The sequence below is a fragment of the Neopsephotus bourkii genome, unplaced genomic scaffold (assembly GCF_033783945.1).
Source record: "Neopsephotus bourkii isolate Nb327-2 ecotype Australia unplaced genomic scaffold, CSIRO-AGI_Nbou_v1 NB_941, whole genome shotgun sequence".
NCBI lineage: Eukaryota > Metazoa > Chordata > Aves > Psittaciformes > Psittacidae > Neopsephotus > Neopsephotus bourkii.
This window is the reverse complement of record NW_026901435.1, coordinates 813,088-957,266: the sequence shown is the minus strand read 5'-3', so window position 1 is coordinate 957,266 and position 144,179 is coordinate 813,088. Positions and strand designations below refer to the sequence as shown.

Genomic DNA, 144,179 nt, shown 5'->3' with positions numbered 1-144,179 from the left:
GTTTTTATATGCTGAAAAGGAACTAAAGTTTCAGTATAATTTTCAGAGGCAAGTTCCACCTACCAGAGCACAGGTTTGATCACTCAGGTTCCCCACTGATCTAGGCATGGAGGGGACTGCCTGAGGGATCTTCAGGACTGTCCTGAAGTCCCACAAGGAGACCTCCTGCTAATTATTGGATTACGTTGTTGAGAAGGGGGTTGGGAATTCAGACATTCATCCTACCTCGCTTCAGTCCATTGTGCCTAACTAATCCATCGCCTCCCTGCATGGAAAAGTTCCTGGGAACGTGCAGGGAATCATGCCATGTGCTCTAGCTATGCATTCCTCATCTGCATAGGACAGGGGAATTCATCCTTCTGCATGAGGCCACAAAACAGTTCCAACAGTGATCCTGTGATTCCTTTCCCTGTTTTGCATCTTCCAGTGTTTCATTGGCAGCCAGCAGAAATGTCACACTGCATTAGCTCTCTGTGCACCAGCAGCCACAATCTCCTAGCTCTGCAGCAGGGTCTCCAGAGAGCAGCTCCTACCAAGCCCTTGCTCCAGACACTGCTGCCTTTGCAAAACTCGGAGCACAGGAGATCACATGAGAAGGTCCGTGTCTTCCATGCTAGCAAATGCAGAGGCATGGGAGTGTTCATTACATGTTTTATTGAATTAGACAAACTCTTTTTTAAAGAGTTTTTGAAGCATGGGGATTTGTCTCATAAGCAGACTGCGTTAAGGCTGTAAATGGCCATGTAAAATGTTTTGAGGACAACCAGATTTTAATCACACTTTGAAAGACATATTTGAGCAATGTTTTCTCACCAGTTTTGGGGAGCTTTATCAAATTCACTAGCTTTAAGGACCAACATACAAAATTAACTTTCTTTTGCTTCTTATTTCCTTGTTTAGGTCACTTAGATGGAATTGTATTCTCTATAAAATGTACTGAATGCTGCTATTTCTAAGCAGGGCACAGAGAACTCATGGAAAAAAATCTCTTCTGCAGGTGCAAAAAGATAACTGGCAGTTGGTTTAACAGATTAGCAGAAAAGTACCTTGCAGTGAGAGACCAACCTTAAAAAGCTGTCCTTGTTCTGCCAAAAAGTAGGCTGGACGTCAAAAGAGTCAAAGACTGGAAAAGCAATTAATCCTTGACAGTTACCTTTCAGGAATAGCATACTCCCTGATGTCATTACCTTTGCATTTGGGTTGGTTTCAAAAAAGATTCAGTATTATTATCATACATTATCAGTCTTGGAAAATGCTAAAACAAGGTCTGAGCTGCAGAACATGTGCCTGGTTCCATTTTGTAGAAGAAACTCTTCCAGGCTTCCACAGTCTGCCACATCTTAGACTGAAGGAAAACTTTAATGCCACTAAGCTCAGGGGGCTGGATGACTGCATTCCCACAGCATTCATTAGGTGTAATGGAAGTGGAAATATTGGTTAGAAAGAATGAAGAGACTGAAATAGTACGTGAGAATAAGGGGGTTATTTTTACACTCCAATGCACGTGGAGTGCCCATTAATTTTAATAGGAGCTTTGCACTGCAATTATTAATGGAAGAACATGCCCTGTTGTATTCTTTTATGGGACTCTGGCCATATTCAGTGACATTGCAAAGGAAGGCTAAAAGTACTGCCAACATAGAGGGAATGGAGAAACGAAGAATGACATGGCTGTGGAAAAGAGTTTCCTATAATTTAAAGCAATAATACTTAAGAAATGGGGCTATGGTTGAGGTTAGATGTGAAGAAGTCTCTGACAAGACATTGACCCTAAGGAAAGAAGGTCAAGGAAGGGGACTTTACTGCTGCAAGTTACTGTGGAGAACCCCAGCAACTTTTCTAGATACACCACAGTAATAAATCTGAAGAGATCATCCAGCTATTGAAACACTTAGAACATTTCAGGCTGCCACCCACCTGAGTATCTGGTTGTGTTCGTTTGACCTTAAAGCTCCTGAAAATGTTTGGAAACCTCTAAGCAGAGGGTTAATGGGTACACTGGGATGCAGTGTACCAGTTTCATGATGGTTGCAGTGTGGCACAAACCAGGTCTCTATACAGGTATGCTGGGAGGGTCAGCAGAGTATCAGGAGGCCAAACTCTGCCCTCTTCCTCCTCAGCCAAAGATGCTCTTAGCTGTCATGCTGGGCACCTGTCTCAGTCTGCCTTTGCTACATGCCCTGTTGTGTATTTCTATTACAGCTAATGATTCTGGAGTACCATGATGGCATGATCAGGGTCTACGAGATTATAGAGTTACATGCAAAAAAACAGTCCCCACAAGCTGAAGATACTAGATGAGTATATAAAAGATGAAGTACAGGTGAGCCAACACATCAGGCTGTAGCCATACCACACTGCTAACCAAACCATTGTCAATTGCCTTTCCTGTTGTTATAAAACATCAACACTTACATAATGCTAGAATCTTGGTTTTATTTTGTGGAGGTATTTTTCATTAAATTAAATGCTTACAAACATCAGTTTGATTTTCCTTCATTACAGACATTTTCTTTACTATAACAAAGACCTAAAAAAAAAACATAAAAAGTAAATTAAGTCTAAAATCCTGGTCCTTGTGTGCCTGTGAACATTGCTTTTTCTGATTCAAAGAGTAGAAGTTGAGATTTATTGAATGACATCTGGTTAATTAAATGTCTATTTCCTATGGCGTGTTAAAGGAATCATAATGCAGAAAGTCAACATTGAGAGAGTAATTAAAGTGCACCTAAAGAGCAGAACTAACCTTGTAGTTCACTGTAATTAGAAACAAAATGGGAACAATATGTTTAGAGAATTACCTCCTTTATTAGGTTACCATCGACAAAAACCTGTTTATGTATTTGAAATCTCATTTTGCAAGCTTCCATTTTACTTTTACCCATCTGTGGAACTTAATACTTCAGCATGGATAGCTATCTGAGGAATAAGCAGAGCTCAGCTCTGTTTTCAACACATATGCTAGTTCAGGGGCACTGCAGTTACTTGAGAGTGTAGCATCTTTTCCTAGCTTTTTAGTACGTATTCTTTGCCAGCATTGCCTGCAGAAGATTTAGAAAGTTACCATTAGTACTGCAGTCATTGTTAAATACCTGCTGGAAAGTTTAAAGCTAACATATCACCAAAATAACCAATGGCTTTTCCCCTGGGTTTCAATCAGGTTGTTTGCAAAGCATCAACTGCTTTTTCAGAACAGCAAATTTCCAAGTGCATCTGGGTGCAAGAGGGAAGGGGACCTGGAATGGTGGGGAAGAAATGAGGTCAAGTTGGTCAGGAAATTTTCTGTGGTGTAACAAAGCAACTGTACCCCTAAATTAAATAGAGGTGATCTGTACAGACCATCACATCTCAGTTCTATTCAGTTTGCAGTGGAGGTGGTTCATTGCGCACCTGAGCCCTTCCCTCAGGGCAGTGTCTTCACTCACCTCCTCCCTCAGTTGATACCTTCCCACTACTCCAGAGCACTAAATCCTCTGCCAGGGAGGAGAATCTGGACCCTCATTTTCAGTATAGCTGACCTGAAGTAATACAATGAAAACTTCAACTGAGGTCCACCATAGTGTAAGGAGTGACCAAAGCAAGGTTTTTCTGAGCACTCTGAGCTGTAGATGGCTTGTAATGTGAGAGAAATGGTCAGTAGTTAAATTACATTTCAAAGCTTTTTGTTTAGAGATATACTGTTTGAAGTACAAAAAAAACCAAAAAACCCAGAACACCTAAATCTAAAATTCATGATGCAGTCTCAAGGAAAACTGTGAGCAATTTTGAATTTCTTTTCAGTAATGAAGATAAATTTATCGAAGATGTTTGCTTTGAGCCTTGTACTTTGGCTATTAATGTCATAATTCTCTTTGGCTCGTCAGGCTGGTTGCAAAAGGAACAATTACAGTGTCTAATATTATGGCTTTAAGGAATGAAGAGCAGGATTGAGTAAACATTTATAAATATGAAATGCATCTTCATTCCAATGAATAAGAAGAATTAGCTTTTATTTATAGACATGATTATAACAAGCAGTATTATAACAAGGGCAGAGCTGTATGTGTGTACGTGGTGTACATCAACCTGCAAAAGTGGGTGTGATCAGGACCGGCACAGGATTGCTGGCAAGAGCTCCCATCTGGTGTGACTACCACCAACACAAAGATGACTTCAGGGGACAAACAACTGGAGCATCAACTTCTGAGCTCTAAGCTGCATCTGAAAGATGATAAATGAGGCAAATATAAACCTCTTAATAGCCCACACTCACCTAATTCCAAAGCTTACCTAAACAAAGAAAAGCACTTAAGATGAAGACAGGCATTTTCCCTACCCCAGCCACTGCCACCATGACATAGGTTTGCTTACAAGAGCTCCAAGGATTCAGGCACAGTGTTTTGCTTCAGGAGAGCATCCATGCCTTTAGTTTTACCCTTTAATTTTACCCTAAAGTTTTGGTAATAATTCCCCCACTACTCTTACACTGGGCTTCCTGTGTCAGCTTGTCAGGGCCCTGAAATCATCTGACCCAAAGGCTTTGGTATGTGAACTAATGCCATGTGATTAATTTTATATTGCTAGCCTCAGCTAATTTTTCAGGGTTAGTTCTCTCCATGATATGCATCAACTTCAGGTTTTGCATGGTCTCTTCTTCCTGGTGAAAGTTTTACTGATGAGATGTTCTTTATTTTTAACAACTATCATGACAAATTAAAAAACAACAACAACAAGCAACAACAAAAAACCCAACAAAAGAAACAAACAAACCAACCCACCACCACCACCACCCCCCCAAAAAAAAGAAATGCCGTGAGGTTGCTCACAACTGACATTAGGCTTGTAGGGTGTGTATGCAGAGGTTAAATTATGTCTCTTCAGCCATGCACTCCGGCTTTTTATACTCCCCATTTAAACCTTGCAAAGCTCCTCTGCTGCCTTTGGAGGCAATTGTCCTGGTTGCTCGCCCTAAATCAAATTCTAAGTCAGCCCACAGTACCAGCTTCAAAGAGCTCTTTTAAATAAATCACTCTCACAAAAAGTCTCTTTGTAAATCGTTAGCATTCCCGTTTCAGGTAGAAGGTAATACATGCAACTCATTAACGCTCTTTACAGACCCTTTGTGTTTCTTTTTAAACTGAACAGACCTGAGAATACATCAAGTTTTCTCTGAAATTGTACAGTCTAATAACTTACTTAGCACACTATTACCATATTGTGCATTACTTTTATATTACGTTTTTCCTCAATTTTGTTTCCAAAATTGCCATTCTGCCCTTTTCAGATTTCTCAGACATGCTTTGCACTCTGTCAGGGATTTATTCAAGTAAACATTAAGACTAATCCAAACACCTTTTTTTTTTTTCTTTCTTTTCTCTCTAGCAAGTATAGGAAGAAGTGTATGAAACAATGATGTTTACTCTCAGTCCTTCAAATCTTTTCAAACACTGCAGACTTTCCCACCATCTCACAGCTCATCACAAAACAAGTAGCTTATAAGTTTCTCTCTTCCTGGACTCCATCCTGTCCAAATACTGTGTTAGTTCTCCTCTTTTACCTGCCAGATTTTACATCTCCTGAAGAGCTGCTGTGATAATATACACACAAAGTGAAAGAGGAGGTTTTTAATGGCTCCTTCATATCTAATCTCATTCAGAGTATCACCAGCAGCACTATGTCTTTGCTCTTCTCCAGGGCAGAGCATTATGAAGAAAACATGAGGGTAGAAGAAACCATGAATACATACAGCAGGTCAAGAGTGAGCTATTAACCCTGAATAGCTTCTGACTGGTCAAATAGCGTGAGTACTGGGGAGAGAGCTCAAAGCCAAAGCAATAAAAGAAAGTCCCTTCACCGAAATTGCACTCATTCTTAACTAAAACATCAGTTCCCGTTCTCAGATCTGCTTAGGTTATTTTGTGCTTGCAGGGCACAGCAACTTGAAGCACCAGGATCTGGAGCTCTTGTGTAATTTCTCCTACACCTCCACAGGGTGCAGTCCCAGCTTAAAGTGGCACAAAATCCATCACATACTTAAGGGCATTTGACTGCTCATCTACATTCCTACAACTAATTTCTAATCTGAAGTTATCTTGGTGGTTTTTCTTCTACTTGTTCTATGCCCTGGCTTGCTAACTTATAGAGCTTTCTGTCATCAGAAGTCTTCCCAGGGAATGAGGAGATAAGCTGCACTGTGCTCGGTGACCACAGTGTCACTCCTGTCTCCTCTGCTGAGGCTCCTCTTGAATGGCCAGCCAGCAGCTCTTTGGTATGTGGCTGCTGCTCACTTTATTTCTGCCTTACAGTCAAGTGCAGATTTATTAGACTTCAAAGTGAGCCCTTAACTAGGAGACTGGTTCAGTCTGGGTCCTCAATCCACCCCAGGAAGGCAAACTCACTGCCTGTGATGACCTTTTTCTTTTTCTCCCCTGAAAATCTGGGGAAACACTCAGCTTTAAGTCAGATGAGTTTGTTCTGAAGCCTCGGAATTATTTTTTGTCTTTTTAATTATGGTCTAATTTAAATGCATATACATTTTTTTCTGTAGCTGTTTGCCTACCCTATCCAAAAAGCTGTTATGATTGCTCACATCTGTTTCTCTGAACCTCTCACTTGACTATTGCATTTCCAGATGTGTGATGCGCTAAATGCCGGAGTCTGAAAAGGTGCCTCACTCTGCATGCACATGGTATTTTGCAAAGGGCGGACAAACATCTAGCCATAATCATGTCTGCAAGTAACATATACGAATTGTAAGCAAACTCCCACATCAGGAGTGATTTAGGTGGATTTGGGTGCATTTTGATATTCATCAGGTGTTTTCAGCAGTAATATTTAAAAAGAGACAAACACTTCCAATTCATTTTACTTCATATTTTTTGTTTTCATTCACTATTAAGTCTTGGAAATGAAACACAAAGTTGGGAGGGAGGTGTCTCTTTATTCTTTTCCTGTTTTCTTTATCACCAAATGCCTATAGTTTTCTAATTTCACTCTTATTTTTCCAGTTTCTCTGAATTTCTGAAAACTTTCTCAAGCTTGAGTATCGGTTTCATGTTAAAATGGAAATTAATCCCATCTTTAATTATTCTCTTTCTTCTTCTAAGACTTTCCAAAAGTGAATGAAATCTTGAAAAGTTAAGAACTGAAAAAGAAAGTAAGAAAGAAAGAGGAAAATCCCTCTGAATCAAATTCATTTTATTGAACTCAGTGAAAAAAATATACACACAGTTGGGAGTTGCACAGGCTGAGATGGAGGGAAATTAAAATAATATTGATTTTTAAAAGATTTGGTGAAAAATATCACGTGGAAATAATTTTAACAATAAAAATGATTACAAAATTGCTCCGAAAGCTTTGTTTTCCTCTTCAAATGAAATTCCCATGAGCTAGAGGAACTATATCCCAGCTGAAGGTATAAAGCGAAATGAATATTCTGAAGTCATCCTTGATTTGTTCATTTTAATTTGGATTTTGTTAAAAGAAGTCCTAAATGGAAAGAGTCATAAATGTCCATTGCAGGGTGGGATGTGATGAAGAAGTCATCAGTGTATTGTATGTACAGCCACCAAATCTCTATCTTGGAGGCAAGTCTACTTTCAAATGAATAATTTTGTACTCCAACCACCTGCCAAAGTAAGCGTCAAAGCAGGTTCCAGTTTACCAAAACACTCCATGTGAAGACTGGAGGCTTCTACAAATATTGAAGTGAGAGCACTTCTACATTTGCATCTAGCAGTTTAGGCAAAAAAGTCTAGAGTACAAATCTAAGGCATGAGAGTCAGTAACTGGAACAGACTGGCTTTTTTAGTGAAAGGGAGATTGTCCTTGCACAGGGTGCAGGCCACAACATTTCATCCAGTAACCCTTGTGCCAAGACAGTAAACAACGTTATAGACCCTACTGCAAAAGTAGGATATCAGCTTGGTACAACTGACAGATAATCAAGACAGTAATTTATTGAACTGTGTTGATTTAAATCAACTTAGAGGGAAAAAAAATGTTGCAACATTGTCAGTAAATGTTATCACAGAGTTTCAGTTTTCTAGGAAACGATTGCATGAATGAAGAGGTATTATGAGAAAAATATAGCGGTGTGAGGGTAACAATGAGTTAAACTAAAATCTCTTTAATGAGGAAGGTAAGCAGACTGCATGATAAGTCATTGCTCCAATGTAAGAGAGAATGAGCGAGAAGCAAAACAAGTACATCCAGGAGGACCTCTGTGGGTATTGTGTTTTAAATACTTGCAAGCTAAGAACATACCTTGTATGCTAAAAAAAAATCTTTTGTAACCTGTGAAACACATTAATGCATATCATTTATCTGAAAGAGATCTATCCATATATGTTTTACTTTTTGCAGTATTCATGGAGCTAGGTGGAAATCTTGCCTTCTGGCACACTTTGTGTATGGATGGAATATAGTGGCTTCATCTGGCATTATTTGTAACACTGGATGCATAGTTTGCACTCTGACCTTGAGGAGTTGTATACTGATGGGCTACTCTGGCTAATCTCATGCTAGCAAATATCTTATTGAATGCTGTTGTGCTCATGAAAAACTTGTATGACTGGTCACCAAGACAGGAGTGCCCTTCAGATTCAGTGAAAGTCAATTAACTTCAGTGGATGACAAAGCCCAGTGAAGAAGATGTCATAGGCACACTATTACATGTCAAGGGCAAAAACACTTAGCACAACACTAGTTGACAGATCACTCCTTCCATCCCACTCTCAGAATACAGAAAAACCTCTATAATTTATCTAAATCAAATTAAGTAAAACAGTAAGTTAATTAATTGACATATTTTAAGAACAGAAGGGACTTCTGTGATTATGTATTCTGGTCTTCATAATGAGGATGTGGAATGTAATCCAATTATTTCTAGGTTGCTATTATCAATGTCATGAGGCTATGCCAGCATGTGTTTTCCAGAGGGACACATAGGCTTGATTAAAGACTTCAGGTCGTGGCCATCCACAGCAGCTAAGGACACTGTGTACCTCTGATACAGCATGTTAAAAACAAGCATCTTATTTCTGCTTGGAGTTCTGATTCGGCTCAAGACACTTGTGAAATCTTTCACTGCCAAAATGAAGGGATACCAAATCAAACCCCTTTCTGCCAATGTACGTCTTTCTGGGCTATGATGAGGTGGCCTTGTAAACGGAAAGAACAAGGAAAGAGCTCTGTATTTCCTGAAGACAAAAATTAACATCTATCGACCCTAAATTAGAGGCTGAATTAGTACAAACATTGTAATAGCTTGCTTGAAGCCAAACTGACATTCACTGGTATGTTTTAAGGGGAAAATCATTCCTCCTTCTATTTTGTATGTATCACTATTTGTTGAATATTAAAATACTTAGATGTTAAATTCCTATTCCCCCCACAAGGCATTATAAAGTAATATATATGCAAAATATGAAAACAAAAATAGATTTGCCTACAGATCAGCATTTCAAACGCTCATTAATGCCAGGACAAACAAAACACAGTGTTCTAGTCCTCTCTTCATCATCTGTCATCTTGATATGTTACGTATAATGAGGCAGAGCTCTAATGTTTATGGGGGAAAATGTTAGTTTTTATCCTGCATTTACAATAAACATGATACAAAGCCCATACACAGGTCAAAAAGCCCTAGGCCTGGATAATGAGGACATAGATCCAGAACTGATGCCCTCAAGAAATTACTTTTTTCCATATACTCGTCAGCACTTCCTGATGCTTTTGCCACTGCTCTTAGTCCGTCTGCTTACTCTATTATGTTTGCTCATAGAATCATAGAATAGTTAGGGTTGGAAAGTACCTTAAGATCATCAAGTTCCAAACCACCTGCCATGGGCAGGGATACCTCGCTCTAAACCATGTCACCTAAGGCCTCGTCCAACCTGGTCTTGAACACTGCCAGGGATGGAGCATTCACAACCTCCCTGGGCAACCTATCCCAGTGCCTCACCACCCTAACAGGAAATAATTTCCTCCTTATATCCAATCTACACTTCCCCTGTTTAAGTTTTAACCCATTACCCCTTGTCCTATCACTACAGTCCCTAATGAAGAATCCCTCCCCAGCACCCCCATAGGCCCCCTTCAGATACTGGAAGGCTTCAGACCAAAAGACTAGGGGTCTACTGTTCCTTAAGGGCTATCTTGAACGTGGGTGCTCTAGTGCCAGAAAAATATAATTTATTATACCAATATTTTTCAATGTTACACAGTGAATCTATTAATCTACTGTAACTGGCCAGTAGAGACCACCAGTCAGTGACCAGATTTAATCAAAGTGCAGGACTGGGAAATAATGATGTTGTTAGATCTATCTGGATGGTATACAACAGTGAAGACAAGCTGTGTTTCTGTGAGTAGAATGCTCCTCAGAAACATGGACGTTTTGTTTCTGCACATGTTCAAATAGTTTTTGCTATGCATGTTTCCTAGAAATTATGGAGGGTTGGTCCCTTCAAGCACACAGTTACGCTACTGAATAACTTTATTAACTAATAATAATGATGGGCTCCACACTACAAGGGGGACATGAAACTACTGGAGAGAATCCAGTGAAGGGCAACAGAAATGATGAAGAAACGAGCATATTTCCTATGCTGAAAGAATGAGAGAGCTGGGACACTTTAGCCTGGTGAAAAGACAGCTTGGAAGGGATCTCAGCAATGTATATACATACCTGAAGGGAGGGTACAAAGAGCCAGCCTCTTTGTAGTGCCTTTCAGTGGTGTTCAATGATAGGACCAAAGGAAGGCCAAGGGCACAACATGAAACACAGGAGGTTCCCTCCAAACATCAGGAAGGACTTTTTCACAGTGAGGTTAACCAAGTGCTGGCACAGGTTGCCCAGAGAGGTTGTGGAGTTTCCATCCTCGGAGATACTCAAAAGCCATCTGGACATGGTCCTGGGCAGCCTACTCTAGTTGACTCTAGGGGTCACCCCTGAGGTGAGCAGGAGGGCTGGGCAAGATGACTTCCAGAGGTCTCTTCCAACCTCAAGCATTCTGTGATTCTATGTATTTAATTTAAATAATGTAACCATTTAATAAGTAAAATAGATGAAACATGTTTATGAAAATTAGAATTCACCAGTCACTTCATTTCTCTAGTGTTTTAAGTATTATGACTATCGACAGGTGGAAAAAACTACAAAGCAGTAACACAATGTATGCTGACATTAGTTAAGGTTACTATTTGTGAGGAAGTTTCTGAAAGGGTAAGGTGGGATCAGAGGATAAAATATTCCAGAAATCCTGACGCCAACCTAAACTATATATTTTGTGAGACCAGGTGTCACACCAAATAATCAATTCACTGCTGTCCTTGACTTTTTCGAAGTGATTCCCAGAAGGGTTCTGTTATGACAAAGTACTCTATTGGAAAGGTATGACATTTTCCATTTATTTTGTGTTAGAATAAATTACATAAATATTAATAATAGAAAAAAAACCTATAAAACATCACCAAAAAAAAAAGAGGGTTTGGCTGGTTTTTTTTTTAAGAAAAAATGAGAAATGCTGGAACGTAAGTTTCCAACTGCAAAAGCAAGCAACCAAAGAGAACCGTCTTCAGAATATTATGGTAATTCACAGCAAATTAGTTTTAAAATATATAATTAAATCACCCTCCAGTGCTTTTCAGAGGTACCAGAAGTGCTTTATGTGAGGTGCTTTACATTTTGGATTCCTTTATTGTGTTGTAAGAATGAAGTTTTTAATGCTGCCTCTTAATATCAGGAAAAAACAGAACAGAATGGCTGCTGGACACAATCCTGAGCAATGTGCTCTAGGTGACCCTGCTTCAGCAGGGAGATTGGGCTAAATAATCACTGGTGGACCCTTCTAACCTCCACCATTCTGTGATTCTGTAATTAGACTTATAAAAATTTCGGGTTGCAATAAAGGCATTAGAAAGTTTTATATTCTTTCTTTCCTTTGTTCACTGAGATCTGTTTTTATTGACACCTACTCGCTTTGTTGGCCATGCATGAGTGTTTCTTTCTTGTACGTACCTTGAAAAAAATCAAGATGGACTGAATCACCTGAATTCACCATGCACCTATGTCATCTGTGGTGACACTCTGGGAAAGCTCCAGCCCCAAAGGGTGCTTTGCAGCTCAAGCCAAGCTAAGCAGCACTGACTGAAAGGATCTTTTCCTGATTTTCCCTCAAAAAGAACCCCACTGAAATCCACATTGTCATCATCAGCCTTCACAGGAGTTTAATTCCCATAACTGTGGCACCAGTCGTCCCTTCACTCCTGTGAAAAATCAAGGTGAGCCTCAGAGCAACAGGGGTTCCACTTTGCCAAGGGAGGCAGCCAGTGTTACCACCAGAACCACACTTATGGGGATGACAGCATGGGAGGTTGGCATAATTTGTTGTCACCAGTAGTTAAAGAATAGAGAATCATAACCTTTAAGCAAGATGTCATCGAAAACCAAATTAAATAGCAGATCCTTCATATTCTAGATATTTTCAAAAGTTCGCTGAAATAAGAAGCCTACTTTTCTTAAGGCATCATCTTTCCTCCAGCACCATTTCTTTTCTCTCACATAAGTCTCGGTAAGTTTGGTGTGTGGCTGATAGCTCTACTGCCTGCATTGACCATAGCAGCCAAGTTTTATCACCACATCTGATGGCCAGAAAATGCTTAAACTCAGACATTATTTTAAAAAATGTGGAAACATATCTATTAACACTAACCTTTCCCCAGGAACCCACTCAGCAAGGACAGTCCCACATGCCAGCTGATTACTGGTCTCCTTGGGTTTGGGGTGATTAAGGGAGTTCTTGCCCTCATTAAATGCACCTACAGCCAGGGAATAAATGAGAAGGGAAAAGGGTGGCTCACTGATATTACCAATAACAAAGGTGAGCCAAGAAAATGAGGGTACAGGAGGTCTTTACAGTCAGCTGCACAACTGACTCGGCTCACCTGTCAAAGAATATTTAATGATTAAATAGTTCCCAAATTATTTTTTGTGCAGGAGAGCATCTAGAGGCAGAAATCAGGGTAGTGCTGGCTGGGAACATGCAAGTTCTGGAGATGTTTTCAGATGTGGGAGTCATCCCTGTGACAGCATTCCTGAAGTAGCTTTCATTAGAAAAGACTCGCTTTCATCCTATGGCCCTTACTCACCAAATTCACAACAACCAGACAGAGACTATAGTTAGTGCAGAAAAAAACCCATCGACATCCGATAGTGTAATAAGGCCACTGAAATATTCATGGGTAATTAGTACAAATTCTAGATGGTAAAAAGGATAAGCTGTCAAATAGCAAGAAAAGCACCCTAGTTTAAAATAAACTTGGTTTTCCTTTTCTACATTCTAAAAAAGGCAACAAGATTTGCGAAGACTTTAACTTGTACTCATGGAGAAAATGATTCTAACATAACACATCTTATTTCTCTGGAAACTTCAAATATAATTTCCTTCTCTATTTAATTGTATGCTGTTTCACAGATTAATGGGGCCCCATATGAATAAGAATCAGGCCCTTGGTTGCCCTTTCACTGTGCAGTGCCTCAATACCCCTCTTGCAGAATCAGGTAAAACACACCACAAAGTCCTGGGTCAGAGCACTAAGCAATTCAGTGACCTTTATAATGATATATTTTTAGGTCAGAGACCTAATACAGCTTTAAATTTGAAAATTAAAAACCTATTTTAATAGAATAAGGTATCTTATTCTAGCCATTTAATGCTACAGCCATGAAGACTTGTAACCTGTAATTAGAATTTGTTCTCTAGGAACTGCAAACATAACACACTTGGTTGAATAAAGGGAAAATTTGTGGTCTGTTTGAGATAAAGCTGAACATGAGCTTGTTTATGCTAGGCTGCAGAATGAATGGAATACAATATGACAAAACAACTATGCTGTTCTCACTTGGCAAGAATCATACGAAGAAGTTATTGCAGAGCTTGTGATGGTGGAGTTGGCACTATAGTTCATTTTAATAAATTGTATCACATTGGATACTGAATCTGTGTAGAACAAGCCAGGATTCCTTCTAATGATCTATATCAAATCCTTCTAATAGCCAAGAACAGGCAGTAGAAAACATTATATATCTACACAGATATATACAAGCACATACATGTACAAGCACACATACACATATATATATAAACTTTCTAAAAGCAGCAGTTGTTAGATAGTCGGGATGCCTTCCATGTATATAGAAACTTCCTTTCCACTCCTCCTCCTTGCTCATCATTCCAGTTTTCTGTCAATCCTACTTGTACACCACTTAAGTATGTATGCTATGTTTTGTATGTAAATATATTTAGGTGTCTTAATCCTCAGGACTCCAGCTCTCTGTCAACTGCTGCTTCCACTGCTAATTACATGGAAATTCATGTGGTTCAAGTCTATTTTTCATTCAGTACCATTAATATCAAATTTTCACAACAACTTCAGGCTCTTACTGATACTTGTTAACATATAACATAAAATGTCTGTGTTCAGCCTGATATCATTCATTCCATGTATAAATTTAACCCTGTATGTGTATCAAATTAATCGTTTGCTGATGAAGACCATGTCACTTTTCACACAAATATTGAGTTAGGAAGCAGCCATGAAACAGATGTAACAGGGACTGCCACTGCCGCTGGCTTTTAGCTAAAGTATCAGGAGCAGAGACAAAGTCTTGACAGAAACACTAGAGCTACCTGCTTTGATTTCTCAGAGTTACATTTGTGACACCGCATCTTAGAAGCAAATCAAAAAAGAGGAAATACATTAATACAATGCATTTTAAAAGCCCCATGCCATGTTGCATTTACTCTGAAAGCACTGCAGTTGAATTTCTGACAGCAGAAGACAATACGTGGTTCCTGAGAAGAATGACTACCAAGAAAAACTCCTGGGAGAGAAAAAACTGGTCAAAACATTTCAGTGTCAAGAGAGGGAAATTTTGTGGGAGATAATTTTGTGATAGCAAGACAAAAAATGCCATTGATGAGACAAAGTGACTTCTGTCATTCTTGAAAAATAAAATCTGGGTTAGTAAAAAACTGGGCAGAAAGGTTATCTTAGACATATTTTGTGTGACTGTTAGGTAATAACTTTAAAATTAGCATCAAAATTTCTGATCCTTTAATGCTTCTTGAGATTGCCTCTGCTGTTTATTGTTACATGTGTGACAACAATAAAGGCTGAGGGATTAGCGCAATAATCTTAGACTTGAGAGGCAAGATCCCTGCTCAGACGTACCTTTCCCATACAGTCCAAACCACATCCCACAGACCTTTCCAGCATCCACTGCTTAGGCCCAGCATATGGCTTTGCATGAGACATATGCTGCCAACAAGCCACCAGACAAGGGCACAGTGAAGGTCTCACCTGGAGCACCTCACCGTCAGACTGCAAAAGAGCCTTGCCATCCACCTGGCCAGCACAGTAGACAGCCCCTTTCACGGGAGGCAGGAAGAGGGAGATATGCAGGTGGACACTATGCTCCTCACGAAAGCTTTGACAGGTAAGGAGAGCCTGCAACTGTCAGGAGGTCTTGGTAGGGTATCACAGATGCAGGTAGCTTGCTGATAAAGCTCTGTAATTCCCCAGAGAACCAGCTGGATGGCCAGATGGCAGCAGAACTAATTACTGCTCAGGGAGGAACATGATAGAAATGTCTACATAACACAGAGGTTAACTTTTTTTTTTTTTTAAATAGAGTAGCTATTAAAAAAGATGTTTTGTACCTTATCAAGAGTTCCAACTCCACATGTAAGTTTAAGAATGATTTTCTATTCAATTAGGGCTATTAAAGTCATCTCGACATTTGAGAAGTTAAGATAATTTAAAGAACACGCGAGTTTGAGCTCACTAGATAAAAGAAGCTGTTTTTCCTTTGTGAGCCTTATGGATTTGATACTAAAAAAAGGCTGCGTGTCTTACTCAAATGCTCCCTGTTACAATGCCAGATGGGAATCTGGCACTAGAAGCTGGAGCTGGCAATAAGCAAGAGTCCTGGTTTGTAATGTGAAACGCTAAATAATATTCAGAAATAACTGTCAGTCACTGATAGAGATGGAACCATTTTAGTAAAATTAAGTCTAAGTAGCACATCTGAATAATTTATTGTGGCAGCATAATCTGCAGATTTCAGCTGTGATTACAATATAAGACCCCATTAAAGATTAAAAAGTACAGAGAATAAAGCTCAGAATAAATCAGAATTGTAAAACCACTGTCAGCAAGAGAAGGGAAAAAGTTCTCAATAAAAACTGACGAGAGCTGCTCCTGCACAAGTCATTTCTAGTGGGAATGTGGTCTATGAATCTGGATGATGAGTTAGACACCTAACTAGCATTCTATTTTTCCTTTTCTTTTTTCAGACAGATGTTGAAATTACTTGCAAAGTTAATGCAAATTCTGGGCATTAATGTTTCTGATAATCCAAGTACTTAGGAATACAGCTTTCAATTTGGCTTCCACAAAATTCAGTGCTTGGACATTGCCACAAAAAGCCTGGACATTTCTGAGGGAAGTCATCACCTCTACAGGTTGTTGAATTTTTGACTGACAAGACCAACACTGTAAGCCCTACTCCTCAACTCTGCCTCTGAACTCTAGTATCAGTATTAAAACAAGTTATATACTAAATAAAATACTAAAACCACTGGGCTTTATAAATGGAACATAATCAGTCAGTTGGACTTAACCCTTTTTCCTATAACAAGAGAGTTCTTCATTTTCACTTTGGCAGCTACGTGATGATGGGGTGAGCTTTAACATACCTTGAAATGCTTTTTATGAATTGGACAGCTGCATGTAACACATTGGAGTTTTTTTCTTAGGGTTTGAATGCACAAGTGCTTTCAAGTCAATGCCCAAAATATAACTGGAGACAGCAGCTGGCTGTTTCCTCACACAATGGGGTCTTGGTCAATGACGGTGGCTTCTGGACAGTTTATGGTGAGTATAAATAAAGAAACTGGAGATTGCTGTACAGGACTGAAGGAAAAAATGAAAAAAGCAGGGGGCCAGATTAAAACCTGGTGGATAGAAATGCAGCAGAGATGTCTGCACAGACGTCTCCCAGTGGAACCTGTCTCCAGTCTCTCCCTGTTAAGGTTGTGATGAATGACGTGCAAGGAACAAAGACCGTGCTTTTGATTCAGCAAGGAGAGGATGTAGACTTACTTTAAAATTAAAGTAAAACCTAAAAATGTGCTTTCCTCAGCAGAAAAATAACTGGATTAAACCTCCCACTGAGAGCAGCTCTAAGCAGAGGGAAGGGAGCTGTAAACAAAAGGGTTCTTTCAATTATATTTGCGTCTTCTGGCCAATGTTGAATCTTCAAAGAGTTCTAAGAAAGAGAAGAGAAAGGGGCACATTCAAATATAGATGAAGGCAGCTGAAAAATAATGCAGGCAAATTTGGGCACCTAAATTCAAACTGCTTCACTGGGTTTTTTAACTAGCCATATTGACTAAATGTGTGAAGATACAGGCCAAACAAACCAGCAACAAATTAAGAAAAGAGCTCAATGCTGTAATTCACAGCAATAGAAACATACATGTAAAAATAATGGGTACAAGTAAAGAACTCCAGAGTAACCCTCGAAATTTTTGGAAGTGTGCTTTTCTATCACATGGACTTTTGACTTCTTTTAATCTCAGCTGTAATGCTGATTATCCTATTCCTTCTACTCCCTATTCCATGCTGATATACCAAAGCTTTCTGTGCTGGCATCTAGGTCAGAAACAGCAGCTTTATGTTTTCCATATTTTAAGGACATAATGTGCTGCCGGGTTAGACCAGCAGTGCTTCCCGACCAGTGTGGTCTCAGCAATAGCCATAGAATGTGTTATTTATAGCAGCACACAAGCCTCAACACTTTCTCATACTTTTGTTTTATTAGATTCCTGCTGATATCTGTTTACATACTTGTTGGCCAGAAACATTTTTAACACCTTTTTCAACCTGCTGACATGTCCTCAAGTAGGTCCAGTGGTGCCAACCTCCAGAAGCTCAGCACCTGCTTTCAGAGCAGCCTTTCTTGCTTCTGTTTTAAAATGTTCTTGTTTTGGTCAGTGCCCCTGTTTGGGGTATTTGAAGACTACCAATGCCACAGGCAGCACACTTGGGATTTCTTACGTTTCTAAAAAACCCCAGTGAAATCCTCCTTCAGCCTTCTCCTCCCCTACCCAAGTAGGTGACTTCCCAGGAGGGGGAGCTACGTAAGAAATACAGCTTTCCTTAATCAAAAGCCATTTGTCAAAACTGGCAATGCTTATACAATAACGAGAGTCCTTGGAAAGTGCAGCAGTCAGCGATATGAAGTCACATTTACTAACAATAATGACTATATTTCTATCCCTGTGCTTAGGTAAAGAAAATAGTGGTGACAACCATTGGCAAACCAAGTCCCTATGATATATTCCATCCAACCAGCAAGCCTGTTCTTATTTTGGTTAGTTCCCTTGCCCTTGACTGCACAGAATAAGTAAAACCTGCTCTAGTGTGTGACAGTCTGTAATTTATCTATCAAAGGTATTTAGAGGGTACTAGTCTCCAGTGTATTCAAGTTTTAGCCCCACTGGCATGTTGGAAAAGAGGGAATAAAGCTTATTACAATGGCCTTCTTAAGCATTTTTCTCTGGCAAAATGCTTGGTGAAGCTGATTCTATAGACCCTCCTTTGAAAAGCTAAAGGTTTAGGAAAATACTCTTAAAGGAATAGTTATAGCCTGAATACAAAAAGATTGAAAAAAAAAAGGGACAGCCTAAGTTGTATAAAAATACTTTGTTTGAAATAAAAATGTAAAGAAAGTTCAGAAAACAAGTTGTGTTTTCATATGTTGAAAAAGTTATTTCATATTATTTCAGTTATTTCAAACTTTTCCATTCCTGACCAAAGCACCAAGGTTCCAAGCAACCAAAGTCATACGTATTAAGAAGTCATCCTGATCAATAAAAATCATGTTTTCATTAGCAATACTGGTAGTAAGGCGAGGTCTCCTACAACCATGATGTAGGAAAAGGTTACGGGAATTGAAGACTATTGAGGGACAAGAAGAGCATTTAGAACTTCCAGCTTTGACAGTGCCTTTTTTCCTATCATCCCAAAATTCATCTGCTTCAAAAGATGTGGAAAAGAGACAGGCATGCCAAATCACATAAGCTGGAAAAACTGTTTTTAGACTTGCATCTCCAGCCACAAGATGATGAAGAAATGGTTGTCTCAGTATCTTACAGTGTGATTTATGAACTGCACAATACTGCTCTGAGTTAAAACTGACAGTAGCAAAAAATGGCTCAGTGGGACTCAAAGCCTAACCCAGACATGAGGTTAATGCTGTACAAACACTCAGAAATAATGACATGAGAGAAAGATATATGAAGTCTGTTGGCTAGACTATGAAATCTGTGTCTACACATGGCAGGGTTTAAGCACTGTCTTGGTAGTTGTACAACTTGGTACAGCTGTCTTGAACTGCAGCCTGCCAGCCCCACTCTACTCCTCCTGACACATCAAGCCCATCCAAACAGCTGGAGATGTTACAAACAGACTCCTTCCCCCTCCCTTCTCTCCCTGGAGGGAATTGTTGAGAAGACTTTGTGGTAGCATTGTAAAAGCAGATGAAACCAAGTATGTATTTAAGAATAAATATACTTAAAACAACAAACCCTCAAAAACTAAAACCCATGTGTTGCTGAAGAACATAAACTCAAATACTACTTATACACACTTTAAGTCAGTGTTCACAAGGTAAAAAATAAAGAGATTAAGCTATTTGCTGATTTCCTTGACAACGCCCATGTGACGTGTCCTCGTTGGGACTAAAAAGCTGGCTATTTTTCATGGCTGCACAGCACAAAGTGTCTTATTGTAAGGCCGGCTCTCCTACAGCCAGAAGGAAAGGGTGAAGTGTGGAGGTTGAGAGATATTAGGGGGAAGACACCCAACCACCCTGCAAGTGACAGTGGGGTGAAGAAGAGACAAAAAGTTGTGATGGGGTAGAATAAAACAAACTGCCCACAGAGAGTAACTGGAGCTCCTTTAGAGGAAATGATGTCTTCTTAATTAGAAGAAGCTTCTTTCGTGACCAGGAGTGGTCAAGTGGACTCATGGCATCCTTCCTCAGCCTTTCTGGATGATGCAGGCAGGGGTTTTACCTTGTACAGCTGAGAAGGGCAGAAGAGCCCAGCATGGGTACTGTATAACATGGTAAAAAGAGGTGCCAGCTGTCCCACAGAGCCAACGGGGTGGGGGGGCACACAGCAGTCAGCTCAGCAATCTAACTGACTTCAATTCACCAAAGGCTTTTTATTTATCATCAGGAGTCCATGATTTCTTTCTTTGTAAGGAAGGAGTGGAGAAGGGATGATGAAAGACAGTGTTAACTGCATTTGTAAATCCACCCTCTCCAATTAGTAGTGTTTGGCCCTTCATGGATGCCTGCTGCCCTGCAGATGGCAGCTGGTCATCAGGGTAATCTCACCATGGGCTGGAGAGGGTCTGTGAAGCTTCCCATACCAAATCAGACTGCCCTACCTCTCCTTCACAGGCAGGTATGGAGGGAGGTCCTTGGTGGGGCCTCAGCTCAGGTGGGCAGAGACCAAATCTCCTCAGTTTGTTCTCACTTGACCCTCTCCTAACTGCTCATCTCCTGGTGGCATTGGTGGCAGCAGCTGCACACTGGCACTAAAGGACCATCTGTTATGAGTTTGTTGTGATGTGGAGGCTTTCCAGAAGAATACCGGTGAAAGAAAGGAACAGCAATTGAACAACTTGTATCTCAGGTAAGTATAAATGAATTTTCATTGGCAGAAGAGGAGAGGAAAAAGCATTATCTACCCCAAGCACTTGCCTTTAGCTGAAAGTCTCAAAACGCTGACACAAATGGGCAAGGGTGTTATACTTTCTTATAAAAAGGCTCCAAATTTTTTATAATGGCACATAATACTCACCTTAAATATACGACTACTACTGGCTTCCCTATAAAAACACAAGTATAACACAAGTGGTACTTGATCTGAAAAAACAAATATTCAAACTGCATGTTCCAAAGAAGGTTTCTCTTCTCCCCCATGATCTTTCTGTTTAGTTGATACAACGCAAAATATGAATGAGTGCTATGCTGAGCATTATACTTTGTTAAGCTTCTTTCTGTGGGCTTCCTTTTCTTTCTTGCAAGCAGTAAGCATTTTATGAAAAAAAAAAAAATAAATAAAAAGCCACACTCAACCCTGAATTACAAAAACCCTGACAAGAAACCATTGCAAGTGCAGCTCTTGGGAAAAAAAATCAGAAAGGACCAAGAAGGGCAGTAGTAATCCCAAGATTAAAAGAAATGAGTTATGAGAACAAGCTAGAAAACCACGTTCATAAGTAGGGATTTAATAGAAGTGACCAAAGTCATAAATAACTGAGATAACAGAAGCTTCTTTTTTAGCTTCAGTGCAGAAGATTGGATAAGGAGAACACAAATGGAAGTTAAAGAAAAATAAATTTAAAGTAAGCATTAAAATAATCACTTTTCATCTCTCATAGCAGTGAGCAGGTTAAATGACCTGCTGCTCAAAGTTGTGAGGTGGTGACCTTGGGATTACTCAGGAAGGAGAATGGACTAGAAAGTGGTTTAGAAATAAGCAAACTGCAGCAAGTGAAATGGCTGTTACTTGCTGATTCCCAGGTGTTCTGCTTTCATAAATGTGTCTGCTTTAAATATCACCTACCAGTGCTGGTAAATCTAACATTCTGCACTGTGTTTTTTCAAGCTTGTAAAACTATTAAGTATTTATTAGATTAAGAAAGTGACAAATTTCTGTAAGAATTTGATATCCAAGTAACTTGATATTTAGGATGCAGCACCTAAGCATCATTCTGGTGTTTTATGTGCATGAGAAAACAAACACTGCTGATCTCTGAACACATAACAAGTGTAATCATGCTAATGAACAGGAATCATAACCCAATGTAAATGTTGAGAAATAAGCACACCATGTATATTCTATTACATTTGTGCTTAAAGGGAAGCTTTCTTCAAGCTGAAAACACTACATGAAAAATTCTTCTATACCACCAGCATTACATGAGAGCTTGGAAAGATCGTCATGTATTAGCATCTCTTTGGTGCACTAATAATCATCCACAACTTTCATGAAACAGTTCTGTCTTCACTGAAGTTTTCTGGAGAGTAGCCCTTCATGGCAGCTGTGAAGGACCAAATGCAAGTCTGATTTTATTTATCCCTCCCACTTGCCTGCCTGCCATATTAATTTAAGTTTGGATTTAGAAAGCTGCTCTGTCTCATGGCTTCAATGACGCATGCAGGAAGGCACTTTTGCAATTGTGCTGAAATAGGACCTGAGCAACTGGAGAAAGTAGACCAGAAATTACTCAGAAGTTGAGAAGGAAGATAAGTTTCACTTTTGCTTTAATCACTCAGTCTGAGTTCATTCCAGTATGATTCACAGCCCATAAGCTCCAGGACTCCAAGCACACAACAGTCCCTTTACGCTGCCAAACAGGAGTTAAAGCATACAAACCTCTGGGCAAGAGGAACAACCCTGACAGGAGGGCATGGGAGCAGTCCACTGCCTATTACAAAATGTTTTAGAAGGATGGAAAAGCTAATCTTCACAGGGTCTAGAGTGATGGGTGGGTAAGACACCTCAAATATACCAGGAAATTGAAAGCTTGCAGTTGAACTGTAATTATACAAACCTCTCACATTGCACAGGGCTTTGGATCATGGTTTGCTGAAAGGGAAACCCAGAAGCACAAACACTTATCTCCCAGATGTACACAATTTTCACTGTGCAGCTAAAGTCTCGATAATGAAATAGTGATAAAGGTCCTTAGAAGATGGTCCACAAGATTACTAGATTAGATATGCTACATCTGTAGTTTAGAAGTTCATCATGAAGGGGTGAATTTCATGATCAGAAGCTTCCTACACTAAGTGGAAAAGCAGTCCATACACCAAACTGTTTGCTGTGCATAGACCAAAGCACACATGTACACCCTAAATGAACATAAGAAAAGAACTAGATTCCATGCTAGCACTACTGAAAGACTTTCTTCGTTATTTTTTTAATTTCTAGTGTAACACAGCTTTTCACTGTAGTAAGAGGGTTGAATTTTGACTGTGCAGCAGAAATGGATGAGTTACTTATACAAAACTTTTGCTCAGTAGCAGAATCTAAAGAATTAACCAACACACTGGTATAATATGCCACTGCAAGAGAAAGGTTTCTGCACCATACAGAAAGCACACTTTTAATAACTTTGATTTTTGCAACAGTTTTTTTCTCAAAGCTACCTTATGTATTTGATCTTAAAAATGAAATGTGTGTACAACTGATCTCAGAAAGCCCAAAATATCTTAGTTAGAGATTTATGAGAAAGGTGTTTTTTGCAAAAATAGGAGATATTCCAGTTTAATAAAACTGCAAAGATTACTTCTCTAATCTGCCTTGAATTGATTTTTTCAAGCAGAGAAGTTAATTCTTCTTCAGGTAGAGAATGAGAATTTTGGATGAGGGGAAATGCTTCTAGGAGCTGTTCTATCTGCAGAGGCTACCATGCCCTTCTCTCCTCTCCTCCCTACCAGCTCCACTCAGGCATCTGGGTGCTCCTCGCAAAGATTAGGGAAGTCATTTTCTTTTATGGGCCATATTTAGATGTTGCAAAAACTAAAGCAAGTTTGTTTTTGCCATGAGAACTCATGTGCACTAATAGGATTGAAGCAATGATCTGATGGCATGCATCAACATGAACCACTCTTCTGAAACAGAAAGTGAACAAATATTGCCTGATAAGTGAAACTTGGCCATTGTAATGCAATTCTCCAAGCAGGGTAATTTTAAATTATTGGAAATTTCTTAAGATTTTCAAGGTGTTTGAGGAAAGATCGTTTGTTTCTCTCTTTTTCTTTTTGAGGGGCTGGTGTTGTATCTGTGCTATAATAGAGATGCTTTCATCAAAACTGGTTTCCTCTCCCACATTATTGTCACAATAAACACATACAGGTAGGTATATAGATACGAAGTAAAGGCGACGGTGACAAAGAGAAGAGGTTATGTTGTCAACATTGGCAAACACAGCCTAAGCTTTAATTTTCCATTGGATTCTTCCACAATGACCTTAAAAAGTTTGAAATATATTTAGTCAAAGTTATCAGACTGGCCCATGAAAAAAACAAGAACTTTAGACAAGATTTAATCAGCCATTTCCTAAACAACAGACAGAACTGTACTTAGGTTTGGGGTTCTTTTACGTTCTTTTATGTTCCGTTGCACATCCCAGAGAGTTGTCTTTTCCAACAAATTTCCATTCAAAACATTGAATTAATAAGGGAGATAATAAATGGTTGTGAAGCAGAGTTATTCTGTTCTTCCTTTGATCCATTATTAGAAGTGTCTTTATTTACAGTACTTTGATAATATATGTGAAAGTAAATTCAGGACACACAGCAGTAAGAAAAAGTTAGGTCTATTGTATTTTCTTGAAAAAGTCAAAATACCACCTATTATATTTTTTGCACCATATATAAAGTTCTTGAGGCCCATTTCTGCAGTTAGTATCAAGGAGAAGGTGTAGTATCTGGATCAAGGTGCTGGCTCAGCACTTGTTCAGATTCCTTGAATGGTTCCTCAGAGATGCCTTCATCTTTCCATGCAGAAACATTGATGAATTTGCACTGCTGGTGTCTGTCTTTATCACTCTCTGGGAGCAATGCGTAAAGAGGAAAAGTGCTGATTTGTGGACATGGCCTTGCACAGAAAGGAAGGATGACAGGGCAGCATTGTACTCTCTGTCCTGCACTCCCCACAGACTTATTCCAGTAGCTCTGTGTTTAAAGGGAAATTGGCTAGTAGAGGCATGCAAGACTGTGCACTGCTCTCCTACATGCCTCACTTGCCTTTCGAAAGTCCTCCTGCTTTGAGAGCTGTCACTCTCCTATTTTACATAAGAAATTTTTTGCTTAAAGAGTGACATGTGAGCAGCCTGTGAAATTTCCTATTGTTTCAAATGTGTTTTATAATTTCCTGAAGAAAGAAATACTGGTCCAGAATTACTAAAGCCACTGCTATTATTTCCTTTTTCTTTTTTTTTTTTTTTTGGGGGGGGGGGGCGGGGAGGGGATTGGGCTTTCTTTTTAGATGAAGAAGCATTTGCCAGTACCCTGGGGATAATATTAAAGTCTCTACGAAATTTCTAGGAAGACTCTTAAAGTTTGTATGCTTGGATTACACAGATCAACACAGTCTACAAAACGGACAGAAAGTGTCTGTCAAATTTTATAGTTTGACAAGCACATCTTCTCTTGACATCTTTAATCTCTAACAGTGAGTCAGTTCTTTTTTACATAAGAGAAAAGACTGGGAAAGCCTCTTTTCTGGCATCTTCTGGTGAAAATGGAGTGAGGAAATTGCTTTGCTCCTGTGCTGTGCTCATACCACCTTTGACTGTCCCACTTGCTCTCAGAATCTCCAGCTGACCTCATAATTCTTTGACTTCTGCTTCCAATTTCCAGAAAAACCCTGTCCACTGAGGTAAACAGAAGAGACTGTAGCAAACTGTCTACATAGCTCTTAAGACCTGCGGTTTTGTTATCACACCAAGGTATTTAGGAAAAAAACAATGCTACACAGAGAATATCGTTAGTAGTACGCGCTACTGAATACAAGCCATTTAAGGGGAAAGGAAAGACATTTCAGTTTATGCTTTCAATGTTAAAGCTTAAAAAAATATTTACGTCCATGTTAAAAACCTTCACTGAATTGACTTCTGAATTGATTTTGCCTTGAATTTTGCAGACATGGATATGTACATTTTAGCAGCTTAGTCTTTAAACATGTAATGGGATAAAAAATATTTCTTATTAGCTCAAAGGCTGTATTATCAAAGGCTGCTTGTCTAATGTTGGTGTCAGCAAGGAAAGGTCTCTGTCTTCTCAGTGACTGTTCTCTGATGCTCCATCACCTGCATCTCCTCTGATCAAATCCAAAAAGAGCAGAAGGTATGGCGGTCCCCTCCTCTTTTCCCTTTCCCCTCCTGTTTCACCTTTCCAAAGTTCATTTTCACTGTTAAATCACTGTGGAGTGATTGCAATAAAGTCTGGTTTAGTGATCTATGGACTGGCTCAGTGTCAGGCTCATCTGCTCTGGGTCAAATTCCAAATTCCTCATTAAGACAGGACACCTGTGACCTGAAAAGGTTGCTCTTCCCTCCACAGCACAGGACAGGTACCTCCAAGGGATTGTCTTGACCTGGAAGTCATGTGCTGCATTTCCATCGTGCCGTGTGCCTGCCTAAATACTGCTCTTCCCCCTTCTCCAGAAGGAGCAAAGGACATCCCTCTCCCTGCCTTGCTTAAGGACCACAAGTCTTGCTCCCTGCAGCACGTGCTGCTGCCCCTTCTGCTGCAGGAGGGCAGACACTGGAGAAATGGGATGGACCCCTTCTGGATTTGCTCTTAGACCTGTTCCAAGAGAGCAAGAGCACAGATTTGTTTCACAAAGTCTTAGGAAAGGGAAGGAAAGCAGTTCTGCTCCCTGCCCCCACCTGTTATTATCCCCATATTTATACTAGTTTTATTAAAACTTGTCCCCAAAGAAAGGGAGAAGGGTTGTTTGTCTTTTAAGTCATCTGTGCCCTCAGTACCATGATCACTTGCACTGAAAAGGCAGAAAGCATGAAAAGAGCATTAGGTCATAGCTGTACCATTACATCCCTAGGCTTCTTCATATTTTAAAATTACAAGTTTAAATGAGAAATATCAAATATTAATCTTGACAGACACTTACTAATGTTTTCCTCATTCATCTGCACAAAAATACTATAAACACTTCACTCTGATGGCTTTTTAATTTTTTTCCCATGAAAAATGAACAGAGCTCTTCCTGTTTGTTCACAGCAATAAAGAAATTACATACCTATACCTAATTAACAGTGATTTAAATATAGAAGCATATGGATACATGGAGGAAAATATTCCCTTATGTGCCTATTTCTGTCTTTCAGTGGGTGTTTAGGTTACTCTGATAGCATTACATTAGAAAGAGAGCACATATATAGAATTTTGTCAATTCTAGTGCCATTATTTGACTTGTATAATGGTACATAATTATGTAATTGGGGTAAATATACTTAGTGTTTGCAATATACAGCTATCTGGCAAAGCACTGCTCAGAAATGCCAGCACATTGTGGTGGCATATACAGGGTAGTTGAAATAGGACAATCACGGAAGTTCTTCTTTGTCCCATTTCTCACGTGAAATTTCCCTTTGCTAACTGCACTGCACCTTTACCCTTGCTGAGTTGCTTAGATTCATGTTTACACTTTGTTCATGTCGACTGGCATCTCTGTATGTGTTTCATTACTGATTGTTTTCCTCTGTCAGGAAGTAAGACATCAGAAATTTGCTGGCATTTCTGATCTTACCTAGCCATGCACCACTTCTCTAAGCATGCACAGTGTGCCTTTCGTTTTCCAAGGGTTTCCATTAAGTTTTGGGGTGACCATGCAGCATGAGACAAGAGAACAAAACAGCACTGACTGCTGGCCTTGGTCTCAGTTCAATAAAGCATAAGAATTGCCCTTTCACTGCAAAGGCATTACATCGAGTGCAGGTGTCAAAGGCACTGGGGGGCCGCAGGAGTGTGAGAAACAGCCAAGGGCTGCCCCATGCCAGGCATAGACATTTCCAGGCAGAGGAATGGCACAGATAAGTGGTTATGAGCAGACTGCAATCCCCCTGTTCCCCACCCACAGGCACTGTTTTGGGGAGGGAGGATCGGGAGTGAACCAGTGAAGCTGAGCATGGAAAAGTGGGCATGAAAGGTGCTGTTTTAATGTTTGTCATCTTGTTTCTCACTGATCTATTTTAACTGGCAATGAATTAAAACTAATTTTCCCCCATCTGTTTTGCCCAAAACAGTAATTGGTAGGCAATCTCCCATCATTTATCTCAAGTCACTTGCTCTCTTGTTCATGGGTTTTTTCCCTATTTTCTTCCCCCATCCCACTGGAGGGAGTAAAATGAGCAGCTGGGTAGGAGTTTGGCTGTTAGCCATGGCTAAGCCACAGCAAAAAGTCTTTGGATGTTTGTGTGCTAAATCTCTCAGACATAAGAGACTTTCCATCAAACCCAGAATTTCAGAAACAAGACTCAAGCCCTGCCTGAGCTCTGCTCTCCTCTTATTCCAGTTTGGTCAAACATTTCTGCAATCCATTTAGACACGTTTGAACTTTTGAGCAGGATTTGGGCATTAGCGATAAACCTTCCTCATTTTCACAGCTGAAATACTAATTCAGTTCTCTTTCCACCAGTTGCTGGAAGGTCTCCAGCAGTGTGCCACATTATTCTTACTTTGCTTTTTTCTTCAGAGCACTAAACTGGCCTGTATTTCCAACTAATGCATAGCACTTTTACCCCAGCACATTCCTTCTGATCCAAGCACTGCAACATAATCGGACTTATATGACAGAGCCTGGGTTTTTCCCATCACAGCATAGTACTACATTTAAAGCAATTAAAAGCTGCAAGTCCAGAAAGTACATGCATTCCAAATGCATATTTAAAATACACTTTCTATTTTCAGGCAAAAAAAAAGACAATTTAGAGCACATCACAAAAGAGAGAATGAGGAATGGGCTAGGCTCCTTAGCAGCTGCAATCAGCTGCTGTGACATACATGAATTTGGCAATTCATTTTGAGATATTTGGCTGTCAGCGTGTTCACAGCATAACTTCCCCACTTCTCCTCCATATCATATCCAAGCAGATGCCAGGAGACACATGCAGGTGAGACACAGGGCACTGAGAGGGCAATGTTATCTACCTTATTGTCCTCCTAGACCTTCCCCAGATATCCCTGAAGGCAGGAGGAAAGAAAGCGCTCAGACACACATGCACACAGAAGAAATCTACAGTGAGATTTAATTAACCACTGAACAGCTGCTAATGGGAACCATTTACTGGAAGATTTAAGACTAGTTTTTATGAGCAAGAAATGTTACTGGTGCACTTCTGGGGACAGCTGCTGCCCTTGGGGATCTAGGCTCCCAGATCTCCAGTCTGGGGCTTTTGATTCTAAACACTTGTAGGTTTTAATTCAATGCAGTAATCTGCAATTGATTAGGAATCTCATTAAAGAAAACCAGGCTTTGCTATGTAATGAAATTTTGAAAGGAGTGTGCTATATGACAGACAATGACTTCTTAAAGGAATGTGATCACCTTGGCTCTGAAACTCAGAAAGTTGCCTTTTAGCTTTGCAAGCACACAGAGGGAGCTGAGATTTTTATTTCCTTATCTGCTTCTGCTGTGGACGATCCTGCACCTGCAGATTTTTACTATGTGGTACATGATCTTGTTCAGTATTTCCCAAACTCAGAAGCCTCAGTGTCCTTTTAAGGTCTGGAGATGTTCTTGAAAAGGATGTCATCACCGAGTCTGATAGGTTTATTGCAAGTATGCACTGAGTCGATTTTAATACAAACGTTATTAATACAGCTTTGTCAAATACAAGTCATCAAATACAATACAAGAGGTACATGATGCAAGAAAGTAACTGTCATTTTAAATCAGCTTTATACCGTAGCTATAGATTTCTAATATACATTTAATTAGACTGATTACAAACCCTTATAAATTATCAGCTAGGTCTTTGGGAATATTACTGCCTTTATTTCACTCTGCTTTAATTTATTGCTCCTAAATAGAAGATAATGATCATTTGCAGCCAGCTGCTCCTCAAACACACCAGAGAAAAGGGATTTGTTTCTGAAGCTCTTTCTCAGTTGTTTCTCCTTTTTTGGGTTTGTTTTTTTTTTGGTGGTTTTTTTTTTTTTTTTCACACAAACACGTTTCCTGTGCTTTCTTTTTTAGGCCAGCGAACAGACCAGTCTTATGGACTCCCAGGACTGGCCATCACAAGTTAGAGAGATGGATGGTGGATGCCAAGGGCTACCCATGAGGACTCACATGGCAAGTTATGCCCTGGCATCCGACTGGACAACTGAGCCAAAATCTGCCCATGTTAGTAGCTGGAGTATGGGTCGCTGCCCCCCAAAACATGAGACCCTTGCACTCACCCAGACAAACAGAAGGGGGAGCTGCAGCTGGGACGAGGGAAATGCGAACAGGAATTGCATGAAATGGCAGTGTGTTGGGAAGAGTAACAAAGGAGTCATTTACTTATCTTTGCTATTAGTCAGTCTTCTGGTCTGTTGTGTTGCAATACAACAGCCAGTAATAACATATATATGCATGTTTCATCAGTTCTGTATTTAATCAAAAGGGAGACATTTAGGCCCAGAGTCCCAAAAGATGCAAAGATTAACTGCAAGAAGTTCCTCTCCACAATTTTAGCTGACATGGGAGTGTCATTGCCTCACCTGAGCTGGTACAAATGGTTTCAGCATGGTGTCACTGACAACTGGGCAATGAAAACCATGTCATGAGCCTTATGTGGGACCAACATGGACCGACACCTGACAGGGCAGCATACCTGAAACCATCACAGAGGTGCAGTGGCATGTCATCGTGCCCAGAGGGACTGGCAGCCAGTTCTGCCACATGGTTATAATGACCCCCAGGGCTGTTGACAAGGGCAACACTGTCACACCATGTCTGACGCTGTGTAGCATCCAACATGTCACCATTATATTCTGGATTCAAGTCACTGCCCAAAGCTCACCACTAGGGCCAGATGGAACAAGTATCACTAACTCACTGGAGGCGTGAGAGGGGCAGGTCTCAGTTGATTGGGGTGTCTGAGTGAGTGAAAAGCTGTTTCTGGCAGAGCCTGTCCCCTGCAGCATCCCATCATGTGATGTTCCTTTTCTTCCCCTTGGCTTTATGTAAAGCATGTCATAAAGATTTACAAAACTGGCGTATTCATTAGAGTATTTTATCTTTGTCCTAGTAACAGCCTAACAGAAAAAGCTACTGACAAGTTCTTATTACAGTTTTAAACTTAAGTCAGAATAAAGGAGCAGAAGGAGAGCTGAAATAGCTGTAGATAAAATCTTATTTAGAAAAACAGGGCCATGATACAAGGAACACAGCTATCAGTCCCCCTCAGGGTAACAGGCAACACTTTTCACGCAGTTTTGTTGACACAAACAGGACTGCTGTGAGTGAACCAAGTGGTAATGAATCAAGCTTAATGTAGCATTATAAATTCCAGTGCTCTGTAAGAATTAGAGGTAGGTAACAGACAGCAGGACTGCGACAAGTGTCTCTATGGCTCTTGTTAAAGATGCCTTTGGTAGCAGACAGATAAAAGAACACTGTAAAATACTGCATTTTCAACAATGGATTAAAACCCATGCTTGCTTTTGGGCAGAACAGTGTTGCTTCCTTTTGCTTGAAACTGAGGTTGGTCAGCTAACCAATGGACACTTCATTGAATTTATTCCTTTGTTAAATACATAGGAAATAGCACAGACAATCCAAAATGGAATTTATTAGCAGAGTCTTAACGATTCAGGTCTGTATCAGGGGGAAGAAAGGAAGGTACAGGGCATCATTTTCTCACAAATATACAAGATAATAATGCAGCAGAAAGCTGGGTTAACTCTTTCCCTTTAGTTTTCATGCTTCCCCCTCCCTGCCTTTTTGTAAGCGGATATCTGAAACAATAGGTACTAGAGGTACTGCTAAGGGAAAAACCTGACCATTTCAAGATGTTTTTTAATCTCAGGCTCATAACCTCTAATACCATAGTCCCGTGATCACTTCTGCTTATCAGTGCTCTCAGGTTACTCAACAGTACAAGTATGATCCAGAGCAGGTACAGGCAGATTTCTGTTGAACAACCACAACCAGCGAGGAATTTATTCCAGCTTTATGTAATGAGGAGCAATGGCTGAAGAGGACAGCTGAAACCTGATCTTGTGTAAAGCTTCTCGGAGTTAGCCCATCCAACTTTTCTGGAACAAATCTGAAACCACGGGGTGAGTTCATACCATGTCAGTGCACTGTGTCATTTTGGGTCTACTATCAGGAGCTGTGCAGCCATATTTACCATACCATGCAACCACAGCCTTGGACCCAAAGTCCAAGCACATCCTGTAACAGCCCCAGAAAGCTTAATTCGCTTCATACCTGAGCTCTTTAGAGAGGGTGTTGTAAGTTGACTCCAGGCTAATTATATCAACAACAAGGAAGGCTTAGTCAAAAGTTGAAGACGTTTCTGATACACTAGCACTAAAACAAGCAAGATATATGGTGTATGTTACACAGCATCGGTCTTGCATGTGGCCTTGTCTGTATGTAACCAGCAACAACAGCAGGGTCTAAACAGCCTGGACAAAAATGTGAGCTGTGACGTCCTCTGAATCCTCACACTGTGACCCCCGGCTGGAAGCGCTGAACTACACAGCTAAGGTTGAGGACTTGCAACTCTCCACCATGGTTTCATTGCACTCTTGCTTGTGAGTGCTGTTATATATGGCAGTGTGCTGATGCAGGGCCAGTGACACCAAAGGAACCTGCTGCAGTTACCCTAGCCTAACGCATAACTTTTAATGTTTAATTGCAATGTTTCAGGTAAACACCATTCCTACTTTCAGTGGCCTTTCATGGACTTCTGCTTTTGGATTGGTAGCATGTATCTGAACTTTTTTCAACTTTTTCATCACTGGATGATGCAAGTTTGTTCAAAGGGTATATTCCATTATACTTGTAAGCATCTGGGGAGGAATTAAGTTAGCACAATGCCTCAGAATGGCATATATTTCTCTATAACCCCAATTGCCTCATTTTAAGAGCAAAGCAGAGATATAAATGATGCATAAGGCCCATGTTAGTATGATTTGCATCACTCTCTCACAGATAATCTAAGCTCCACAGCAAGCATTTCTCAAAACTGTTTAACAACAAACACAAGCCAGTTCTTCAAATTTTGCCTTACTTCCCTCGCTGGCTTCTTTCAGTAGGCTTTTTCCTAGCTCCAGGGAGAGCACAGATCAATAACACAAATCTAATATTAGAAATGTCTTCAGAAGAGCTGCATCTGAGGGTGTACTCCTCACACGCCATGTCCCCCACAGCACCAGGCAGCAGCACCCAGGGCACAGCAGTGGCCAACCCTTGGTTGTGCACCAGGGGACGTGAACACCCTGGCACTCAGGCCCTGCTTGTAATAACTGTATCCCTTGCAAGTAATTTGGAAGAAGAAAAGGTGTATAATAACGTTTGCATTATTGCTTTCAGTCTCTGGTATCTTAAGGGTAGATTAAAATTATTCTCAGGGTTGAGAATAATATTTCTATATTGTTGCAAGGCCTAAGGAGCTACAGAAGCTTGAAAATAAGCTAGATATTACTTTTCCTTGAGTACTGGCCTCATCTGGAAGACAGTAAATAAGTTAGATAATAGGAAGCTGCAGTTTGCTACTCAACCATGGAATTATATGGATCTCACGGAGGGCATTTTGCGCAGTAACATTATCAGCACTCTCATCTTATAGTGCATGGACAGGCACACTTAGAATTTTGCAGGTTTATTCTCCAGCCCCACACATCACTGAGAGGCGACTTATGATCTTGTCTGCAGGCATCTCATTACTGCCGAGATCTAGAGAACTGCGTTTTCAAGCAAGACCATTTGTTAATGAAATGTAAAAATAGCTCAAAATTCATTTCTTTCACCTCTTGTTTCACAGCAGGAAAGACAGCATACACTTCTGTAATAGCTATCTAATGCCATGACGAAAGCAGTATCCAGATGTAACAAGGCTATTTTTCAGTCTATCCAGTTTTCTTGTAAAACATTATCTTCCATCAACACCATTCTTAACTTCTTAGCAACATAACTTTCTCTTTGCAGCTTGTTCAGCTCTATTCCCAGTGCTTAAATATGATCTGATAAAAATAACTGTTTCAGAAGCCACACACATTTTGAAACAGGTAATCAGAGTTTGACTTAAGGCAAAATGCCTAATAAAAGTATACCCAGAACTGCCTGGTAACCAAAATAAAGATTCATCTCTTAAGGGGCTGATCAGCACCTAGTACTGCTGCTAACAGAGGAGCCTGGCAAGGATGGAGAGCAAAAGCCTTTCCTTTTCATGCACCGATTTAAACCCAGAATGCCAAGGATTTTCCATCGAGATCACCTCAATATTTCCAATACAGACAGTGAGGGTTGAAGAAGGAGTAGGAGGAGGGAAATCTGATTTCAAGTGCCACTTTACAAATAAAATCAACATGTAACTTATACAAATAATGGGATTTGAGTTGCTTTCAAGAATAATATCTCCAGTTAGTGATGGGATACTGACTGAAAAGTAATTTTCTAAAATAACAGGTGCTAAGGCTAGCATGGAGTCCAAAAGAAAGCGGTATAATGACAGTAGCCGATTCAGTGGAGAAAGAGAGGTTAACTTCTCTCTTCCCATCCCTGTTTTAATTTGAAGAAGTCAGAAATGATAGACAAGTTCAAAGGGCTAAGATGCAATCACAACAGTCTCAAGGAAGACTCAATGCCAATAAACCTGCCATCCCATTAGCAGCATCTATCAGGAAACCGGAGGAGTAAATATGAAAAGCTCCAAACAATAATATGTTTCAAGCTTACATAAGGTGAGAGGAGAAACCTCTATGAGACTGAAATTTGCATCTTGCTTATATCCACCCACATGCACAAGGAACAGATATATTAATCTCAATTTACTGTATTTTTCCATCAGATACACAGAGAGTGGGGCAAATAATGCCTTCTTTTCATAAACCAGATATCACCCAATAGCACAGGCAGAGCCTTGAAATATAGTGGAATGCATTTGATTTCCAAAATCTCTATTACAGCTGCAATAAAATTACAGAAAGGAGAGACAGAATTGCCTGTATGCAAATAAATGTCTAGCAAAATTGGAAGTTTTTAAAATGTATTTCTAAAATGCAGAGCAATAAACCCATGCTCACATTATCATCACCACTCAGGCATTTAAAGATTTGCTAGACACATTTGCCATGCCTACAACCTTCTTCTTCTTTCCCCAGTACAATCTCATTAAATGAACAGCAGGATAACATTTCTGAAATGTATGCATAACAATGTGGGGAAATATGTTACTCCTCATTCCTGGGCTGTTATTCCCAGTGTAAATATTGTCTATCTTTGGTTTTCCAACTGTATTTTTAAGATGATGGATAAGAAGACAACATAAAGATTGGATCTCTTTCAGTTTGCATACCTAAAACTGTAATATAAGAAGGACACAGTATAAAACATACATATGTACTGGAGCACAATACAGAGGGTGGCTGAAGGAGTCTTCTAATCCAGGCAACATGTTTGGAAAAGGCTATAGCTAAATCAGGGGCTTTTCCATAAAGACTAGCAAACTTGCCAAGAAGGAGCAAATGGTAAGGAGCAAGTCAGAGAAGGACACTGGCATTGCTAATAGACTCTGCCTGTGCTCCTGCTGTACAAAGATATTCCCTAGGGCAGGCTGAGGGACCCAGTGGATGTTGGTCCAGTCTTGAGCGGGGTCTTGGAGGTGGATGACCCTCAAAGTGCTCTCCAGCCTACGCAACCCCGTAGGTCTAGGATGATGATCACTAACTGATGTTTTGTTACTGTCTCATTGGGTTTTGGAGAGTATGGGGTGGGAAGGAGAGACAGGGTAAGCTCTGTGCCCTGGTGGGTAGTTGTAGGCAGAGAGGATCCCTTAATCCTGCCAGTATAACTGGGCAGTGTCCTCTTTACCTGAGGCCAGAGTCCATTTTCCACATGGTTGGTCTGCCTGCTAGGCCATAAACTTCTGGCCAGTGCACTTAGGGACAGATAACTCTATCAGATATATCGACTTGCACTGATGTAAGCATAACCACAGCTGCAGAAGGGTGGCCATTTTCATTCCATTAGGCTGCTATTACTGTTTCAAAGAGCAGTCTCTAGGAAAGGGATTCTCCCTCTGTCGTCTTCTGGGCTGGGAGCCATGCTGGGACCCGCAACAGCACTGCAAACACCACATTCCTGACATGCTGCACATTCTAATGGGATTTCAGAAAGCTTCACAGGGGGTAAATAATACTTTTATTTGACAAACAGCATGCAGAGGCACAGGAAAATGGCAGTCACATAGATCCCAACTCTCCTGTTTTCCAATTCACATTTTATCCAACTCATTTTCCTCAGCTAGCTATTGTTCTTAGTCCGTGCTGTGCCAGAGCCACCAACCGTTGAAGTCCTGGAACCCTAGCAAAAAGTAATCTGCAGTCCAGAGATGCCCTCAAGCCTTAAACCATACAAGCTGAGATCCTGACTCACCTGCTGGGAAACCTGCCAGTAACTGATCTGTGACGCTTCATCTTGCTGCGACATTGGCCATCGGCTTGGCGTATAACTGAATTCCTAATGATATTAAAGAATTTATATTACTAGTGCTGTATTAAGAAAAAGAAATTCCTGTAACTTCCAGAAAAATCATGTCTGCTAGAGAGAACATCATCATAACTGCCACAGGAAAGGAAATGAAGATGAGGATTAGCCAGCAGATAGCGTCTGTAGGTAGTTTCTATGGATGAGGAGGGGAACAGGGTCATTTTAATTCTAGAAGCAATTTGGTTGCTGAAGCTTGTCTTCATTTACATTTAAGTGGTTATTGCATCCTTCTTATGCACTTATGTGCGCTGTTTAACTTCAGGCTCCCAGAGAGTCCGTAGACAATCTTTATGCGTTTTTAATCAAAGACTTCTGGAAAATTTTCCCTGTAATTCTCTGTCCTGTGTTGTACATCAGTTCAGGACATCTATTTTCTTTTGACTTCTTTCTGCCACATCTTTTTTCAGCTTTTCAAGAAAACCAGTTTTCTTTCTAAAAGGTTCTGAAATTCTCCATGGAAGCCCAAGAAGGAGAGAGTTTCTCTCTTCTTTGCAGTATAAAAACATTAAACATTTTCTTCAGTCCTCTACAGGGTGAAGTTCCTGAAACAAATATAAAGTTATCTTCCGTAACAGCCTTGCAAGCCGAACATCAATGCTTCCATGGAACAGCTCTCACTGGAACAGATTTATATAATCCCTGGGCCTCAAAAAGATATCCTGCAATTACGCTAAACCATTTGTGAGAAACTCGTGAAGTTTTAGTGCATCGCTGAGCAGTTAACATCTGTGATTTCCTACTGAGTTCTGAGGTTTAAATCAATTAGCAGTAATTGGGACTGTTTGCAGTGGCTATTCATGTGGAACAAGCATATGCTGGAATTTTAAACTAAATATTTAAGTTCCTGCACCAAGTGATCCTACTGCAAAGCTTAAAAAATATTTTGACCCTGTGAGGTGCTTAGCTAAGTTAGTGACTCATTGTTCCCAGCAGAAGCGACTTCCAGCCTTTTAAACAAAGCTGAAACCATAAAGTTTGGAGAAAAAAGTGGGTTTTGTTTTATTTTTATGTTCTCCATTTCTCAACATCTAACTGTTTACGCTGCACTAAAATCGCATGAATCTGAATTAATTAAATGTAACAAAACTGCTAATTTTGCATGGAGCGGTCTTGAAAATTTCCTCCTGCCTATTAAGGTAATAAAACTACCACAGCAAATTACACTCAGAAGTGCTGTATGCAGTATTTGTAGGGGATCAAAGCCACTGATAACAGTAGTTAGTGTGCAGAATTATACTGTGCAGTTTTAAATAAACCAGCTGATCTTTCAGTATGGCGAAAGTAGCAAATCAAGTTAGCTGGGAGCTTGCTGTGGTGTTTCCCTGGCTACACTGGGGAGAATTCCCCAATTACTCCCTAGCTAGTGTGCTCCAAGGAGGGAAGGAGCAATACGCTTCCAAACGTTCCATGGTTTGGGAGCTTTCCAAGCCTTCAAATAAGAAAAAAAAAAACAAAACAGGGTGGATTTATTAGAGTCTGCAAGTTCTTGGTATCTTTAAGTGGGTTTATCAGTGCTAGCGCTTCTGGAAACTGGCTTTATTGATGAGACTGAAAGTAGATGTCAGTCCATTGCAGATGCCTCAGCACCTGCAGAGGAAGGGAGAGGCATTTTATCCCTGGTTAGTAAATAGGAACAAGGAGCTACTGAGAAGTTGTGACACAGAGAAGCTGAGAGACACATCATTTGCACTAGTGATGCTGAGGAGCTCTTTCACCTTTATACTGAAGGGAAAGCTAGATTGTGGTTGAAAAAATGACTATTGCATATTAGAAGTGGAAAGGGTGGTACAAATGCTTATTTCTATACTGTTATGTTACCAGGGAAATCTACAAAAAATACAATCATTACTGGAGAAAGTCAGCTCAACAGAGAAATGCTTTTAAAAACCTGAAAGCTGAAGGGAGACACAATTACGTTTTTTTCAGGTCAATAGACACTTTCATTCAAGAGGACAATTACTGAATAGCAAACAAGAAGATGCAAAGCTAGGAGCTGGTTTAGCAACTATAACCTGAAAACATCAGCCATTTGCCAGTGGATTTTTTAAGCTAAATAAATGTTTACATGAAGAAAAGCAAGGGAGGCTGGAAGTGAACACAACTTCTTTGTGAATATACACCTGAATTGTCAAAGTGCGCTATCTGTCCCCATTGCTTTGTTTCCAAGTCTCCTTTCAGGGGCAGGAGTAGACGTGAGGGCCTCGAAGCCACTGATCTCCATGATGCCTTTGCAAAAGTGTGACAGGTTACAGCAGGTCCACCAAACCTTTCTCCTGTTGTTGACACCCAAAACAGCTTCTAGCGATTGTTATATGTACTCTCCCAAAGACAGGAGCCTGCCAGTTGCCTTTTCACCAGATCTTTAGCCAAATGGCCACTTGAACTCAGCCCTTCCTCATCTGGAAGTTATGTGTCCTGTTTCTCCCCTTCCTCTTCAGCCCTCTGCACTCACTGGCTGTCCCACCAGCACCCTTGCCTCTGCACCCTGCTTTGGGCCTCTCTGCCTTTGGCATTTTACAGTCTAAGCAAACACAGCCACAAAGGGTTTGTCCTGTAGAGCACAGTGTCTACAAGATGAAGAGTTCTCCTTGCTTTGCTGGGAGGTAAATGCCAACAGTGCTGTTACTCCAGCGGTAATACGCTGTCCTCACAGGATGACAGCGTGCTTGAAGTTGGAAGGGACCACTGGAAGACATCTCATCCTAGAGCCAGTTGCCCACGACTGTGTTCCAGACAGCTTATAAATATCTCCACAACCTCCCTGGGCAACCTGTGCAAGCCAGTGCTTGGTCACCCTCGCAGTAAAGTATTTCCTGAAGTTCAGACAGAATCTCCTGATTCAGTTTGTGCCTGTCCTGTCACCTCTTGTCCTGTCACTGAGCACCACTGAAAAGAGCCTGGCTCTGCCTTATTTGCATCCTTTGGATTTATATACACTAATAAGATTCCCCTGAGCCTTCTCATCTCACAGCTCCAGTGAGATGCTCTGGTCCCTTCATGATCTTTGTGGCCCTTTGCTGGACTGTCTCCAATAGCTCCATGTCTCTTCTGCTGGGGAGCCCAGAACCAGACACACACTGCAGGTGTGGCCTTACCAGTGCTAAGTGGAAGGATCACCTCCCTCAGCCTGCTGGCAACACCCTTCCTAATGCAGCCCATTAGCCTTCTTGGTAGCAAGGGCACATTGCTGGCTTATGGGTAACTTGGTGTCCACAGAGACTCCCAGGTACTTCTTTACCAAGCTATTTTCCAGCTGGGTGACCCTAGCCCATCCTGGTGCCTGGGGCTGCTCCTCCCCAGGGGCAGGGGGAGCATTTGCACTTCCCTGTGTTGAACTTCATGAGGTTCCTGTCAACTCATTTCTCCAAACAGCACTACAAACATCTGGCATATCAGCCACTCCACCGAGCTTTGTGTCATCTTCATGGCCCCTGACCCACCTCACCTGCAGGGCAACCCCATGACTGCAGGCAAAGCTGGAGTCCAGGCTGGAGCCCCACTCCCAGCTCTGCCACAGAGAGCAGCCAGATGCTGGCAAAACCATGCCTCACTGCCCCTCGAGTTCCATCCAAGCGGCACTCCTGGTGCAATGATGGTTGAAGGGGTCTGTGCTCCAGAATGCCATGTCCTTGTCCCACCAGTGACCTTATAGCAACTGTTTACTTTGCCCTCCATAACATGAACCGTCTAAGTCCTGCCTGTGCTGAGCAGCATGTGAATGAAGGCTGTTTGTGTAATTATCTTTGTATAACCTAATTCTGCAGAACATGGTTCTCATCTACATATTTTCTTCTTTACACTGCTCTGACATTGCAAAAAGGGACAGGCAGTTAAACAGACTTCAAGAATCTTTGATCCAGCAAATACAGCAAAGCAAAGTAAAATGGGGCTTACAGCCTTCCAGAAGTCTGACCCTGTGTATTTTCTTTAATTGCAGCAGCTGTTCCTTGTTCTTTCTTCACATGCATTAGCTTTGTGATGTATTTCTTAATCATCCTAGCTGATCTCATATCACTCCCCATGTGTTTGCTGGATATAAGGCAAGCAATACAAACTTAGAAATTTGTCCTTCAAAAATTTGTCACAGTCCAATTCTTTCACTATGTTTCACTATTTTGAACCTACAACACCCCTAGTTTGAGGACCTGAGTAGTCATAATGATTAGGGTGAATACAGACCAGGACAACTGATGCATTTTCTTGACCTGACACCTCATCTTATTCCAGTTTAAGAAAAGTGCTTAAATGGTCTTTAAATATGCACTTTGATATTCAGGCTTCACTGTCTTCACTATGCTGATATTGCGATGCTTTACAGTAATTTCTAAGTCTTTATTTTCCATTGAATAACACATGCCTCATATTAAACAGTTTCAAGTGTATTTGAGAGACAAAAGGTGACAGATCTTGTAATTACCTCATTTCTCATTAAAGACAACTTAGTACCCTAGGGACCCATATTAGAATAAATATTCTATCTCCTGTTTATTAACCTTTGTTCTTTAAAATGGTGAATGACTGCTGATAAAGCTATCATTATTGTGACTGCCTCAGGAGCTGATGATGTTTCCCCAGCTCTTAATACAGTTTGGAGTCACCTTAACAAAACCAAATAGAACTTGACTGTATAATGCTCCAGACTGTCTGTATTTCTAACACATACTTTAAACTTAAATATACAGGCATTATCAGCTGATGTCCTGCTATATAATATGAATAAAACCTACAATGTAATTTTTGCATAGTTTTATATATGCTAAGCTGTAGTGAAGTTAAAGAAGAAATACAGAGTCCATAAAATTCTTTGGCTAATGTTTATTTGGAGGGTAAGGTCTTTTTTGGTAAGCCAAAGTGAGATGTTTCAAAATCAAATTCCCCAAATCCTAAATTTGGCTGTTATAGAGCAACTTATTTGATGAAAGCCAAAATAAATATCCTGAAGCAGGAGAGTTCATACTGTTTCAGTAACTGATCATTTTAGATCTGGCAATTTCCCCTTAATGAAGCATTACTGATTTAACTGCAGAACCTTAAAAGAAACAGAACAATAAGGAAATAGAATAAGCACTGATTTAATCACAAAACAGGACTGTGCCTTGATAGAGAATAGGCAGCTGTGGTCAAGAAAAAAGTAGAATATCTGGGTGCTACCATGTAATTTTGGATGAACTTGGTAGGAATAAGTCTAGTGAGTGTAAGAAACAAGGTAGCTGGAAACAAGAAGACTAACTTTCAGTGGGCTCAGTCACCATCTTCGAAGTAAATTAAGTTGGTAGCATTTATCACCCCTGTGCATATTGATATTTTTGGGCTCGGTGATTCAGACAACAAAAGGATGTTCCTTCATAGTTCTATCATACTTTTCTTTGCATAAAACTTCAAAATATTTGTTCCCAATCTGAAAAAGCAATAAATTGGATGTTCTGTAGAGATTTCAAAGATAACAAAGAGATTTAGGGTTGAATTCAAACATCCTGCTATGGATGCCTGTCATGGACACCAAAATTATTTTAGTCATTGCCTGTCTAATAAGCCAGGACTGCAGACACTAGACAGTGGATGCTCTGAATCACTCATTAAGTTTCTAAACAGTGCATGGGGGACGGACAAAAAACGGCTCTCAAATGTGCAGCCCCTACCAACACTAATGGATCTGGGAAACAGCAAGTTTTCAGTGGCATTAGAAAAATCTCTGGAGAAGTCCAGAGTTTATATAGCCTCTTTAGTTTTCCGTAGGAAGACCCCCAAGAATGATAACAACCAGTTTTTACAAGAACTGGAAAAAACAACCAAAACTTAGCTACAACAGTGATGGACACTGTCAGGTTTGACACTTTATTTATTGGAGATTGGTAGCAATACCTTCTTGCCTAGACACCTGGCACCTACCTCAGCTTATTATTTTCCTGTGCATCTCCTCTACGGGCTGATTCATTTCAGTAGCATTTGTTGCAAGCAGAACCCATTGGAGCACAAAGTGACAGATGAGAACAAGAAGACTTTCAGTTATTCAGCTCAGTACTCATAAGCTATACAGGGAGCCATGCCAGAGGCAGGTAACCAGAACATTTGCAGAAGTCCTTCAAAAATGTGTTACTGAGTTTGGAAGAGAACACTTAGCTTTTCTAGTTTACTTACTAACCAAAGATTATACAGTGTGAATCAAAACACAATCAATCCTCCATTTCTCTGCTTGAGAGACCTAGCCAATTCTCTTAGACTGCAGAATCTCAGTCTTACTGTATATGACAGGTATACAACTGAAATGAGGTCAGTATGATTTCAAATGGAGAGAAAATCACAGTAGGAAATGCATGGCAAGAGAAGAAAGTCAGTATCCCTTATTTTCTAAATGAGCATCTCAGCTATGGGATAAATAGTCTTCCTCAAGCTCAGGGAATGATTTACAGTTCTGTGAGATGCTGAGTAGCTCTGACAGGTGGGGTATCACAGTATCACAGTATCACAGTAGGTTAGAGATTGGAAGGGACCTCAAAAGATCATCTAGTCCAATCCCCCTGCCGGAGCAGGAACACCTAGATAAGGTTACACAGGAACGTGTCCAGGCGGGTCTTGAATGTCTCCAAAGAAGGAGATTCCACAACCTCCCTGGGCAGCCTGTTCCAGTGTTCCGTCACCCTCACTGAGAAGAAGTTTCTTCTCAGGTTTAAGTGGAACCTCTTGTGCTCCAATTTGTACCCATTACCCCTTGTCCTTTCATTGTTTGCCACTGAGAAGAGCCTGGCTCCATCCTCGTGACACTCCCCTTTATATATTTATATACACTAATAAGGTCACCCCTCAATCTCCTCTTCTCCAAACTATAGAGACCCAGCTCCCTCAGTCTTTCCTCATAAGGGAGATGCTCCACTCCCTTAATCATCTTAGTTGCCCTGCGCTGGACTCTCTCCAGCAGGTCCCTGTCCTTTTTAAACTGAGGGGCCCAGAACTGGACACAATATTCCAGATGAGGTCTCACCAGGGCAGAGTAGAGGGGAAGGAGGACCTCTCTCGACCTACTAACCACCCCCCTTCTAATACAACCCAGGATGCCATTGGCCTTCTTGGCCACAAGGGCACAGTGTCGGCTCATGGTCACCCTGTCGTCCACCAGGACCCCCAGGTCCCTCTCCCCTACACTGCTCTCTAACAGGTCGTTCCCCAGCCTATACTGGAACCTGGGGTTGTTCCTGCCCAGATGCAGGACTCTACACTTTCCCTTGTTATATTTCATCAAGTTATCCCCCGCCCAGCTCTCCAGCCTGTCCAGGTCTCTCTGGATGGCAGCACAGCCTTCTGGCGTGTCGGCCACCCCTCCCAGCTTAGTGTCATCAGCAAACTTGCTGATAGTACACTCAATTCCCTCATCTAAATCGTTGATGAATATATTAAATAATACTGGTCCCAGTACCGACCCTTGAGGCACTCCACTAGATACAGGCCTCCAACTAGACTCCCCCCCATAGACTACAACTCTCTGGCTTCTCTCCTTCAGCCAGTTCACAGTCCACCTCACTACCCGATCATCCAGACCACACTTCCTCAATTTAGCCGCAAGGATGCTGTGGGAGACCGTGTCAAACGCTTTGCTGAAGTCGAGGTAGACCACATCCACCGCTCTACCATCATCCATCCACCGCGTTATTTCCTCATAAAAGGCTTACAAGGGTAAGTGGTGCAACTGGGTCTCTCCCCTTCCAGAAGAAACTAAACCAGCAAAACCAAGGTAAATGTCTTCTGCTTAGTAAATCATAGCAGTGTGCTCTGTGGACACAAAGCCAACAGAGCTGGCATGGAGAAAAAAGCAGGACTATGTGGCTGGCACAGCAAAGGTGGGATTTGAATCTGCACCTTCTACAGCTCAGGTAAGCGCTCTGCCCATTCAGTCACATTTAAAACTGGGAATTTCACTTGTCCGCTCCTGTTAAAAAGGAAGTCTAATAGTCCCCACTCTTTTAGTGGTGACTATTAGGGATATAGTGCTTAACTCCAGGGAAGGGTTCAGAGTTGCTAAGACACAAGAGCCTGGCTCCTGAGCACCTCCAGCTCACTGGCTTAGGTGGCTGCTTGTATTTTTCCTGCCCCTGTAACCCCAGGGGACGCAGCCCAGCGGGGCTGTGCACAGCATGGGCTTCACAATTCCACCAGGCTCCTCTGCCAGTCCCACATGCCACAGCACCTCATTTTCATTTGTCAAGCTTGCTTTCAGAGTGCCCTCAGCCTTAATATGGTTGCTATGGAGCGCTGCTTTTTGCTTGGGAAAACAAAGAAAGGAATGTGAAAAGAGCTGGGTAAATACTTACAGGTTTGCATTACTGCATCTATGCCTTTGTCACCTTGCTTAAGAGATGGCAATAATAATTCCCTTTACTGCTTTATGACTTAAAAGTGGGAGCATGATGCTAGCAAATGTTCTGACATGAGTGCTGCTAAGCTACTTGCATCCCCAGCAAACCAGAAGCTGCTCATGAACAAAGAAAGAAACGGGGAAAGATAAACTCACCCTTAACACAGATATGCATTCTTTCAGAGAGGAATAAAAACACAGCATGACTCAAGTGCACCAGTAATAAATTCTCCCAGGACCACTAAGACTCAGGTATGCTCACCAGCATCCTGCTAAAAGCTTCCTTTCCAATCCCTCACTGCAGGAAGAGGTGACTTTCCCTCTTCACCCCTAGAATTCCACATCCCTTTTTGCCTATTAGGGCTGAGGCAGCCTTCGGCAAGGAACATCTTGTTTTTAACCAAGTACTTTAACTCCAGCTGGGTTAAAGAAAAATCCACGAGGGAGTATTTATTTACAGCATCCAGAATAGACACAACAGTAATAAAGGGGCTTTAAGGCATAAGAAAGAAGGCTACAGTCTGTCTTTTTACAAGAGAAAGTATAAAAGGACGTCTTTATTTAGTACCCCACCTATTCGCTGCATGTGTTCTCCTGACATGTGTTAGGGATGCTGTTGCTCTGTATGTCATGTGTTGCAGGCTGCACTTGTTAGAGAAAAACCTTTCCTTCACTCCAGCGTCTATAACTTATCTTTCCAGGCACTCTGAGCAGATTTAATTTTTCCTCTTGAAACTTTCTTTCCATTTGAAACTTACTTCTTTCTAACTTACTCAGCAGATGATCTTGACACTTCTCCAGTTAAATTAAGAAAGTCTCACTTCTCTGTGGAGATGCAAATGTCACTTTGTCAGACCAGCTGTCATCCCCTGTACTTTACTAGCCAACAAGCACCTTCTTGACTGACTGCTGCTTTACCTGCTGAACCTCTCCTTCCTTGCTATGGTGACTCAATCGCTTTTAATGTGACGGTGTCTCCAGCACTGAAGTTTGCATTTAAAATAGCTAGAACATTCATAAATACAGTTGGTACAAACATTTAATGCCACAAGTGAACACCACCATTATCATCCCTTGAATGAGATGGTAACGCTGGGCTTAAGGCAACTGAAGGAGACAGAGAGGAAAGCCTTTCTTCCAAATGTGCCATGAAAATCCACAAGTCATTGACAACAGAACAGCCTTTGGCACATATAACAAGTATTTTCCTGGAAAATATGCCATATTTTCAACCCACATTGGCTCTCTATGGAACAAAAGGCAAGTCCAGTACAAACTACAATCAAAGGGCAGTCCAAGTTATTTTGTCTGCGCACTTGAATAAGGGTAAATTTTATTTCAGGACTCTGCTCTAGGGATGACCTGTTTCCTTTACAGCTTTCGGTATGTTCCTGCACAGGATGACAAGCCAATGACAGTGGAGCTGACAGCTCTATTACCTGCAGAAACAGGATGGGTGAAAGCCTGCTGTATCACCTCTAGATAATGAGCTGGATTTCTGAACACAGCCCCAATTCTTGCAGGACAAGTTGCGATGTGGCATGCTAGTGCTAAATGAAGCAACACAACCTAAGAACTTCTTTCATATCCAGGGCCTCTATTACATAGCTACTATACATACAGGAAAGAAGGCAGGAAAAGTCCTGCACAAGAGCTCCAGGCTCAGCAGAAAGTAAGATTTCAGTTACCTGCAAAAGGCTTCCCAGACAAGCCTTTGAGCAAGATGCTGTGGGTGAAATCATCCCAATGTTTTTCCCTAGCAGCACTCCATCCTAACATGTCTTCAGGTCAGCTTTCTTATTCCTCACCTTTCTCTTCCCCTTTGGACCAGAATTAGTGGCTGCAGGGGTGCAGAGAGGGTTGCTGTCCCAGTTTTGTTTCCAGGATCTTTCTGTTGTCTCATTACAAATCATGAAAGGCAAGACAGGAATCCCAGGGAGGAGCCAGGCTGTGATCCTACATCTTGGCATGCTGCAGGGATGGGGGCAGGTCCATGTGTAAAGGCATTAGCGTGTAATGATCAAATGCATTTATTCCACAGCATCTAAGTCAAAGGTTCTGATTGCCTACAGCTGCAAAGCTCTCTCTGTTTGGGAATTACTGGTATTCAGTGCATTCAAACCAACGTTGCTTTTTCCCTATTAAATCATACACTTGAATCATAACAAGCTATCCAGACATCGGCTGTTGCTAGGCTTGCCTAGAACACTGGTGGTTGCTCTTCTGTCTCATCTTGCTTTGTAGCTGCTGTAGAAACCTGCTTCTTCCAAGCTTTTTCAGAGAAATGCTTAACGGTAGAGAAATTTCTTCCCTTGTCTTCCCTTGCTTTGCCTGTGAAAAAAACTTGTAAATAGGGACTTAAAAGACAAAAAAAAAAAAAAAAAAAAAAAGACAAAAAAAAAAGGAAAAAGAAAAAAAGCCAAAGAAACTCCCCAAAAAGCAGCATTTTTTTCTGTCCTGGGGTGGTATTGAAAACATGATTTATTGGGGAAAAAAAAGTGAAAAATATCCAAGAGAATGAACATATTTCAGAGATATTTAGGCTATTAACTTCGGGGGGGACACGACATTTTTTGTGAAAAGATTTTCAACCTCTTTTATTAGGTATTTAATATATGGCAAAAGTCAAGAAGGGAACAGGAAAAGGCTGTTATGTGGAAGCACAGAGACAGGCACACAATAGGCATAGGGACAATATTGTTTGCTGTATTCCTAACTCAGATTGCTTTCAGTGCTGCAAGAGAGTGAAAATCCTTGTAGGATTCTTTACATTCTTTCATATAACATATCTCAGCAGCACCTATCCTCTCTCTGTATTATCACAGTTCACGGCATGTTCAAACAACAAAAAAAGTTATTTTCATTGTTTAGTTTATAACTTAAGTCCAAAAGCCACAGAAGAGCCCTGATCTGTGAGATGATGAAAACAAATTAAAGGGGGAAGCGAAAGTGATAACTATTCTCCTTTTGGATGTACTAAATATACTTCTCAAACATCCTTTCAGATGGAGACTACTGGAACTGCTGTATCTCTGCAGAGGAAGACGAGGGAAAAAATTGCATGTTGACCTGAAAAAAGCAGATATGGAAGGTGATCCAAGGGACTGAACAGTGACAAGGAATTCAGAAACTGCAAGACGCTAATGAGATATATTGATTTAATTAGGCAGCGTAACATCATTTATCATACTAACCACAAGAGACATGCCCATAAGCTAGTATTGGAAGGTCATGCTCATATGTAACATACCTACTACACTACACAAATGTCCAGATGCAGAGATCTGGGCTTCGAAAGAAGTCATTGAAAGACAGTTTCAAAAAGTTTCCATATGAATGACACAGTACTACACATTGTAATTGGGTCCACCACCCTCCCAATAACCTGGAGTTTCTGGATTGCCAGTGTTTAGCCGATTGAGATGTCAGAGGTAAGCAGTAGAGACTTAACTAGTGGTGTCTGTAACAAAGTCAAAATCCTCAAGTTTCAGGGCACTTTATTGTTTTACAGCAGCAAGCTCATGCCTGCCAGACTTTTCACCCTACTGCCTCTGCCTGTTCATTATGCAGGAAAGAACCTAAATAATTACAAGGCTCTGAAAGAATTCTCAGCAGCAAAAAAGCTTCTTAAGGGCTCATTTATGGTCTCAGCTACACAGGGGTAAGACTCAAGTACCCTGACAAAGTGAAAAGAGTTCCTGGGGATACATGCCAGCATAAATGAGAGCTTAATTTGGCCCTAAATTAGAAACTCTTTGTCAGCTAGGGGCTCAGATATCCTACAGCATTCAGTATTGCCCCTCTGACACTGGGTATTTTTCTAATTGGAATTTCCTTGCCTTAATGTGAAATTATTATTTTTTTAATTAGGTTTCTAATGTAATTTCCTTTTTCATTTTTCTGACTTGGAAAGCTTGTGGAAAGTGTTTTGCAAGTGTTTATATTCATTTCTTGTTTTAAACATTGCATAGAGCTGTTACGCTTTCCTAACTTCATTTGAAACTCCCATTAAAAAAGGCATAATAGGATCCATGTTTACTTATTTTCTCATCCACATTCTCACTAGGAAGAATTAGGCACTCCAAGGAGCGTACAACTTCCATACCCTCTATGAGCTGGATTGGAAGCACAGCTTCACCCCTGATCACCTGAAGCCTTGACAAGGGCAATCTCAGATAGACTGCAACAGTATGAAACTGCAAAGCAAAAGCCCCTACTGCGTTTCAGAGGTGGGAAAGTGTTCAGCACTAACACCTACATAAGCAACAATCAAAACGGCTTCAGACTCTCCTGCAGTGACTTTGGCTTGTGCACATTCTAGATGCCTCAGTGTTGAACAAGGATGTGGAAATTAGAGCCCACTCACAACTTTTTCATTGAGTCTCCGTTACATTTTAAGTTCCTTTACAGTGACTGCAGAGGGGAGCCATCCTGAAGGATGTTTCCTGCTATGGAGAAAAGGGGTTGTTATGTTGTTTTGGCTCTGTTATGTGTAGAACATGTAAGAGCTTAATACAGTTCTTCTATTTCTTCTCTCTTTGTCCCCTTCACCCCTGCTTGTTACCTTTTAAGTTTCCTTTGGGGTAACTTTTTCTCTTTAAGTTAGGGCAGTACTGAAGGACCATTTCTAGCACAGAAGGGCCAAAGTAATTACCCAGGGAAGCTGGTGCTGCTTTCAAAGTTTAGACGGCTACGTACCTACTGACATAAGAGATACAGGCTGCATAAACATAGAAGTATTTGCAAGGGCATTAATACTATGAAAGGAATCTACTTGCCTGGCAGGTTTCTAGTGAGAATGCAGGCAGTCATCGGGGCTCACTGGAAGAGTTCAGACTTTAGCTTTCTAGCCTGTTTAATGTAATATTTGCTTTAGAATCTCAGTCTTCAGGTATTTCTCTTGTGGGGCACTCAGGTAGCAAGGGAATGTCAGCAAATAGGTGAAATCTTGTCTGATACTATATGTATGAGGGACAGGGCATTTCTTTGCGTGCATCTCTGTTAAAGGCATGTATTACAGACCCTTCTTGGTGACCTGTAGGATATTCAGCCCAGGTAATACAATGAAACTCAGATTATACAAAAATAGCACATACTTGAGAAGTCACCTTTTACCCTTCAATCAAGGGTAACAAGGATAGTCTGCATCTCTGCTGGGTCTTAGCAACTGCTTGTAAAAGAGACAACCCTCATGATTTTTCTGACCATCTGGAGTACAGCTTTTCCATTTTGGAAAAGGCACCTCTTAGAATCCCTTGTAAAAACAGGATTGTTCCCCCTTTTAGGAGGCAGGCATTAGATCTGGACAGCAGAGGTGGAATTACATCTTTAAGGCTAATCCTTATTCCTTTATCTGAGGCAGGAAATTCCAAATCTGTCATCACAGCAACACACATACTGTGTAACCCATTTAACTTTCTGGTATTCAAACAGATGGATTAGAACAAAACAAGCAGCACACATTTTAAGAAGACTGAATAGTATATTAATGCCAACTCTGAGAGTATAAATAAGCTGCCGCAGTTTAATAGAAAGCAGAATTTCCCAGACTAGCATAAACTAATGGCTCATTGGATAAAATAGATCTGCAGTCTGTGTTTGCTGTAGAAGCCCATCTACTCTGCTGATTTCAACAAAAGAATGATTGCAACTACAGTAAACACTCTGGGACCTTGGAAAATATGGGAAGATATCAGCTGCTGTTAAACAATGTAGAAATAACACAGTAGTGAACCTAATAAATAAATACAAACGGGTTTAAGGCATCCCCTTTAGAAACACTATCTTATGGGTTAAAGATCTCAAGATTTAGCTTTTAATAGTCCTGGCATACAAGGAACCCATCCTCTCCCCTGTGTAAGTGCTTCAGTTCTTGTTCCTAGCTACATAAATCACAGGCAGGGTAAATGCATTATGAGTGAAGGGAAGGAAATAATATGATCTCCTAGCAGACACTGGGAGCAACAGCTTTTCACATACGTGCCAAAGTGCCACACAACTATTAATATGGAACAAGATACACTGTCTCTTACAAACAGTCTACAGCAAATTCATATTTTATCGATTAAAACCTTGACTGCTTATCCCAAAACTGATAGTCTTTAACACGTTTGTCTTCATCAGATTTCTTTCAAAACTAGACTGTGCTTTTCTCCCATTTTACAAGCACAGATGAGAGACAGCTAGAGACTGGTACAGATGCACTAAAAATAACTAGGTGCCTAAATCCTGGAGCCAGCCACAAACCCCCAGGATATCCAGTTACACTGGGCAAAAGCCATAGCACAGAGAGATGAAAAAAGTTTCTGCTCTGATATGATCTGACAATGAAGAAGGGTTGACAGAGACCATAGATGCTCCTGACATGTAAGAACTCCCTCAGGATAGTGGATACACCTGAAAGTTGGAGACAAACAGATAATAGAACATTGACCGTTGTTCACATTTTGTGATCACAAATCAGTTTTCTGTTGACAAGACTCATTTTTCATGGCAGCATCATTGTCTCCAAGCCTTTGCCAAACAGTTGTAACTTCATCAGTGCATTCAGGAACACATTTAACAAAATTGCCTTTTGCAGAAATTAGATAGTACCAGAGCAATGCAATTCTGAAAAACAACAACACAGAGAGAAGGAGAAAAGCTATCTGGAAAAACTAGTGAAGATGGCCCTCAATTTCCTAATAAAACACCCCAGTGCATTGTTGCTTGCCTATTATTCTCTTTATGAATTACAGTAAAATGAAATTACCAGAGTTTTGCAATGACTGCAACACCATTTCATTAGGATAAGAAGCCAAAATTGTGCTTTATTATCGAGAAACTATGTCAGTATTAAGACTACTCATATGTGACATTTAATATTGAATTCTTCATGAAATCGGATGAACAAAATATTATTATCTGAAGCAGCGAGCCCAGTACCTGAAGCTGTATATGAAGCTGTGCCTAAACACAAGGTAAGAACTCCTTAATGCTTTCCTCCACATAATCAAAAGCCTTTTCAGACACAACATCAAAACTTAAAGCTGTGCTTAGATTATGTGACAAAAAACTTTAAGGCAGGAAATACCAAATGTTAATTTGCATGTGTCTTTTTGTGTATTACTGTATCACCTTTAAGAAGAGAATAATATTAAATTAATAAGTAATAATAGCCTGGATTATCTTCTGCAGCTTTACACATGGCCATGATATGTTTTAATATACAAAACACATTGCTAATCAGACAAAGATTCCTGCAGAAACTCTACTAAGTCGTCCATCCTTCCCCTCATAAAGCCAGGCCACTACCGTTAGTAGTCTTATGTTTGAACAATGCTAGCTCGACATGGATTGTTACTTAAAATAGACTTAAGCAAGACAAAACACTTCTAGTTAGCAGTGGTAGGCAGAGGAATGCAGAGCACCATAGTGACAGACTAACCAGCTTCTGGCTGATCAACATAGCCTGCATTTTAGAAACACTAGTAGCAGTGGGATGAAAATCATGCAAGGTATTCTTAATGGATAAGATTTTTGAACATAGCTGAATGACAGCAAAGTTCCTTCCAACTAAATTTTGATAAAATATGTCAATGACCCCACAACTATTGTCTGTGCTGCTGTCTCAGAGAGCTTTGAATCAAGTCCATGATCCTAAAGTCTTCTCTTTAAGACACCTCAAAACCTGGGATCAGGATAGCTGTCACACTTTCAACAAAACTTTTCACAGTGGGCTCTCCAGTTGGAGGGACCTCACACAGAATCTCTGGACCCTGGCAAACCCAACACCTCCCCTCCAAGGTACACTTCTGTTGCTTGCCTCTTCTAACAGATACATCAAGCAGGGCATACATCTAAAACAAGCAGGTGACTGTTCACTGCTCACCCAACAGGCACGTTACACCTCCCCTCTGCAGAGAGGAAGGGTAAATCACACTTGAGAGGTGCCACCTGTGTTATGGAATGCACAAAGCTGCTCTGACACTACAGTGATGACAAGCTCACACCACGCAGAATGCCAGTTCTGAGGAGCTCATAGTTTAAAAAAGCTTATACAGGGCACAGTGCATTATTATTAGCCTAGATTATAAATAACATTACATATGGAATACAACAGCATGGATCTGTCAGAGGTCTGTAAAATGTCTCTTTAAAAGTTTATACACTCAGAAAAAGTTTGCATCTCCCAGGTCATGTCTATAGCCACAAAGCTATCAAGGCTAAAACATCCAGAGTCCAATCTCAGAGCAGCAATACTTTCTATGAACAGCTACTGGAATTTGACCAGTGTCTTAGTCCTACTACTGTAGTTTGGTCTCAGTTTATCATCAGGCTCTGTTGGGTACAACATCATCATGCTGTGCAGCAGAAGGAATGGAAGATAACAGCATGTTTTTACAGGAGCATTTGGTCACTGGAATGACATTCTCTTTGTATCAAACATTAAAATTAATGAACTGCTCCAGAATCCAGTAGGGGGGGCGGGAAATTGAATTGCCCAGCTCTAAATAAGATAACCTGCAATTTTTACCTAATAGTTGAAACATGCAATACAATAAACCCTATCTCCTGCAGGTGTGGGACTACATTCAGTAGAGCATTTATCTTACATGTATGATCTGTGAGGAACATGCCTGGTGCAGTGCATGTCAGTGGCAGCTGACGGGCTGATTCTACTTGGTAGGTCAGGACTGGCACAGAGCTCGGGATGATGGCATTGAGATCCTAATTCCTGCTGAGTTCTGAATTGAACCCCCAAGGTTCAACCAGAAAGAGAAGTGACTGGCCAGAGGGAATAGTAGCTCTGCCTATGAGCCAATAGTATTATCTTCAGTAGTGACCACAGCACAGTGACATGGTCCACTAGAAATGTTTCAAGAACATTTGTTGATGTGACAGTCAGAAGAATCATAAATAAAGATGAGGATCATGAAAACTAAGGAAAGGATCAAATGTGCAAAGCACAAGGTCAAGCCCTTATGAAATAATTGGATTTTTCTGTGAGAGAATAATGGCATTCTTTGAGTCTCCACAGGTGGAAATGAAAGGGAAGAAGAGCTGGGGTGTTTGCTATGAACCACCAGTGTGCTGCAGACATGAAAAAAAGAGAAGCACTTTCTAATGTATGAAGCAAGGTGTTCCCAAAAGAAACAAGGAAGCATTAGTGTCACTTTGCTAAGATGCACACTTTGTGCACAAAATGCTCACATCTCCACAAGAGAGATTAAGTCAAAATAAGACAGACACAGAATCTGTAGAATGCTAAGTCTATCTTTGGGAAAGAAATCAGTAATAAAATTAACACTGAGGGGATGGGATTGTTCCCTAAACACAGAATGAGGTGTAGGAACCCAGGACAAAAACTAACTGCCTGCATTAGAGAATGCTGTTTGCACAACCACAAATGGGTGTAAATTAGCCAAGGATACATCCCAGAAATAAGAATATTTCTATCGGAAGAGTGAGGCTGTGTGTCATGTTTCCAGTAAGGACAGCAGGACAAAAAAAAACCCCAACTGATTAAATTTAGGGTGGATCAAGATATGAAAGGAGTCATATGAAACAGAACCATGTGGAAGAGTGCCAGCCATAAGAGGAGATTGGGCTTAAGGGATGGAAAAAAATCTTACAGGTTCTGAATTCCACTTCTTTTGAATATGCTTTAAAATTATGTTTTATGGCCAGAATAAAAATGAGTAATACTCATAAATACTCATAATAAAAATGAGTAATACTAGGCAAATGGAACATTTGCCTAGCAAAGTAAGACAGAAAAATCCACTTTAAAATGTGAAATGGTCCACAAGAGGTCAAATAGCCCGTGTGAGGTCTTTTTAACTTACTAGTCTTCTGGTAACTATAACAACAAATTGCCACTATTTTCTACATTATACAACATTTTTCTAAATATGGTGAAAGCTCATATACTCTTGCGTAAGTGGTGACTCTTTCTGAGCAAGTGACAAAATATAGAAGAGGAGGATGGTACAGAATGTAACACATACCCTAGTAAATCCACAGGTAATTAGCAATATTTGTAAGATAAATCAGCATTGCGATACGACAAGATGTTCTTTTGAGTCCCTGTGATCATTGAAAAACACAACAAACTAGAAGATATGTTTTCATTTGCAAAGTATGACACCAATTTCAAAATCCCCACACCACCAAGGTGTTTCTTTACGTGTCTGCGGCAATCTAAAAAGCACTTTTAAGGACAGGAAAAAGTGTCCTTTGGGCATGTTATTAATATTTTTTTCCTCTAAGCATCTTACAGAGCCCTGTGTCACACTGTGCTCCCTATCTTCTGCTGGGCTCACTCATGTCTTGTTTACTTACCTACCCGGAGAACTGCCGGAGCTGCCAGAGCTGTGTTTGCTGGATCACAGCAGACACTGCTCTTTGTACTCTTGAGATAAGAGGTTGCAACAGGCAAACCATGTTTGTGCATCTCAGCCACAAAATATGATCTTAATAATTACAGTGAATGAACTAAAACAATAACTCTTATCTTTGTCTCAATAGCCATTAGTTTAAAAGACACTCTTAATTTAGTGCAATTAATTTTGCTTCACGTGTTTGACGATATTTATTCCATCAAATTTACAAAACCCCTTTCCAGCAACAAAGCACAAGCTGTAAATTGTCCCTTACCTCTGTTTTCTCTCAAAGCTCTATCAAAAGACTGTTCTTGCCCGTCTCTTATTGAGTCCACATTAATCAAACCCTGGTAAAGGGCACGTCTAGTAATCTGAGAAAACAGCCTACACTAACTATATGATTGGATTGTTATATGTCACGCTTTCCATTAGTCACAGGGAGAAACTTTTGACAAAGTTTATAAAGAAGTTGAGAGCAGAACCATCACATTGTGGGTATACTCCATAAGCCAGTTAATCTGGACTCCATCATGCAGGGCTGATAGAGCACTGACTGAATCTCATTCTCCCCTCTTCTTGTTTTACAGCCAGTGTCCTACTGCTGCATTTCCATTTGTGAGCTGTGCTGATCCCTCTGTTATGATGGCTTAATGACAACAACGGACTCCATGCCTATCCAGACATGATCTCAGGCCTTTCTCAGACACAGCCAGCCCCATTTCTACATGTGTGCAAACTCAACTCTATATTCTGAAGTGGGACTGACAGGGAAAGATGACAGACTTCATCTCCCTCCCGTGCACACTGCACATTGTTGCCTGATGCAAACCGGCAATGGCTCCATTAAAGTCAGAACAACTACAGCAGCTTTATCATAGTTAATGGTCTGCCCCTCAACTGTATAACTCAGTTTATGCCAACAGAGGACTTTTATCCTAGCTGCACTGCTGAGCAAACAACCTTGTCACTGATAGGGGGGCCATGACCCCTTATGATACAGTCACAGTTTTAAATGTGAGGAAACACATATAGGCCAAAGACAAGATGGCCAGCCAATGGGAGTTGTAATTAACTGGTGTTAAAATGAAGGTGTAAAGTCTGTTTGACAAGCCCCTAGCTGGTGGAGCTGCCAGTGACACACATACCTGGTAGAGCCCCTCTGCAGCTCTGCCTTCGTGCTTGCACCACAGAAAAACCAGTTATTGCAAAAAAAAAAAAAACAAAAAACCCATAAATAATAAAATAAAATGCTTTATATCACCACTGGAGAAGCAGATAGAAGAAGTATCTGTCACTAAGGACTCAGTACACAGACCTGCAAGATCCATGTTTAAGATGATTGGATGGGAATGAAGTATGTGCCACTGGACACAATACTTCAGTGAGACAGTAACACTACTGCCATGTTTAAGAGCTCACTATCCCAACATGCTGAACCACAGAAACACAGGATCTGAACACAGTAATTGCTTTCCTCAATTAAGTTAGTTAACTAATTTCCTCAAGTAAGAAAACTTCATGCTTTAATGTCACAGTCAGATATTGCAAGACGTGTTGCTACTGAGCCATTAGCATGTGGAACTGCAAAATTCCAGATATCCTGTGAACAGTGCCTAACGCTCCATGACCTCTGCTATGAGACTATTCAGCTTACTCTGAAAGAAGAAACCAAAGATATCCAGTAAAGACAGAGCTGCTCAGTGTATATTAGTCCATCTGCAGATTTTGCAGTGCTTTTAGAATGGTGATACAAGGGTAGCAAGAAAACCTGTGGAGGAAAACCAAAAGAATGAGGCTGATGAGTAAATGCAGTACCTCAAACAAGCAACTTGTCATTTATAATGGAGCACAGTTGGCTATGTGAGAAAGGAAGGATGCAAAGTCTAAAACTGAAACCGCAAAGAGATGTTCTGGAGGAACAAAAATGAAGGCAGTAAAACAGAAATAAAATTACTGTCAAGCAATTGCATTTAAACCCACAATGTCTGAGGGCTCTTTATATGTAAGAGTTTCTCTACACAGAAAATGGGAGAAAGCTAGAACTTTCCCTTCAACTTGCAGAGTAATACCAGTATAGCTCCCTGAGTAACCCATCCATTATTATTACTTAGTTTATCCTAACCTACCCTAGTGAGGATTTGAACTAAACCAGAAAGCCACCCTCATTTTGGAATTAAAAATAACACAATTTAGACTCAATTTGGTATGCCAATTTAACTATCCCAGTTGAAAGCTTAAAAGAAGTTTAGAAGAAGTAACAAGCCCTACACTAATATAATCACTCTGTGACCAGCTAATGACAGAAACAATATTGTTATCTGTTGTTGCTAATGGAAGAGAACAGTAGTGGTCTGACAGCTAGGCATGCTTTCTGCTCCACACCAATAGCCATCTTTATAACCTAATAGCATATTAGAATTAAAGCTGAAATTTTTAGTATCTTCTTGTTGCCCTACAATATTCAGAAACTGCACATTAGGAAAGGATGCACATCTATCTCAGTTAATGTGAGTTGGGGACTTCTTAATGGCTTTGTTGATTTATTATTATTATTTTAATACTAACACTGTTTGGCACTACAGAAAGCAAAAATTAAGACACTTTCTGCAGTGAAAAAAGCAGATAAAACGTACTGAGGAGAGAGGGTAAGAGATAAGAAAGACCAAACATTTTCTGACAACTCAGCTTCTAGGCCAATTCCTGTCTTGGTGTCTGCTCTTCCACCTGCATGAAGACACAGTTTGCACACTTCAAAACCAAACAAGCTTTCTGTTATGGATGTATCCAAACATGGCATTTAAACTAGACTAAAATGTGCCACTAACTCTGGATGCTAAGAAAATGATACAATAATTAATTACACTTTGTCCATGCACAACTTTTGAAAATGCTCATGTCAACAAGGAAATGGCATCATATCAAGCAGACATAGAAACGGAGGTGAGAGCAGTGATAGGCAAAGGTCAAGGAAGAAGCCTTAAGGGGATCTCAGCAGGTTTTCTGCACCCAAGTCCATTGTTTATGAGAGGCGATGGTTCATTGCTAAGACAGTCTTGAAAAACAGGCCAAATTTTGCTTTTCTAAAGCAAAGCAAGCAGATGTGTGAGTAAGCAGATGTGACACTTCAGATCTATTTCTGGATTAGTCACAAAGATCATGTCAGAAATTGGGGGGGGGGGTGAGAAGACAAGGAAGTTGTCTTCTGAAAAAGGAGTTCTTAATAATGTTTTGCTTGGTACATGGAAAAGTGTTGTTTTTTTTTCTGAACACAGCCAAAGAAATCTATTTTCAAGTGGAAACCATCCACGGCATTTATATATTATTATATGTATATGACCTGATATTTTCAGATATTTTCAGATATTTTCCAGATAATGCCAATGGTTAAATGTCATGGAAGTCTCCAAGCTAGAACCAAGGAAAGGGAAACATGACGCTAAGCGTGTCAAATTGCCCTGCTCCTTGTATGGGCACAGTGAGGCAACTGTGGGCACTGGGAACCTGGGAAAGAAAAATGTCCCCAAATAGGAGGGCAGTTGGAACAGAAAGATTTATTCTTTTTCTTTTGGTGACTTCACATGTCCTGCTTCCAGCTGTGGCGGGTATACCCTAGCAAGGAGTGAAGCACCAACTCAGCTGCCCACTCTCCCCTCACCCACCCTCACTACTCCACCAGCATGAGAGAACAGGAACAGCAAAAGCAATAAAACTTGTGGGTTAAGAGAAAGACAGTTTAATAAGTGAAGGAAAGTAAAAAAAGAACAAACAACACCCTCCCCTCTTCCCCAGAACCAAACAAGAAACAAAAGACAAAAGAAAACAACAACCAACCAACCAAAACAAAAAGCAACCACCAAAAACCCCATGAAAACTGAAACAAACCTAAGTGACGCAAGGGCAGTTACTTGTCATCTCCCACAAGCACTTTGATGCCCAGCTACTTCCAAGCAACCACCACCTTGGAAGACACCCCTCTTCCCCTTTCTTCCTCTACCTCCAGTTTTCACTGCTGTGCATAATGGTGTATTATACAGAATATCCCCTTGGCCCATTCAAGTCAGCTGTCCCCATTGTGTCTGGCACTCTTAACTTCTCCAGTCAGCCTATTCACTGGGGGGAAGTAGGGGCAAAGTGAGAAATAAAAGATAAGATTCAGTTGTAGTCAAAACATCGGCGTGCCACCAACACTGTTGGAGCCACAAATCCACAGTACCATACAAGATGCTACAAAGAACGTGAATCCCACCTCAGCCAGACCAAGTTCACCAATGTATAGAGTAAAAAAGAACAAGGAAAAGCTTTAAGCATGTGTAGGCAGAGGGAAAGCTCCTAAAATGTCAATGTTTTAAGTGTACACACTGGTCACAGCACTCTCAGGATTTGTTTCCTGAGCCAGCTGCAGCACTGACATTGTAGCAGAATAACTGTACCTTTTAGCTCCTACAGGTGAGTGACAGACCAGGCAGGACGGGGTCAATTTGTCTTTCACCTCTGGAAGGGTTTTTCCCCACACAAAATACTCCCAGTGAAATGTCTCCACTCATTATTCTGGAATCATGTATGTTACCAGAGGCAGACTAACTTTTTATGGCCACAGTACCAAATGAGGCAGGACATGACAGAGACTGAACCTCAAAAGCATAAATACTCCTTGACCTAAGATTTCTCCATACATGCAAAACCATAACAGGGCTCATTTAAATAGATTGGAAAAGATTTTAAAGTTAGAATATTTCTGTGTGATAACAAATGTCTTCCATCTGCAAATTGCTCAGTCGTATTCTGGGAAGCTGAAACTGTCAATAGAAATCAAGCAGAACAAACAGTAAACTAGTTTAGAAAATATATTTTATTGATAAAATGGCTAAACATTGATGCCTAGACAAACTATCTTGAGGCTAGGTAATTTAGTCCATGAATACGAAAATCAGAATATTTTTGTTCTGCCTTCAATATTGACAACTAAAATAACAACAGAAAGTAAGAAGATACCCACACTGCACGCTGGGAAGCCTCAGCTACTTGTCTTTAGATGTGTAAAACCCAGAGAAGGTCTCCAGGACTTTGCAGGGTCACTTCCTATATTGTGATCATTTAATGAGTAAACAGCATGTTAACTTCCCTTGAAATTCAGGAATTATCAAAGATCCCTGAATATTCTGTCCCGAATCCACCCTCCCAAAATACAGCTGCTTTTCCAACAAGGTATCATCTTTTTATTTTAAGAGTTTAACAGTGGACTTTGAAAAAGTCCGCCTACATAAACAGGCTCTTTCCTTTTTTTTTTTTTTTTTTTTTTTTTTGTCTTCTTTAATCTGCTAGGATACCTTTCTGTACTCATTTTGAGAACATGAGAATTGTCACACCAGGTCAGACGAGCCATTTCAGTATCTTACCGATTTGCCAAGAGCAGTTGTTTAAGGAAAATTACAGATAAGCAAGGCAGATATGCAATAAGACCCTGGAGGGATGGGGGCTCCAAGACAGATGGTTGATATTAAAGGATCTCCACCTTGTAGATCCAGAGCAGTTCATCCCAATAAGAAGGAATTGAGACAAAAATGCCAGGAGGCATCTTTTCTGCTCCTTAGACTATGCACTTACACAGTCCTGTTCCTCTGGACAAAGGAGGGCAAAAATTGCTGCCAACTAAGTGAGCAATCAACTCTGAAACCGAAAATGGCAACACAGAAATGCACTGCTCCTCCCATGGAAGGCAACTGAGCATCCACAAGAGAGAACGTCAATTTTGAGTAGCTGTATTGACTTGCTACATGTAGTTTTCACCTCCAGCAGTTTCTGCAAGGCCAGCCTTTACACACATGCACTTTCTTCTTATTTTTAAGTTGAAGGAATTATTCCAAGTAACCATAAAACTCTGATTCTCCAAAATAGGACTGATTTAAAAGAATTTTGCAGGAGGTGTAGGAATACAGAAACTCTCTTCATTCGCACTCAAGTAGGAAGGTAAACCTTAATTTGGAAACAATATCTATGATAAACATAAGTGTGACGAAAAACAGATTTCATGTTTTAACACTGAACCTCTAACTTCACTAGAGGAAAGAAAGTAACTTACATTAGTTAATATACTTAACATCATTTAACTATGACGTTAAATATAGTTAAACCTCCCTTTGCTACCAGCTGTGAATTTTCCTAAGGACATATAGGTCACTATCAAATACTGTCTGACAAAGGTAGTACTAAGATAATTTCTTTTTGACATTGAAGAAACCATTACAGTCTGGATGTGACAGGATTGAAAGGTCTTTCTTAGAACGACATATAAGAAAGTACTGGATGCAAAAGTTAAGACTGTCTTTGTTTTTGAAACACATCCAGATATGAAGAATAATATACCACACCCCATTTCGTTTGGTATCACCAGTGGATTTGTTTCTAGAAGTCACATCATTCGAAGTTATCTGCTGAAAATGGATTTGAGAATAGTTTTCCACACAGGTATCTGTGCTCTTCACATCTTCAAAAATGCAACCTGTAAAAGGAAGCAAAACCAACAATGTGATTAGTTGCAACACTGCAGGCAAGACAAATATATTTCATTGCAGTAACTGAAATAACATATGTTTATCATCTCATTTAAAAAAACCCCAAACATGCTAACATAATGAGAGAGCGGAGGCTATATTTGAGAGCAGTGTTACTTTCCCACCACTTTTCTACCTAATTTGTCTCCTAAAAGTCCCAAAATTACTCGTTTTGCTCAAACACTGCACTGGGTTCTGAACTACATATCAAAACGTTATTTTTTTTCCAGAATAACAAAGCACAAGTTGTTCATCTTGTCTAACTTAAAATGCTGATACTATTTTGAAACTAGCTTATATTAAATTTTTGATACCTTCCCTGTTTTGCCTGAATATTAGCTTGTTTGAACAATGCTATCACTATAAGTGAAATACTTATTCCAAAGTCAGGACGAAAAGTCCTGATGAAAAGTCCAAAATCATCAAGAAAAAATACCTTATATTTTAAAAAGAGCAGGAACCAAAACACCTACCCTAGGAGAGAAGACAAATACTTATATATGATCAGAAGATAGCACATGATGTACCTCTTCTTTTTAGTGCACTAAGTGGACTGTCATGTCTAACATATTTAGAGGGAAGGTGATGTATCGAATACAATAGACCTATAGGATATCTGGTGTCCCAACTAATTTGTTCTTGGTCAGATGCATGGATCAGTTTCTCCTGTATGGTTTTATTTTTGTTTAGCTTTCTTTAGAACCTGAAGGATACTAACGCAGCAAGTTAAGTAAGCTGTCTAGAAACACTATCACATGTCCAGATTCTCATTTGCCAAAGAGATTACTTCAGATATTCAATTGAGAACTTTGCTGATCACAAGGACAATAAAAAAAAAAAAAAAGATGAATAGAAGGGCATTAAAAAAAATAGGGGAAAAGAAAAAGGAAAAAAAAAAAGCGCCAGTCTTCTGAAAATATAACCTGTTTCTCCTGCCCCAGAAAAAGCACACAAGAACCACACACTTCCTCTGTTTTCTCTCTGAGACCTTTCAACAGGTGAAGATTACCATTAGCTACCACTTTGGATTTTCAGAGCTGACCCTCAGTCACCACTCTACTTGAGGCTGTGACTAACGAATGCATGAAGCATGATCAACCAGAAGGAATTGAATTAAAGCATAAAATATCAAGGAGTGTTCAGAACAGAGGGCAAAACAGAGTGAAAACATTTATTTTGGATCCTATGCCCAAACAACATTTAAGAGAGAGTTATATGTCTGCTATGGAGGATGTAATAAATTAAGCAAGTTTTAAAGTATCTAAGAGGCTTCTCAGAAAAAATATTCATTCAAAGGATTCATGTGTAAAATAGTATGACTATGAAGCATGAATGGGACACGACAATAGCAGTTCTTGGTTAAGAATTGAAAAAAATCAAGTGATCTTACTTCCTGAACGTCTCTTTTGCTACTCCAAAGACTAACAGCAGGAACCTACTAGGAAGCTGCAACATTACTACATGGAAGGGTTTATAACAGCTAAGACAACTGAGATCCCCAAAAGCTTCCATGTTTCTGAACCATTCTTTTCTTCTTCCAAATGGAACTAAAATTCAGAAACAAGAATTTTCATGTAGGACATAAATTTTTAGAAACACCTCTACGCAAAGCTGGCCAGCAAACAGCTGGCTGGCCAGGGTAGAAGTCTGCCTGCTTTCCCATGAAGATCTCATCACACTGACATATTCCCACTGAGTGTTTTCATTCAGCTCAACTAGCATTTTCCAAAAGTAAGTTGCTACATGAAAAACATTTGTCAGCTCAACCGAGGGGTGTTTCAAAGGCTAGAGACTACTCATCATGTACGGAAATATATCCATGAGGCCAAAGATTGCCACCCTCAAAGATATAAAATGGAAAGGAAAATCAATATGCCTGTCACCTCTTTCATGATTTAGTCACTCAGATGAATAGAGACAGATGCATAATTAATAGCAAATGTAAAATCTTACAGATGCAGAAGAGTCATAAGTAACAGAAGCTAGGGATGAAATCCTGGCACCAATTAAATCAAAGACAAAACCCACAATGACTGTAACAAAGTCAGAAATTTGTCCTTCTATTGCAAGGAAGAAAAAACAAAATCAAGAAAAGCAATAACCATCTCAATACACAAGAGCCAAAATTTCAAGCAGATTTTCCTACCTGAGATTGCAGGCTCCTTTGATACACAGTTTTGAGGGGTCACTGGACTGGATATACTTGTTTAATTTGATTACTTGCCATATTTTATAATGCATGAAATATACTTCTTCACTCCTTTGAGAGGATTATTTGTAACACAATGTTTTCCTAGACCGCTAGGCTCCCCTACTGCCCAATAAATTAAAAAACATCAAAAGGAATAATTTATCAGTGTCTGTATTTATATTTACTATCAATGTGATGAAAAGAATACATTAGATCATCTCTACAATTGACATACCCAACAAAAAAAGGACAACACATGGAAACCATAAGCTGTTTATGTTCTATATAATAGATGAATTACTATAGGTTGGGAAAGTGGGACTAAGTAGTTCTCCCCCTTAAACAGGAGAGATATAGGTTAGATATGAAGAAGAAATTCTTTACTGTGAGGGTGGTACAGGCATTGTGAGGCACTGGCACAGGTTGCCCAGAGAAGTTCTGGCTGCCCCGTCCCTGGCAGTTTTCAAGGCCAGGTTGAATGGGGCTTTGAGCAACCTCGTTTAGTGGAAAGTGTCCCTGTCCATGGCAGGGCGTTGGAACTAGATGATCTTTAAGGTCCCTTCCAACCCAAGCCATTCTGTGGTTCTGTGGGTACATCAAGCTCTGCTTCAAAGCATTTTTCCTGGCTTCATACAAAAAAAAAAAAAATCTTGCAGAAAACAGCAGGGTAAGGACATTTCCTACTGAATTAAGCATCCAGTCACAAAGTCAAACACAGAGAGGAACAGGTGAGAGCAAAAAGTTGTAATTTCAGAAAATATTTTAAAAGCTGTGGAAACCTAAATGTACTAGGAAAATAAAAGAAGGTGGCTCCAGACAGCAGAAGCTACTGGAAAGAAATCTTTTCCACCCAAGCAGTACCACTGGGTGAGCGGGCAGAGCGGAGGACTGCTGTAAGAGCAGCAGAAGTGTGACTAGAGGCAGCTAAACAATACATTTTAAAGAAATGCAACCTGCAAATCCAGTGCATACAATCTGTCTTGTGGAGCTGACAACACACATGGGAAACGGAGCACTAAGAGAAAATTCTTTTCGCAGTGAAGGGAAAGAAAAGCAGTTCAATCTTTCACTCAGCTGCAAGAACTAAAATGAAGCCAGACCCTTATTTCTACAAAACAGGAAAACAACCCGCATGCCAGAAGGTGCATTCCCATGCTCTAACACAAACTTTTAAACTGTCCTTATGCTTGCATTCTCTTTAAAGGAGAACAAGTGAATCATGCATAAACAAAGATCTCTATGTATGTTTCTCAAAGCTGAGGACATAGAATTTTTAATACCTACATCTCTTCAAAGAGTTAAACAAAAGTAGGTAGAAGATATACTACAGATTTTTTCTTCAGTATTAGAGAGGGAATTGTACTTCTGTTTACTTGTGTGCAATTATAGAGGAAAATAGTGGATTGAAAGTAGTTACATATGCTTCAGTTTCATCAGAAGAAACTGAACCTATTAAACCTACGAATGCTTCCTGAAATATGACTGCCCTGGGTTTGCTTTTCCATTCCACAACAAAGAACAAAACTCCACCACCAGCCTCTGAACTGAAACTTAAATACATAAAAGACATTTTACTGTTGCCTTCTTTGAAGATTATACTGAGTTTTAAACACTACCACATACACTTCTTAAGAGTACACTGTGTTTTAGAAGAACAAAACTTACTATCTTAAATTGTATGTACTGCAAGGAGACATTCCGTACATAAAGAAATACCCATGCTTTAAACCTGCACGTGTGCTACTGTGAAATCAGGCATGACTGAATGACTGCAGATGAATCATTGATTATATGCCAGTAAGGCTGCAGCCTACAATCAACATCAAATGCTGTATTCATTTCCACTCAAGGCTAACAGGTAACCAAGCAATACCATGCCATCCATGTGCACACAAAAAGAGTAACCTCCATCAAAAGACATGGACAGCTGTGAGGAGACCTCTTCTTCTAGATCCAACTGTGCTGGTGAAAGACATTAACTTCACTGGCTCAATAGTATTCCTCTGTGCAAGTTACAGATCCTCTCTCCCCACAAAACATCATTTCAAGCATTCTACCAACTGTGTGGTGAAATCAGACCGACGTGCTGCACTAACTGGTCTGATTTATCCTAGAAACGAGAAAGGGAGGCCTCACACAAACAAGGGAAGAGACTAACTCTGGTGGAAACAAGAGTGAAAAGCTGAGAATAGTGGTTTTTTTTTTCCATATGTACAGCTGGATTTGGAAGATAATGTTTACTCATAGCCTCATACCAAAGTCAAATTCACATAGAGATTTGTGCTGCCACAAAAACTATGGCTAGTGCTAAGTCTTATGCTTTCAGCCTTAATAATTACAGCTAGTACAACTGCTAGGTGGTTGGAATTCTAGTGCAATCAAGATGCCCTGTACACAGTATACACCCCTACCTTGAAAAAAAATCAGAGAAAGTGAGCAATTTGATCCAGTTGAACATATCCCTGATCATTTCAGTGGGGGCTGGATTAGATGATCTTTAAAAGTCCCTTCCAACCCCAACCATTCTATAATTCTGTGATACCATATGAACATGTTTCTGTGAGTATAACTAGGCCAACACCTCCACTACCACTCCACACCTCCACCCCATCCTGTATTTAACAATGCACTGGTACAACTACAGCAACAATGCGCAATAACACCCAGAGAAAAGGCCATAGTCCTGCCTGACACATTTATCACCCCTGTAAAACAAAGACAGATCCTGAAGTCAGGGGATTAAGGCATCTGCAGCATATCGACGTCCCAGCTCCATAAATACCTAATTTCTGATGAACTCCACTTGAAGTCTGGTGTTCTCACAGCTGCTGATTGAGGGATAGAGGAGCCAGAGGAAAACTGCCTTTTCTGAGGTGCAGCAGTGCTCTTCCCATTGCTGCACCACCACCAGAAGTAGCAATGTCTCATAGCTGTTACCATTATGGTGTGGATTAGTAGCTATTGGCACACATTGCAACTCAAGAGTTTTGCCTGCCTACCCATACTGCACAGTTTACATATTTGCTCTCACCTAACAATCTGGGACCAAGTCCACTGATGCACAAATAACCCGTTCCAGAAATACGTTTTGGCACCAGTGTGAATGAACGGACACAAAGCAGATGGCATGAGATGAGCAGAGATGTGAGAGAACATTAACTGCTATATTTATACTCGCTCCCACTGAATCCACAGACCCATAAAAAAGCAGCTGTCTTTTCCAGACTGAATGTTACCAAGCTGTTGCATATTACCCCTACACCTCTGAGGCTCCTTCTGGGAAGTGCAAAGGCATTTTTAGAGGAAACTGGAGAGTAAGGCAGCATATTCACTACTTGGAAGAATAAGAGGAGCCAGAAACAAACCTACCTTTACGGTTATGATTTACTTGTCCTAAGATGGACTCATGGTGGCCTGCAAACTCCCTGGCTGGAGGAACCAGCAGCCTGGGCTCATAGCAGCAGAACTTCACACCACTAGGTTGGCAAGTCTTAAATTCTTTACTATGGAAACCTTTACTATGGAAATTTCTAACAAAAATGTGATTAGAGGAATATGAGCCACTTGAAAAGATCACTAAAAAATTCTACAATACTACATGTTGAATGAACAGAGACAGTCAGACAAGCCAACTTTCAGATATTTAATTAAGTAAGAAGCTATAATCTAGGGTTAGTATAAAAGTCTTCTTGACCATCACTATCATGTTTGAATCCCAATGGAGACAAAAATTAAAACATATCCAGAATACTCTCACAGCCAAACATGGCAGCACTGTGCTGGACCGGCCAACGTGGTGATGGCAATAATGAAGTCAACAGAAGCACAAATGGTGGAACTACGTTACCCTGACAAGCTAAACCCTTGCAAATTGGGTTATTATCCATATTGGGAATATTATCCAAATTGGGAATAAAGATATGTAGAATGGCAACTTTGCAATTTGACCCACTAACCCATAAGGGGCTGGGTGTGGAGGAAAGGACACTGCGAAGGAAGGACTCCTACCTTGCTCACTCCACAGAAGAACAGTCATTTTTTAGTATATGTAACTGCAAGGAATTTCCACCTCAAAGAGAAGTGGTTTCAAGCAGCAATAACTCTAACAGGAAACATATTTTTTGGTCAGTGCTATAATACCACAGCAGCAGAGAAACGTGCCAATGAAAGCTGGGGAGAACTAGTCTTTAGTAGACCTATCATCTAACCAGCCAAATTCCTCAGGACTTCTAGGAGAAGGCCAGGGAAAGGCAAGCCCTCTCCTGTACAATGCGAAAGGCACTGTACATCTGTGGGCTTTTCATTCTTCATTGCAGGAAGAAACTAATGAGGAGAACATTACTCTGATAAATCAGTTTAGTCTTCTGCTCAAGCTGGGGAAGATATAAAATATAACCAAAACAAGAAAGTAGAAGAAGAATTAGATTCCTTTCATTCAATTGCTAGTGGAATTACTTATAAGCAAAGGAAGGACTTATTTCTTAACTATGATTTCTCAATCTGTTAATATCCCATCAGGATTAACAAAATCATAGAATCATAGAACAGTTAGGGTTGGAAAGGACCTTAAGATCATCTAGTTCTAACCCCCTACCTATAAATCTATACGAAATAAATCTACAAATCAGCATGCACTCTTTCAACTGATCTTTCCTAAAAATATTAATTTCCTATAACAATGAAGCAGGATTTAAAATGTGATGGAGATAAATGTGAAAAAGCAAGAGATACCTTTGCAGTCCCAGGCTGTGCACATGCACAGCAAGCTATCTCTTTGCTTATGTAACAGTTGCATGCAGAAGCTTGCAAAACCTTTGAAGGGAAAACTACAAGCAGCTGAAAAAAGGTAGGAAATAAATCTCTGCATGCTTTTATTTATTATGAAGGCAAACATTTGGGGAGGGATTTTTTTTTTTTTTTATTTTAGATCAAGCAGCTCTTTGTGAAAAAATGAACTTTTTTTTTCAGGCTAGTTTTTCTGGGAGTTTTCTGGTGTCTTTTTTTTTTTTGTTTTCCCAGGTTAATTTGAGAATCCTATTAATCTTTAGTTTCTCTACATTTAGATACTAGAAGCTCCAAAACTTCATGTCTTTACTTTGTCTTTTTGCCGAGCCTTTCTCATTAGCCTATATTAATTTTCTTTCTACTGCATAAGTTACTTCTTGTGGCACCCATCATGAAGACAGGCACAGAAACAGCAGTATTATTTAACTTCGGTGGTCTTAAACACAGTTTCTCTCTTCAATGCAAAGCACAGTGAGGAATGGAACTTAATGTTGCATTGCAATTACTGATCCAAAGCAAACCAGGCTACAAAACCCACAGAATTTAGGGATTTCTTAGTCAACATGAGATGATGTTTGGCTTTTACTGTAGCGATCACCGTGCCAAACATCATACTAATCAAGCAACCCAAGCAGCTTTGTCAACTTACGGCAAGCTACCTGCATCCTAAAGCTAGAGACGCATGAAGAAATTAACCATTGGCACAAAACTGGAACATACAATGCAGCTCCTATAAACTTTTTAGCCTTGCTGAAAGGTGTTACACAAGGCCAAATTAGAGAAGGTTGTGTTTGCCACCCTTCCAAAGACCTGCATTCCAACTCACAGATCACTGCTTCACACTTTCACACACACAGCCTGCTGTCACAGCAGGATTTGCTCCAGGCCAATTTCCTCAAAGTCATGTCAGTCTAAGGCTCTGCTCTGTTTCTGCAGTTCTTGTGCCACTCAATTTCTTGCCCTTTTGGCAATCTGTTTTAACTCACCAGCATCAACAACACCCAAGCATGGCTGTGTCTTCCCCAGAAAGGGAAAGGAGTGACACACTGCTTCTGCTGTAGTATGCAGCAATTGCACCTCTTCAGTATTTCAGCAATGTATTTCAATGTCTCAATTTCAAGGTATCTCACCAATGAAGAAAAGAATAAGAAAAACCCCGAATAAGGCATTATGAATAGTTTGAGGTCTTTTAAAAGAAAGGTCTAAATAGAAAGATACATGGATTTATTTTGTTGATCACGAAGCAAGTAAATTGCACCTAATTCTAGAGGGAATAAATAGGGCCAACTAAGCAGCAACATAATTTCTCTTCAATAGTATAATCAAATCGCCTCTCTCAAAAGTAAGCTGATAAGATATTGTGTATGTCAGGTGTAAGAATGGGAATAGTCAGCATACTATGCATAGCAGCATACTATGCATTTATTTATTTGATGAAATGCTGGCTTAAACAGATGTTTAAGATGTTCTGGCCATTTGCGTGGCTCTTGCTCTCAATTAGATGCTCTTCGGTGGTATTCTCTGCAATGTGATTTAGGAAGTGTTCTATCTCAGTAAAATACCCCCTTACTGTGTTCCAAACCCACTATAACTTAAAGAGAGAGGAGCACTGAGAAATGAGAGAGAAGCACTGGGTTTAGGTCTTTACTGCACAGTAACATGCACAGCTGGATTCTAGGCTGGCAAAACATCTCCTTCCTTCCTTTTCTTCTCCTTTCCCTTGAGCCATGATGTCCTACAGCGAACTCTAAAACAAGAAGGTGACTTCCAAGTACTGCATCATGCAAACCAGGAAAATGAATAACAGAGTCTTCTATTACCAGCTTATTTTTCCAGCTCAAATGATCCCTTCACCGTAAACCAGTATTTTTTCTATTATTCCCTAATACTGAACCATTCACCACATTAACTCAAGTTTTTTCTCCTGTATTTAACCACTACCTCTAATGTTTTTCTCCTCACACCAATCAGTCCTTCTCCCTTAAAACCCACACAATACACCCTCAGTCAGGGTTTACCTCCAGCCTGTGCTATGGCTCATATACTACAGCAGGAGACAAAAGTCTGCAAGTTGCCTTGCTCAAACTGTTTCCCCAGGAAAAGCAAGATTACTGCAAAAATAATTATCTGTTCCCCAGCTGCAGCAGCAGGTAAAAATCTGCAAGCCAAAATCCCCTTCAGGGCCTGGCTGGAGATGCCTGTTTTTCGCTTGTGTTTCCTGTGTTTTTTCCCCTCCCCCCTCTGCCCTTAATAGGAGAAAAAACTAGCAAGCTAAAATTACTTTAAATTTTGCAGCAACATGGTGGAAAGTCAAAGAGTAGAAGGAACTGAACTGGAAACATAAGGAGAAAGGAGGAAAAAACAGTATCTCTTGCTAAAAACTGCAGTGTAGACAAGCGTCCCCACTAAATAAAAGATAAGTAATTGGTGTGGTATATTATAAAGGCTATCTTACAAGTACCAACTAAAACAATTACTTGGGTTTCCTTCATGCTCTCCACAACTCTCAGTGTAACAGCAGTACAGTTATCTGCAGGATTCAGCACTGGCAATACACCAAAGCTATTAGATGTTAATGTTGTAGGTCAATGCACATTTGAATTTTAATTTAATGAAAATTAATCCTTCTCTCTTTGTCCAAATTCAGCTGCCTGTTAAGAGTCTCTTTGAGGCCACTTATAAGACAACCTTCTCATCTCTTACACCAAGATCCTATAGAAAACGCAACAGACAGGTAAAACCCACAGGAGAGACTATGGAGCATCACCAGAGGTCACCTGCTCTGCCTTAAAAAGGACTGTCAGGAAAAGCTATTTTAAAACCAATTGTGGTAAAGTATTTTAAAAACAAGAAGGCAACAGTGAAACAAACCAACCACTTCTGGTTAATACTCTATCTGCTAGCGGGTTGGTAGGAGTTCAAGTTTATTTTTGTCTCCAAACTCTATTTCATTTATATATAAAATTTGCCCAAACCTGAAAGCTAAGAAATGGTCTACTATCTTAATTTCCTGCAGTGTTTAGAGCTAATGATGTCACAGAAACCAGTACACAGATGTAAGCTAGGTTTCTAAGAGTCTCCCTTAGCAAGTGCAACACAAGTAGAGCACACCATGATGTTATGTTGAAACTGCTAGGATATATTGTCACATATACTATGTTGCCACAGTGTAAGACACAACCATCTCCATGTGCATGTCCATTTCTGAACATACCAAGCCCAAACACTACCTGAAGTACCATCTGAAACACCAGGAAGATGTGGGGAGGGGGGCAGAGGGAGCATGACGTAGAACGCATGCATTAGAGAACAGAAACAAATGACATCTTTTAATGAGAGCTATTTGGTTATGTGCTCACATTTACATGCAGTGAATATGGTCCAAACAGCCCATCTACCATAACTCAAAAGAACGAGAGGTAGAGGAGATTAAAGGAGAATGTGGTACTGTTAAATAACACTTTGAAAATAGTGAGTTTGAGCAGGTGCCTTCATTGGGTTATCTTTTGAAAACTTAATGGAAAAAAAGTAAGTTTGAAAAATTAGCTGCTTAAATTCTCTCTTTGCTTCCTGGCAGTTAAAACTGGAATGAGAATAAATACCTCCCTGCATGAGGTATGAGGATTAATTTGTTTGTGTATATAAATGGGTATTTAAGTATCAACTACTATTTTATTTTTAACACCTTATTGGGACTACTGCGTTCCTACCTGAGCTCTGCTTTTGGCAAGAGATTAGGATTGACTCAAAATGGGAACAGGTGTTTGGAAGACGATATGGCTGTAATAAAAGCACTAACCAAGATGGTGAAGGGAAAAATAATTCAAATATGGCATTCATTTGTATCCTATAAAACAGAGAGTCCTAAAAGAAAATGCAAAATCACAACAACTAAGAGATATTTAGGAAAATGTGTTTGCTTGCTCTGATTCATTCCCAGGGGGACACAGTCTGAGCAGGGCTGTCCTTTGGTTCCAGGTCCTCCAGTTCTTGTACAACCTCATGACGTCTGTTAAAAGGCCAGGCATTCAGTAAAAAACAATTTCACTGCTTAATGCTGGCTCAGTAAGAAAACATTTTCAAAGCTTCAAAATGGTGTAGGACTTTAAGGCCTAGATTATATCAGGTATTTTTACAGTGTAGGTTTCTGGCCTCGAAAACCTTACAGCCATTACTAGGTCAAACTGATTTTTATTTCTAGGGATTAAAAACATTCTTTTGCCAGCTGCAACCAGAAGAAAAGCTGAAACCACCCATTTCAAGGCTCAAACTCATGAAAACAGACTTTTTTGGTAAAAGAACCAGTTGCTGACCTCGTAGCTTCATAAGAAAATACAATATTCACAATTTTTAGGCTATTTTTCTCTCAACAATAAGACAACTGAAGACAAAGGCTTTGAAGTGGATTTTTTTTGAAAGCAGACTGTGCTCCAGCTGTAGTCCTGCAAGTTAAACCTGTTCAAATGAAGATGTACTATTAATTTCATACAATAGTAAAAGGAAATAAAACAATGAATTTTAAACCCAAATGTTTATGGGGTGAAAGGTGTTGCAAGATGTATTTACTGTGAGGGTGGTGAGGCACTGCAATGGGCTGTCCAAGGAAGCTGTGAATGCTCCATCCCTGCTGGTGTTCAAGGCTGGGCTGGACAGAGCCTTGGGTGCCATGGTGTCCATGGAACTCAATGATCTTAAAGTTCTTTCCAACCCTAACTGTTCTATGATTCTGTGCTTTGTTTATTGCCATAGTCCACTACGGTTTCTCATAAAAGTAGAACATAATGTACAAAACAAAAAAAAATTCAACTGCAGAGATACAGGCAAGACTGTGCAGCACAGGTCCTCAGCTCTGGTTGACTCTCAAAAGTCAGAAATTGGACTGAGGATATATTAAGAAACTAAAATGGTTGTATAGACTATATTGAAGTCCCTTATGTCTTTCACTATGGAAAAGCTTTCCTGTGGCATGCAGAACAACTGACTGAAGAATGCAGTAATGTAATTTGTGCACACTAGATGTCTGTTTTGCTGATATTATGATTTTTCGTATTTTGAGAAGATTTAATACAATTATCTTAGACTTTAGTACATTTAAGGTGCAACCTTTCTAAGTATTTCTTGTCTCTAGTCACCCATAAGAGAATTAGCCTATTAAATTAGCAAGAAAGTAAAGAAGGTTTTAAAATGACTGATGACAGAGGTATTATCCCTTTGAAAACAACGTTGAAGAAAACAATTCTGACCTGAGACAAATTCACACATCTTTCTGATTCTAATGACTTCATCAACAAGAACATGGTTATTCAAAAGCTGAACCTGGCCCTGTATCATTGATTCTGCACACACATTCAAGCAGCTCTGAGCAGCTCCCTTTAACTCAGGAGGCAATTATTCATGTGGTGAAGTGTTTATGGGAATCAAATCTAGACTCATAAATGGCTTATGGATTCCTGCCCCTGATAGGCACCAGACAACTCTAAATACTTACTCTCTATTGGGACAGAATTGGAAAATTTTAATGAATGCATCAGTTAAATCACTTCTGAAGCCACTCAAAGAAAATGAATTTGCTTTCCAAAAGGAAGGGTTGCACAAGGAGCCAAAGAGATTTTAAGACGGAGCTTGACTAATTGATGATACACGACATGTTATCTGCAATAGCAAGAGACTAGATTTAATGAAACACAAGAGTTCCATGTGGTCCTGCCTATAAACCATACCAATTACTGCAAGTCTATGGGGTAAAAAGTGATCACAAAATCTAGCAAAAACATCTGACAGCACAGAATCCAGAACTAACCCCTTTCTGAAAGAGTCTTCTAATCAGATTCCCATCCAAGCCTGTCAACAGAGAGGCAACAGTGGGAAATGCAAATTAATGCTCTGCAAGCAGAGTTCAGATGGACCCCACTCTCTCACCAGGACAGTAACCTCCACTGCAAGGGCAGGACTGACCTTTTGAGACAATGACCTTTTACATACCCTAGCATCACCAGAAGATTCCGAATCTCAGAACCCTGACATCCTTCCTCTCAATAAACCATCAACGTCAAACAGGATAAAAACCCCCAAACATAGGCATCTAGTAATTGAAAACCAAACCCCTCATTCCAGCATAGCCTTTTTTTCCTTTCCAAATGAAACGTCAAAGATATACAACAACCCTAACAGCCTTCACTAATGTATTTCCCCAGAGAAGTATGCGTTTCTTTGGTAGCAGTTTAAACAATAAGCTAATGTTCTTGCAAACTTCTGTCCCTGCTGTGCTGGCACAGCTACATAGTCACTGGATAACTCAGAAAGAACAGAGGGAAGAGACAAGGTGACATGAACAAGAGGCCAGGGGAGATGAAAGAGCTACCTTAAACCAGATCAAAGACGCTGCTGAATATAAAACTACTGCCTTTGATAGTCCAGCAGTGACAGTTAATGTACAGGCCATTAAAATGGTCAAAATAAAGCTATAGGCAATGTCACATGAATGAAAACTGAATGGACATGGTATTAAAATATCTGGAAATATACTCTGAAATCAGCATGTCTGGTGGACAGCTTTTCATGTCATTAAGCCTTATCCGAAGAAATCATATAAGCAATACAGAAGGCAGCTTTCTCTATTATATCATATTCTGTTATTTTTGGAAGTAATTTTCATGTCTGATTTAACTTGGAAAATATAGGTAAATGATCCTATTCGTCATTCCTGACCTCCAAGTGACACTCCGGGAAGCCCCAGACCTTTGCTCTTTCCAAAGACCTCACATACTTCCTCTAAATTATGAGAAAGAGTTCACATACTTTAAAATGTGAAATGTAAAAAAAGAAAAGCAAACGAACAGAGAATCCTCGGGCATTTACATTCATTCAATAGAAACCACCAAACTCATCTCCTGAGAAAACCCTCAGAGGGTTGTATTTATGAAGCTGAGTACAGATTCAGCTGTGCAATGATGCAGCCTCTCTTCTTCCATCACTCTTACTTATCTACTTCACTTCAAATAAGAACGAAACAGCTCTGAAACTGAGGGCTGTCTGTCCATCATCTACCACAGTACATACTTGCACTGTGATGGAAACAAAGGTCTCAACAAGAAAGAAATTACTGTGAGCCATCTCCCTTCACAGACAATTTATGTGGCTCACAAACAAAACACTCCTCTAGTATTCATTTTCTGCAGCCTCTCTTCCCTGTCCAGTTTTGCCATGCTTTGATTTAAATTTGCAAATAATCTCCTTGGATCATGCACCGTGCTTTTAATTTTTCAGCCAAGTGCTATGCACAGCTTTTGTCTGTAATAGTAACAGACTGTCCAAGGACACACAGTGAGTCATGGAAAGAGTCAGGATTTCCTGGCTCTTAATCTGATGCTCAGACAAGGCTTCTCATGTTTCCAATTTTCAGGGGCTGGCAGGTGGGGGAAAGAGAAAAGAAAGAATAGAAAAAAGAAGATGGAGAGAGACATTTAGATAAGCAAAATAGACAACCAGATAAAACCTGCACAAGCTCGTTCCCTTCTCCGTTTCAGACGGCTGATTTAACAGTAACAGCAAATCTGCTGAAAAGCTTAAATCCGGTTTTAAAAGATTGTAATGGATAGAACAGAGGGAAAATATTAACAGCCAGCAAAAAGACATAAAAAATTGATGTTTCTTAAAGCAGAAACAAAATAAACACTTCGCTCAACAAGCCTGGAAACAGAAGAGAAAGGAATTTACATGCTCTCGGGGCAAGGGGACATGAGAAGTTTGCTCCCAGATGGGAGGATGTACAGCAGCACTAGCATATGCCACCACAGAACTGTGGAAAATTCTGGGGGTTGTGAACATGCAAGTAGGTGACATGAATCAACTCTCACTTGAACGCACTTCAACAACACTCTGTGTGTTACACTAGCCTATTTAACTTAGAAAGCCTATTCCCTCTAGACCACCTATAATTGGCAAGAGATGAGGAACATACAAGAGATAAATACAGATCATGCAGGGGAGATGTATCAGCAGCCTGAAAATAGTTAATATCCATCCTAATAATGCCACCTACTCCAAAAGACTAAACAACAGTTCACAAGACCCATAACAGCAGCCTTCCAATATATGAAGGGGGCCTACAAGGATGCTGGAGAGCTACTCTTCATCAGGGATTGTAGCTATAGGACAAGGGGTAATGGGTTCAAACTTAAACAGGGAAAATTCAGGTTAGATACAAGGAAGTTTTTTACTGTGAGGGTGGTGAGGCACTGGCAAAGGTTGCCCAGAGAAGTGGTAAATGCCCCATCACTGGCAGTGCTCAAGGCCAGGTTGGACAGAGCCTTGGACAACCTGGTCTAGTCTGAGGTGTCCCTGCCCATGGCAGGGGGGTTGGAATTAGGTGATATTAAGGTCCTTCCAACCCTAACTGTTCTATGATTCTATGTTGCAAAGGAACAGGAAAATAACTTTTAATCCCCACAAAAGTAGGCCACCCATCATATTCTGAAAAATAGATGTTAAAACACTGATGCCAGTAAAAGACATTAACCGCAACTACACGTACATACACAGAGGTGTGGGGTATGAACAGCAAACTTTCAGCAGGGGCTGAGAACCAAGTGAGCCAGGAGGTGGTTCTTTCAGATTTTCAGTAAGACACAAAGCAGTAAGTAGCACAGCATTAGCCTGTATGTTGCCAGGCGCCCTGCTGACAAAGGACATAGAAAGGCCAAGCTACCCAAAGCCCTCTTTGCCTCAGTCTTCAAAAGGATGACCAGCCTGCAGGAATCACAGGCCCCTGAGACCAGTGAGCAAGTCTGGATGAAGGCGACTTCACCTTCGTGAAGGAGGACCAGGTTATGGAGCACTTTAAAGTGGACATATATCTGCATCAGGCAAAGCGTTGCTGGCAGGTTCAGGGAGGTGATCCTTCACCTCAACTCAGCAGTGGTACCATCACATTTGGAGTGCTGGGTCCACGTCTGGGTTCCCTAGTACAAGCGAGATATGCTGAAGTAAGGTAAGGGCTAAGAACGGGCTAACATGGGGCCACAGAGATGATTAAGGAACTGAGCATCTTTCATGCGAAGAGAGACTGAGGAATGGGAGTGTTCAGCCTGGGGAAGAGAAGGTTCAGGGGGATCATATCAGTGTGTATAAACCTGCCTGGAGGGAATGAAGATGAGAGAGAAAGACTCTTCCCAGCATTGCCCACTAACAGGACAAGAGACAATGAGCACAAATTAAAGACCATGGAATTCCTCCCAAACAAAATAAAATACTTTTTTTACAGTGAGGATGGTAGAACACTAGCACAGGTTGCCCACGGAGGTTGTGGAGTCTCTCTTCATCCACAGAGATGTTTACAACCTAACTGGACAGGCATGTCCCAGGCAACCTGCTCTAACTGACTGTGCTTTAGCATGGGGCTGGACTAGATGATATCCAGAGGTCACTTCCAGAGTCAATGACTCTGTGACTCTTTAAATATATTTTTGTTGCATAGATTTATGAAGTGAACAAACTCATTTACAAAGATTGGTCCTTAAGACATCCTTCAAGACAAACCATTTCACATTTTGTAAAACCTCCAAAATGGACTTTTCCACTCCACTCTTTTTTGGACAGTTTAGATGCAGTGAAAATTTCACAGTTTTCTCCCTAAACTTCTTTTTATATATCAACTTCTTTCATACACTTGAAAGACACTTTAGTCCAATACTGGACAGAAAATACTTCTGAATTAAACATTATCTTGCAGTTTTGGTTGACTCGCCTTCTCCTCCCCTCCTCCTTCACACCCTCCTTATATTATAGTATGAATCAGTCCTTCAGCTCATAATTCCATGCAATCCATGTTAATCTCTTCAAGCTTCTTTTTTTCCCCTTTTTTTTCTTTGGCTGCTTTCCAGCCATCAAACACTCCAGTTTCAGATGAAAATAACAATTAGATTTTATCATTATGAGGCCTTTCCTTGTACTGATAAAAACCTTATTATTCAAAACAAAGCTAACACAATTTCTTTAGCAATGAGATTTTCATGTTCATTTTTTATCTTCTTTTTAGAAAATATTAATGACCTTCAAAAAGAATCAGTTTTCTGGCTTCTTTCCTTCTATTCTTTTTCTTATTTTTTAAATCCAATTTTACCACCAAGGACAAGTATATATGAAGAAATTATACACTGGTGTCATAGTTCCCTTGAGCTATCATACTGGATTGTTGAAGTATAATTACTATAGCACATTGGTTTGCTCGAAGACTTCTAAAATACTGTTTAAAACTCCTTCCTTAGACCAAGGCCACTAAAAAAATATGCTGTTAAAAACTAATTACCTGCATTATAAAACACCCCCTAGCACTTCACAAAATTCAATGAATGAAAAATAGCACAAGTTAGCAGAAATGTAGACAGACAACAACCAAGAACATACATAGTTAAAAATGTGAAAGACTGAAAGTTGAGGATCATAGCATGACCTTAAGCATGAAATAACCTGAAGCTGCTCAAAATTTTATCAGCTTTATAAGATAAACATCAAGAATTAGCAAAGACTGAAATCGGGCACTAAACATTTCTGCATGAAAACTTCTAATGTAACTGCGAAGATGATCCTGCTTGAGCAGGCAGTTTGGTCTAGATGAGCCCCGGTGGTCCCATCCAACCTCAACCATTCTATGATTCTGTGCTTTTTCACATGATATGTATTTTATTCACAATCACAGATACATGTTCATCATGCATTATACAAAATCCAAGTAAAGAAAAAATAAGTCTTGCACTTTTCCTTCTCTTTTATTTCTCTGGCTAATCTTCTCTTCCCAACTATAAAACACAAACAAAGCCCACTGAAAAGACAGACTGAGAAACAGAAGGAAAGAAAAGCACAGGCCTTGAACACTAGGACTAAAACCAAATCAGTTAACTCCTAGAAGCATGAAGCATTAATGAAATAGAGAATTTTCCCTTTATGAGGAACATTTATTCAGTGTTAATTAAATCCTTTTATTCAAAATCTATACTTACCCAGGCGTAAAAATATTACACCATATCAATAACTGCAGCATGTAAGCAAGTACTACACTATAAGCACCTTTTTCCCCATCTAGTGGAGTGAAGCTTTAAACATACCGTTCAAAGCCTTCAAAGAAATGACAAAAAATAACAGCAAACCCTCTGCATGAACCAGCAGCGACAGTTACTAATTCACTTGCCTAATGAGTAGTTATCAGAGACTAGCCCCGAGCATTTGCTTGCAAAGTTCACAGGCAACAGTGTTAAAGAGGAACTTTCAGAGAACTTTTCTCCAGTAATTATTCCTCTATAATATATCCATCTGGCTGGTTTATTCATGTGCAGTCCGGTTCTGTACCACTGAAGCCAAAGAGAGTTTTGCCATTAACTTCAACAGGTTCAGGTCCTTGCCTACAATGTTGAGCTATCATCACAAACGCCTCAGGTGCATTTCTGTAATATGACACAAACTAATTAAAGCAAAGCTGAAACAACTAAGGGACCATCCTTAGCATTTTTAAACTTACAAGATGAGAAACAGGCTCCTAAATATTCAGGTGGATACCCTAAATAGATTGCTTGACTTTCAAACCCACCAATATTTGTTCATTTGAACAAGAACTCCAAGTAATCCAAAGTACTGGCGGTTTTGATTGGAATGGCCAAAAATGGACTGGCAAGTCACTTTTGCATAAGCAGAGCAGCATGTTAGACTAAGATAATTTCTTTACAGGAAATTCTTTTTCCTGTCACTTGTATCTTCTTCAAGATGATTCCCTGTTGTAAAAACATATTCTGTACTGTTCTGAGAATTATTCTGGAAGATTAAATAAGGCAGCTGTTCTGTAAATTGTCTGAGTGTAGGCTGGTGAAAGAGTATAATCCAACAGTGACATTCTCAGGTGTAAGCATCTGCACTTTAAAAGCCAGTTATCAGTACTGTTGTAAAAGAGCCATGCTTGACTTCTGCATCGTTTTGTATTAGGAATGCATGCTTTGCCTTGACATTCCTGTCTGACATGAAATGATTAGCTAATAAGCGTCACCAGGGTTTTCTTCAGCTTCTGTGCTGTACTTAATATGTAAACAGTATCTCACTTCTGACAGATCATTTTAACTAAATCATAGGAGCACAGTAATTTCCATGTGGAATTTGAGCTCTGCTTCACCTAAATCTGGTGTTCTTGAATGTTAAAGGCTTCAGTAGATGCTCCAAAAACCAGGCAAATGGGATAATGGTCTCCTCCCAGACTCCTCACATGGGAGTGGCTTGAAACAACTTTGAATAAGATTCAATAGCTCTTTCAAAATGGATGTTAGCACTAAGCCATATAGCTCAGCATTTCTTACTCACATACTTCAAAGTCCCATTTAATTTCAAATCTTGTCAAATTCTGGCCTCAGCAGTATCCTAGCTCCTCGTAAGAGAATTCAGAGCAGCAGTACACTGCTAGAGCAGTGGAGTACTTCTCCAATTCCAGCTCTCGAACAGCATCAGCATGTAGGCAGAGAAATCTAAAATTCATATTTACTTAAATGGTTAAATTTTAATCCATGAGTATTTATTAGCTGTAACAGGGGATGTCACAAGATTTAAGTTTACCTGCTCTTGAATTTCTTCTCAAAGAATTCTAGGTTGAACGTTTCAGACTGAAAAAAATCTTAAGCTTGTTCACTAGTACTAAGATTAAGTCCAGATTTTAGAACGAACCATACATGAGAGGGCAAAAATGGATAGAAAATAAAAAGTGGAAGAGGCAAGTAAAAGCTTACAGAAGAGAATACAGTTAAGTTATACATACAGTATTTTGTCACATTCTAAACATCACCTTAAAACAGAGAAAGCAGCCACTTAATGGAATATATCCCCAGGATATTAATTAAACTAATCACTAGTGACCACTCTATAAAAATACACTGCAAGTGCATTTCTTTTCTGTGTAAGAAGAGAATGTAACCTGAAATATGAAGGGTTCTGTGAGTTCAGCAGATTTTTTGGGTTTTTTTTACAAAAACAACCAAGAAGTAAAGTTAATTCTATTTTTCTACAAAGAAGGACATAAAGCCCTATTGTTCCTCTATTGTCTCAGTTTTTCCGCCTTACCTGAAGAGAAGCATATGCAATTAGATAAGTGTAAGTACTAAAAGTTAGTTTCTAACCAGGGAAAAGGTGTAAGAGATTTACAGGGCTATCTGCTCATACACGGTACAGAGCAAAGTAAAATTAAGTAAATTAAAGTAAAAAGTAAATTGGTATCTAATAGAAACGAGAACATAACATAGAAACTTATCAGAACAGAAAACCCAGAGATCCAGAGATCTACAAAGAGGAAAACAAGACAGTCCTAGAATTTAATTTCTGAAAAGCTGTCAGACGATGAATGGCATAGACTTTGTATGAAAACACAAAATAAAGAGCAAGCAGCAGGCTCTCTGGTGAGTTAAAAAGGAATGTATTAGTCACCCCCCATTATGCAATGATAGCATTCTGTTAATTTTGTGGGACATCTACAAATGAAAACAGAAAATGTGTCAAGGACTGGGGCATCAACAGCAAGAAAAATTTCTATTTAAAACCGAATTATACAGACAAATAGTTATTGATAAGAATCAGACCTAGTGTCAGTGGTACCAGTCACAGAAAGTGAGAACATCTGAACAATACAATGCTCAGTCTTTTTCAGGGTCATATTTAGGAACAAAAGGCATTCTGGAAGAACCTGGAGGTGGAGTGATCAGTCAAAATGGTCAGTAAGATTTAAATAACATCTTCACTTGTACAAGTTTGCAGGCAAGATCCTTTTTCATGTACCCAAGGTGCTTAACACTCCGTTTTCTTACATTTTCCTTATAAAATTCAAGTTCACTAAAAGCAACAGAAGGAATATAGCTCCCTGATCTATTCCAGTAATTCACAATGCCACAGCTCACAAAAATAATGAAGTCTGGGAAGTGGCATTTTAAAATAGTCTCTTTCTCTATACACTATGCTTTTATAGTTTATGTTAGCGATATGGGATTAATATCTTTTATATTTTTTTCCATAAGCAGAATCACTTCCTGTTTTACTTGTCAAGCCGCTGGGAGGTAAAGAAACATTAACCAGAATGCCTGGCAAAAATCCAAACAGCAATCACATTCTGCCCACCCAACACTCCCTGTGACCTCACTTGGCTATGGCATCTTCCAATTCCTGCAAGTCTTTCTACATATTGTTAAATGGTTGCCAGGTTTCACCTCAAGGCATAATAGTCTTTTTGTTGAAGGCAAAATGGTCGCCTTATTTTGGTAGTTTTGTTAATGCTTACACACCCTTTTGCCCTTCTCTTTCTTCTTCCTGCAGCAGCATTCCAAATCTGATTTTAGGAGCACTATAAGATGTACACACTGAGATACCTCTTCACACACCCAGGTGTAGAAGTTTCCTTTAATTCAAAAGTAGTAGAGCTATAGTACAAATATTCACACAAGTGATCACTTTTAATGCTCAAAGCAGCAAGCAACTTAGAGATGATGGAAATAATCCTGCCCTTCTTATAGCCAGAATTGTGTTGGTGTCTGTCAATGGGATCAGCACCACCTATTGCAAGAGTAGCTAGTTTTACACTCCCCTTCAGGTCTTTCCCTGCCTCTGGGCAGACAGTGATCTGACCTGTTTCCCCATGCAGTGTTTCTGCCTATTCTAGCTTTCCTAAAATCCAAACCTAAAGTTTTCTTCCTTAACAAGCAAGAGCTTTCAAGCACTACCATTTGTCATCAGCCATTCCCCCCACAGATCAAAGACCTGTGACTTAAGCACAGAGATTTAGAGCACACTGCTCTCTTCACTGACATCGCATCAGAATGATGGACTTCTATTTCTAAGGGAAGGCAAATTGTATGTTTCTCACTGGAGGCATTACTGACGACTTCACCAAAAGATCCATTCCAGACTCATTTTCAACTGACAATAAAAAAAGGAGAACTTAACAACCCTCTTCCTTTTCATCCACCATGTACTTTATCATAGTCAAGTCATCGATTCAATTATTATGCTCTGGCTTTGCAGACTTCTGTATATTTGTCCATTTGTCTCCTTGAAGACATCGTTACTGCTTCCAGCTCTTTAACACATAACACTCTTGAGCTGCTCTAAGTGCCTTGGCAAGCTGCCACATCTGCTAATACAGTGCTAGAATTCAGTGACATCTTCCTTTAGGATCCCTCAAAATTTTGCAGTCTGTGATAACATCATACCTACTCCAGCCTACAGCTGAAATCCAATAGGGTTGAATCCATCCATTTTTAAACCACCTGTAAACCTAAGAAGCACCCTCACAAATGCGCCTTTTTTTCTGCAGAGCTTTCTGGACTTCAGTAGCTTCAAAGCTTCCATCCAGACTCTTAACGGACATAAACAGCATCATAGCTTGCTTGCATAGCAACACCCATTCACAAAGCACACAGCATAACAACAGAAACCTCAATGAAAAATTTCCATTATAGAATCATTGATATCCAATGCCTTAGTATTATTTTCAAAGCAACATCTACCTTTATGAAGCTGATAACCAGACTTCTGTACTTTGTTGGCTCGGAGGTTGAAGCTTACTGCTTACATAAGTCAGTCTATTAAATATTACCAGGATAGGGCTAAGTCTAACTTAGAGAAACAAAGGTTTTGGAAGGAAGCAGCCCTAAAGAGCTGCTAAATAAATTACCTAAAACCTATTTTGAACATGCACAGCATTATTTAGTTGTTCAAAAGGCTAAATATTTCTTCTGTTACTCAGTCGTAAAAGACAGCAGCATCAATTAATAAACACAAATGTATGTTCTAAAACTGTATCAGGCCTCCCTTAAGACTTCTTTATGTATATATTCAGGTACATAAAACATGGGTATTTATCTGGCCTCTTTCCATAACAGACTCACAGTGTGGTGCCTGTTGATAAAGAATGCAAACTTTCAGTTTGTGTTTAAAAGCACATTATAGACACAAGTACTGTATAATTAGGATGTAACAGCTACACTTTTAGATTTCAAAATTACTTAGGAAAAGCAGAACGTTCACAATAGAAGCAAAAAGGATATAAAATGAGTTGTATTACTCAGGCATTTTCATTCCTAATTAGTTCTAATTAGTTGATGAGAAAATGAGCATGAGGCAGCAGTGTGCGCTCACAGCCCAGAAAGCCAACTGTATCCTGGGCTGCATCAAAAGGAGCGTGGCCAGCAGGTCGAACAGGTGATCCTGCCCCTCTACTCTGCTCTTGTGAGACCTCACCTGGAGTATTGCGTGCAGTTCTGGTATCAACATAAAAAGGACATGGAACTCTTGGAACAAGTCCAGAGAAGGGCCACAAGGATGACCAGTGGACTGGAGCACCTCCTGTATGAAAACAGGCTGAGAAAGTTGGGGCTGTTCAGCCTGGAGAAGAGAAGCTGCATGGAGACCTCATAGCAGCCTGCCAGTATCTGAAGGGGGCCTATAAGGATGCTGGGGAGGGACTCTTTATTAGGGTCTGTAGTGTTAGGACAAGGGGTAACAGGTTAAAAGTTGAACAGGGGAAGTTTAGATTGGATATAAGGAGGAAGTTCTTTAAGGGTGGTGAGACACTGGAATGGGCTGGCCAAGGAAGTTGTGAATGCTCCATCCCTGGTGGTGTTCAAGGCCAGGTTGGACAGAGCCTTGGGTGGCACGGTTTAGTGTGGGGTGTCCCTGCCCAAAGGCAGGGGGGTTGGAACTTGATGATCTTAAGGTCCTTTCCAACCCTAACTATTCTATGGTTCTATGATTCTATGATTCTGTCTTCACCTCTTTCAAATGGTTAATAACATGGACTACACCAGACTATTTAAACTGGATTTCTCCAATCAATTGTACTTTCATGTTTTAATAGTAAATGACTGCTTTGGTAGCAGGGGGGCTACAGGGGTGGCTTCTGTGAGAAGCTGCTGGAAGTTTTCCCCATGTCTGATGGAGCCAATGCCAAATAGCTCCAAGGCACCACTGGCCAAGGCTGAGCCCATCAGCAACAGTGGTAGTGCCTCTGTAGTAACATATTTAAGAAGGAGAAAAAACTTCTGTGCAACAGCAGCCAGGAGACAGGAGTGAGAATATGTGTGAAAAACAGCTCTGCAGACACCAGTATCAGTGAAGGAGGAGGGAAGAGGTGCTCCAGGCATCAGAGCAGATATCCCTGCAGCCCCTGTCACAGACCATGGTGAGGGAGGCCGTGCCCCTGCAGCCCATGGAGGACACCCTGCTGGATCAGAGGGATGTGCCCAAAGGAGGATGTGACCCCGTGGGAAACTTAATAAAGTTTTCTGAATCAGTAAGTATGAAACATTTTTAGCACAGGCTCAACAAAGACTTAAAAATATTGATTATAATTAAGTACAAAAATAATTATTCCCATTCCTGAAAGCTCAAGGGGACTCTTAAAGTTCCTTTCCAACCTAAACAACTCTATGATTCTATGGTTCTGTAAGTGGACAGTCTCATTGTTCAAGAAATACAACTGACCACTCTAGAGATACTTTTAAAAGAAGATAGCTTACAGTGAACACAAAGTAAGATAACCTGAATGGCATAATAAAAATCCAACTTATATAGGAGAATTAAGTAGCAGACAAGAAAAATAAAAAAATCTCTTAACTGAAACCTAGACATCTCTATCATTCTGCAAAGAAGTATTTAGGTTTGCCTTTGAAACACTAACTCTCTTAATATCATTTGCTATTCTCCGTATTTGTTCAATATAATCCCATATTTGTTTCCAAATTATTTTGAAGTGTTTGTATAGTTTTATTATGGCTTTTAGTAAATGCAGACTAACACAATCAAGACTCCAAAATATACATGTTACAACTTCTTTCATTTTAGTCAATGAAATACTTGGATGCATAGTTTAGAAAACTATGCGTAGTTTAGAAAACTACAACTGCTTTCTTATATAAGGCTTGGGTACTTATTTCCTATTGAATATAAATTGTTTGAAATCAAATAAAAAATTCCACATAATTATCACAATAAAACAGAAAATTAAGCCATCCTATGTCATCCTGGCAACCTATCTGTGTTAGTTAAAACTAGAAAAAAGTTAGTTAAAAGTTAGTTAAAGTTAGTTAAAACTAGAAAAAAGCACATAGCAGGCACTTTCATACTAATCTGCAAAAATCAAAACACCTTTATTTTGGGGGAAATAGGAGTAGCCAAAAGAGGCTGACACTAACCGCACTTGGTTTCCTCACCATACTTTACATTTTGTAAAACAGATCAGTTAAGGGAAAAAAATATGAAATTAAACAAACGGAAAATGACTGTATTACAGCAGAGACTGCAACGTATTTGTAGCCGTTTCGCCATGTTACTATCGGTGTTCATTAAGAAGTTTCAGAGACTTAAGAAGTCCACAAGCTTCAGAGAAATACTGAAGAAAATCCCTAATTGTGGAAAAAAAATAATAAAAAATTCTAAATGGATCTCAGTTATTGTCTCAAACACACTACAGAATATACATATTCAAATGTATGATCTGTGATGCTCAGTAAGCAAGTAATACAGAGCATCATCTTAAAAAATGTTTAAAAACATGTTATTTTACTGCATAAATGGACTCCGTTACTTTTCTCCGACAGTTTAGTAAAAGACACAGTACTTTGAAAGCCACTTGTTCCCTCTTGATATTTTCATTTCTTAAATCACTATTTCTCAAATCACTTTTAACCAAAGTAGCTCTTCCTCCTGTCTTTGCTGCTGTTCGACAGGGCTCCAAAGGAGCAGAGTCCTACCTAAAAGAACCTGTGCGACTTCTCCAGCTCCAAATGCCCAGAACAGAAACTAAAGGAGGAGCTGAGCAGATTTATGTAAATTTTACTCAGGTGTTCACTTCAGAAAGGATTATCAGAACGGACATGTACATCTGCAAGTGTCCTCTACAGCAAACCACTTTTTACAGTAAACAACTTTGAAATTACTCTCTCTATATATGTATAACATATGCACACATAAACCAAAAAAGTATCAATAGTAAAAAAACCCTGAATATTAAGACACTTTAGCTCAGATCATGTACAGACCTGAAAGACAGCAGTAATTTTGTATTCTGCCTTCCATGAGCCTTTTGAATACTTTTGAGACACACATAGTACAGCCATTAAACTAGAATAATACGGTATTTATTCAGTCTTATGTTTCCTGAGCAACTTGCTACTTTGTATGTATAAACCTGTTGCTTTTAGGAATGACACAGAACTTGACATGCTGCTCTACGAGAAACCTTCTTTTTTTCCCTCCGTTTTTTGGAAGCAAAGTAACTGCAAATGAGTTTTTCCTTCACAGACACCTCTAGGAATGCTCACTGCAACAACAGAATGAGCTCTTTTTGGTTTTTTTCTTAAACACTGGCTCTGCTTCTCTTAACTAAAGTGGACAGCATGCACAAAGTGGCATTGGGTGCAGCACCAAAGAATATCAAGGACTATTTCAACTGAAATTTTGAAACTGCCCAGCAGCTCTCAATCACAATCTTCTTTCAGTTTCATACAACTCTAAAAGTAAAAATAAAACCACTATTTATTTAACTCTGAGAACTCTTGTTATAGTCTGTGGCCTTGTGAATAGTGCCTTGATACAGGAAGTAAAATGCTTGGTTTCCCACAGTAATGACAGTGAGAGAGAATGTTCAGAACAGCCTCATATATCATCATAAGAATTCAATATCCAAGACATTTTCTGTTCACTGTGCTTGAATTCAAAGAAAGAAGAGATAAGGTTAGCAAAACACAGCAGAAATTACTTGTCACTTTAAAGCATCTCCCCGTGTTAACTGTTCTGTGTTGTAGGCTTTAAAATACCAACAGACTGCGTTGAGGAGTAGCAGCTGAACAGTTCAGTGATAAAGTACATGATAAGTCAAGTGGGTGCTAGTTACAAGTGCTTGCAAGTATTAAGAATAATACACACAGTCGAGCCCAACTGGTGCTAAAGCAAACGACTGACAGCTCAGGTGGGTGGAGAGCCAGACAGATGAAGAATATAATGAGGTAACAGCTTCCTGTGTAGTTTAATGGACCTGAAGAGAGAGCAACAAAACAATGCTCATAGCAAAGGCAAGCTAAAAAATGTTTTATTTTTTTTCTAGTAGTGAACTCCTCTCTCCCTTCTTCCAGCTTTCTGCATTGCTACAGGATTAACATCAAGAGCCTCAGTGAACCCTATTCCCTTGATCTAAGACTCCCTTAGTCCAGGGTGAAGGATTACAAGCTTGGGAAGGTGCAAGTCAGAGCTGCAAATCCATGGTCTCCAGTAAATCCAGGGGCAGCCATCAACCAGCAAGAATTAGTCTATCCACTTTGGTCGCTCAGAGTTTCCAGGCTCAGGCTTCCTGAGATTTAACGCTCTACAGTACATCAGAACGATGTCAGTGTAACTGCACAGGTAAAATGAGCAATGAGCCAAAGACAATCTAGTACCAATGATCAGCATCCTGGGAAGCTTAAAAGCTTGCTGCAGTGAGCAACTTAAACTCAGAAGAGCCAAGTAATATAGTCAGCTGCTCCTCCTCTCTTCCAGGCTCCTCCAGGAACATAAATCACACTGAAAGATTTTCACAGGGTCAAAACGGAATTGAAAAGTGATTTCAAATATTATGTTACTAAGCAGTAGCACACCACTGGAAAATAAAATGTAATTTATGTCTCAGCAGAGATACAGTGTCTGCTAAGCTAGTCCCAGAGAGCACTTCTAGACCACGAAGCAGAACAGAGTTTATTACAGAGATGATTAGCAACTAAGAACATTTCCTTCATGTGCTTTTTACAACCTAAACATCATGCAGTCCGTATATATACACCAACTAAAACTCTGGCTTGTCAAATCTCAATATTGTAGTATAATGCGGAGGGAGGGTAAATACAGTCTCAAAAAACACAGGAGTGTGGCAGGATCATTTTTGGCTACCTAGTTAAAAACAACTGGAATTTTTAAAGTTATACTGATACCATATTGGAATTTTTAGAACAGTACATATACAGCTGCCTGTTAGATGCATTTTCAAATACTGTATCAAAACACAAATCAAAGTGTCAGTGGAATCTAGTGGTCCATTTAGCTTGATACTATGTGTCCAACAGTGGGAACACTTATGAAAGGAGAGAACTCTGCACTTTCTGGGGTCATTTTCCTTCTAATTCCCCTAGCATTCAGAGGCCAGCATTCAGCTTTGAGAGCCTGGCCTCCTGATGGACAAGACTGCCACGTGTGGATAATGGGAAACTGTGCAATTGTTTTCAGTTCAAATACAAGCATTATTGTAATACAGAATTAAAATGTTTTAATTTTTTTCTAGACAACTGCGAGGTCTAGGTCTACCACAAAATAAAAACCATTTTTGTCATTTTGCCATTACTCCATTAAGACACATGAAATATCAGTTTTCAATTAATGGCCTTTTATTATTCTCTGTTTGACTCACAATCTTCAGTATTTTGGATCCAGAGGGATCTTATGCTCAGGCAACAGCACAATTTAATATCATTATTCAGGCTTTCTACAGACCTTGACAACTTCTTGTAAGAAAGATAATGAAAAACTAGGACATGTAATTCTAATATTTGCTGTATAGAAAGTGAACCTGAGTACAAAGAAATAAGCCAGGAAAAAAACCCAAACAACAAACTGGTAAGGCTGACAGATCATTGTAAAGGATCAGTGAAAAGCTTGGGCAAACTTTGTTTCTGCTTCATGAATTCACACGCTGAGATCCAAACAAGGCTTGTAAGGATAAAAATAAATAAAACAATATTTTCCTGGACAGTGTTTGCCCTCCAGGACAAACATTTTGTGATATTGACTGTCTGGCAAGGAGAGTGAAAACTGGAGCCAGAAGTTTATCAAAACAGCCATTTTCCTTACCTCCCACTTGGCAAAATATAACATTCCCTTAGCAGAGTGGGCTTCAGACCTTGTGCTTTTCAGAAATGAATTTTTGCCTTTTGTGTTGCTATGAAAACACAAGACACTGGGAATCACCTCAAAATGTAGTCTCTTTTGCCTGAAAACATGTTCGCAGCCAGGAGTGGACATTGTCACATCACCTACATTGCCATACAGGCAGGCAATCCAAGACCTGCACAGGCCACTGCTGGAAATCTGGAAGCTGTCCCACACACTATTTCAATTTAGCAAAGCACTGTGATGTTTCCTTTCAGCTGTTCCACTGAAATTTGAGTTTGAAAGGCTGTGTCAGAGGATCTCTAGGGGATGCATGGGGACCTCATGCCCCATGAATGACATAACCCTACTCCTGACTTGATTCCACGACATGCATGGTGGGCTTCTATGGCAACAGCTCGTTTCCAGAGGCAGGCTCATGAAGCTAAAATGACCCAGGAGCAATCAAGCACAATCATGGGAGAATGACAAGGAAAAAGAAAAGCCTAGTGTTTTGTGTAGGTTGAAGTAAACTCGTTCCTGAATGTACTGATTCATATCTTGAGCAGTTGACAGTCATTTATCATTTCTTATCTCTACCCAGATATAACAAATCAAAGGAAAGCCTTATTGTACAATCTGGGACTGAGTACGAACAGAAACAAGACAGGACATACAACCTCAGCGTATGCTATCCTATTGTGGATAAGGAAGAGAAAACTTTACCACAGATAACTGGCAATGTAATGAACAAGGAGTACACTCTCCCGGATTAAACAACCAAAATGCTCACTTCTTAACAGGAAAGGTTGACAACTTGTACTGGCTAATCCTTGAAACCTGTAATTTTTGTGATCTCATTCTGCCAGCATCCAAGTGATTCTTCAATTTTATGGCCTCTGAATGTACAACCCAGTAACAGTTCTGACCTTCAATATTAAAGTATCATGTCAAAACGCTAATGGCTGCTGCCAATAGTTCACCATACACAGATTTGCTGTTCCCAAGCTCACAAGATGCAAAGGCAGCAGACAACGCAGGTCCATACTTCTTTCCTAACATCTTGGCATCTTTTCAGCAGTTGTACATCGGTGTAACTCTAGTAAAACCAATTACTTGATTTTGGTTTATGACCATATTCTTTCTTGCTCCAAAATTCTGCAGTAAGATTATTTTTCAGTAAATATACTTCAGGGACACTAACTAAATGTGTCTTAACTGGGAGTATGGACAAATAGAAGCTAACAGATTTTGTGCTATAAACTGTTTAAGACACTCAGTCCCACTAAGATGATTTTTCTGTAGCTGTCAAAACAAACACAGTTTCAGATATGCGTACTGCTCAACAGCCTTAAATTTCCATCAGTACACAACTGATGGACTATGTAACTACAAGGGAAGACAAGCACCATAAAAAGGTTGAGTTTTTATATCATACCATCATGAATTGAGAAGTCTGTGTATTTCATTTGTAAAAATTGAATGTCTTCAGACACATGATAAACACAAATCACAATTTAACATGCGTGCAACAGTGTTTTCTTAGGAGAAATTCTATGACTGCCGAGACCTTCAGCAGTAACACACAGAAGAACACTGGACAAAATTGTGAATGATTCACTCCTAATTTTACAGGATTTTGCCACAGGAAATCTTTATTTTTAGCAGAGGATTTTTTTCTTAAGCCAACAAGATTTTGTATAATGATTCTATCTATTCCAGCCTAAGTTTCATGAAATTTCTTTAAACATCTAATTTAATTTAAACAGAGATTCACTGTTCAAAAATCCAATGACATTTCCTGCCTCAGTCTGCATTTAATACAATTGAAACAAACAGAACTCTACAAGAAGTTTTCCATTGCTATATTTAATATAATGGAGAGTAATGCAACTACAGAAGACAAACCTTTACTCTGAAAAGGTTTATGGGCCCCAGAGATCTCTCTTTTTCCTAGAAGTAACACCTTTATGTTGAAATAGCAGCTGTTCCTCACCTGAAAAGAGTTCATGCATCGAAGTGAAGGTGGCAGAGAGGTGGTACTCAGACAGAGTATCAGCAGTAATTCCAAACATGTTTCTGATGGAAACTTTAAAGGATGAACTCCAATATCATTTTCCCATGCATCAGCAAGCCTATAAAGTTAAAATAAAAAAAAAACAAAACAAACCAAAACCAACAACTTTTTTATTATCTTAAAACATATCTAAATCCCAAGTTTCAAATAAATATTAGAACATGTGATCGTAGTGTGATAAAAGATTCTTTTCACGTTTTCCTTGTGAAAGTCACAGACTGATGTGTTTTACCAGAAACACCAGATGCATTTACAGTACCTCATGCACAGCACCAATCTTAGATATATAATGCAGAAGGAAAGCCCAGCAGGCATTACAGCAATCCAATCATCTTTCTAATTCAGAGTTTGATTATTTCTGAACAAAATTTCATCTACCACTAGCAATTTCCCATCAGATACTGCTTTTACATATAGAGTATTCTACATAGAACATAATGCCTCTGGTTTTAATTTTGTTTCTAGAAAGAAGAACATCCTTTCACTTCTAAAAGACAGAAGGTCAGGTGTGACTTTCAAAATTGATGTTTATGATGCTCTCTCTGGAATCTTACTAACATTCTATACCAAGCAAAAATTCAATCCCAGTTCATTTTATACAGCTTTCTGCTTTAGATAGATAAAAAGAATTAATATTTCTGGAGCTAGTCATAAAAACATTCTGAAAGCACATTTCTATAAACTGTTCCTGCTACCACATGCTGAAAAACAAGATTAGTTAAACAAGATTAACTCAAAACACAAGAATGTTCCACTTCCTATTGTTCAGGCTTGTTTCTTCCTTAATGCACAAACTGTCAGACTGATCAGTGATCCCGTTAGTTTAATTATTTTATCTGCGCAGCTAATATCAGATACTCCAGAGCAAGACAGATGTCAATTATTCTCAGCAGATCTGAGAGCATCACTTTGGAAGACAGTCCTTGCCTTCCATGTCCAAGACTTCATAATTTCAATAAATAATTTTAGCATCAGCTTTCACTTTTAAATTCCTCCAGCTCTTCTGGAAATATATTAATCTGACTTAACTGCTGCTTGTGAACATATCAGCTTGGTTTAATGTCCTATCTAGAAATAGGTGCATTTTTTATTAAGCACCCAGAAGAGCAGGCATCACTCTAACATTCAGCATGGTGAAAACTGGGCAAATATTCTCTTCACAATATCTGGGTCCTTCTGGATGGTTCTCATTCAAGTTTTGCAAACCCACCAATTCTCTATAAAGTTCTACTTCTTAGATACAGGCTTGCATACACAGGTTTTTACATATGCTTCCATAATTGACTCTTCATAGTACCTTCTTGGCATATTCAAGAAGACATTCTACGTAGCATGATTTATGCATCTTTCTTCAAAGAATGGGTGTATTTTTTACTCCGTTACCTCCATTTGGCCTCTTGAATTTGAACTGTTTTCTCCTAATCTTTACATTTTTTTCCTCCTTCCTCATTTACCTATGGGTACGTAAGAATCCATTTCTGCTTCAACATACAGAAGCAATACCCATAATGCACACAAGGTCAGAGGGTCTTACATCTCACTAAAACAAAGAGTGCTTTCTCTCACTCTTATTTTTTTATCCACAGTCAAAATCAAAGACAATTATATCACTTCTAAATTACCAAATGTACCATGTATTTTCCCAGCCCTCACCAGAGCGAGTGGGTCACTTTGACATAAGGGGGTCTAAACTGTAAATTATAAGAAGGAGAAAAGCAGTCTGAGCTAGGCACCCCCTGGTACTTCTAATGTCAGTGCATCATTTAAGGTCTCCACATATGGCTGAGACCATACCAAAGGACAGAGACCAAAACCTGCCACACATTAACAGCTAACAGCCTTCATAAAACATAGTATGTCACTGGACACTTACACTACGCTAGATAGATCTGGAAAATCTGTTTAAAGCTAGCACAAAAAAAAAACACAAACCCATCTACTAGGATAGAAAGGTGAGCAGTTTAGAAGATATATGGAGTATTTTCACTACTGAAAGGTGCAAGACTACATTTAAGCCCCAAATATTTTGTCTGTATTGAAAGGAAGCAGGATTCTTTTAAAAGACTGCAATTGGCCAATTCCAAAAGAGACAATCCTGGCTGGTCCAGAGATTCTGCAAATGCTCCTGAAGGAGCATCTAGCTTCAGATGGTGAGCACTGAGCAGCCAGTAACCAAGGAGTCTTGTTAATTGTAATCCAGAATTGAGTTTCATATTTCAGTCTCATATGCTAACTTCATTTCTACACATAATTAGAAGTTTACCTTTATATGTTTCCCTACTACATCTTTGTTCTACATTTTTTACAACCTTGTCTGGTGATACAGGTAAACTGAGGTGAAGCTAGCAAAATTGAGGCTTTCCATTTTTCAGAGATCAGCAAGTCTAAACAAAGCACGGTGCAGGCTTCACACAGGTAGAGACTTTAGAGATTGGAGGTGATATCCTAAGATTCTGGGTCTTGGGGAGGTGTTTTCACAGACTAACACCCTCTCTGTAAAGAAACTTTTCAGAACTCCAAACAACATTCAAAACAGCACAAATTATTTTAGCACCCTGAATCTATTCTTGTGCTTTGACTTGAGGGTTTTTTGGAGCTGCCTCCTCATTTTCAAGTCCAACCCTTCCAGCCCTGCGACTGTACAAGGGTTTTTTTTGTGTGTGTGTGTCTGTTTGTTTATTTGGGGAAAGACTGTTTGTTTAAAGACATCTAATTATATCGCAATTCTTCTTTATTAATGGCTTAGTTATTAGTATTTCCTGAAGCAATGCCAGTGTATTCTCTTATTACAAACAAACCATGTGTGTCCTAGCCCTTACTGCTCCAAGAACACTCATGTTAGGAATTAGTCTTTACGACTTGTCATTTCACAGCATTTAACACAGTTGTGGGAAGTCACTGCCTTATTAGACCATTTCTCTTTGTTCTTATTTATCCCTATTACTCTTGGGAGCATTTTTCCATAATCTTCATTGTAGAGGAAGGAGAAAAATGTCTATGCTTAAAAAAAAAAAGGCAAAACAAAACATACACACACCATTGTTTTTTCACCTTAGTATCACAAAACTTTTCTGCACAGGGAGAGTTGTCTCAATTCCAGTGCAGGTAAGGAGACTACCTACTTCATGTTTACTGAAAGTGTCAGACTGGCTGATAGTGCTCCTTAGGAGAGTGAGCACCCATGGAGGACAACTTTGCCCATCAGCTCAGTGCTTCCTCCCAGCCCAATCCCAAATGCCAGCAGCCTGAGCTGGCTGAGAGTTCCTCAGCCATGAAAATAAATGTGTTTTCTCTCCCCATCTTGAAAAAAGAAAAATCCAATTTGAGACTAAAATAGGACAAATCTTCAGAAGGAGTTTTTGGGAGGGCTGAGGAAAAAACAACAGGTACAAAACCAGCAGGACTCAGATGTGCACTTGGTAACTTTGGATGCAAACAGGACTTTGCATGCATTTGCCCTCCTCCCCTGCTCCTTAATACCTTTGCTCAGCAACAAATTAGTGCTTCTAGCCTTCCCTTGACAGAAAACAGGCTGGGCCAAACCTGATCCCTTTGTGAGTAAAAGCAGAAGTCAGCATAATTCCTAGAGAGCACAGCACAGCTTGCCATGCTGGCTGAAAGGAGTAAGAGGGAGGTGAGACATTACCTGGAGGGAGTTACAGTTAACAAGAGAAATAATGCTATTTTATGTTCTTCCTTCTGCAAACATTCAACTTTTCCACACGCCAAAGAAGCCTTGAGATTCTGGACTTCTCAGTCTGACAAAAAAATTATGACCCTCAGTATCAAATAAAATTTATTAAATCTACACAGGTTCCCTAAGTCATAGCAGAGCACAAAACTGCATCTACTTTGGACTAACTTCATGACAAGTAAAATCTCACCACTACATATTGACCTTGACAGTGTTTGAGGGAGATGTGAATCAGCTTTAGAAACCAGGCATTAAAACATTAAGAGGCAGTAAAACATACTCAGTAAAATGGTCCAAACTAGGAGCATGCTCTGAGTTAGGAAAAGGCCATGTCAGAGTGAATTTTTTCACAGCACATTAAATCCACCTCTGTAAATCATCATCATTCAGTTTTGCCTACCAGTGATCTCACCAACAGGAAAACCCTAATCATTCTAAGCAGCCTGTCAGTCCATCCTTCCCATTTTCTCCCTCTTTTCTTTATGTCACTCCCTTTCTCAGAACTTTTAAACCTCTTAAGCTATTTCCACCAAACTTTCTTAGGAAGTTTCATCTTTTCCTGAGCATCAGTGTCCAAGTAGTGAGGAGAAATCTGTGGAATTCCACCTTGAGAAACACTGCTGACAGAGTTCAGCAACAGACGCTTACTTAGTGACAATATGAGCATAAACATCAAGTGATGTTTACCTAGCACAATATTAGCATAAACTCAATAATATGACATTTCTATCTAGCAAAACCAGTTACTATAAGCAAAGTAAACATGTTCTTCACAGCTTACCATACTCCCTAATGAGTAAGCCCAATTGAAAGACTTGACGCTTCTACTCAACTATGTGGGTTCAGGACAACTGGAAAAGAAAACCTTTTAAGCTTGGGGGCAGGAAGAAGGGTTGGTGATGGAACTGATCCCCAGTAAGACCAAGAGTCAGAGCTCTTCACAGTGTTAACAAAACCTGAAATGCAGCCTCTACAGATTAAAGTGACACCTCCAACAACCCCCTTCTGTTCCATCTGCAAGATATACAGCAGTCACATCCACGAAAAGATAACAAACAGACATAAGATTAAAAGATATAATTAAAACTTTCATATAACTTTGAGAAAGACAGAACCACATATGATGAATGCTAATCAAGCTGCTTAATATATTTCTGGCATACATTTCAGAACTGAATTAAAGTAGTACAGAAAGTGAACAGATTAAAATTCTGCTCAAGGGGGAAGATACTTGGCTACTGTGATAGATGCTGGTACGAAATAATTATGTGCTATGTGCTAAACTGTCAGAAGGGAGCATTCAAAACAGGTAAGAAATAAAGATGAAAGGCCAAGACTATCTTTCCCTTTGTCCTTTTCAATGCTTTCTCTATGGAACAGGTTGCTTGAAAGAGAAATTTAGAGCATGCTATGATTGTCACATTCCCATAATCAGTAAGTGAAACCTTTATAGCAATATGTGAAAGATGTTTTAAAAAACAAAGCAGTATTTTCAAAGCTGATGATAACGGGAAATCCAGGGAAATTTAGATTTCTATTAAAAAAATAAAAAAAAGCAAATGTTATCTGAAATTCAACCAATTAATTCTGAAAGCAGAGATGAGCAAAACTTGAAAACAATTACTCATATAAGACTAAGACAATGACTCCCCCAGCAGAAGTAACTGATCACAATGTTTTCAGATAGGCACATTTGATACAGTGTACATCAGAGAATGGTATTTCTCCACTGCTCATTATGGAACTGATCCAAATGAATTGTTAAAATGCCTACGTAAGTCAGAGTAACAGAATCACAGAATCCCAAGGGTTGGAAGGGACCTCAAGAGATCATCTGGTCCAACCCCCCTGCAAGAGCAGGGTAACCTAGAGTACATCACACAGGAACTTGTCCAGGCGGGCCTTGAGTATCTCCAACATAGGAGACTCCACAACCCCCCTGGGCAACCTGTTCCAGTGCTCTGTCACTCTCACAGTAAAGAAGTTTCTCCTGATGTTCACATGGAACCTCCTATGCTCCAGCTTACACCCATTGCCCCTTGTCCTATCACTGGACATCACTGAAAAAACCTAGCTCCATCATCCTGACACTCACCCTTTACATATTTGTAAACATTGATGAGGTCACCCCTCAGTCTCCTCTTCTCCAAGCTAAAGAGACCCAGCTCCTTCAGCCTCTCCTCATAAGGGAGATGTTCCACTCCCTTAATCATCTTTGTGGCTCTGCGCTGGACTCTTTCAAGCAGTTCCCTGTCCTTCTTGAGCTGAGGGGCCCAGAACTGGACACAATATTCCAGATGCGGCCTAACCAAGGCAGAATAGAGGGGGAGGAGAACCTCTCTTGGCCTACTAACCACACCCTTTCTAATACACCCTAGGATGCCATTGGCCTTCATGGCCACAAGGGCACATTGCTGGCTCATGGTCATCCTCCTACCCACCAGGACCCCCAGGTCCCTTTCCCCTTCGCTACTTTCCAGCAGGTCAACCCCCAACCTGTACTGGTACATGGGGTTGTTATTCCCCAGGTGCAAGACTCTACACTTGCCCTTATTGAATTTCATCAAATTTCTCCCCACCCAACTCTCCAGCCTGTCCAGGTCTCGCTGAATGGCAGCACAGCCTTCTGGTGTGTCAGCCACTCCTCCCAGTTTAGTGTCATCAGCGAACTTGCTGAGAGTACACTCGGTTCCCTCATCCAGGTCGTTGATGAAAATATTAAACAGCACTGGTCCCAGCACCGACCCCTAAGGTACTCCACTAATCACAGACCTCCAGCTAGATTCTGCACCATTGACCACAACCCTCTGCCTTCTTCCCTTCAACCAGCTCTTGATCCACCTCACTACCTGATCATCAAGCCCACACTTCCTTAGCTTATATATGAGGATGCTGTGGGAGACAGTATCAAATGCCCTACTGAAATCAAGAAAAACCGCATCTACTGCTCTACCATCATCCATCCATCCACCTAGTTACTTCCCCATAGAAGGCTATAAGGTTGGTCAAACATGACTTCCCCTTGCTAAAACCATGTTGGCTGCTCTTAATGACCCCCTCATCCTTGATATGTCTAGAGATGGTGTCAAGAATAAGTTGTTCCATCATCCTTCCAGGGATGGAGGTAAGGCTGACCGGTCTATAATTACCCGGGTCCTCTTTCTTGCCCTTCTTAAAGACTGGCGTGACACTTGCCATCCTCCAATCCTCAGGCACCTCTCCTGTTTCCCACGACTTACCAAAGATGATGGAGAGTGGCCGAGCAATGACCTCCGCCAGGTTTAAGACACCAAAATCATGAAATAAATTTACTTCAGAATTACTTAAGCACTAGCAAACACACAGAGTTGTTTATCAGCTCATGGTACCCACCCATAAAGTCCTGAATTTGTGAAAACCATAATATTCACAGCATGTCAGTGAAGCAAGAGAAATCTTTGTATTTCAAAACCAGGAAAAAACTGTAAAGATTCTCTCAAGGCTCTGAAAAACTGGACCAGACTTCCCACTCGACTGTATTTCTTTCAAAAGAAGCAGTTTCCACCAGTGCAAAGGCCATTTATCAGCACTAATCACCTTCCACCACGTATGAGATGCACTTCAAAATAGAACTGTGTCAGCAACAGACAAAGCAAGTCTGTGTTTGAAGAGGAATGGCTAAGCCCTTTTTAACTTTCCGGAACACCCCCATCACCACCTCTGATCTACAAGGCTATTTCTATAAATACATAAACCTAGTGTAGTCTGCAGAGATCAAAACTGGAAAATCAAAAAAACCTCTTACTCAGAGCACTACTCAGTATTGCTACCAAGGCACTGGATTAACTTCACATGCGTAGTTATGACTTAGGTAAATGCACTCTGCATTCAGGGCTTCAAATGCTGTGAAACCCTTAAAGGAGATTACTGTGTTAGCTATGGCTTCAGTGTTTTGCTCAATCAAGGCTGTGCTGAAGAATCTGATACAAAAGCTGACAGAAGCTCAGCCCTGACTCTCTGAGTCCACTGAATGTTGTTAAAGCTGCCCTTTCCACAAGCTATAGCTCTGATATAAATGACAGATGACTTTACTGAGCCAAAGGACAAACCTGCAAAATTAAATAACTACTTGTAAAAAATGATTTACTCTATAAACAATTCTAAATTATGGTTGATGATTTCTCTATATATTTAATATACTGGAAGGCTAAGTTATTTATACTTTTAATTACCCTTGCAGTGATCTAAAAATGACATAAAAATCAATGCATGCTCATTAGCTACTGAATTCTTGCCAAAATTTAAATAATATGGAACACTAAGAAGTGCAGTGCTTCCACAGCCTACAGCAGCTTCCTTTGAAAAAACACTTTTAGGGAATCACTGCTGTGCTCCTAGAGCAAACATCTGTCGTCTTGTTCTAACACCGTTCATTATTCATCCTCAATAGCTGAGAGCGTCAAGCGTGGTTTCTGAGTAACTCTTCCCTGGGATCTTTACTAGTTGCATGGTATCCCAAATCAACAGGTACTAAATTTCCTGTAGGAGACAAAAGAGTGAAGAATGGAAATTTAACCCACTGGTGTCCTTGCAAGGAAATGAGCAAGAGAAGAGGAATATATCAAGGAAAGTTAGAAGACAAGAGAGCAGTGATCCAAGGACTCACATGAGGAGGGGCTTTTTTAGATTTATTGTAATGTACTACAGTGGCCAGCATCAGAAGCTCACCTCTAAGATTTAAACCTTCATTTCTTTTCACTGCATCATTACAGAGAGAGGATGAAGGCTTATGTAACTGAACTTCCACACTTCCAGGTAGTCTTACATACTCTCTCCTGTAAACCATTCTTATCAGAAAGCTGCTGATATAAAATTTTTATAATAAATTTACATCTTATATATAGTACATATACTTTAATACAACATATATTATATATTAAATATACCTATCAATATTATACAATTGTGCATACTTCTATAAATTATTAAAATAGATATAATAGGTTCATACACAAACACACAACTGTTACTATGAGTCTTCTGTCTTTTTTCTGAATAATGCATATTTTGAATGGAAAAACTATGTATTTTTGGAGTCTGGTCAAAAAGTTATCTAGAAATCCACTAAAATACCAATTCAGCAGGTTTAAAATACCTTATTCTACAAAATGTAAGTCCTTCTTGAACTTTCAATGTGTCACCATTTGAAAAGGACAAGTTATTTAATACCAATAAAAATGGCTTATAAAGAAAATGCAAATTTAACCTCACCAGAGTATTGTCTGCCCATTACCATAACATTTTTCAGAAGGGCTGACATAAGAAGTATCAAATGTTCTTGTAATATTTCAAACGTCCTTTTAAGTAAAATTATGCTATTTGCTCCAATGAATGCTTTTGTGATTTAAAACAGATACTCCACATACAGTTTTCTTATTTCTAACTCCAATATGTAGCACAGACTAAACAACTCATGCTAAAAGATACATTAAAAGGCAGCAGATTAAATGGTTTTGTTTACATTAGGAAAATGCATACAAACTACCTAAATTCATGTATTTAAAATTATTTTACTACTTCTTGACATGCTTTGATTATTTTAAACTATTTAAGGGAAGTCTATAGTATTTAAGGATGTCTATCTCACCCAGTACAAGTACAAGCACAAGCCAAATTCTCTTCCTTTTGCTTCCAACCAACATTTTCATTACACTTAACTGTCCTATAGTAACTTAAATGTAACTACATTGGTTTTGGAACAGTTATTTAAAAATGCTATTAGCACAGATGAAGCCTGTGTATAGCCCACAGAATCACAGAATCAACTAGGTTTAAAAAGCTCTTTAAAATCAAGTCCAACTGTTACCTAGGACTGCCAAATCCACCACTGAACCATGTCACTAAGGGCCTCATCTACATTGGTTTCTGAAACCTTCCAGGGATGGCAATTCCACCACCTCCCTGGGAAGCCTTTTCCAATGCTTGAAAACCCTTTTGGTGTAGAAATTTTTCCAAATATCCAATCTAAACCTCCCCTGGTGCAGGTTGAGGCCGTTATCTCTTACCCTATCTACTTATTACTTGGGAAAAGAGACCAGCCACCTCCTCTCTTTGTCCTCCTTTCAGGTAGTTACAGAGAGAGATGAGGTCCTCCCTGAGGCTTTTCTTCTCCAGATCCAGTTCCCTCAGCCGTTCCTCATAAGACTTGTGCTCCAGACCCTTCACCAGCTTTTTTGCCCTGAACCTGATCCTGTAACCCAATATCTCTCTTGTAACAAGCGGCCCAGAACTGAACACAGGAAAGTGGTGAAGGGCAAAAACAGAAAACCAAAACCTGCTAGTATATTGTGCCAAGACAGGCTAGGTTGTTTATAAGTAGATCATTCCTTTGAAGCACAGAAAGCTATCTCAACATAATGCAACTTCTGCATGGAAATAAATCTTGAGATTTTAATCCCATCCAGAAGTGACTTTGCCTTGGAGAAAGGAATTTCAAAGTAATGCTCAACATACTCTCCAGACTAAAGATTTTTGGGTATTCACCAACTGCTTTGCTATATTGCCTTCCTCCCTCCCTCCCTCCAGCTGCCTGCTATGCAATTTCAAAAGCATTAAGTTGCAACTTATACCACCCATAAAATATTTTTATTCGACTGCAAAACAGCACCAACTGTACAGTCTCTGCAGAAGATGAAACAGAATTTCAGCTGCAAGAATCACTGAAATAAAGCTTAAACATCACAGGGAAGGATTAGGTGTTCATCTATTCTGCAAAATTTACGTTGAAGCTTCATAATATCTAAAATGAATTTATCAAAAGCTAAATCAAGCAACAATGTCTAAAGCAGACTTACATTCAGTGGGACACCTGAACACTTCATGGGACCAAGAACACTTCCAAATACACCAAATTTAAAATTCATGAGAGTAATCAAACCATGTACAGATGGTCAGCAGTATAACTAAGACATTATCATCTTTATTTCATTTCAGCACCAGGTAAGCAAAAATAGGCTGATCATAGAATGAAGGGAAAGGAATTTTAAGTTTGCAGGAACTGACCTTGCATATTAAATCCCAAGCCTGCCAGATACTTCCTAGGATATGTCCTACTAGCAGTGCATACCCCATAATAGTAACTGCTATGGGAAGAAATTCTTTCTTCATTCATAGAATCATAGATTTGTAGGTTACTACAGATTCATAGAATCACAGAACCACAGAATGGTTTGGGTTGGAAGGGACCTTAAAGATCATCTAATTCCAACCCTGCTGCCATGGACAGCAACACCTTCCACTAGACCAGGTTGCTCAAAGCTCCATCTAACCTGGCCTTGAACATTTCCAGATTTGGAGAATCCACAGCTTATCTGGGCAACCTGCTCATCTACAGGGTAAAGACTAACAAAAGCTGAAGCTGTAAAAGCAGAAAATGGCAGCAAATCTCTTCAGTTACAATGAAGTTATGCTTTTGAACATCTGACTGAGGAATACAAGCTCACAGAGAAAACAGCTCCTGCTGGGCTTGTGATGCTTAAACATATACAGACATAATAGGAAGAAAACATGGTAGCCAGAGCTAAATAGATTCATAATGTATTTTCTTGAAACTACTTTTTTTTTTTTAATTCCCTACATCATTTTTGTCTAGCTGGGTGCAAGAACAGAACTCACATGCTAATTCAGAAGTTCTACAAAACCAAGAAAAGCACAGGAGCTTAGCTCTTGCTGGGTCTTGCCTAAAGTTTGCTCTGACTGCTCTTGAACATTCACGCCATGCAGAATCACTGGCACAGATCCAAAGTACAATGTAATTGCAGACTTCTCAGCAGCAAAGCAACATGTTCCCACTAAAAGTAGAAGCAAATTAATCTCATAAAAACTCCATGGCCAAAGCTTTAGAATGTGCTTCTTCACTTTAATGGTTGTGTAAGGCTTTAAGCTGCAGGTTTTGAATGCCGTACAGCATCCCAGGTGGAAAGAAGTCAAACATTTTTTTCTGAAAACAATAAAGACCAAACTGCTGTAGCCAGATCACTGCTGATAATTCAGCATGGTGGAGCAATGATGGCACTGCTGATGGTCATCACCATCTAGACTCGCAACAGTTCTACTATGACTCTAGACTGCAGTTTTCTTGGATATGCCTACATCTCAGAATGAAGGAATAGCTTTGCCTGCTCCTTAAAATACTTTTCTTCACCTTTAGCACATCTTGATTCCTTCCTGGATATGTATTACTCTAAATTAGAACAGATGGCTCATAATTTCCCTAATGCACGGCAATAACTGTAGACTACTGTGCTTGGGTTGGATGCTGAGGACACAGAGCAGCGTGCTACTGACCTATTGCTAAAAGCCTGACTGGTGCCATCTTACTTATAGGGAATAACAAATGTGAGCAGCAGCACCAATACCTAAAAAGCCTCCCTTCACAGCATGTATCAACCAAGGACTCCAATTCTGAGGTTACATTTTTTTTTTCTCTTTCTTTTAAACCTTCCAACACTTCAGGTATGTAGAAAAATAAGGGCCACTGCCCTGGCAAATAGGAGTAAGCCTCTTTTAGTAACTCTTACTTTGCGAAGGGTAGAAGTGCACAATAAGGCTGTAAGAAGACAAAGTACTATGTAAAAGCTCTTCACAGCTACTGGTGACATCAATATGGTTATCCTAGAGTAAATGCAAAGTAATTGCAGATAACTCCCCTTTAAAGATTCATGTAATTTTGAGGAAGCATTTCCATCTGCTTATGGGATACGGATGTCTGGAGGACCTGCTGCCTTCCTCAGCAGCCTCTTCTTGTAATTGTTGTTTTCAACCTATATTTTTTTCTGATCAGAAATATTAACAAGGATGCTCTCCTCTATGTAGCCACCTGTTTCATAACAATTGTGATTTCTCCTGGGCTACATTTCCAACCAAACTCTCATATAGGAATGACTTTACAGACTCTTTCCTCCCTCCTTTCCCTCCCACAGGTTGTAAATGCCAATGAAAAAACTGGAGAAATCACGGGAAGACTCAGGAGGAAGACATATTTATCAATACTGGCATGTCTTGAGTTTTGAATTACCAGGTGCTATCAATAGCACTACTCTCCTGAGGAGCCTTTGAAAATCTTCATGAAGTTATGACCTTAATTTAAAAATCATCATAATGAGATGTTAAACTGCAGAACACAAAATGTGGTATTAAGTATCTTATCACAAATACAAGGGCATTTTACCTCAAAGTTTCCCTGAGTATAAATACTATGTTCAGTATCTGAGAATTAATTAGCACCATGTAAAATGTGAAAGGTTGATCAAAAGTCAATCAAAGGCCCAAATCCATCATTCAGAACAGTGGCAAGGAACATGAAATACAAAGTTAAATTTCTGAACTACTTCAGTATAAAAGGTTTCAAAACCCCTTGAGCAGAATGCTAAGACTCACTGAAGGTCAGAGGCTTAAGAAAGAGAAGACCTATGTCATTTGAAATTGCATTTAATTCACTTCAGTTCTCTCAGCCAATTCTCAGATGAGCAAATTATTCAAAAGTTTAAAGCTAGAGACAGTAAAGACAGCTTTCAAGGAGGAGCAGAACACCTCATAAAAAAGGGGCAGTGAACCAAGGTGCACCACTGTAGCAAGGCGTTTTATTAGTATATCTATTTCAAAAGAAACTAGTATACAATGTCCAAGATTTAAGGACAACTTCTATACTTACCATTCTTGACCACCTATAATAGTTCTAAGCATCACAAATACAAGTAAAAGAATTGTTTTATTTCAGCTCCTAGTTTCAACTGTGATTGACTTGTTTTCCAGTTTCATCTGTTTGAAGTCCTCCTTTGCTCACCAAGATATTACTGAAGTCAGTCCAAAAAGACTTGGTTTACTTGCCCAAAACAGCTACCAGATGATTTCCAAATTGGTAAGTATGATTAAAATATCTACAGAGTAGCAGCAACTGTTATGTGAGCCCAGTTTCAATACCCATTATTGACAAAAATCTCAGATCTCAAAAAAAAATCCCCAAACAAACAATTCAAGAGATGAAAGATAATGGCTTGGAGCTTTGTCAGATTTGAAGATTATTTTACCAAATGTGCATCCAAAAAAGCAGATTTTTATATCCAGGCTAAATCATTCTATAAAGAGCAAGTCGAATACAATGATGTTCCAAGACAATATTCCCATTACTTATTGAAACAAAACCTAATTATTAACTGGGGCACGCGAGAGATTACATATTCCTGTTGTGTCTACAGTATGAAAATACATGCACATGCTGCTTAAATGTCAGCACTTGTAGCTTTATCAGTCATCTAGAACATTCATGCGTCTGCATCCTTTCATACAATATTCAGTGTCACTGCTTGTAAAAATGGGAGTACCAGTCCCAGCCACATTCAGGCTCATGGTTTTTCCTCAATGCTTTTTTAGGATGGTGCAGCCTGCTTACCTGCAGACTGCCCTGTGCAGACTGCCAGTGAATGTAAACTCTTTCAGAGGAACCTCACTGAACAGCTTTTCAGAGCTAGTTGTCAGAAAGCCTTGATGAACGGGGACCTTTGCAAAGAAGAGGAAGTAAATTTTCTCAGTTACAGTTCCAAATCAGGTTTCTGACACTGGCAACATAAAATTAACCTTTGCTAAGAAACTTACACCCTTAGGCATTGCAGCAAATGTGCAATGATATGGATTTTTCTGGTGGTGTGTGGGAATTTAAATCTGAGGATGGAGTACCCTATACAATATTATCTGGACATGTCAGCAGAAATGGTGAACTCAGTTTCGTGAGACGGCAACATCACTGTGTCTGATCCTTCAGCTGTGCCTCTGAATGATCTACACAATGGAAATCATATATTAGCTCTGAAATGCTGACAGAGGCATACTCTTAGAGATTTGGTAAAAGGAAGTGAGAAGCAAAGCTCAATTCAAAACAGCAAATGTTGAAAATGAAAATGGCATGAAATCACCCAAAGGAAAAATGCATGAAACAGCGTAGGTATTTATCAATTATCAGCTCTGACAAAAGGAGGAATGGCTAATTTGGTGAGAGAGACAAAGAATGCATTTAAGTTTCTGGATACAGAAATTGCTCAGATCTACAAAAGCGAAAAAGTCTAAAGCAACTCTGTTGCTTCGAAAGTGTGTAACTTAAAACTTTCTACCAACCACACTATGACCTCTTGTAAAATATATTTTTTCTTAAAACATTAGCTTCAATTTTCATACTTTAGTTAAATGGTCTAATTTTACAACAGATTTTTAATTTCCAAGCCCTTAGAAACACTTTCATTTCGTAATTACTGAAAGAAAACAAGAGGGAATTGAACATAATGTATCTCATGAAATACATTCCATTTAATTCTCCTTCTAGAGCTTCCTGGGAGAAGGCAGTAGGGAGATGCTAAACTCGGCTCCCAGCAGAGATATACACAAGTAAAAATTACCTTACAGAGAAAGAATAGAGATTTGGGTGTTGAAGAGTGAGGTTAAGAAATCAGACTAATTGTACATGAGAATTAACCCTCCTCCCAGGGAATGAAGCAGATCTTTTTCGTCTTCTGGCTTTTTTGCTTTTTTTTTCCTCAGTGTCACAAGTAGTTTCCTTCTAGCAATGATAAAAGTTTTCTGCTGCTGGGTCCCAGTATAGTGAAATGGCCTTAAAATTCAAGAGATGATGTCATTCCATTTTTCTTTTTATGTTAGTGGTTAATAGTAACTTTGGCTTTGCAGTAAAGGGATACAGAGGAAAGATCCTTCATACTTCTCCCCAGATTTAAGTTCTATGTTCTTCATTATTTAAGTGCACTGGACTGTCTGATGAGCAGCTTTGCTCTGCATGGCTAAACATAGAAAAGTTTTTGTCTTTAATAAGATCTTAGATAAATAATCCCAAATCTCAGTGGGCCTTGTTAAAGCAACATCATACATTTTTTACACTGCCTTATGAGTTTGGAAAAAAATAATTGTCTACATATCAGTCCGAGATCATGATGACTAACGTGTCCTTAGGGAAGAGACTGTTGAAATACATATGTTTAGCCATTAGAAATGGAATTACAAATACAATTATGATAAATCAGCATAGATTTATTAAATAATGATTCATTTAAAAAAACTGTACTTAGATCTGAAAATACAAGACATGAAGAACCAATGCTTAAATGCTGTAGAGCTGGTGTGACCTGATGGTTCTGTGCACTGTGAGCACACTGGGAGATATCCACTTAACTCAGTTTTAGATACTCAAAAGACTCGCTTGATGATAAGGGATGAGATAGCTGATGAAGATACTGGTCCCAGCTGTTGATCCTGCCTAGACATCTAAACTGCTCATCACTCATTTTCTAAACTGCCATGGTTCATGGTGCAGTGCCTTTAAGCAAACCAAAATTTGCAACAATTTACCTTCAACCATAGGCTCTAAACTGCAGCAGTTGAGAACTTGACTGTGAAGTGGCTTAGGCATCTGTGCTTCAAAAGCAGGGGGAACAGTTGGTACAGTAACCTCAGCTAAGACCATAACTAGAAAGCAGGGTTAGCTTAAGCAAAACAATCTAAGTTCCTCATCTCAGCAGTGCAGGGAGAGCAGCAGAGAGGTAGTATGCCCCATGGCCAAGCTGCAAACCCAATAGGCACTGTTGTATCCCCTTGCCTTGCTACTAGTGGTCACACCACAGTCCCCAGTAAAGACTCTAAACACAAGCCAAGGGAGCACAACATCAGGCACAAGGTAGAAAATATGGTCCACAAGCCACAGAGCTCACAGCTGATCTGTCACTTACTAGGACAGAGCTGCCTGCTGAAACTTCTGGGTAAATAATGTGAACTGTACTCATGTTAGATACCAGTACCTTCCCACCAGGTCTCTCTGACTGCCTACCTCCCACTGCTCCTCACCACCGTTGTCGGATCAACCAGCAGCCTCAACACTGACACCTGAGAGTACCAGAAAGATGATGTCTTTGATATCCTGTCCTAACAGTGTTGAAATAGATGTGCATTCTCAGGGCCCTAGACTAGCAACAAACAGCAACACTTATTTCCTCAGCATAATCAACCAGGCAAGAAGCAAATAAAACTATTTTTTTAAAAAGATTAAATTAAGTCAATGTTGAATGAACCAGTGGTCTGTATGATCAGTGATGACACAGAGCTTCTCTTGCCCTGTACCTAAAAGCCCTGGGTTTCCTGGCCACAGCACAAAACACTACCCTGGATGTTATCACGTGGGTTATTCCTACCAGCTGTGCCACATGAAGATTTGCATATGCTCCATAAACTTTGATTCCCTTTTTAAGACCTATTATACCAAGCAGGAGGCCATTTCTGACATTGAAATGGATTTTCAGAACAATGTAAAGATGAAAATGTTTTCTGGCCTTTGATTTTTAAACCTTCGGGTAAAACTAAATCATTTCCGCAGTGGTGTTGATATTACATATAGAGGTATTCACAAATATCAGGCACTCTGGTACATTACACTTGAATCCAAAGGGAGAAGTTACCCTGCTGTACAAATAAAAGCTGTAATCACTGTTCACAAAAAGCTCTCAGTTTGCAGCTTTAAAGATGGGGTTTTCTTCTGATGTACTGACTTCAGAAGAGAAGAAAATCCAGTATTCTAAGATGTAATTACATGAACCTGCAGCGAAGTAAGAAACACCACAAATTACAGAATTGGTTGATCCTGAGAATTTGCTGACAGCAAAATTTATTATTTTCACTCATTCAATCCAAACCATTGCCAAATAAAAGTCTAATTCTAAAGTTAGAACTTCACATATGCCAGATTTTCCCTTTCCCACTGAAACCATAATTTTCCTGCATCAGTTTATTTGTATTATCATTTTCCCTCTTCACTGATAAGATTGTGCAAAACCTGTATAGATGCTCACTCTATGCAAGTACAACACTGGCATTAATACAGCAGGTATTGCTACAATTGCTACAGATTTGACAAGCAATTACATCCTAAATAAATAAATAAAGCTAGCAATCAAGAACATAACTTCCTTTCCTAGAAAAAAAAAAACCCAAACAAAAACCCATAAAGTTAATTCAAAATCATAAGTTGGCATAGCAACATTTTTGACATAGGTCACAAATGCCCAAATCACTTGATTTTACTACATCCTACGGTCCACTATGAAAACTCACAGCAGACTAACTGCCAACCTGGAAAGACCAACTTTCCACTAGCTCCTTTTCTCTGCCCCTAGCCAGTATGTGTCCCGGCAGTACAGGTCAGGTTTTCTCTGTGCATGGAAATACTCTCCCATAAATAATCCCTCCATCATTCACAAAACTGTCCCTAGTTTTAGCATCTCCCCTCCTCAGAGCTAATTCCCAACTTTTCAACTATTCTGAAGTTTTCCCTTTTCGTTATACCAGAGATTTAACGATGTTTGTATAATCCATGCTAATGCTGATGGAGCTCCCTGCAGCACTTACAAAGCTCTCCGGAGTCTGCTGTCCTGCTGCAGACACAAAGCAGAGCTGGAGGAATCATACAGGCCATCAGCCACCCTCCCAAGATAGCACTGTGGGGGCTGCACTGCACATACACCTTGACACAGTCCGATCAGTGAATGCAGACTATTTAGGCTCTTTAATTTAGTTTTCTGAGCTTTCTTAAAATTTTATGAAAGGGACAGAAGGAAAGCTAGTCTCAGCTTAAAAGCATGAGGAACAGGAAGGGGAGACATACAGCCTGGAAGCTGATTTCTGGATATGAGCAAGAGCAGAAGAAAAAATGAAGAGAGAAACAATTTAGGTGGAATATTAGATTTAGCCAAGTTAAGTCAATGCTGATGAAGGAGTTGATGTTACATACAGACTAAAATCCTTTTTCTTGAGAAAAGGAAGTACAGTAGGCATGGAGTCACACACAAGAGCTCAATGAGAAGAGAAGCGCTTGAGCAGATGACCTCATTCAAAGAGCAGATGCAACAACTGAAAGTAAGACAGCTGCAAAGTACTATAAATCCTCTGCAAATAGTTAATTAGAATGGACTTCAGACACAGCAGAACACACCATCAGTAAAGAAATAATGCCACACTTGATAATTGCTACATTACTGAATAGCAGCCCAATCAAGACCAAGGCACACACATTCAAACGCATCACTCTGAAGAGATTCCAGAAAGCAAAACAGATACAGTGAAGGTGAACTGTAAAGTGTTCTGGCAGGTCAGTGGCAGAACTGGAAAACTGAACTAGCAGGCATCTCCCAGCCAAAAAAAAATCATCTCCCTGCAAAAACAGGCAATGTGTTGAAGCATTGCTTTCTGAAGTTTTTTCACACTTCATCTTAAAAGCAATAGTGGGTTTTGGCAATATTATTCCTACTAGAAGTCTCTGCAGGAACCACACTGCTCTGACATCAGAAAGCTTCCAATCCCCAGCTGAAACTTTTTCATAATTAACTCTATCTGTACGTTGCCTCCAATTTCTCCTGAAGGCAATCAATGAACATTACAGTTATTTGGCAGCCACTACCACACTATGTTCTTTGCCAAATTAGACTTGAGAGGTAATTGGTGATATAAGAAACTCACCTGGACAACTGCATTAATTCAATGATCCTATGGGTAAAGGAGAGCTGCAGAGGTGCTAAAAGTGCAGAACTGTTATGTAGGAGAGCAAAAACCAGATCCTCAGATTTCTTTTTGCAGTAGCCAGTGAAAGTTTCATCAGTTTCAGAAAAACAAAATAAGAGTTTTCGATAAAATCTCTCAACTCAGACAAAAAGTTTGTATTTCTTAATCATTGTGACACATCTGAAAAACTAGAGGCCTTAATAAAATTAATGACATGCAGCCGCTTCTGTTTGAAAAACAACTGAATAGCAGTTTGGAGAAATAATATGCAAACAGCTGAAAAAAAGGAAGTAGAGAATAGCGACAGACAGATATTTCAGGTATGACTACAACCAATAAAGCTAACATTTGGTAATGATGTTAGATTAAAAAGGCACAAAAGCATTAATTATCTAATGGCTTTTCCTAGACCCCTCTTTAAGTCCCTTTTTCAGATGATTCTTCACATTATCAATATTAATTCCAACTGTTCAAACCTTTGCTGGATTCCTTTTTTGTTTTCCCAGTTTTAAAAACAACAAACAACTCACCAACTTCTGGATGAAGTTTAAAATCTGAAAAAAAAAAAATAGTGTAAAAAATATGTAGAAATGCTTCAGTGGTGTCCTCTGTAGGCCATGCAATTGTTTCCATCACAAGATAACAACTTAATGAGGAAACACATTTTATTGCTCAACCATATTGCTTCGTGAGAGACACAGGATGGCTGGGAAGCCAGTCAAGTGTAGTTACCTCAACAACAATTCTGTATTAAAATAAAACACTTTTGGAGGTTTCAGAAAAATCAGTCTCCTCAGGGGAAAGCAAAACTGTGCTTAGTTTAAAACCCAACTTCTACTTGATGCTGATACAATGCTGCTGCCTATCAGCACCAGCTGAAAAGCCCCAGGTGCAGCACTGGAAACATGGATGCCCAGTTGACACACATGCCTGCAGTCATTTGCCTGAAAAACCATCTTCAATGAGACACTGTACAATTTTGCTTTCTTCAGGAAATCCAGCAAAATCAGGGCCCACAGGAGCACTCTTTATTCCTTCCTCTGGGACTATGGACAATACCTTAACATCAGAATCCCACCAGTGTTGTGAAGTAAGGAAAAATTTAAAGGCTTAAAAGGTACAATGGTAATGCTGCACACCAAGCAAACACAGCAGGTAAATGGGCATGGTCAATCCAACAGCTCACACCTGAGAAAATCTAACGGTCCTCCTTTTGGCAATTATTTGACTGAAATTCTAAAATTCTGCAGCAATTTTATTCCCTGGAACAACACCTTCTACCTTTCCAGTCAGATCTCCTTCCTCAAACATTCCTATACATGTAAGTATCACCTATTATGCCTACTAGTTATACAGATTATTTTGTTTATGGCTTAAGGCAAATATTTGCAGAAACCAGCAGACGAATTCCTTGTTCTGTTTTGATGCTACAGCATTCAAAATAAGCAACCAACAGCAATGTCCTATTGTTTCCACACACAAATGGAAGTATCCTGAACAAATTCACAAATTAGTCTTCCTTGATCTCAAGAAATACACTTCCAATTTGATTTAGCCTTACTGATTTAAAAGGTCTTGCAAGTAAAATTAGCAGCCTAAACCATGTTTATGCAGCCTGTCATGGAGAAATACAATAGAAACAACTAATGCTTATTAATTTAAACCAGTCCAAGATCTTAGAATTCAGTAAATCAAGTTCTGAGGTTTAAGTAGTTCTTGTCTGCAATCTGCCCAACAGGCTCTTTTAAGTTTTGTTTTTTTCACTCTTGGCTTGTTATAGGATTCCTGCCTGCTCAAATGGATGCTGTCATTTAAAAGGCATTACAGGAGTTGAGTACTTACAGTTCCCAAGTGAACCCAACACTCTTTGTAAGTTTATGAGAAACAAACTGTAAGCCTCTAAGTGGTAAGCTGCAACAGTCTGACATACGATTATAAAATTATCCTCAATGGATCATCACCATCACATTCAGGCTATCTGGCTTTCAAAAAAGCAGTGTTACAGGAAACGAAATGAATATAATAGAGATATGTCATGTATGTCTTATAGTAAGACTTCAACAGATGCAGCATAGCTGTCCCTCTAGCAAACTGATCAGTAAATCTAACTCCTAAATGTAATCAGCAAGAACACTGCATGCTGTAGTTTAGGAACCCTATGTCCATTTTGCCAGTATGAATGCAGAATTGTTTTTCCCTAAATCCCCAAACCCAGACGCAACATGCTGAAACCAGTGGCAGATCTGTTTAGACGAGGTTAAAAGAGTACTATAGAGCAGGAATTTGCTGTCACAAGAGATTGTGGAGGCAGATAACACAGGTCAAAAAGTGTTTATTCAAACAGATGGTCAAAAGATGCATTAACAGATAGTAAAGGAAGTAAGCAGGGCTCTACCCTCTAACATCCTTAATACAACTACAGAACTGAGAAGTACAAGGAAGTGCTGAAGCTCACAACCTGCTCTAAAGAACACCTCTGGTTGCTGGCGGGAGGATACTGGGCTAGATGGCACTCTGCTCTGGGCCAGCATGGCTTTTTTCACATTCTTATCATCCTATAAAAGCAGAATAAACTACCTGGCAATGCAGCTGGTTTAGACTATACATTTTAAATTCGTTTCAGATAGTCTTGCTGCATTTAATTAACATTTTTTCCCATCCAACTTGACATTTTTCTCCTTGCCAATCCTGAGATTCACAAAAGAGCAATCTGAGCCAGACAGATGAGAACAACCAAAATTGTGCTTACCTTAATTACAGTGTTTCATAAATAAGTATGAAGAATAATATGGAAAAAATATACAAGCATGAGTTGTATTTTTCATTCTACGAACACAACACTAATAAAGAAGCATATTAAATATGATAGGAGATCTTAATAGCATATTTATAATTTTTTTTCTAAAAAATCTGAACATAATAAGTAGCTAAGTGTTGTGGTTTAAACCCAGCCAAGACAGTCTGTCCACTCGCTTCCCCCCCCCTTCTTGCCGTCCCCTATTCTCGGAGGGACGGAGAGGAGAATCAGAAAGAATGCAACTCCCAAGGGTTGAGATAAGAACAGTTTAGTAACTAAAGTATAACACAAATCACTACTGCTACCACCAATAATAGTAATGATAAAGGAAATAACAAGTGAAGAGAATACAACACCCCATCACCAGGCGACCGATAACTTGTCCCCCCAGCCTGACCAAGCACCAACCGATAGCTCTTCCAACCCTGCAGTCCCTCTAGCCCTTCCGGCTAACTCCCAGTTACCTCCTGGGCATGACGTCCTGTGGTATGGAATACCTCTTTGGTCAGTTTGGGTCAGGTGTCCTGTCTCTGCTTCCTCCCGGCTTCCCCTCCTCCCTGGCAGAGCATGAGGCTCACAAAGTCCTTGGCCAAACCAAAACATCGTTGTTTTTCAGCCCTGTTCCCAGCTGAAAGTCAAAACACAGCACTGCACCAGCTACCAAGAAAGAGAAAAATGACTGCCACTGCTAAACCCAGGACACTAAGCAATAGCAGTTACAGTGAATTTCTTATTTTTACATTGCCAAATAGTATGCATATAGCATTTACCACTTCTAATGCAGGGTACCACAGCAGGATGAGTAGTGACACAGCAGTATCTGTGATGCTCCAAAAGAAAAAAAGGGCAGGCTGTTTGTCAAGCTTATTAACTAATGGCTAGTGATTCAGGACTGCAAATCTGCTTTTTAAAGTGTTACTGACTTCAATGCTAGATTCCAAAAGATGAGCAAAAAAGGCAACAAGCTGAGCTGAGATGGTAATATGAGCAAAATTTTTGAGCAACAATACAAGAGACTTTATTTGGTAGACAAAAGGTTTATTCCAATATTTTTCTCTATTTCAGTCAGCAATTCTAAGACTATCTGAAATTTGAAATATTAGGTACCAAGAAATATGACACCTCTGAAGAGTTAAAAAGATCTATCAGATCTGTGTTTGGAACAAGTACAAGTTCTTAAGTAACTACCATAAAAGAATGCTGCATATGGCAGGTCTAGTTTCAATTAAGAAGTCAGGGTATTTCGCCTGAAAGTTATACTTAAAAGTTGCACACATCTTTTCCAAGAGGTGGAAAAGTCTGTTACCAGTACTGAAGAACAGTCCTTTCTTCTGAAGAACAATTTCTGGCTAAAAATAATATTTCTCAAATGGAGCTTTCATCTTTTTCTCCAAGCTTCAGCCCGAGCATTCAAAGTTCATGAGACCTACAGCTTCCACATGTCTATCAAACTCTGAAAAGTATTTTTCTTTCTCTCCTCTCCCAAAACCCTAACTGGCATCACACTGCATCTTTCAAAAGTCTTTGCCTGACTCCTTAGTCAGCTGTTAAGGCAACGCACCCCACCTGTTTTATCAGTTCTCTTAACTTGAAACCTGAAAGAATTCAAGAAGCGAACAGAAAAAAATGTATCGGAAACAAAACAAATCCTTTATGCTCCATTTACAATCACAGTCACTTCTTTAATCATTCCAAGTATAGCATAACAAATTTATTATGCTACAGAAATCATCTTAAAAAGAGCATGGAACAGTAAAACACAGGTCACTCCTCAGTCAGCCAACTCTTGGTCGGTGTGCTCCCATGTGTTTTCTACAGGCAAGAGTTAAGTAAACACTGGAAAAGGGTATGCTATTTCAGACATACAAAAATCAGTGAAATAGGACACAGTTTGGTGGTTTTATAAGAGATGAATTACTCTAGAATCACACACAGAATGAAAGTCATTCTTGGGACAAATAAACAACATTCTGGAATACATCAGTAACAGCTTCAAAAACAGCTCACTATACATGTAATATAATAAAAGCATTGGGGCTCAAAACCTCCAGGTTTTCAGCCACAAACTCAATTTTCTAGCTCATTCTGTCCCTCCAAAGCTAATAAAATGAACAATTCCTGGAAGTCATGTTTCAACTCTCAGATAAGAAGCAAATTCTTACATAGGAGAAGGCTTCTGAACAAACTGTAAATCATTCAGAGAGACTCTAGATGCATATGAGGAATCAAAAGCTATCAGTGACTATTTGACAAGATTTGCCGAGCACACTACTATAAAGAGAAAAGTGTAATTTTCCTCTAACTGTACCGTCACATATATTCCCTGAGATCAAGTTATGGTGAAATTGTCATGTAACTGTATTTGCAATTTTCTCCAAACATTTTTACAACTCTCTCACTTCAGCAGTATGTACCATTATCACTCCCAGCAGTCAAGGTTGTTTGCATAAGGTGTTATTTGCCAAGAACCTGTTACTCAAAAGGAAGACCTCTTCTGTCTGCGCAGCATATTTGTAGGTGGAGAAAGGAGCCTTGCTGAGAGAAACGTGAAGGGAACCAGCATAATCACATACACATCATCTAAATAAGAACACAGCAGAAAACGTGTGGGACACTCAACTGCATTCGTAACATACCTTTTTTTTTTGTAAGTGACAAGAAATAACAGCATACAATTTCAACTAATTTGTTGTAGAAGCATTGCTCATAAAGCTCCTGCAAGGACACACCTAAGTGTTTCTAGCCCTGTTTAACAGCTGAAGGAGTAAGATACAAATCAATACAACACTTAAAGGCTACCCTCAGAAAGATCAGATGAACAAGGCTCTGCTAGTAGAAACACCAAGAGCTAAACTATAAATAGCATGTCTGGATATATCAAAGCATGTCTTAAATTCACTATGCCTTAAAAGCTACTGAACATTCTTAAGCAACAGGGTCTAACATACAGAGAACACCCAGAGCAAAACTGTTCATAATTAATTGCTGAAAAAAGGTATATGGAGAGAGGCTCCACACAATGTGTTCTTAGTTTGGTCCTATTCCATAGCTCAGCCACTCTCTCAGAAACTGGAACAAGAGAGATGCTTCTGGTCTCGAACCAGATCCTATCATACAGTGGGCCCAAGGTCTTCATTCTCACAGTCCCTGCATCTGCCTTCCAAGACTTGGATGGTGTTCAGAGCATTTGCCAGTGAAAACTGAGGCAAAGAAGTCATTAAGAACCTCAGCCTTCTCCAAATACAGGGCAGCCAGTTCTTCTAATAGCTTCCAGATAGGACCCACATTGTCCCTAGTCTGTCTTTTATTTGCAATGTACCTACAGAATCCCTTCCTGTTATCTTTCACATCCCCAGCCAAGTTTAATCCTAACTGGGCCTTAGCTTTCCTAACCTGGTCCCCAGCTTCCCAGACAACACCCCTGTATTCTTCCCAGGCCACCTGTCCTTGCTTCCACCTTTTATAAGCCTCTTTTTTCCTTCGAAGTTTCCTCAGCAGCTCCTTATCTATCCAAGGAGGTCTCCTGGCCCTCCTGCTGCACTTCCTTCTAGCTGGAATGCAACACTCCTGAGCTTGTAGCAGGTGATCCTTGAATATCAATCAAGAGTCTTGGGCCCCCCCCACCCTCTAGGGCTATATCCCATGGAACTTTACTAAGCAGGTTCCTGAAGAGGCCAAAGTCCACTCTTCTGAAGTCCAGGGCAGTGACCTTGCTGCATGCTCTTCTCACTGTCCTGATGATCTCGAACTCGGTAATTACAGCCAGCAATGAACCATGAACATTTACCCTACTTAAACGTTTGTTTCCTTTGCATTGTTAATGTTCAGAATAATACTGAATGTAAGAACAGTGATAGATATGCCAGTGATTTACTGGAGGAAAGAGAGTTCTGTTGCTCACTGAAGCACAGTGCTGCTTATAGGACATAATTCCTAGTTTAAGGGGAAAAAAACATTTCTGTGTCTGAGGAAGAGAAATAAGCATTATGCTAATTATGAATTATTGCAAAACTGCTCTCAGTAAAGAATGATAAAGAGAGGCTTGGAGTAAGACCATGAATTTCTGCTGACATTGTAGAAGACCTGAAAAGAAAGGTCACATATAAAAGATAGTATGCTCCCCTCAAGAAAAACATTCAAGTGCATCTCAAGGAATTTGAATCAAAGGGTTCCTTCAAAAAGGGGGTGCCTGAACGTGAATTACTGTGCAATCACAGTTAGGCTCTCTCTAGCAGAGGCAGTTTGCCAGTGGAGAATTTCACAAAGCCCAAGACCAAAAATGCTACAATGGAACTTACCTCAGAGAAAGATTCATGCTTGTGGAAGAAGACTTAGTAGAGATTGTCTTTCATTTCTTCATCCATGTTTTACAAACGTGTGATTATGCTATTATTTTTACATATTACAAACAAATGCTTTTATTTCTAGTTTACCTTAAGCTGTCTTAACCTATGGCCAAGCTTCCCATCACAGACTCCACAGTGTCCGCAGTTAGGAAAGGTGCTTCCCCTCCCATTGCACTGATCAGATTTCTGTCACTGCACAAATCAGACAGGACCCAAGTGTAACCAGTGACTCCTAACAGCTGAATAGGCTCTCTGACCTGCAACAGGATACTGGAGTGCATGCCTATCCTTTGCAAATGTTGGGGTATAGATCAAAAGCAGATCTCCTGCTGACTGCTTCCTACACAGGAGGTATTCTTGCTCACTCCCCACTCCTGTGGAGCAGACCATGGGCTCTGGAACCTTTCAGTTATTTCAAAGGCAGGTGTGTACGCAGAAACAAGCAAGGTAAGTATTACAATTATTATCAGAATGTGGACATCTAAAACATTTGGAACTTGAACTGTTCAAGAAATCAGACATTTTGCTCAGAATTTTATCAGAAATAATATTTGAGAACTAAATGCAAATACACTGCATTAAATAAGCTGTACTGGTTTTCATATTTTTGTTTCTGCTGTGTTTACCTTCCTGTTCAATACAGAAAGACTTCAGTTTCATTGCAGACATCCAGGCAGTACTTCAAGCCAACTGATAAATGACTTAGTGGAAACAGACTGAAGTGCTAATGTCCTTTCTACTGTTCTTTACTAAAAATATAAAATTGGGAAAACAGTACTAAATCAATAGTTACTTTGGTTTCTGAACCTTAAAAAGAACCTTTGTTCTTTCTCTTCTGTTACTGCATTTGTCCAGGGACTGGGTAGGGAAGATGTCTATTACTATCAGAGGAGAATTAAAACCTCAGTTGCACCTTCTGCTCACTGCAAAGTCCCAAAGATAAATAAAATGTAATCTTCAGAAATAAGGGATTTGTGAGAAGTCTGTCTGGGGAAACGGAAAGAACTGAATGTAACCTCATGGTAAAATTACACTGCTGAGAACTCCATTCAAGAAAAGCATTTGTGAATGCTAGGTAAGTGACCAAGTAGATATGAATTTTATCTCAATAAAAAGTCATTTTACCTGAACATACGTTAAGGTAATTAAATCTTCTCAGTGATAAAGAATCAAAACTTGAAAAGCAAAACTGTAAGTCATGCTTCTGTAAAACCTAAGAGTGCTAAAGGAAGCATCTTTTACTTTAGAGCAGGTAGTGGTTCTTGCAGTATCTCCCATTCTAAGAGTACAGAGTTTAAATTATAATACCTTTAAGATGTAGTTTGGATCAAATAACATTTAGATCACAGATGTTTTCCAATGCCACCTTCTGAGACTACTACATTAATAAAGGTTTTTTTTTTCCTCTTACATTAATAACATTAATAATGTAGTATGACCTTTTCTCTAAACATTGGAACTTTGCATTCTCTCCATATGAGAGAATGGATGGATGAATTAGACACTCTTGTAAGGTGTGTATTTCTTCAGAAAAATATTTAAATTCATAAGCAAGTCTGCTTGTCTGTGTGAAACAACATTTTAGTTGTACTTTTACGAGGTCTTGGGCTATAAATTAGTTGTATTCTAAGTCTGGAGGGAATGTCTCCTAAATTTTAAATACAGTTGTACCTATTTAAATCTGTCATCCAGTTTCCAAGAGTTTAAAGGAAAACCAACAAAACCAAGCCACTATTTGAGTATGCCGTATGCAAAACCAATACTCTCTCTCTTTGCACTGCAGAAACAAAAGGAGAAAATTATGCTAATATCATATTTCATCACCTGCAAACATTGGAGCCACTGCTTAATCAATATTCTCTCATCTTTGCTCTCCAACAAATAAAGGCTTTAACATGTTAGGCAGTGTGTGTTTTTCATAACGTAGACTTTGCTGAAATCAAATGTTTCCTTTATAAGGCCTCCAGCAGTCTTAGACACATCCAAGAAAATCAGAACACATCCAAGAACATTTATATGGCATTGTACTCAACCACCTTCCTCACCTCTTTCCCCTTCTCTTAAGGTCCCATTTCTTTTTGAAATAATACCACCACTGTCCATGTATACAGACATGATCTTTCCATGAATTTATTGTGACCCATGAGACAACCCCTGTAGTACTGAAAATAACTTGGCTTAAGCACACAAATTCCAGTTCTGTAAACAGCAATTTCTCTTACAAAACAAAGCATAATTTTAAGGCAAAACAGGTCAAGAATGAAGATGGAACAGACAGGTACAATTTGCTAAACTAGGAACTACCCACTTCTACCCTCTTGTTTTCAGCTGTACTAAAGAGGTCCAAATTCTTTACTGTGGGAGTGCAGAGAGAGTTTTCCCATAAATAACTTGACATCTGAGATCAGATTATCACAAAAAACAAAGAAATCGAAGGTGAAGAGGGAGATCTGGCTAAACTCATGCATCATGCAGGAGTCAGCCCACCCTCCTTATCTCTCCCCAATTTTGCCTCCTCCTTGAATTACATCACCTGGAACTACAGCTGCAGAGTGGCATTCTGTGAGACCGTATGGGCAGGACTCACTGACCCTCCATGGGATTTACAACACTGCTATACTTCCAACTTCTGCAAACAGAGCTGGAAAAATTATCAGGCTTTAAAAGTGTCCAAAGAAGGAGATGGAACTGTTGGCGCAAGTCCAGAGAAGGGCCATGAGGATAATCAGGGGGCTGCAGAGCACCTCCTGTATGAAGACAGGGTGAGAAAGTTGGGGCTGTTCAGCCTGGAGAAGGCTGCATGGACACCTCATGGCAGCCTACCAGTATCTGAAGAGGGCCTACAAGGATGCTGGAGAGGGACTCTTCATCAGGGACTGTAGTGATAGGATAAGGGGTAATGGATTCAAATTTAAACAGGGGAGATTTAGGTTAGATACAAGGAAGAAGTTCTTTACTGTGAGGGTGGTGAGGCACTGTAACAGGTTGCCCAAAGAAGTGGCAAATGCTCCATCCCTGTCAGTGTTCTAGACCAGGCTGGATGAGGACTTAAGCAACCTGGTCCAGTGGGAGGTTTGCCTGTCCATGGCAGGGGGGTTGGAACCAGAAGATCTTATGGTCCTTTCCAACCCAAACCATTCTATGATTCTATGAGTTAAGACAGCAGGAAAAAAAAACAAAACAAACATAAATGGAAAAGGACATTACTCTCACATGTAACAGAAACAACTTCTACTAGTGTCATATATATACACATATTAACAAAAGTGTGCCACTACAAACAACATAACTCTTTGGTTTGTGTCTTATTATTATGATGCAAAAATTTAACAACTAGATTCTCTTTGGCTGTAATAGAAACCAAATAATATTCTACCAGCATTGTGTTAAAAAAAAAATAAAAAAAAATATGCTATTTCAAAGAGATACAGCTCAAATGCAAAGATCAGAACCTGAGGTCAGAAAAGGCTGTACTTACTCCTTATTCCTGCTTTTAATGCATGGTTGGTAAAGGACTTTGAGAGCATTCCAGGTTCCCACTGGTCCAGAGGTAGGCATGAAAGTATCTCCAAAAGGTGTAAAAACATCATGGGAGGAGGAACTTCCTGAAGACTCCACCAGTAAAGTGTCAGAATTTAAAAGCCATATCTATAAATGGAGAAATTATTTATTATACTGTTCCTTTACTCTGATACTAAATCAGCTGATACAAAAGCCACATTCTTACTAAGTTTCTAACAAAGTGTTAATAGACATAAATTGACATTTTATTATTCAGCACAGTCTGCACAGCCTCTCAAAGAGAAAAGTGGGTTAATACAATAAACTGAAGCCTGATTTATCACAGTCACTCTTAAGATCATTATTTCTGTGAAGCTGCCTCTTTCTGTGACTGTAGTACATTCGCTTCAGTGGTAACAGAAGAAACAGTCCCGAGTCATCTGTTTCAGTACCAAACAGATTATTTCTCTAATTTCATTGGGGTTTTTTATGAATTAGTTGAGCATATGGTGTTCAACAACTGAGGGCTAAACACAGGGAACTGAAAGACAGCCCACTGGAACTGCCAAAAATTAAGGATTTTTAGAAAAAGCATGACAGTAATGACTGGATGGAGCTAAAACATGCAAGGAAAAAGTCAAATTTTTATATTTGACTATGGGACCGGCATTCTTCAGCACTACTTGCTCACTGCAATTCACTGCGTATTTACAGAGGAGTGTTTTGAGAAATCTGAACATTTTGCATCACATTATGGAACTTTTTTAATCTTTATGCAATTGTGCATAATGTGGTGCATTTAATCTCTGTGCAAGTGTTTCAACTAGTGACTCAGGGCTTCCATAATAATCACTGTATAAAAAAAAGTCAGGCTTTTCCTTTATTCACAACCTGAAGCAGTGATCTGACTTACCAGTGGAAATAAATTTATACAAGTCCTGAGCCTGTGTGAAATGTTTATATATGAAATATTTATCATAGAAAACAGGATTTATGCAGTGTTGCTCACTAGAGAATAATCTGCTGCTTCTCATGACCTAATCAGCTTCAAGTAAAACAAGTTACATGATGTTAGGTAGCAGACATATGATATCCCCGGCAGGACACATAGTATATGTTGTAATTGAATGTGACAGTCACAATTTATCAGAGCCCAAGGCTCAGAACTTTACAGTGGAAGGTTCATAAAGGAGGAATGAGATATTGATAAAGATGTCTTGGGAGGGATGGGAGGAGGAGAATCACTCGAGCACATGCACATAAATGATGACAAGCAACTGCACTTGGCTTAGCAAGTGGCTGTTCATCAGTTTTGCTCCAGTAACTCACTGTACGCATTCATAGCCTAAACTGCAAAATACCTCATTAGCTAGGACCACTACAGATGGTACTTTAAGCCAAGTGTTGAAGATGTGTCAGAGAAAATGGGGAAAAAAGAGAAGTGTCCTATACACACAGGGAACTGCTAATATGCTTACCTTTAACTAGAGTTGTTTCCTTTTGAAATTATCAAAACTTCCCTGTAAAGGAGCCTCCTGGGATGCTTTTCAGAAGAGAATATCCTTCAAACTATTTCAGGGAACAAAGTAGTAATGGCTGGCTGCTGCATTCAGAATCCTTCTGCAACTTGCATTACAGAAAGCAACCAAACCATTTATTTTGCAACATGGCCTGTTAGAAAAGTACTTCCTTCTATCACAAGTGGCATCTGATACATGGCATCTGACAGTAACATTCTACCACTCGTTCAGAATATGCCTTTGCCTCAACAGCAATGCAAGAGATCTGTATTAATAATTTAGCAAACAATACAGAGAAAGCAAATGCATCTTTGCTGGTGGAAGGGCATTTGGCCATTAGAAAATCAACTTCTGAACTACATTTGATTCTTCAGGCAATAATTTCCTTTTCCTCATGCATGAATTATTTTTTGATCTTGCTTTTGTCTGAATGAACAATCACTCACTAAGACTGTGTGTTGACTCAAAGCACTTTATAAATGTTATTCCTGGCTAACACAGTTTCAATTTTTGAACTGTGCTTTCAACTGTTACCTACAATGTACAATCTTTCCTTCCTCTCTACCATTTTGTACAGCAAAGCCTGAACAACCAAATTCCTTTGATATTATCTCCATTATGAAAAGAACCTTTATAGAAAGATAAATATATAAAGTTTAGAATTCATTCACAGTGCAGATTAATGACTTTTTTTGAAATGACAATATCAAGAGAAAGTGTTTGGCTGTTTTTTTATTTTTTGTTTGTTTGTTTGTTTGTTTATTAGATTGTTTGGGTTTTTTTAAAATCAACCTATCAATAGGCTTCAAAGATATTCTTAGGAGAAAAGCTCAGTAACGCAAACATCTTTCATGACAGCTCCTTTGTCCTCACATTCAGACTGTTCAGATAAAGATGGTTTCATTATACTTCACAAAGAGTAAAGCTTTCTAGGAGAGCTGGATAGTCTCAACAAGGTACTCATTATCTCACACCCTGATCACTGCAACATCTCCCTCTCAAACCTTGACCAAGGCGCGAACTTGTTCTGCCCATGCCCTCCCAGACATGGTACAAGGATCAGTACCTGATTTACAGATGAGGTCTCTCCGATTTATTATATATTTATTTATGTAACAGGATATCTTCCCACTCCCTCTCCACTCACTTCTGAAATACAAACTGCACCTTACTTTCAAAGAACTTTACAGATTAATCCCACTCCAAAAAAAACATATTTCAGTCAGTACTGGAAGACTGCAGTCAGTATTCAAACACTCCTAACTCTACCACACACATTTTGATTTTCACAGGCGTACCTTCTGTGGGTTTATCTATCCACAAAATTATTTATTTACCTCTTTCAAACCTATCCTTATAGTACAGAAAAAAACATTACATCTATTAAGACGCTGCTATAATGACCAGTAATGTACCATTTTCTCACTATCCATTTGAGGTCCACATCTTATTCTGAGATTGCAAGTCATGCAACTCCAAGATAGGGAACCCTTCAACAGTGGAGCAAAGAGAGGACGCAAGTGATTCATCTTTTAGTGAATGTGAAGAGGACAGATATATATTTAGGATAAATAAGGAAATCTGTATATGCTACCTTTTTTTTTTCTTTTCCTGAAATACTTTTATTTACTGTCATCTTTTAAAGAAAAAAAAAACAACACAACAAATAAGTCCTATACAGCTTTCAGGAAGTTGGTTATGACCAACTTAACAGAAACTTATGGTATATGCAAATGTTATTACTGGTAATGTTAAGTGATACATGCAAAGGAAAGAAGGAAAATGAATATACATAATATCTGTGGTTTAAAAAAAATATTAAAAAGACTCAATCTTAATTATCACATACAAGGACTAAGCTGTGTGCATTCAGATATGTAAGCACAAACACTGTGAATGAGTATCTTTGGCTCGTTGTCAAAACAAACAAGTGGGACAGCTGGTCCATGATGCACCAGTGATTAGACCACTTGTCTAACTTGGCTGTGCACTCATAGCCTCAAGCACCCACATTTTTTACTGTTTAGCTGTTTGCAATCATTAATATTAGCAGTGCTTAACATTACACTTGTCTCCACAAGGCCTCTGAGTCCTAAGACTGAACTGATGACATCAGAACACCTGTGGGTGTGTGTACAGTACCTAGAACCTTATCCCGAACACAAGTAAGGGCTTTCTGATGTTAAACAAACACAAAAAGTATTAATAACTCACTAATAAAAAGGAAGGGATGCCAAACAGAAGCCAGCCCCTATGCTAATTCGGCCTGCTCCTCTAATCAATACACTGGCAAAATAGCAAATTAGCTAAGATTAATCGCTATCTGCTAAATAAGGTGGTATTTCTGATAGAAAATGGCCAGCTTGTCCTATACAAGCCAGTAGATTTAAGCATCAGAATATTATGTAACCTAGTTATACAAGGAAAAAAAACAAAACAATTTTTAATGACTTCTCAATTAGATTATACACAGTGACAATTAGGGGCCTGGTTATGAGACCTTATTTTATCATCACAGAGGAAGCATTTCTCAGTGGCTGTGTAAATGTTTTCTTGGCAGTAAAATTTATTTAAAAACAATAGATAGACAGCTCAGAATCTGGATGTTCAGAAATCATAGAACTTGGACAATGTATATGTAAAATGATTTATTTAATTAGATTGCCTACCTCAAAAAAGTGCACCTGTACTCACAGGGCAGGAATCTATAATGATGTATTTTTTTTGTCTGTTACTCGTACAAACTGCAAAATTACTGCCTATATTTAGTTCATGACCAAAAGAAAACATCCCTTGTTATACCAAGTATATAGTATTGAGATAATTCCTGACCGAAATTCCTTTCCATTTTAAAGTTTGAGGAATTTAGCTGTCACTATTTAAATATCAAGCTTAACCAAGTTTAACAGCATTAGAACATTAAATATAATAGGCAATTTTATTTTTGTTTGCACCTCACTTTGCAGTGCAATGTAATGACTACATTACTAGTCTCTGCTGACTTAAGACAATATTTGTGAAAGATGCAAAACAATTTGATGGACTAGTCATTAAAGAGAAGAAGCACTGGAGCAAGAATATATATATTATGAGGTAAAAAAATAAGCTTTATTTTCTGAATACAAAACACAGCATTATTCCTGTGCTACCTGCAGTACATCTGTAGTACCTTCATTAGTGTATTAATACAGAAAACTTCTATATGTATATCTACCTTGATTAAAGTCCAGGGGAAGATTTCTTACTTGAACATACCTTTTCAGAACTACTTCAAGAATTTGAATTTGTTAATTTTCATTAAGCATACAATCATGAAAAGCATAAATAATACATTTTAGAGGCTGGGATTCACAGGTTAAACTTTTTTTCAGCAGGATAAAGTTTAAAAAAAATAAAAAAATCTTACCAGTATGTAGATTTTTCCATTATCCCCTTTCAAGGTGAATCTAAATGTGCTTTTTGCAGAGGACAATTCCACAAGACACTGAGCAACCATACCCTGTATGAACTGAGACCTGTTTAAAAATGAACCCCTTATTACATGTTTTTATTAACAACTACAAGGGCAAAGTCATTCATATCAATGCAGTGCAACTAGATGAGTATCTCCATACTATTGATTCCACTACATCCTACAATCACTTTTTAATGAGAGATGGGGCTTCTTTGTCTTTCTCGCCCTCAAAACATTTCCTGCAGATGAATTTTTTTAATAGATAGCTCCACATCCTTTATTTTGATCAACATCAAATGTCAGATGCTGAATAAAAGCTTTCCCCTGTTCTCTTTTACATATATGAACATAAAGTTCAGAATGATGCACATATTTCAAACACAATTCACAAAAGAACTAACATACAGTACATGATACAAGACAGCTAGATGACATTCTATTTCATCTTAGTCTTAGCTTCAATCTGAATTACTTGAAAATTCAAAAATCTTACTTCCAAGTAAACAATTCAAACTGTAATTAATTTTACATAATTTAACCTTCCATTTCCATATTTAGTCATGCAAACTATTGAGTTAAAAAAAAGATAAGTATTGGATTTTGGCTTATCACCTAGGCAGTGAGACACTGCAACAACTTATACACAATCTCTTTCCTGCATCACACACAAACATAAGCAAACAAAAGTTTACATGAGTGACTTCATACTACATTACCTTTACAGTGCTTAATTCTGTGACGATTACATAAAATGTGACAGCACTTTTTTATTATATATAATTATTCAAGAAATTAAAATGTTACTGTATTTCAAGCATCCCTTCTAAAACATTAACTTGAGCAAATTACTTGGGTTTTTTTCAATATTTATTACCTGGGTTTGGGGCTGAAATTTTCATCAGATGGTTGAATAATCACCTCAGTGACATAATATTTAATAGTATCTAAAACGACAAAGATATTTTTCAAGTACAGTAGAATAACCAACTTGTTAAGAGTAGACTGCAAGTCACTATAGTAATTAAACTTTTGTTCAGCGCTCAATTGAGAGGTGCAGCAGGTAGTCAAATTCTGCTTTGCTTTGGGGGAGGAGAAGCAAACAATGAGAGAAAACATACATTGCCAGAAGAAAACTGCTCTGAGCTAATTACATAACAAACAATTTATCACTCATATCGATCCTTGTTTAATGATGAGAACAATCATCTTGAAACAAAGCAAGAGTTCAAGCCAAACCTAAAAGATGAATTGAAAGAACTTTCCTAAAGTACCGAGATCAGCACAGCTTGCATAAGTATTTTAGTACCCTCTGCTGCTCAGTAATGCTGTAGTGAATCACAAGAGACAGTTTTAATAACAGCACACACAAGGGAATAATTTTCTTCTTTGCTCAAAGAGCAGAATAGAACTTCTTTCCAAAAACTGCACTAACTCTACACTAATACTGCATACATTCTGGGTTTCATTGTAATTGTTCCCAAAAAGCTCCACTGTGCCTTTAACACTAAATGGAAGTGCTTGAGTACAGAATTTAATCCCCATCAGTAAAGTCAGGTCAAAGATGACCATACTGAAGCATGATCTATGCTACAAACAGTCTAACCAGAGGACTGTCAGAACAGGTTAAACAGTAATAAACTTCATTCCACTAAGCTTTAGCATGTGAACAACAGTAAAGATTCATCAGTTCCATAAATTTTAAGGGTTGAAGGGACTGTGTTACCTGCTCTCCGTCCACACACAGCATTAAAACTGGATGAAAGCAAGCATTTCAGGAAGACACTTGATCTGTTTTAAAGACTCCAAAGGCTTAACAATCCCACCCTTTCTCCAGATAAATACTACACTTTTTTAATTATCCTTTGTTAGGAAATTATATTCTACCTCTGAGTGTAATTTTAGTCTGCTCCACGCTGTCCCTACTTCTCAGAGACAGGAGGAAAAGAAGCCAATTCAGTCACCCTAGCTCCCCAGCTGTTAACCTGGTAAGGCATTGGTGCTACTGCTGCAAGGGCATTGGGAATGAGGAAGATTTTGCCTGCTGAGAGACAAAGGGTAGGATTTCCCAAGAAAAAAACCCACACAAGTATAGGGGGATAGATTTGGGGAATTTCAAAGGTTGACAGGGGCATTTCAAAGGCAAATCTGGCCTCCACAGCTACACCACTCTAATCCAGTTTTATCTGGCACTGATATCTGCTCATGAGGCAGCAGCAAAGCATGACAGCCAAGTCTGCTCTGTATTCTCGTGCCACAAAGAGGGTTCTGCCTAGACTTATACCATATATTTCTGTCTAGTTTTTCTGTCTGTTCTTTGAACTCTATGTAGATTTTCTATAGTACTTAAGAAACATGGATATGTATCTTAACTTCAGCCATGCTCAGAGGACCAAATCCTTGCACATCTACACAGTATTTTCCTTTTCCCATACCCACTGATCACATCAATTACTAGCTGCTACAACTATCTGAAGGCTAGATTAAGGCATCTATTGTACTAATCATGAAGGTCTGTGAAGCTCTTTTCCAAACACTGCTTTCCCAAAGTCACAACCTGCTTTGCTGGCTTTCATACATCTTACCTTCAATTTGGGTTTATTAAAGCCTGTACTGTTCACATCTCTGTGCAGGACAATTGGAACCTTCAGTAACAGACACCCTTCTGTTTTGCATCTCCTCATGACTTATTTCTTAAACAGGCTTGCATTTTCTGATAAGTATTTATATTCTCCAGATCTTTGAACTGAGCCAGGCTCATGCTGACTGATGCAGTGGAGTAGAGAACAAAAGAATGAACCCTGCTAGCAACAATCTTAACATTGCTTCTCTCCTGTTAATAACTGCCTTTTAAAAACCACCACAGACTCATCTTTACACTACTTCAGGTAAACCCTGCTGATTCAATATAATGACAGCTTTCAAACCAATAATCTCATCATCTCATCACCAAATTATGATGTGAGAACCTATTTCTTTGACAAAGGCTTCCTTCCCGTAAGACCAGGCTGGTTGTCAGCAATCATATCCTTAGCTTCTAGTTCTGTGTTATGAAATTGTGAATTAACCTTTCCATTATTCTGTAGGACTGACAGGTGTCCTTTTTCACTGGAATTCTTAGTAAACTGGAATCATGCATTGAGTCTTCTAAAACACTGGAATTAGCCCAATGCACCACAGAAAAAAGGATGAGGAAAATCCCCACTGTAACTCACTTTCAAGGTGTAATGGTGGAAGCAGCAACCTCATCTGTTCCAGAAGGGAACGAGACAAATACATATGAATCTGCGCTACACCTTACTGATCAAACTATTTTCCAGAGCTTTTAACCTCCAGTGCTCAATGGCTGATACAGTGACATCTAGTTTGGTTTTGTACATCCCATACCTGATGATACTGTTTCTCCCAGCGTTGTCTTGCAGCGCTCACAAACTACTCTGGTATTTTTCTTTGATTTCTGTAGGACAAAGAAATGTCATTTAAATGTCACTCAGTTATTCTGAAGAAAGAATGCATAATTTTACCATACTCTCCAGAGCAGATAGTGAACTTTGTACTTCTTTCTGTTCTCTTTATATTTACGTGCACACAGATTTGCACTGACTGCTTTAGCTTTCTACACTTTGACTTGCTTGCAAGTTTCACACTAGTTTTAAAATTGGGCAGTATATGCTGACCACACAGCACAACCTGTAATAGCTAAAAGGAGAATCTCTTAATAATGAGTGACTGGATGATAAAATGACAATGTAAATTTGATCATACAGGCAAAATAATGCACATGAGAAGAAGTATTCCAAAATATATACATAAAATAAAATGCTGCAATGTGACTGGCATCTATCAGTAAAATGTTCTAGCCACTGTGAACATTTTTATAGGAATACCAGTTCACTGTTCAGCCAAGAGCAGTAAATGTCTACAGAGCATTTTGAATTAGTAAGAAACAGCTGAAGAACACATCATAGCATGATATTCCAGAAAGGTGTAATGCATTCTGTTCTTGAGCAAGCCTGCTCCCTCAATTCAAGCAAAACCAGAAAAGGTATTGACAAAGAATAATAATCAGAGGTGGAAAACAGTTTCCATTTGTGGCAAGAGAACACACATAATGGGAGAAAGCATGAAAGACAGAAAGCTGAGGGTATCAGTGACATACATAAAATCACAAAAATTTAGGAAAAGCTGAAGAGGAAAGAAACATTTACTCTCATAGGTCATATTATGAAATTATAACCTGGCTTGTATTAAAGAAACTTATTTTACACACAATACATAATACAGTTTGGTACTCACTACAGGAAAGTATTTTTCACATTAAAAGTACACACAAGTTCCAAAAAGTCTTCAGAAATTCAGGGGAAGCAATGCTCATCAAGGACTTATTAGAAACAAAGACTGTGGATAACACCTGGTTCAAGAAGTCTCTACATTGGCCAAAACATCATTCAGTACTTGCCTTATGCTTATGCATCCAATGCTGCCTATTGAAAAAGACCTCATTTCTAAATGAACCTGTGATCTGCCCTAGTAGATCCACTGTTAATATTTAAATTCAGTATTAGTATAAAGATACAAGTAAGCACAAGTCCTTCTTTAATCCAAAGTCTAATCTACAGAACTGGTTCTATGCTGGTTTATTAACCTGGATGGAGCACAGTAACTACAGCTCTGGTCTGGAAGCAGTCTGTAAATATAATCACAATGATGCTCCTGGGTTAATAAACCCCTCTGGAGCCAGAAATCCTGAGAATGCAATGAGAAGACATCCAAATTGGATTTTTAAATGTGGTCTTCATATAATCAACGTTATTGTTCATGCAGTATACAGTGCAAAAGATACCTATGTGTAGTCAAACAATTACTGTTTTATTGGCTTGGTTTATAAATCCAAATCATTATCAACTTGAGAAATTATATTGCAGCACGTGCCTACAAGAATAGTATCCAAATTTAGCATAAATTAAACCAGTTGAGAGGAAAAAACTCCAAATTTATCTTTTTCAGTAACCTTTGTAAAATATGGTGACAGTTTCCACGAACTGCACAAAATACACATGCGCTCTTCAGGAAGCATGGTTTCTCTTCACCACTATCATGCTCCTTAGTGTTCAAATTTTAAAATGTATGATGCTGATGTGTCAGACTGATGTCCAGAACAAACAGTGGTGCTCTGTGGCTTTATTACACCACAAAATTCTTAAAGGAAAACAAAGAAACAAAAACAAAAAAATCCCCATCCCCATTAGCAATCAACATGAAGTAAATCCAATGGCCCTAGCTATGCCAGCTATACTTTTCATCTTACAAAGGTAAGTTTTAAGGTACATCCATTAGACAGGTTTCAGAACATGGATTGTGGACTTTCAGACCATGCAGATTTCCAAGCACAACCATCCTAATAAAATTTAAAAAAACCCAAAAAACAGTGCATTGTTAATTGATTTAGTCTAATTCAGGTGCCCTGAAGTACATGTGGTCTGCGATTAGGAAGGTGATGAAAGAGATTATAGACAAGTGAAACAGACATCCTGGGCCCATTTTTTCAATTACTGTATGGAAAGGTTTAAGTACTTCCTGCTGCAAGGATAGGGAAGTAGTAAACAAGGGAGACAGAGTAGATACACACACCAGTCTGGACCATTAAGTAGGTTGGTTGTGCTTAGTCTAACAGTTTAACACTGGCACTAAAATATAGCCAAATGCCAGATCATATATTGAGGAACAACATGGACAACAAAGCCTGTGATGATAACATAAAGGAACACTGGAAGGAATAAAGGAATAGTGGAAGACAGCAAAAGTCAGAAGAATTTAGATGACAGCAGCTAACCAAGCCAGAGTTACTAATAAGATGCTACAAAAGAAAAGGCAAATATGATCTCTGACTGCATAAACAACTGAATAGTCGAATGGATAAAATGAAAAATACAACATCTTCAGAATTAGTGAAATGATTACTGCAAAAAATGGATCTATGAAGTATGATAAAATTTTGAAAACTGTTTGGAAAGCTGTTACAAAAATAATTTATAGAAAATAAATACACTTAGCGATAAAAATAGATACAGAGTTGTAATTCTTAGTGTGCCTAATTTAATAAGAAGGCATGAAAGAGTCAATACGATTAACCACTGAAACATCTTACGAAATAATGTGATAAAACTTCTATCATTTGAAGTATTAAATCAATAGTGGACATCTTTCTCAAAGATATAGCTCAGACAGAACTGATGGATTTGATGCTGGAAATACCTAACAGAGTTCTCTGGTCTGTACTATGCAAATAATAAAATGAACAGAAAGGACCACTCCACGAAAAACAGAATGAATCTCACATGGAATGTAAACTTACGATCACAAAGTCCTGCTCGTTCCTCACAAGCCAGGAATCAAACTAAAAGCCCCAAGGAGAGCCTAATAGCCTCTGTTAAAGCTTCAGAGAGCTGCCTATGCTGGAAGCACAGACCCCTTGTTATGGATATCAGAAAAGACATTTGGTTCATATATCCTTTCCCAATTTCTACCTTGCTACTCCTCTCAAACACACACAGTAAAATAACTTGTTTAACTTGCTGAGCATGGATAAATAGACGGGGTTTTGTGAAAACAGGTATTTGAGGCTGGTAAAAGTATTTCACAGTACAAGTATACAGATACAGTACTTCCTTGAAAGCTACAACTTGTATGTGGGTTTTTTTCTGACTAGAGTCACAGGTGCTAGCTGAGAATTGTGCAGTATGGTACCTAAACCCACCACTAACTCATTGTATCATGCTTCAATGGAAAAAGCAATAGTTTTAGCCTGACTAATTAAATCAATATATCTATTTGACAACTTGCAGCTGCTGGCAATCTGCAGATAGAGGTAGATCACTAGCCTAGTATTTTCTGTTTCTATTCCTAAGGATCCCTGATACGGTGTCAGGGAAAATATTTTCCCCAAGAGATACTATTAGGATGCTGCGAGACCATGTGACATTTAAAAACTATGCTACACTGGAAGACTAATAGATGTGAAAAATATGTTTGCAATGGACGGATGCTGTCTTGGTCCCACTGGAGGCTGGAAAAGATTGTTTAAGCATCTCTGGTACATTCTTGTTACTATTTTGGTCATAAGCAAACACTTTCCAAAGAACTGCAATGCAATTAAAAAAACAACTTTCATACTGGGGCAGACTGCAACAGCATTCTCTGAAATGAGAACATTTATGCCAATAGCAATCTATCTTGCCTCTAACTTTCTATTACCCGTATTATGGGAGAAATTTCTGTTTCAGTGTGAGGGGTTTTTTCCTTATTAGTCCAGTTTCTGCTGAATCTTACAGTTCTTCTCATTTACATGGCAAACTACTGATGCTGGAAATAAGCAAACACAAAAATGAAAATTCATTGCAAGCGTGAAATATGTAGAAAGAGGGATTTAACACAAACAAGGAAAAAATTCTCAACTTCACTGCAAGTTTAGGAAGCAAATACAAAAATTCATCACACTACTATTGTGTGCTTCTGAAAGAAAATAGCCTCCTCCCTTATTTAAAAGTTCTGCTGTTTTCCTGGTTTGACCCATGTATCAGTAACATCTTTGTCCCATGTCTTTTTATCACATTTCTGCCCCCAGACCAACCCCATTCTGGCAAACATTCTGTTTGGTTGATTGAAAAAGAGTGTTGGGCAGACTGCTCCCCTGTCTCTGGGCTGCAATATGAATTCCATGAACCCTGCTTCTTCCTGCCTTTGTTCCCATTGTTCTAAGACCTTTTTTGAGACTACTGAAACGTGAGATGAATTTTGGAGACCTCTGGCAGAAAGCATTGTCCTGGAAATTCAGAATCTTCTGCTCAGGCCCTTTCTTAAGGATACTTAGAAAAAATAACTTCAATTGCCACAGAGTTAATCCAAATTAATCTGCTTCTCCCATGCTGATATCCTTTCAGGGTATCAGTTCTTATTTTCCTCCCTACATATTCTGCTTTTCAAAGAACACTGGAACAAGAAAACAAAGACCAAAGCTGCAACACCTGCAGATAGGGACCGTAGGACAGAACTGTTCCCCAAGCAGATGGCCTGATGGGATGCATTGCACCAGCAACCACTGACCTGTGAGAATCCCAGTGATTTAATGGGGAATAATACAAATCCCTAATGATGATAAGCAGCAGGCAGGAATCAGAGTCTCTGGTGTTACTTCTCAACAGATTAAGTTTCAGGTTGGGAATCTGTACATAGCTGGTCATCAGCTGCAACAGGCATGAATTGCCAAGGCAGGAACCATTCCCACAATTGCAGAAGGATTTCAGTAATTAGGTATAATACATGGTATTGGAAGAAAAGATGGTATCTACACGCGCAAACTTTGTCAGCACAAATACAGACAAGCAGTAGATTAAAAGAAAGGACTTTACCGAAATGTAGGCTTTGGTGAACTACGTGGATATTCTAGAAGATTATTGCTTGACCTTTTATACAAGTGGTAGATATCCAAGATGAGTAAAGCACTGAATTTTCTTTCTCCGTGGGCTTTGTCCCACAATTGAAACATCAGTATCCCTACAAATTCTTTTTTTCCTGGGCAACAATAAATTTTGGTGTTTCTAAGCCAAATGACAGTCTACTTCCTAGAGAGTCAACACTAGGATCTATCCCCCACAGAACATCTCAGAAACATTAAGATGAAGAGTTATAATCTGTGGTGGCAAGTCACTTTCACTAGACAGAGCTAGTCAAACTCCATTTCCTTGCTATATTCTAAGAGTATAAAATAGCCACATCTGAACCCAAAACTCATTTTGATTTTGATTTCTACAGCTAAAAAAAAAAAAAAAGAAAAAAATTAATAAAAATCACACCTTCCTTTGATCCCATTTATGGTTATGCATCCAGTCACAATTGAAGAAGTATTACTCCAGTTTCCTTGTCATTCTTCACTATCCTTTAACAAATGCCTAACCTATTGCAGTTACTATCTCACTAAATGTTGGTGTCCTTCACTTAGGATATATTTTTGGGGAAATATTCAGGTTTAGAACTACATCATTAAATAGTTTCTAATTCAGTTTATAGGAAAATGTTCTTCTTGCATATCTAGGTCAATATCAAGACATTAGTAAATGTAAATCATAGCTTACAATATTTTCTGGTTTCTGTACAAGAGAACGTCAACAACTTCCTATGACCTTCAAAACAGCTCTATAATACATACAATTAAATAAACAAATGACATAAACTGTTTTACAATGAAAAAAAGTCAAAATACATCCATTTAAGAATTATTCAAACAAAATACTTTACTGAGTTGGAGTGACTCTGCGAAATATGGTATCCAGTCTCTGAGCAGCACATGGGAGATTCAGGCACATGTGATTCACTTCCTGAATTCATCAGAAAAAAAGTGTCACCAAGAAAACAGTCACCATGCTGAGGGTGCAAAGTGCTTCTGGCAAAGGGGTTGGGGTGACAACACCACTCTTCAACTAAAGCACTCCAGTTTTCACTTGGTAGAGGAAGGACTCTGAGGAATTTCCTAAAAGGGAAGAAGCAAAAATATATCTCAATATATTACATTATTTTCTAAGACACTAAAAGAGAGCTTAGACTCCTCACAGAAAAGTGGGAAGTACAACATTTTCTCAAAAGGAAGTGCTTGAACCTCCTTTCAGTCAAAAGCACTTTCTTTGTATGCTTTTTGAGAAAGCAATGGCTGTTATTTTTCCTCCTATGTTTGTGATGAAGCATTTCCCAAGGGGGAATCTCCAATGATCGTAAGGCAGAAATTGGCATAAACTCTCTTGAAATGCGTCACCTCGCAAAAATAAAACAGTTCTAGCCAGTCATGAAAAATACAACAATGGATATTTTGCAATTACAGTTATTATTACTTCTTGTAAAGTTCCCTTGCACCAAATGTTGATATAAAAACAGATTGCTGCAACAGCAAGGGAGAGCATGTCCTCTGAAGCCCCTCAAAGTCAAATACCAGATTTGGAAAAAGCTAAATCCTGACAAAGATACCACAGAATACCTTCATCTAAAATAAAAAAAAAAAAAAAAAAGAAGAAGAGAAAGATAATGCAATCTTAATTTAGATTTAGATTCAAGATTCAACCTTCAGAAGTCACATGCAAAATAAATTCAAATCCCTTTCTTCTGAGACTGTATAGACCAAAAAAGCTGTTTCAGGCAATACCAGACTTTGCTTTCATTATCAGTTGTACTGGGTTTGCGTGGCAAAGTTTTGTTAGCTGAGGGGGGCTACAGGGGTGGCTTCTGTGAGAAGCTGCTGGAAGCTTCCCCAATATCTGATGGAGCCAATGCCAAATGGCTCCAAGATAGATCCACTGCTGGCCAAAGCTGAGCCTATCGGTGATGGTGGTAGTGCCTCTGTGGTAACATATTTAAGATGGGGAAAAAAACTGCTGTGCAACAGCAGCCAGGAAACAGGAGTGAGAATATATGAGAAAAACAGCTCTGCAGACACCAGTATCAGTGAAGGAGAGTAGAGGTACTCCAGGCATCAGAGCAGAGATTTCCCTGCAGCCCATGGTGAGGCAGGTTGTTCCCTGCAGCCCATGGAGGTCCATGGTGGAACAGATCTCCACCTGAAGCCCATGAAGGACTCCACACCAGAGCAGGGGTATGCGCCCAAAAGAGGCTGTGACCCCATAGGAAGCATGTGCTGGAGAAGGCTCCTGGCAGGACCCCAGGGAGAGAGGAGCCCAAACCAAAACAGGTTTGCCAACAGGACTTGTGACCCTGGGGCGGAACCTACACTGGAGCAGTCAGCTGCTGAAGGAATGCACCCCACGGAAGGGACCCACGTTGGAGCAGTGTGTGAAGAACTGCGGCCTGGGGCAGGACTCATGCTGGAGAAGTTTATGCAGGACTGTCTCCCATGGGAGGGATTCCATGCTGGAGCAGGGGAGGAGTGTGAGGAGTCCTCCCTGAGGAAGAATGAGTGGCAGGGACATGTGATTAACTGACTGGAATCTCCATTCCCTATCTCCCTACACCACTGAGGGGAAGAGGTGGAGAATCCAGGAATTAAGGCCAGAAGAAGGGAAGGTTGGGGTAAGGTGTTTTTAAGATTTAGAGTTCATTTCTTATTTCCTGCTTTGATTTGATTGATAATTGTCCTGGTTTCAGCTGAGATAGAGTTATTTTTGTTCCCAGTACCTGCTGCAGTGCTGCATTTTGGTTTTAGTCTTGAGAACAGTGCCGACAGCACACCAATGTTTTAGTTGTTGCTAAGTAGCATTTACCCTGATCAAGTTCTTTTCAGTCTCTCATGCTCTGCCAGTGAGAAGGGGCACTCTAATGGGGGTAATGTAAGGGTAATGGAGAAGACTCCAACAGCATAACCTCAGCCTCTGAAGAGCTATCAGAGTCATGGAAAGAAATAGACTAAGCCAGGGGATTTTAAGAAAGGTATTGAGTCCATTTTCTTGCATCAAGGAAGAAGCACTTACAGTTAAGCCATTACTAACATATTTCTCTAATCCAGTCTTTAAAATGATGGCTTCCTCTGCAGTCTCTAACAGTAAAAACAAAAAGCTTTAGAGTACATTTGAGGGTTGGTTTGTTGTTTTTTTTCTTGTAAGTTAAATTCCTCTAACTTCACCTGAAGACTACTGCCACCTTCTTTGCAACAACTTTTTACACATTGGAAGTCTTGCATCTTCTCCACAGCCTTATCTAAAATAAATCCCATTTATTTCAATTTCTTCCCAAAGGTAGAATTTTCTAGACATTAGGTTTTTTCTTATTATAGACCCTTCCCTATTAATTCACACTTCAGTTAGTTCCCCCTCAAACAGTTCTGTAACTTCCCTTCAATCACAGGGCCTGTGTTACCACTGTCATATTCACTCTCCCTGGAGAAACCAAACACAAATTCTGTAGCTAAAAGTACTGACTACACTCCTGTCTTCCTTTTGAAAGAGCTGGAACAGAAGGTGCTGGATACACTGGCAGCTCCACTCTTTTGTAATAATTTTTAGTGATACCATTTGAGGAGCTCAAAGGTTTCCTACAAGGAGAAATACCAAGCAAAGAGCCATGAAAATGCCTTCTTTCTTTTTTCTTTATCAAAAATTCTGACTGCATCACATTACAGGATGCAGAACGAAAAGATGTAAACTCCATGCATATGAATTTGGTATGCTGAAATTCAGGAAAACACCCACTCAGAGACAAAAATACAAAAGTGCAAAATGTTTTGAAAGCAAATGTTACTGACTAGAAATTAGAAGTTTCATTACTCTGCAAATGTATCAAAATAAGACTTATTACTAGACTTTCTGATGAGACATTTCAGAAGAGAAAGTCAGGAAATCCTTACTCAGTTATATTCAAGCCAGCCATAAATCCATATGTAGGACAAGAAAGTAACAGGAGTTTACCACATTTTTATTATCATTATGTGTATTAGGAGTGACATAGATCATAAAGGCTGCAGGTACATCTCTAACAGTTCTTACATATCCAGCTGAAGCTGTCAAAATTGTTTATCAGAAGAGCCAGAAAATGCAGTAGCTTTTTATTAAAATTCTCATTCACTCTGCAGACTTTGTAAGGAAGAGAAGTAAGGCTGAGTTACACAGCTAAGAAACAGCTCTTGCGTTTCCCAAATTCAGCATCCCGGAACTATGTGGAGGTTGGCTTTGCTTAACAGATAGAAGGGAGCTGTGGGCAACATCCCTATTCTGAGCAGCCATTCTATAATCACAGCATGATGACTGAAGGGAATTTATAAGAGACTGAGCAGAACTGAAGAGGATCCCTGAAAGTGCAGAGAAAGAAAGAAGCCCAGGCTCAAGATTTCCGGGTTTTATTCTCTTCAACATACCGAAAATGTCAACTGCTAATAGACTATATGTATTTTTTAAATCAATGAAAACTATGAGCATCTGCAATATTTCCAAGCCAAAATGTTACAGCTTTTTGTTTGTACCACAAAACAAGACACAATTATGATGACTGCAAAGAGATTCTGTATGAACACAAAGCATAGCTCTCAAAGCAGAAATTTTACACATAGAGAAGTCCAGCTACAAAAGTCCAGCTTGTCACTCAAAAACAAGCAGGAGAAGAATCCAGATTTCCCAGGTTCCAGGGCAAAGCACGAACTCCCTTTGTAAGGTGTTTCTACTTTCCAGACAGAATGAAATCAAGAAATAAATGAGTAAATGGTGAAAAACTGTTACTGGTAATTTTGCTTTTAGTCATCCATAGTGCTTCAAAAATGTTCTCATCTATCAATTTCAAACTAAATACCTTTCAGGTGTCTCTCTAAGGACACAAAATAACATGAATACCAAGTACTATGGCATTTATCACCATAAATACAAGACACTGTACTCACCGGTCTTTTACTATGACGTCACCACATGACTGACAGTAAAAGACATAATTCTTCTGGGGTTTAAGGCTTTCCCTCCAAGTAGGAACCAAATCTGTAGAGAGAAGATATACTAGTCTTAAAAACTGTGTAAAACTTTCAGACACCTGTACAGAAAAATCCTGCCAAGTACCTCAAACTAATAAAATCTGAGAATCTAACAAAACAAATGCTGACATTTTAAACACTGCCTTTATTTATTTTGCTGTAGAAGCAAGTACTGAGATTTTGGAAAAATGTGCCATCTCCACCTCATGCCCCATACTGCTAAGAATACATGAATAATTATTTTAAAGGTGCAAATCTTCTCCACAGGGGGAGATGAGGTATTGGTATCGTTATACTATACATTAAAATTCAATGCCACCGTTTTTAATGATATTTCTGCTAATCAGTGTCTCTGCAGTATGAGGACACATCACAATATGTAACCCAAAATAGTCAGAGCTGGGGGGGGGGGGGGGGAGGGAGGGGTGCATTAACTTAAAATATTCAGGCAGGTAAGATACCAACCACTGTGGTACCACCTGAGGAACAGATAGTGAGCAATACCCTCTGCAGGCCAGCGAAGCAAAAACAGCCTCACAAAAGCCAGCTTAGACAACTTTTCCAAACTAAAAAAGAGCTATAAAAGCCTCTGCAAATCATCAAATAACATGAGGTGGAGAAAAGCATAACTGTAAGCGTAGATCTATACATGATTCTGTTTTGAGTTGCCCAGTTTCTCAAGCTTAAGAATCAAGGTGTATTCTCAACGCTGACATTCAGTATTTAAGATTCAGGTTCAAAGCACATATGAAAAGTACTTTAAAAGGCTGAAGAATTTCATGGAAGAGACAACTGGTTTTCCATACTAATACAAAATATTAAAGGTAACTAAGGTTATCCAATGCATGTATCAATTACCATCTGGTTTGCATACATGTTTTTCATTGGAATGGCTTTCAAAGGTAAATTTAAAAAACTGATCTTTGGTCTTTTGAAGCATGCCTCATTAATTAAGACACATTAAATATTTTTTATATAATTAAACTGTCAAAGTACGGGCATAATTACTGATTAACGTAAAGTTATAACCTTGGCATACCATAAAATCAAAAGAGTATTCCACCGTGTTTCTGGTGCTGAAGCCATCATTGTACACCACGTACTTTATTGGGGTAGTATCTACTTCAAAACCACAGAATGACAATTTTGTGTTATTTAATATATCTTTCTGTATCATGACCTATTAAATAAATCAAAACTTATTGAACTTCGATACTAGAATTAAAACACCATCTACTATGCAATCACATGCCAGATCTGAATTAGCATCGTGGAAATAAAGAAAGTAACTTTGCCTGTGTTACCTGCAACATTAAACTCTGCAAACCGAGGCTGTGAAAACAAGCTCCAACAAAAATCACAAACCTTTATGATGAAGTGGTCTGTGACAACCTTAGCACGATAGACTGGATGAATCATGTTACTGCATTTTCGGCTACCAAACACGAAATAGGAGGGAAAGGAAATAATTTTGAAGTAATCTGGGAAAGCACGGGGGAGGAACTGAGAGCAGTTCTCAAACACCTACACAGAACACTTACTCAGCAACTGCTTCCCTTTCATTATGCCACTTTCTGCGATTTTCATTTTTTAAAACTGACAGTCTTACTAAATTTTACCAGTTCCTATTTAAATCTTCAATTCAGAGCTAAAGAGCGCTTTAGAAAAAGCAACAGCATGTTTCTTTAAAGGGACATGTAGTGACAGGACAAGAGGGAATGGCTTAAACTGAAAGAGGGTAGACTCAGATCAGACATGTTTTTTATTGTTAGGATGGTGAGGCACTGGCACAGGTTGCCCAGAGAAGCAGTGGCTGCCCCATCCCTGGCAGTGTTCAAGGCCAGATTGGACGGGGCTTTGAACAACCCGCTCTAGAGGAAGGTGTCCCTGTCCGTGGCAGGGGGTTGGAACTAGACGATCTTTAAGTCCCCTTCCAATGCCAACCACCCCGTGACTCTATGATTTAAAGCTGTAAGGTTTCAGACAACCCTAAGCAAGGCAGCATCTTCTTTAAACCACGAACTACTACGCTGTCCCCTCCCGGTCCGCGAGCCTTCCTTACCAGCGCCCGGAGGCGGGCAGTGCAAGCGCATGCGCAGGTGGAGGCCGTCGCCTGGGAGACGGTGGAGGCCGCGGCAGGAGGACGGGGCTAGCCTGACCTCTGGCGGCAACGTCGCCGCCTCGCAGCTCCCGCCGCTCTTCACTTCAACACGGTCAGCGGCCACCGAGATATCCACCGGCGAGCTCGGGCGGTCCGCCCCGCTGGGGACGCAAAGCAGGGGTTTACCTCTGAAAGGAGGTGTCAGGGCGAGCCGCTACTTGAATCAGGCAGGACAAAGGTGGAGGGGTAGAGGGACGCCTCGCCCGCAGCCCGGGTACACTGAGCTCGGGGTCAGCCTGCAGATCCTCCGCGGCCCGGGACCCACGCGGTAAACTGGGGTCTCCTCTCGGGGCGAACAGCAATCGAGAGAAATGAAGCACCGCTCTCAAGAAGCATTTATTTGCAGAAGAACTCTAGCTCTTCCGAGCTGCGCGAGAGGGGCAGCAGGAGGCTCCGGTGCACAAGCCGGTTATCCCACCACCACCACCTCCCGCTCAAGGCTAGGGACACTAAAAGCCAGACCCGCCGTCCCACCCTCTACCCTCCACTCCCCCGCCACCGGCCGCTCCGCACAGCCCGAGCAGCGGAAGGCGGGCAGCGCCCTGCACTACCGGATAACCAGCAACCCGCTCTGCGTCCCGCGCCTGATCTCCAGCAGCAGCCCCGCCGCCATGCCGGCATGGGAGCGGTTCCCCCAGGAAGCGACGCTCCAGCCCGGTGCACACGGGGAGCGCTCTCCCGCCACAGCGCCTCCTGCAGCTCGGCGGCCCCCTAGGGTGGCTGCCGCACACCACCCGCTCGCTTCCAGTCGGCTGTAGTGTCGGGCCGCCGTGCCCAGGACTGGGGCCCGCCAGGTCCCGGAGTCCCCAGGGCGAGGCCCGCACAGTCTGCCCGGGCGGGCAGCCGCTCCAGGGCTCGACTGGCCTCACGGGGTTTTCTTATGCCCAGCCTGAACCTCTTGTGTGTCGACGTCTTCCTGTCCCGCCACTCCACCGCTGTGAGAATGGTTCGGCTTCCCTGGCACCTCCCCGTAGGCACTGGGAGCTGTGGTGAGTCCCACCACCCCTAAACTGGGATGGAGTTTCCTCACAACGCTCCGTATGATGTTGTGCTTAGGACTTGTGACTGAACAGCTTTGGCACCACACTAGTGTTTCA

General features: G+C 39.6%; 1 protein-coding gene and 2 long non-coding RNA genes across 8 annotated transcripts; 2 read left to right on the top strand and 1 right to left on the bottom strand.

Annotated features, from left to right (window-relative positions):
- Positions 1-60,914: 60,914 nt before the first annotated feature.
- UBE3D (ubiquitin protein ligase E3D) lies at positions 60,915-143,775 on the bottom strand. 6 transcript variants are annotated; one of them, XM_061358361.1, is made up of 10 exons: positions 143,634-143,775; positions 142,984-143,183; positions 140,838-140,928; positions 136,769-137,000; positions 130,862-130,931; positions 128,352-128,421; positions 127,430-127,538; positions 122,481-122,650; positions 92,503-92,641; positions 60,915-61,575 (listed from the first exon to the last, which is right to left on the bottom strand). In XM_061358361.1, exons 1-10 carry the CDS (start codon positions 143,693-143,695, stop codon positions 61,555-61,557), a joined length of 1,164 nt encoding a protein of 387 aa, XP_061214345.1. In that variant the 5' UTR covers positions 143,696-143,775; the 3' UTR covers positions 60,915-61,554. The 6 variants fall into 6 exon arrangements, with proteins under 6 accessions (XP_061214345.1, XP_061214349.1, XP_061214347.1 ...); XM_061358363.1 differs by lacking the exon at positions 60,915-61,575 and adding an exon at positions 72,411-72,612; XM_061358360.1 differs by lacking the exon at positions 60,915-61,575 and adding an exon at positions 88,127-88,319.
- Positions 85,561-88,156, top strand: LOC133214918 (uncharacterized). The gene is made up of 2 exons (XR_009726265.1): positions 85,561-85,875; positions 87,915-88,156. It is a non-coding gene; the product is annotated as an uncharacterized LOC133214918 (long non-coding RNA).
- On the top strand, positions 86,497-87,005 carry LOC133214949 (uncharacterized). The gene is made up of 2 exons (XR_009726277.1): positions 86,497-86,672; positions 86,726-87,005. It is a non-coding gene; the product is annotated as an uncharacterized LOC133214949 (long non-coding RNA).
- Positions 143,776-144,179: the final 404 nt, after the last annotated feature.

What these genes read in the sequence shown, in the direction of transcription:
- UBE3D (XM_061358360.1), bottom strand. Translation starts at nt 143,695, where the DNA reads ATGGCGGCGGGGCTGCTGCTGGAGATCAGGCGCGGGACGCAGAGCGGG. An exon ending in CGCAGAGTCACTCCAACTCA is followed by an intron (nt 130,932 to 136,768) that starts GTAAAGTATTTT and finishes TTTGTCCTACAG; the next exon opens with AAATCAAAGAAAAATACCAG. An exon ending in ATGGAAAAATCTACATACTG is followed by an intron (nt 122,651 to 127,429) that starts GTAAGATTTTTT and finishes CTCCATTTATAG; the next exon opens with ATATGGCTTTTAAATTCTGA.